Consider the following 144,179-nt stretch of genomic DNA (forward strand, 5'->3'; position numbering starts at 1 on the left):
TGTCACTTTTGCAACTAGGTTACAAAAAGACTGTGGCTTCCACCTTGGGCTGCCCCTCTTTCCCCATCTCTGAAAAGCAAGCTGCCATGGAAGATTTTCAGGTATTATCTTTTTATGTATTTTCTCTGTCCACCCTTTTTTTTTTTTTTTCACACACACACCCCTTTCTGGAACTCAGATGAGATATATGTTAGAACTTCTTACTTTAGCTTCCATGTATCTTAACTTCTTTTAAAATATTTTCAGTCTCTTTATTTCTCTCTGCTGCATTCTAGATCATTTCTTCTAATCTGTCTTCCAGTTCATAATTGCCTCTTCAGTTGTGTTTACTCTGCTATGAAACTTTATGTTTTTAATTTTGAGGACTTTAATTTCTAAAGTTCTATTGGTTCTTTTTCATTTTAAAGTTCTTACTCTTTGTGCATGTTTTCAGTCTATTCTGTTATTTCTTTAAACATTCAGCATATTTATTTTCTGTATCTGACCATTCTAACATCTGAAATACTTTTATATCTGCTTGTACTATCTGTTTTGTTTTGTTTCTTTAAAAAATATATTTTATTGATAAAGAGAGAAGAAGGGAGAGGGAGAGAGATAGAAACATCAATGTTGAGAATCATTGATCAGCTTCCTCCTGCACGCCCCCTACTGAGAATCGAGATTGAAAAATTTGGGGCCTGGGCCGCAGTGGCACAGTGGTTGAGCATTGACCTAAGGCTATGAACAAGAAGATCACAGTTCAATTCCTGGTCAGGGCACATGCCCGGGTTGTGGGCTCAATCCCCAGTTGGGGTGTGCAGGAGACAGCCGATCAATTCAATCAATGATTCTCTCTCGTCATTGATGTTTCTCTCTCTCTTTCTCTCTCTCTCTCTCTGTCTCTCCTCTTCTCCCTCTCCCTCTCCCTTCCTCTCTAAAATCAATAAAAATATATTTTAAAAAAAGAAAAATTTTGATTAATTATGTAACTTACTAAGCAACTTTAGCATATTCCCTGACCAGGAATCAAACCCTGACCTCCTGGTTCAGAGGTCAACACTCAACCACTGAGCCACACTAGCAGGGCTGCATTTACTACCTGTTATTCCTGCTAGCTTGCATTTATTGTGCTCTATTTACTTGTTATTTTGTAATTTTTGACTGATTTGTAAATCTTGACTGATTTTCATAGTATATAAAACTTTATCTTTGAGAATTCTTTGAGGCCTGTGTTGAAGATGGTTTCTTCCAGAGAGGATTTCTATTTCTTTTGCCATATTCCTGCAGCACCAATTCATCCTGAAGCCCCTTTCATATCCTCCTGCCTTAAGGTTTGAGGAATCACCACGTATTGTAAATTTTGACAATGAATATTTACAAAGATAAGCTTATAATTTTGAATTCTCAAGAAAGATTTGTTTTGATTGATTCACTTTTCCTTATAGTTTCTTTATAGTCTCCCAACCCCGCCCTTTAACCCGGGTGTGGGTTTATCTCCAATTCATCATTACCCTTGGGACATAGCACGTTCAGTCTCAGCCTTATGCATGGGACCTCTAATTAGACACTCTATGGCTGGGTCCTGGCTTTTATCAAATGTTACTGTCTCCATAAGGCTTTGAAAAAAGCTAATAGCACTATTCACACAACCCGGGACTCACTCTCTGAAATGATCTTAGGGGTTTTGTAGTACAATCATCCCCCCAGAGAAACTTCTTTCCACCATCTAATAAAACACACCAAAATATTGTTCATTTATGATTTAAAATGAATTTCTGCTTCTAATTTTGGTCACATCTTTGATTTGGCCACTTATAATTTTTATGTGCTATTTTTGTACTTTATGGCCCATTGGAAGCTTGTTATATAATATGCACAGTGCATTTATGATCAATTTATAGACACTACTATTTTAATTAATTGAAAAGGTTAATAGTTTGTATATTTGACTTTATGGCACATATTTCGCATACCCATTATTTATTTTATACTGCATTTTTTATCAGAAGTTAACCCCCCAATTATAATATGGCTCTCCTGGGAAAATATAGCTTGCTTTATGACAGTCACTTTATGACAACAATTTCTAGAAATGAATTATGATCTACCTATAAATGTAGCGATTACTTTATGGGTAAGAGAATTAGAACATGTGGCCTGTGTGCTATAATTTGAGAGACAGTGTAAACAACAGCAGAATTTTTATAATTTTCCATGGAAAACTAAGATTTTATGATAATTTGGTAGAGGAGAGGGAATTGGAAGTGAAGCCTTTAAAGAAAAATTATACATTATTAACAGTGATATAAAATTATCTCATCCCACTAACAAAAAAATGCTGAATTTGTTATTTTATAGCAGGCTGTCTGTCTCCTAGGGAATAGCAACATTGGTAATTTTTTTTCATGGGGCAAACATTTTTGGTTAATTATATAACTTACAAAGCAACTTTAGAAAAGGAATAATAATGACTCAGGTATGTATCTATGTTAAAGTAGAGAAGATACAGTCGAGATTCAGCATGTTAGAAAATGTAAAACATGAGTTATCATGGAAAAGGAGGCTACTAATATATGAAAATAAGGAGAATCATCATTTGCTCAAAAGAATTAAGTCAAACATTGACTTAGCATTCAATACCTCCAAAAGTCTTTTGCATCTTTGATTTAGCCATAATCCTAGCAAAGATTTCTGTCACCATTAATGCTAACAAATCACTGAACACCCATAGTTACTTGTTAGGGTTACCCATGTTTTCTTAGTCAGCGTTCAAGCTCTTAACAAGCAGCATCTCCAAGAGTAGGTGGTTATGGAAGATCTATATGCTCCTTGAGAAGCAACCTGGCCTCTGAGAGTGATAACCTTAATCTAATAATATTGGCCACTGGTCATCATCACAACATGAATAAAATCCATTCTGACCATCTAATTACCACTTAATCTCATTATTGTTGCTCACCACATTACTAAAATAAGTCTTATCAGACTTTCTCATTTAAGCCTAATTGAGAGCTAAGTTAACATTATCAATAAGGTGGCCAAGAAGTTTTATCTGCTTTGTTGAGATCATGAGCTGCGCAGTGATGGAGGTATTCAAGAAGGACCTGGAGGACTTCTAGGATCACTTTCAAAACCCTGCTTCTCAATCTTTGAAAGAAGGTGTACATGACAATAAGCCAAAATTGAAGTTGCTCTCCTGACTGAAGAGTACAGGACACAAAGAGCAATCAGAGCTGTGAATTTCCACTTCAAGGGGAAACAAGTTCAGCCTGAAATTGCTGATATCGCCAGTAAAACATTCACCCATATGGTATTAGGGAAAAGCACTGGTCCAAAAGTTGGGAGTTTTAAGTTCAAGTCCCAGCTCTGCCATTAAATAATTGTATGCTCTTAAGCAAGTTTCTTCGCTGTTCTGGGCTGAGTTGGGACCTGATAATCCTTTCCATCCTCAACTTTTTGCCTATTACTTTCCTGTTTAGAGTGAGCCAACCTATTTCACATTTCTCAAGGAGACATTTGTCCACATCAACCTCACCCTCTCAGCTCTCCTAGGTATAGCAGAGAGTGCAAGGATGGTATTAAGAGATATACGACCTGCTTTCACAGACTTTATAATCAACCCATAGATCAGAGGGTTCTTCCCCACAGAGAAGTAAGAATTAACCTGTACAATGTGAAGTATAAATAGTCTAAGGCTCCCTTCCCTAAAATTCAAGGCATACTTTTTAGTCCTTACCTGGATGGACCACGGAGCAGCAGTTTATCCCGTTGACGTCCTCCTCCTCCTTTAAATTGTTTCTATCTCTCTTTTGTCACATTGGACTCTGGGACTCCTGGCTTGTCTGCTACAGCTGGTCTCAGTCCCCTCACTCTCCCCTTCAGGTTTCTTCATGGCCACTCCTCCCATATGCATTAGTGCCAGGGAAGGGGCAGGGGGGAGGTAGTTCCATCCTGGCTTCTCTGTTATTCTCACTCTGCACACTTTCTGAGTGATTGTATCCATAAGGCTTTGATTCTGGCCACAGTCACCAGCACACATACACGATGCCGAAGTCAATGGCCACGGTAGAGCTCTCACCAGGGAACCCTCCACCCGCAGTCTCTGGCCTTGTGGACATCTCCACTTGGGTATCCCACAAACACTTCAAACCCAACTCGCTCAAACTAACGTCTGCAGGTTTAACGTAAACACCTTTGCTGCAAACACTTGGGCTGTATCACTAATTGGCCATCAGGTAATTTTGCTGTAAAAGATGGATGCCAATTTGGTTTACGTTTGACAGATTTAATGTAGTTTGTCAGTGTGGTTTCATTTCTCTGTGGACAAAGTTCTTGCATTACTTCCCTTTTTTTGTTATGCAAATCTTAGTCCTCATGGTGGCCTATACAGTAAGGAGTAGACTGGTGTGAAGCCAGATTGCACACTATCCTAGAAAATGATCACATAGAAATTTGCAAATCTCTTCGGTGAGCACAGTCATTCCTCACACACTTCAAAACCAAAAGTTTACAATATCCCTCTTTTATTTTCTGTTCTTTTATCTTTTACAGCCAGTCAGTTATGCAGTGAAAAGGCCTGAGGCAAATTTGCTTGTGGAAAAAACGTTTACTGTGAAACTACCTACAACTGTTCACATGTGAACTCATTTTGGCCCTTCCCCTACACCAGTGGTTCTCAACCTTGGCTGCACATTAGAATCACCTGGGAATCTTTTTAAAATCCTGATTTCTGGGTCTCATCCTCCGGAAATTCTGCTTCTTTGTTATGGGGTGGGACCACAACATTAGTAACAAAGAAACAGAATTTCCGGAGGATGAGGCCCAGAAATCAGGATTTTAAAAAGATTCTCAGGTGATTCTAATGTGCAGCCAAGGTTGAGAACCACTGCCCTACACACTTATACCAGCTCCTCCTCCAATATGCCCTTTGTTAAAGTGGCAGGATTACCATTAAATACCCCAACTGGAAAGTTCACATTGTCTTTTCCTTCTCCTTCTCTCTCATGCCCATTTCCCATCAGTTATAATCAGTTCGATTTAGCTATCCAGGGAAATTAGAAAATCCTCAGGTAGGCCAGTGTCTCTGAGGAGAAACTTTATGATGCTCTGCTCACCCGAGAGGCCACTGATAAGCTTAACAGTGTGTCAAAGGAAATGTTTTTATTTATTTTTTATTTTTAAAATGTTTTTATTGATTTGAGATAGATAGATAGATAGATAGATTTGTTGTTCCACTTATTTAAGCATTCTTTGATTGATTCTTGTATGTGCCCTGACAGGGATTGAACTCACAACCTTGGCGTTTCAGGATGATGCTGTAACCAGCTGAGCTAGAGCTAAAGGAAATGGTTTAATGGTGGTGTGATCTGTGTATTAGGAAAAAGGATTTGAGTATTCAGATGACTGACATTCGTTGGTAATAAATATTTTAGGATGATGTAGTAACCTGCCATTGAGTATACTCTTCAAAGTCTGCTTTTGAAACATTTGAATTGTATTTTTTGTAAAAATGTGTATTTAATATTAATATTGGCCAATGTGATAAGTTGCTTTCAGAAGTCTTGGGGACAACATCTGTTGCCAGATGATAAGGTATCAGTTTTAATGCCCTAGAGCCCTGATAAGTAGCAAGCAGACAGTCAGCTAGAGTTGCTGGGAAGGTGTGATTGAGGGAGCCCCCTGTCTCCTCCTCCAAAGCCTATTGGAAGCTCACCCAGATTTTCAGAGCCCCTTTGAAGCTCAAACACTTGGCTCACTCACTGCAAGTAGGAAGTTGCATCATCTGATCCTCCAAGACCCTCCTTCCCAGACTACTCGGAGCAAAGATGTCATATAGCAGGGTGATGGCAATAAAATTCATGAAAATGAAACAATACAGTTGGCTACTGAATTGTCTTTACTGTGACTGAAGCCTCATAAAGGGCATTGTAGGTTGAATTGTGTCCCCAAAGAGATATGTTGGAGTCCTAGCCCCTGGTACCTATTAAAGGGACCTTATTTCAAAATAGGTCTTTGCAGATGTAATCAAGTTAAGATGATGTCATACTGGAGGAGAGTGGGTCCTAATCTGATGGTGGGTGTCCTAATTAAAAGACATTTGGACACACAGACACAGGGAAGAATGTCGAGGGAAGGCAGAGAATGGAACAATGTGTCTGCAAGTCAGGCCACCAAGGATGGCCACAGCTGTCAGAAGCTGGGAGGGAAACATGGAACATTCCTCCTGAAAACCTCAGAGGAAGCCTTCATTTCAGACTTCTGGCCTCCAGCACTGTGAGCAAATACATTTCTGCTGTTTGAAGCCACCCACTTCGTGGCCCTTTGTTACAGCAGCCTTAGGAAATGAAAACAATGGGGTACCCCTGCGTGGGACCAAAACAGGAGCCAAAAGGGCGGCCTCCAAAACCTCCACCACGGAGTTAAGTGGCAGCCTAACCAACACACTGTATCTTAAATGGCTCTGAGTCACCCTCGTCTCCCAACGAGGAACCATGGCATCTTGGCTGGATTGCATAATGGTCTCCTAACTCCAGTCTTACACCAAGGGACAGGGGCAACCCTAACAGTAAAAATAGTCACATATCGTGGGAGCTGTGTCCCTGACACTGTCTGAGGCCGTACACAAAGTATGTAAAAGTACAAGCAGAATCCTAATGAGGATCCTAATACCCCTTTAATTTTCACAGCAGTCCTAACTACTTGGGTGCATTTGGGGCATGGGGAGACTGCAGCCCAGGGACATTGAGTAATTGGTGTAAGGTCACACAGCTAGAACTTGAACTCAGGCCTGGCTAATTCATTTACTCTTTACTGGGATACTGGATTGCAGAGGCCAGGTGGGGGACCACAGTCCAGGGCTTGAAGAAGCAGGCAGAGCCCCTAAAAGAGAGGGAGCATGCATCTTGAACATTTTTTAAGCTGGGAAGAGGCATCACCCTTATTTCTCAATGGAGGTGCTGAAATCTGAGATTTGCCTCAGGTCCCAGTGTGAGTCAGAACTTGGACCAGAAATACCACTTTCTACATTTTCTCTTCTCTTCGTCTACCAACCACTGCTTGTTCCTTCTCCGGGCCTCCTGCAGTCTGGGCTGTGAGGAGAGCCTGAGGGATCCCAGGGCCCCAGCCAGCTGCTGATGAGGCAGATCTCCCGGGGTGAACCAAGGCAAAGGCTCGCTTGCTTACACTCGACAGTCAGCATGTTATCAGTAACTTTCCCAAGCGTGCAGTGAGAGTTAGTGTTTATAAAGGGCTTGGTAAGCCTCTGGTCAAAGGCATCAAATGGCATTAATAGAACCCGTCTCACTCGGGCTTGATGGATACGCGTCCCTCTTGCGCAATAGGCGGACTCCTTGCTCCAGATGAATTGAGCTCATTAATTAGGATTCTGCCTGCAGCTTGTTGTGAAAGATGCTCGGTTATTCCTGTAATTAGGACCCTGAGCCAACCCCCAGACTATCTCACTATAAACATATGGGGGGTGGAGGCTGTCTCCTTGAACCGATTGTGCTCATTGTTGCTAAATTCAAACCATTATCTTGCACAGACAGGCAGCCGAGGCTCGAATAAAATAAGAAGATTGCTGATTTCAACAGTGCTTTCTTAGACAATTGGTGTATGAGCACAATAGTGATAAATACATTGCTTAATAGTGCTTCCCTGTTTCCAGACATGAGCTCAATTCTGGACCCGTAACACCTCTATACATCATTTCCACTCAGCAACTAATAGACATTATAAGCAAAACCAAGCTTCTTTACCCATTTGCCATCGCGAAGCTACTTCCACTGGCCAGAAAAATGGCAGCACCTAAGGCAATCCTTCACTAACTGGTTGCACATTAGAAGCCTCTGGGGAGCTTTAAAAAATCCAGATGCCCAGGCCTCAGCTTCAGGAATTTCTGATGCATCAGAGCAACAATATTTGTGCATCTGCGTGTGTGTGTGTGTGTGTGTGTGTGTGCATGCGGGCATACCTTCTGTATGTCCATCTTCCTTGCTTGCTTTTAATTAATAGACTTCATGTTTTAGAGCAGTTTTAGGTTTACAGAAAAACTGAGCAGAGTCCAGAGAGTCCCCCTATATCCAGGCCCATATGCCATATAGAATATATATATATATATATATATACATATATATATATATATATATATATATATATATATATATTTAATGGCTTGAGTGATTCAAATGTGTAGGCAGCAATCATTATAGCTGGAATTCAACAGCCTTTAAAAAATTAATTTCTGATCAAACCACAGCCCAAACTCTTCCAGGTTTTCTCAGTATTTTTCCCTAACGTAACAGCCCAAGGTTGAGAATGTGACTGGCATTCATTCAAACAAAGATGACTAATCACTGTCGTGGTTGGTGCCTTCAGATTGTGTAACAAATGGCCTTATCAGTTATTACAGGTCTTGGAGGGTTCTCTTCCTTGTTGGATTAAAAGGAGTATAAATAGAGATAATAGAAACCCGGGCAATCTAGAACTCTTTGAAATGGTAGGTGACTTGCAGATCTTAAGGAAATTTAACATATTAGTTCTAAAAAGGAGTTATTTTAATATTTTTAACATTAGTAGTCATGCTGGAAAGATAATTAAGAAGAGTGAAGGCAGCAATCCACTTATAGAGAATAGAGAATACAAAGAAATGTTTTACAATACCCAAAGGGGAGCTACACACTTAACCAAGTCTTTTGAGTCCATAATCGTTCATTCATTCATTTACAAAAAATATTTATTGAGCACTTACTACATAGATTTCAGGTTCTAGAAGATGCTGTGCCTAAACAATTTATCCAACAGCCAGTAGAGCTGCTCTTACAGAGTTCATGTTCCGGTGGCACATGTAAACAATAACATGAGCAGAGCCGCTTCGAAACGGAGTGGGAGTTGCATGTCAGAGGAACTGCCTTACATGTCTTATACCTCACATCTTGGAATGTCAAGCACAGGGCAAAATAACCTTTTGACTGGGCCTACGGGACCTTGTTTCCCAAAGAACTGTTTGTAAAGATAATAAGAAGGCGGTTATTATGACTACTGGACTGATTAGTAAAAACATCGTTTAGAGTTGACATTATTATGTTATGTTATCTGCACCAACAGAAATGCCTTCCTTCTATGGGTGTAATTGTTCCCCTTCCCCTTCTCATAAATGCCCATGGCCTGTGTCTCCTATTTGGAACATTCTTTGGGCTTCTACCTGAATTAATAATCCCCTAATAGCTCTTCTTATTAGTCTCAATAAGTGCTTGTTTGCCTATCACTTTGAAATTCCTTTCTTTTGAGGTCAGTACATATTTGTATGTATACTTTCCATTTATCCAAACACTATTGAAATTGTCCAATTAAAAACAGTTGGATATCTTTTGAAATGTGAAATATTATGTAAAGTCTATACATTATTAATATTGACATCAGTTTGGCCTTCCATTTCACTGACATCAAGATACAACAAAAAAATACTGAAATTCACTATGGAACATTCTTAGTTTGACTTTAGAGGAAGTTAATATGCTTTGATATTGGTGTATTGTAACAATTGGATTGTTGAAGTATAAGTCATTAATCATATAAAGTATAGAAAAGCAATGAATTTAAGTTCATTCATAAGGTTAATAGCTTATGGGCCTATTTAAGTTGATAGGCATTTTTAGAATCTTGTTAGAATTATTTATTGAAGGGCACTGATATGTATAAGTTAGTTTACGCTGCATAATAAACTTCCCTAAAATGAAGTAGCTTAAAACAGCCACCATTTTATTTAGCTCACAATTCTGTGGTCAGCTGGGAGTTCCTTGTGGAATGGCTCAGCTGATCTCTGTCGGGCATTCTCATGTGCCATGGTCAACTGATGAGAAGTCCTCACTCCCAAGTCCGGTGGCTGGCAGACTGGTTGGTCTGGAGTCCTCCAGCTGGGATGGCTCATCTCTTCTCCATGTGGCCTCTCATCCTAGGCTAGTCTGGGATGGCCTGGATAGTAGGCTAGCCTGAACTTCTTCGTGTGGATGTCAGGGTTTCAGATATCAGAAAGAGAGAGCAAGTCCCAAATCTCAACTAGTCTGAGATTGTGCACCACTCAAAGCATCTCACGTGGCTATGCCAAGTCAGTGTGAGAGGGTACTGGTGAAAGGCAGAGAAGGAAATTATTGGGGCCATTTGTGTAAACAATTTATCCCTACTTGCCATTTCTGGGTATAGGTTTTTAGGTGATGAATCTCTTATAAAGTGCTATTTTATACAAGAAATTCCCCCTTTGGTCCTAGGCCCCACATACTACACCTCAGCTCTAATTGTTCCCAGTGAATGCAGCCCAGGGATGATGGCTCCTTGTTGCATCACCACCCTTCGTGCAGTTCTGGGGACTCAGGGTGCACACTTCACCCATCCCTGGACTACACTAACCTCCACTGCTGGGGGGCCATGCTTTCTTATCTTAAAGTGGCCTCATACATTTCATATATACCCTTATCTCCAGGGAACCAAACCCCCACATCTTTAAGAGCAGAGAAAGAAGCTTGTCTTTCTACTACTCATGCTGGCAGGTATCACAAAAGTGATGAGACAGAAATTGATCTGCCTAATTTTGGAGGGTGAGAGGTCTGAAAGAAAGATGGGTACCTAACCAAAAAGTTTATATCTAGGGAAGGTCTATGTAGAAGACCTCTATTGCATACTGCTGTGAATACTATTTCCCAGCACTCAAATCCAAACTATGTTCCTCTTCGTTAGCCCAAAACCATGATTGAATTATTGTCAGAACCATTGGTAGGAGATTGAAGACTCGAAATTCATGGGCTGGGTCAAAAAACGGTTCAGGAAAGAGAGACTATACTACCTCCTGAGCGGACTCAGAATGGAGCTATCCCCTTGGAGATGAGAGGAAGTGTAATTAGTAGGAAAAAGCCAGAGGATCCCTTCTATCATCCACATCTCCTTATTTAGAATTTGGTAAAATTTATTTTTAAAATTTTGTTTTGTCTTGTCTTTGTATATTGAGTTTGAATATAATTGCCATGAGTAATTAATTCACTATCCTTATGCAGGAGGTAGTATAGTCTAGTGGTTAGGAGAACAGCTTTCTCTCAGGTCCTCTTCCACCACTTATTACCTATTACCTGTATAACCTTCAATGAGAAACCGAACCAATAGGTATAAATATAGATATAGATATGGATATGGGCACGCACACGCGCACACACACACACACACACACACACACAGGGTGGGCAAAGTTAGGTTTATAGTTATAATACAAATAAATAATACAATAATTAGTAAATAGTGATATACGAATAAACTCTGTGTTTTGCATACTCACAACTGTAAACCTACTTGATAGATATATGAGAGAGTGAAAGAGATTGATTTGAAGAAAGTAATCCATGCAGCTGTGGCAGCTGGCGAGTATGACATCTGTAGGACAGGCCAGCAGGTGGAAATTCTGACAAAAATTAATGTTTCCCTGTTGAGTCTGAGCCCCACAGGACTGCGAGCCCAGGCAGGATTTTTACATTGTGCTCTTGAGGATAATTTCTTCTTCTTTGGGAGGGGACCTCAGTCTTTGCTCTTAAGGCTTCAACTGATTGGATGAGGCCCACCCAAATTATGGAGAGCAAGCTGCTTTACTCAGTTATTGATTTAGATGTTAATTATATCTAAAAAATACCTTCACAGTAACATCTAGACTAATGTTTGACCGAACACCTGGGCACCATAGCCAAGTCAAGTTGACCCACAAAATTAACTATCATGCCATCCATTAAAGGGAAGAAAAATAGTACATATGTCATAAAATAGTGATTCAACGAAGCATACAGAGTAGAGAGAATGGCTCCTAGCATTAATCTTGGGGGTCATTATTCTTACATGCCCTACAATACAGTAAAGGCTGGTCGTCCATGTATATCGGGGTTCTCTGGTTTGGAGAGCAGAAGGTTCGGTGGATTTATGGCAGGTAGGTTGCTTTACTCTTTATAAAACCAGAGTGGGGCGGTGGGGTTAGTTTTAAATTGTTGTTTGCTTTCAAAAGAAAAAGAATTTTAAAAGAGCTCTGATCCTTTAAGACTGAACTATTGCTTTAGAGATCCATCACCTAGCAACAGGAAGATAATACCTTCTCTCCTCCAACAGGTAAACCTCTGGCTTATCTAATTGAAATTTCAGGCTTCCTGCCACACTCCTGAAAAACTATCACTTTGAAGGGATCAAACTATAGAGGCCAAACAAAGCTAGATTTGAATGTGCTACTTTTCAAATGGCAGGCTAATGAGATTTTCATTGGGAGAAGAGATTTGAAGCTTTACAGCTCATAATTTAAGTAGCTTTGTTCCATTTGCATTCACTGAATATCACAAAAGAAAAAAAAGTGTTTGCAGTAAAATTCCCTTTTTGACTCTTGTCTGGGATCAAAGATAAGTCTTAGAAGCAGAAACAAAGTGTAAATTCATAGAAAATAAAGAATTATCTAGACTGTTCACCAGGTTGGGTTATCTTTTATCCTTCCTTCTGTATGCCCTGACCCTATTCATTACAAGTGCTACTCATTCTACTCCTAACATGACTGCTCACTTCATGCTTTTTCATTCCACTTACACGGTCCTTTTCAAGGTTCTAATTGATCTCCCTAACCAGACTATCCCCAATCTTTTCACACAGTTGGTCTGTTTATTCATTTTTAAGACAGAGCTTTTCCTCATTCTACTTTTCTGCTCTAAAGTTTCAATAGCTACAATTGCTTTTTTCCACAAAGTTCGAACTTCTTTGCCTGGCATTTAAGATCTTCTGTGATCTGACCTCAAATTTTCTTAGTAAACTCATTCCCATTCTTTCTATCCACCAATTCTTGCCAAACCCATTTTTTTTTTGTCCTCTCTTTACATGCCCTGTGTCCTTTTAACTCCACACATTTTTATATTAGAACCTCCTCAAATTCCATCCCCTTGAATTCCAGTAATTTGTCTAGGCCCAGGTCAAATGCCACTTCCTTCAAGAAGCCTTTTTGATCCACCCTCCCATCCCCCCACCAAGTAGATTCTCGCCTTTCAGTTACACCTCTGTGGGAATAACTATCACATTTAGAGAGGTCAACAGGACACAAGGGTCAAGAGCACAACTTTGGAGACAGAGAACTGGCTTTGAGTCCCAGCCCTGCTGCTTCCTAGCTGTGTTACCTTTGGACAAATTACTTATCTTCTCTGAGTCATGGCTCATGTTTGTCTTTTTGAAAAATGAGGTAACCAGTGGCTGGATACGTTAAATCATGGAAAGTGCTTACTGAGCACAGAGCCTGGCATGTAGCTGACAGGAAATATTAACTCCTGTTTTTTAAAAAATCACATTTCAACTTTATTGTCGTCCAAATTGCTTCCATCTCCTTTCTCCACTGTAAAATCCTCAGAGGGTAGCATCTGTAGGAATCCCACCCAGCACCACTACTCACAGTCCTGCATGTATTACTACTTGAAAAAAGAATTGTATAATTCAAAGTCACGTTCAGCATGGACTTTCCTGGGCACCTTATCTAAACCCCAGTCACGCTGTATCGCTTCACTGGGCCTTATATGACTCAACACTAACCATCATCTAAAGTTACAGTCCATGCTTACTGTTTTTGTAATCTGGAACATGTTGTCATGTCTATGTTACCTTATGAAAGGTAATACATAAGGGCCATGAGTGGAGTACACACACTGTGTGCTACAGGAATGAAGAGCCGCTGTGGGAGGGGACTGGGACAGGGCTAAGTGCTACTGAGGAGGTGAGATAAAGGGAGGGGAGGACTTATGCCAGAGATGAGAACACAAATGTGCACAGGGCCAAGCAGAGAGCATGAGTGCGTGAGCCTTGTGCAGGATAGAAGCATTCATTCCACGTACCCAGTCTTCATGGCAGCCATGACTCCTCTGCTGCGTAGGAGGGTGGGACCTGTGCTACTGGACCTTCTGATTTTCAAGAAAAGTTACAACTCCAGATATTCGTAAGAAAGAGCTAGATTTTTTAAATATTGGCAATTCACATAAACACCGTTGTGGGTCAGTTTCTGGCTGAACTGAACCGGTGCTTTGCTACGCTGATGCAGGTCAATGAGGTGGGCAACTTGAGAAAAGTTCTCTCTTCTCTCTCATGGAGCCTCTGCATTTCCAGTGACTCTGGGAGTTGGACTGTATGCAGAATATATTTAACCTTGGCTAAATTGATATTAGATATAGTGCATTGACTGCATAATTCCTTGATTTTGAAGAAGAAATCTCAGCTATCCTCCCTCCTCCCCGCCCCCTTGCACATAATTTCGCTGTGTCAACAGTAATTGTCCTGAGCTGCTCCGTGCTGGTGAGAGCTGCTGATGGGGGATTGGCTGTGATTAATTAAACTATTTGCTGAGAGCAAATGGCAGAGCCCTCAATCATGCTTCAAGCCTCTCCGGCAGCCTCAGGAGGAAGTTGTTGTCCATGATTATAAAACCGCTATTGCATTCCTCCCCATTCACTTTTTATCTATTTTTTTAACTGTGGTAAAATATACATAACATTTAGCATTTTAACCCTTTTATGGCATTTGGTACATTCACAATGCTGTGCACCGCGTCACCACTATCCATTCCCAAATCTTTTTCATCATCCCCAATAGGAACCATGTACCCATTAAACAGCAACTCCCCATTCTTCCCTCCTCCCAGTCCCCAGGGACCCCATCTCTTTGAACTTGCCTCTTCTAGATCCCTCATGTGCATGGAATCATATAGTATCTGTCTTCCTGTGTCTGCCTATGTCATTAAGCATAATGCTTTCAAGGTCCGTGTAGTAGCGAATATTCCATTTTAATTTTGTTCCTTTCCCCGTGTTCCTTCACCCCTTTCCCTACTGTGGTGGTTAATACATACAAAGAGAGTAATGCTTTTAGCATAAAAACCACGTATTATACATCATTCAGAGCTTTGATTCTCTTAAAGAGAAAAGAACCTGATTTGTCCCGATCAACGGTTTTCCAACAGTCTGCACTTGAACCCTGGCACCACCATTAACTTCTTGTATGGCTCTAGGAATGTTATTGAACCTTTCTGGTCTGTAGTTTCTGAAAAAACACACTCACATAAATAAAGAGGATGAAAAGCAGGGAGAAGAGAGAGAGCAAAGGGCAGGGACATGAACCAATAGTCCATTGGATTCTCCTGCTGAGCATCTAAACCAGGTCAGTGGCCAAAATCATGTAGAAAAAAAAGAAACAAGTGCAGTTTTTCTTTAATTATCTCTTACAGTCGTTATAGTCCTTCATTCAGCAGGTGTTTAATGAGCATCCACTGTTAATGGGTGCATTTCATTAATGCATATTTTAAGTTTTCCGAAGCATTTTCACAGGCTTCATTATCTTGCTTGATCCCCAGAGTAACTATGCAAGATCAGAGGAATAAGTTCTATCATCCCCATTTTACAGATGAAGAAAGTGAGGTTCAGAGAGCTGAACTCGTCTTCCCCAAGGTTACACAGATAACAAGCTGAAAAGCCTGAGCTTAGATCCAAATCTTACTCTGGTCCAGATGTACCCTCCACCCTCACCCCATGACATCATAGCTCAAAACAATTTCTCTACTTATGCATCCCCAGGAAATGAAATCTGCTTGGTAATGGGCTATCCATCAGGGAAATGGAAAATTTCAAAGAAAGCCAAAACGTTTAGAAAACTATAGAATTCTTAGTCATTGATCTAGACACAAATGGCCCAGCAAACGGGAAGGAATGCAGCACTATTTCTGGTTTGTTTTCTAAGTAAGCAGCGAATCCACTTATCCCCGCACCCAGCTCGGGCACAGTGAATAACGAGGATTCATGGAATGGCTGACAGGACACCTTCTTCCAGTTGCCGGGGTAGGATCTGTAAAAACTTTGCATTACATGGAAGGCCAAGAGGCATGAGGATCTGTCCTGACCACAGAGGAAAACCAAAAAGCAGTTGGTGACCCAGTTAGGCTTAATTGCTTTTAGGCTCCTCTGCCATCTGTGGGTACCAGGAGGTGAGCTCTGTTCTGCGCATTCATTCACACTAATTTTGTGTGGCGTCTCCATTCGCCTGTGTCCCAAACACGAGGGCCTTCAAAAGGCAAAGTCCTATCTCCCACCTCTTGCTCAGTTGTCATTTACTTGTGCCTCCCAGACCTACAACATTTGCTATGCTCCCTTCAGTGCTCAATCGGGCGGATTCGGCCACTGTAGTTAGTGACCAGGTTTGCGTGCTATTGCTGCACAAAGAGATGAATCCTGCTGTAATAACAATTCCCACTTAAAGAGCACTTTGGGCTGAGTGGCCCATGCAAAGCCACATTGTTTAGATGCTGCTTTTCTAAAATCCCCTACTTTATCCCATCGAACTTTGTGGAAGTGATCAGTGGCTCCAGGTACACCCCCTCAACGACCTGGTAGGAGAATGGCCTTGAGGAAGGTTGTGTTGGCAATTTCCTGAACCCCCGTGAGAGAGGTTGCCAAAACCTCCAGTTTAGACCCAAATGGGAGTCAGCATATTAGCCGGAAAAGGCTGGCTGGAGAAAAGTAGAGAACTGGAGAGACCCTTAGAAATCACCATGAAGAGTGACTTTCAAGTCGACTTCTCCCGGTAGAAGTCCTTTGACCAGACAAATATATGCCAACTAATTGAGATGGCCACAGCCTCCCTCAGCATCCCCCCTTCCTCCACTGGTGGCCCCTGGGCTCCCAGGGAACATTCATCGAAAGTTCTCCTGCAGGCCAACTTCCTCACTTTGTCAGGTAAGAAAATGGACATCCGAAGAGGCGAGGTGACCAGGTCAAAGCAAATGACAGGGAACGTGTGCTGTCCTAACAGGTTTCCTCAGTGGAGGTGGGACTTCAAAGGAGGAACAGGGATGACATTCTGGTTCCTCTTCCATCGTTTCGATGTTAGGGCTTTTCTCCTGAGTGGAGACCTTCAGAACATAGTCAGTTTGATTCCTGAGGTTTGTTCCTCTCTGGTTAGCTCCCTCCTGTTAGTGGAGATTAGCATGTTTCCTTTCCCTTGAATGGAGGTTGAAACTATTAGAGACCTTTCAAGGACATGCAGAATCACCTACCACAAAGCCTTCTCTTTCGTGAATCATAAACTAGACCTCCAGGGGACAAAATCCAGTCCTTTGCAGATGGTTGGGGGGTACCTCTCACTTCTGGGTCCCCCCTGTCCTGCATGGGGCTCCTCTCTATCTGCTCCACCCTCACCAGGGACTTCTCTTGTTGTATATATCAAATAAAAAGGCAAGCAGTGTGAACCTAAATGTCAGGATCCAAGAAAACGGGAAGACCAGCTGCTTAAAGAAGCATTTCTGGAAGGCAAGAGTTCTTTTTGACGAATGTTTTTAGACTGATTGCTCACTATCCATCCATCACCAGTCCTTGTTTGCCTAGCAGGTCATTTATATGTGCCCAGAATCCCTGGGTAATGGGCATGCTGTAAAAATAAATGGAATAAATAAATTAGTGCTTGAAGTTCTCAAATAAATCCAGTTGAATTAGACATACCTAAAGTCACTCAGTCTTGAAGAGCAAAGTGGAGACTAATGAAATAAGAAATGGGCTCTTTGTTTAAAAAAAAAAAAAAAGCAAAAAGAGAGAAGAAAAATCACTCAAAAAGCATAAAAAATTTCAAGAAATAAAGGGAATCGTATTTTCATAGTCATTGCTATTTTTGAGGCATTGTCTTTCAACTGCTTTTTTCTGTAGCCTCAATTCACCTTATATTTCCAGAACCATCCACTGACATTTGAATTCACGTCTTTTCAAAAGTAGAGTCAGTGATGGTTACTAGACAATTACTGTGTATACGCCAAGAAAAGATAAGGTTGCACCTCACACAATTACCCTCAGAAAGACAGAAAGAGGGAAGGAGCCCAGATTTTCACATCTTTACTGTCTTTCCTAATATGAAGTTCATATATTTTGAATAACAAGGTTCTACTTCGGTTAGACACCTGAGCTAGAAGCACAAATACACACAGACACACACACACACACACACACGTATACATGTAGTTACCCTTGGTTGAGACCCCACAATATACCGGGCACTGTTCTAAGCCCTTTCTTTGCATTAACTGCTTTAATCCTCACAACAACCCTATAAACCATGTACTATTATTATCATCCCCATTATAATATGAAGAAACTGCTAATTTTAGATTCTTCTAAAGGCCACCTGATAAAATTGTTTTTTAAAGGGAGAAGAGAAAAAATATTACCTAACATTTAAAATGCATTGAACAATTAAGGTAGAGTATATTTAAAGCAGACATTTGCCATCTACCCCTGTATAAGTTTATGTATTCAAGCTGGCCTAATTCACACTACTCTTTTCTAGATCTTACAACTGGGAAGATGAAGCGTGACCTCATAATTTGGATAATTTTCTACTTGGGGATAGCCAGTGATTCCTGAGCACCCACTGTGTATGGAAGACTGCCTTAGCAACTGTTGGGAAAACCAACAATGTATGTCTGGATCTTTCCTTCAATCCAGTCATGATCAAGACTAACACACACACACACACACACACACACACACACACACTCACACACGCTCCCACTCCCACTTACCAGCCCTTCCTCCTCCCAGAGCTGGGACTAAGGTCAGGTGAGTGAGCCTCTCAGAGAGTGAGCACCTCCTAGGTGCCTCATTTGCCTCACCCTAATCCAGGCCCTGTCACCTCCCTCCTAAACACACACCACCTACCACAATTAAATACAACAAAATAGAGCATGGTCATGTTTTTAAATGAACAGACTATGGAGAGTGTACAACATCTGTGGGTGGTCAAAGTGAGAGGGTCGGTGTAGACTCATCAGTGAATTCTGATTAACAAGTAAAGTTGCCAAGCCAGTGAGCCTGGAGCATGAACATTTTGAGGAAGAGGAAATGACTTCTTGCAGGAAGTCAGCTGAACAGGAAGAGCTCATTAAACTTGGCTTGATGGACAGGCAGGAGAAAGCAAACGATTCCCCACAGCAATAGCAAGAATCTAAGGGCAGACAGTGATGAGATCTGCAAAGAAGAGAGCCCCAACCTCCCAGGTATTCCAAAACTGTCAGTGCCTCCAAAGCCTGATGCTACTGAGTTATCTCAGCAGACAAGGCACTCATTCATTCAGCAAATCTTTAAGGAGCATCAAGCATTCCACTGGGTGCTGGGGGTGCATTGGTGAGTGCAAAGCACAGATAGGTCCCAGCCTCACAGGAACAGATCCCAGGCAGGATCAACAAGATTTCCCCCATCAGGGGTCCCTAGTTTGAAATCTCTTATAGGAAGTGTTTCCTCACTTAACCCCACATTCACTAATTCTGTATCTCTTCAAAATTTACATATGCAGTCTATCTTTTTTTTTTTTTTTTAAGCAAAACCCCATTTGCCAGAATTATATAAACTGAAGTCATCCTGAAATTAATAGAGGTCTCTATAAAACAAAAACCTCAAAATATCTTCCTGGGAAAAAGCTAGGAGAGCTGGGCTGAAGCTTCAGGAGGTACAAACATTTTACTTTGGAATGAATGTTACCCTTCCTGGTGATTGGAGGATGAGGCAGTTCGCATGGGATGAAATTGAGACCATTTCTTGGTTGCCCCACATGAAGCTAGGAAAGAGATGTGCTTTGTCCTAAATGGTGGGGATAGTGAAATGTAATTTAATGGGGAACTTACCTGTGTAGTGGGAACTCATGTTTAAAAATACACAAAACTGATGGAGATTCATAGAAGTACAGATAGTTGAGTATATTTGAAAAATTTTAGAGCTTAAAATCATGGCCTGGCAGGCATGGCTTGGTGGTTGAGCATGTATCTATGAACCAGGAGGTCATGGTTCGAGTCCTGGTCAGGGCACATGCCAGGGTTGCAGGCTCGATCCCCAGTAAGGGGTGTGCAGGGGGCAGCCAATCAATGATTCTCTCTCATCATTGATGTTTCTATCTCTCCCTCTCCCTTCCTCTCTAAAATCAATAAAAATATATTTTTTAAATTTCATAAAAGCATGAATGCTTTTTTGCAGTTTACAGAGTTCAGGCATATCTCCAATTCCATATTTTACTAATTCAGTATTTTACTAAATTTTGTAAATTTAGTAAAATACTGAATTTGTACATAACTCTTATTGCACATATGTGTATGCAAATAGTTGAACTCCTACAATTTAGGGGAGGGACACAGATTCATTGTTAGTACTGCTTTGAAGCCTTGAATAATATTTTTTTTTACACTAAGTCTATATAATGGAAAGTCTCATAGATGAGAGAACACTGAAAAAGTTAGACTTTGTTGCTATAACAAGCTCAAATTGTGTCAGACAGTTTTGATCTGCCACAGAGCATTGCTTGCAATGATCATGGTTTTTAATTGCTCTTGCTTCTTAATAGCAAATTATTTTTAGTTTTCCTCATTATTATCAATTTAGCTTCTTGTGGGTTGTTTTTAACCCCACAGTACGTACTAATGAATAGTTAAGAATTTTTAGGCTATAATTTTCCAAAACTACTCTAGTATGTATGTACTGTGCTCAAGTATGAATCATCCACACCGTTATTACTAAAGCAGATGTATACATATATCCCCCTATAATTTGCTAATGTGAGAACATTTTACTAGCAATGCGTGCAGTGCATGGAATTTTAGCATGCAAATTACTTATAATCTACCATCAAGGTAAATCTAACACAAGTATTAAGTTATTTTACATTTGCATGATATTGTTTTAAAATAAAAAAGCAAACATATGAACTAATGATTTAATCTTATTATACACACTAGAGGCCCAGTGCACGGATTCATGCACTGGTGGAGTCCCTCAGCCTGCCCTGTGGGGATCAGGCTGAAACCAGCTCTCTGACATCCCCTGAGGGGTCCCCGATTGTGAGAGGGTGATTCTCAGGTGACACACCCCAGAATTGGGCTCCCTCCTCTCTGGTTCTGGGTGCATCACCCGAGAACCGTAGCTAACAAGTCACCGCAGTTTAGCAGCTCCTGCATTGAGCGTCTGCCCCCTAGTGGTCATTGTGCATCATAGCTATAGGTTGGAAGGTCAAATGGTCACTTCGGCTTTTATATATATAGACTATAAGCACTTAATGCATTTCCCCCTAGATTTTGATTATCTGTGATAAGTTAAAAATGTGAATCATTACTCAAGGTCAATATTCCCCAAACTGTGTTCTACCAGATGTTAATAGGTGTTCTACAAATACTGGAATTTTCACTCAGATAAGTCGGAAGAAAGCAATATATATTGTGTTTCCCTTTTAGAGGTTTGCAAGGACCTTTAGCATATTGTAATAGTTAATTGTATGTGTCAACTAGGATAAACCATAATACCTAGATATTTGATCAAACACTAGTCTGGATGTTGCTGTGAAGGTATGTTTTACATGAGATTAACATTTAAATCAGTAGACTCTGAATTAAGTAGAGTGTTCTCCATAATGTGCATGGGCCTATTCAAGCAGCTGAAGATCCTGAAGACTGACCTCCTGAGGAAGAAGGAATTCTGCCTGCAGGCTGTCTTGGAATCAAACTGCAACATCGACTCTTCTCTGGGTCTGCAGCCTAGTGGCCTACTTTGAAGATTTTGTTTACCAGCCTCTACAATTATGTGAGCCAATTCTTTAAAATAAATCTCCATGTAAATGATAGACAGACAGCTATATATATATATATACACACACACACACACACATACATACATAGCTATAGATATATACTATGTTATATTTGTATATATGATTAAAAATATATAGAAATACACTCTATATTAGATCTCATGTATACATATATGGGGGAAGAGATTACACACACATATACATCCTATTGGTTCTGTTTCTCTAGAACGAATACTCGTGTTAAAACTCTGAAAAGTTCTGCAATTTAAAACACTATGTGAACTAAGTATTTTCCCAGTTTATTTAACCACAAAACATTTTTCATACAACCCCTACTAATATCTCAAAAATATAGCTTGGGAAATGCTTTTCTCAAGACTTTACCTTAGACAGAGGCTGATGTGTATCCTTTGTCTGCAACATCAGATTCTAAGTCCACCTGATTCAGAAACTAATAAATATTGGAACAAAAGATTCCACGTGCCTTTTTCCCTGCACAGGGCATAGGCAGAGGAAAATAACCCCGTGTTATGCAAGCACAATGAGCTGCAATGTCCATTGTGGAGCCGGTTTCACACGTTGTGATGCCTGATGAAAATATGTTCCGGTGTAACAGACCCCACACTGTGCTTTTGTAAAACGCTCCTTTGTGGATATTCCTGGGGACTGGAGAGTCATACTGAAATGTCATCCACTGCCACGTAACAGGGCACAAGGCAATGCACGAATGGTTGAAGCCCAACAAGAAAGGCCGACTCTGTCTCCTAAAAGGCCTATGCCTCCTTTGTCTCTTATTGTCCCTTCTGAAATGTGTTTCTTCAAAGGGTCCTCACTGGCCCCAATTTACGCTTCGGGTCTTATCCTAGAAGCCAATTCCTCCAGAAAGCCTTTTCTGACTGCACCCCCACCCTGACCCCACCGGGCAGCCCTTTTCCCTGTTAAATGCATTCACACACCATGTGCCTCTCTCTGCACTGGATGCACACATCATTGATTTTGTAATGCCTGTCTCCCCTACAAGATTGTGAGGCCCACAGGAACAGGGGACATTTCCAACTTCCTGTTTGTCTCAGCAGCCCGAGTGCCTGGAGATCAGTGGGAACTCCACATGAAGGACCAAATGATTGAAGGGAACTTCCCCTTCCCTAATTTTCCTCATTAGTCTATATAAATTATCCTTTCTTTGTTGGGAAATCCGAGTACTTTTCTCTGCACTGATCTCTCTCTAACGATCTTCACTCTTTCAACCTATAAAAAAAAAATCTGTGCCAAGAGTCCATGAAATGTTCATATGTGTGTGTGTGTGTGTGTGTGTGTGTATGTGTGTATATATAGTTGCATTCACACACACATACATCTATACATTCATTCACTCTTGCAAATAATAATAAAAATGATTTACCTAGCATAATAGTGTGAAGAGATGGGGAACTCAGGGGCAGTAAGCACGTGGAATAGGAGAGACCGATTCCAATTACAGCTGTTACCATTTTGCGGGTTCAAGTAAAATCGTGCAAAAGTTTTCAAAACTATAAAAAGAAAAGCAGAGGCTCAGTCTAATTCTAGCATCAGTTTCTCCTCTGGTTGCCCAGGTGCCATTTACCCAGCCCTAGTGCTACACTTCAGAGTGTACACTGAAAATGGGTTTCTCTTACATGAATGATCACCGGAAACAAAAGCAGTAAGAAAAATAATCATTGGCAGATAGACAGGCTTTCATTTCAGAACATTTGGCCAAGTATTTGGAGGGGGGTGTGTATGTAAGGATGACATCCAGTGGGCGCCTGGCTCCACTTTCTCTCTGTGCACCTTCCAACATCCCTTCAGGACCTTCAGGTACTCACTTACTTTGCAGGGAGGGGCCAGAATGGCAAAGATCTTGGAGCTGACACAGGCTCACCCTCTCCTTCCAGCCTTACCCCCAGAGGCAGAAAGCTTGTGCCATCCAAATAGTGTCATCTGAAGTTGCCAAGGTGGATTACCCCCAGACAAGATGTACATGCAGGGTTCTTCCATAACTCCCTCTCCTCTTAGCCTACAGAGAAGTCTCCTCCAATCCAGTCCTGGCGTGGAAGACCCAAGACATGGAGAAGCCAATGCATCACTAGCTGATAGGAAACCTCAAGCATGAGCAAGCAGCTCTCTAATAAGAGTATCCCTCCCCACCCTACTGGTTTGGCTCAGTGGATAGAGCATCAGCCTGCAGACTGAAGGGTCCCAGGTTCGATTCTGGTTAAGGGCATGTACCTTGGTTGCAGGCACATCCCCAGTAGGGAGTGTGTAGGAGGCAGCTGATCGATGTTTCTAACTCTATCCCTCGCCCCTCCTCTGTTAAAATATCAATAAAATATATATTTTTTAAAAGTATCCCTCCCCGGTTCCTGTTCCACTCCCCACCTGGTCCCTGTACTTGGGACCAGGGAAATCTATGCCAGAACTTTCATGCCTTCAAAAAAATCTGGGCTCTCTATCCAAAGCTTCATTTTTGGTATAAGAAATGGGTATTGAATCACAGTAACCTCTCACTTTTTTTAAAAAAAATATTTTATTGATTTTTACAGAGAGGAAGAGAGAGGGATAGAGAGTTAGAAACATCGATGAGAGAGAAACATCGATCAGCTGCTTCCTGCACACATCCTACTGGGGATGTGCCCGCAACCAAGGTACATGGCCTTGACTGGAATCGAACCTGGGACCTTTCATTCCGCCGACACTCTATCCACTGAGCCAAACTAGTTAGGGCCTCTCACTTTTTAAATTGTGGGCACTATTTTTTAACCTGCCAGAGCCAAAGCATGCTTACCCTAGCATCTGTGCATATTTGCTCATTGATAACTCCTTAACTAGGAGTAGGCCACCTGCTAAATTGAAATTCTTTGACATGATCCAGAGTCATTGAAAGACAGGATGCTTTCAGCAAAAACGGCTTTATAAAACACACTGTCCCATTGATGAAAACATTTATTGAAGAATACCTTTCCAGATTCAGAGCCCAGGCAGGGAACACTGTCTCTCATCTCACATGCATAAAATTGTTCTCCACTCAGTATGAGATGGTCCACTTGGAGCCATACACACATAGTATCATTCCTAAAAATGGAAGATAAAGGTAAGGGCCACCAGAAGTCACACACACACACACACACACACACACACACACACACACACACAGTTGCAAAAACATGCCTGGGCATACTCATTACAAATGCATTCTTTGGCTTCTCAGAGAAGCTACTTGAAGGTCACCTCCACTTAAAATCCTTGGCTGGAGAGCTCCTTGTTGCTTTATCACCATAATCTATTAAAATCTAAGAATAGCTGATGATGAAAATTCCAGCCATATTTTTAAATCTCTGTGAGGGGCAGGGGAGAAAAACCAACACATGAGTCTATTTGAAATCATTTTATGAATTTTAATCATAGCAAATGTGTTTTAACAGTAGTCATAAAATCAACATTACCACATATACAAAGGACAAGACACCAGTTTGGCATACAAAAATACCATATATTAAAATCGGGTTCATTGGAAAAACGCAGGACTTGCTAAGACACCATCTACAACAGAGAGAGCAAGCAAGAATGCTTTCGAGACATTCAGATTTATAAACAGCAGCTTGATATCCCCCTTATGAAGTCGATATTTGGCAACATTTGGACAATATTTTCTACACAGCCCAGCAGCTCATTTATCTGTAGGGCGATTCAGCCCTTTAAAAGAAAAGCTCCTAAAATAAATAATCCACATAATTTTAAATGAAACATGTCAAGGACTTGAGTGAACAGCCTCTACGAAGCATTAATCTAGCCATTTGACTGGAGTATTAGTTATCCAGAAGCCTGGGAACCCACCAGTGGAGCCGTAATGGCAGGAACCCCGTGGAGCAGCTGCATGGCTTATGTTGGGAGCTCATAACCACCCATTGCTGAAACCAGCCTCCCACCTGCAACTGTCAAGTGGGGCAAACAGGAACAAGTGGTGGAAGATAAAATATAATAAATGACAACAACCAGATAGAAACCAAATATTCTCAAAAGAGTCTTTCCAACAGTATTAACCTATTCAAGTCAGGATACATCCATAGGTACAGTCATTGCATTCCATGGCTAAGATGTGATTAGAGTTTGTGACTCAGCAACCAACTCTAGAGCAGGCTCTGAAGTTGTCCAGTATGCTGACAATCCCTGTATTCAATTTAAACATCCTGAATTGAATTTGGGAGATCACACTGGAATGACCAATTGTGCTTGACCATTATTCCCAATTGGTGAGTTTCTTTCAGCTGAAATCCACGACGACTAACCTCCAGCTCCTATACAATTTGTTTTGGAGCTATAATCCCACTACAGATTTCCTTCCCTTTTATGCTAGACCAGTGGTCGGCAAACTGCGGCTCGCGAGCCACATGCGGCTCTTTGGCCCCTTGAGTGTGGCCACGAAGTTTCAATCGCACTGTACGTGTGTGCCCGCACGTGGTATTTTGTGGAAGAGCCACACTCAAGGGGCTGCAGTTTGCCGACCACTGTGCTAGACCGATCTGTCCACCTTTTGCTCTAGACCCAAAGCCACATCTCCATCTCTCCCACACAGGAACTACTTCATAGTTGGGTTATCCCTCAGCTAGGAAAACCTGAATAGGAATTATCTGAAGCAAGTGTAAAATACCAGCTAATGCACCCTCCCACAATTTAAACAGAGATGACATGTTAACTCCTTCCCCTTTAAGGGGCATTTGTCTCATCTATTTCCTTCCCCTTACAGTCCAGGCTCCTTCACCACCATCATATCAAACCTTCTACTTCTGGATTCTCAAAAAGCAAATTAAAAATTGAGCACACCTTTGGGAAACTCTTGTTAGAATAGCTCAATATCTCACACCCCAGGGAGGTCACAGAGACTTTCACGTGGGCTGCTAGCCCTACATCCCACAGTGATGAGTTTAGAGTGGTGCTGTAGAACAGGAACAGCTATAGAAAACACTCCCAGAAAACAAATATAATACATGCTGTTGCAAACGTCAAGAGACCCCTCAGTACTTTACCACAAATATTACTGATTGTCCCTAAAAAGATCATAATATGAATAGTATCAAAAACCTTAGACTAGAATAATAAAGTCTAGCTAATGAGATGAGTGTTTTCAAGCACCACTACACCATAAGTGAAATATACATAGTGGGATATCCCAGGCAGTGAATCCTGAAAAAATGAAAAAATAAATAAAGGTCATTGGCTCAACTGGGCAAGGAAACCTGTGCAGAAAAATCAGAGCCACATTCTAAGAGTTCAGGAAAAATGGTGCTCTACCCAAGACCACTTGTGCAAAACCAAACAAGAAGTATTTTTGGAAGACAGAAATTAAATTCCCCACCTGCTTATGGTCTTCAATCATCAACAGATTTCCAATAAAATGTATGCAGAATCCACCCCTTCCTAGATTTGAAAAGTCTCAAGATTTTGGTTATATAGACATTCACAATAGTGGATAGTTTGACATAACGTATGCAGTCAATACAATTTATTAAGATATTGACATCTAAATTCAACATTGTATAACCCACAAATTGGAAACATGACAAACAACATTTTTACTTGATTTTTAACTCGTATTACTGTTAAATTGTGTATCTACATATATATCTATAATTATATATGAATCAATTGTCAGAAAAATCAATGGCTTAAATATTCACTTATTTTTAAGAAGTGTTTCATGTTGAACAAAGTTCAGCAACTAATCATCATCACTTTTGAAGTAGACTACTATTTTCAAAACAGTTACTAAATTATCTTGACTATCTCACTCTTCTTTGGAGTTTGTTTTGGTAAGGATTATTCTGTGGGTGATATTTTACTGAGAATGATGGAAATAGTAAGGAACAGCTCCTTTCTTCTAGGTCAAGGATGACAGAGCAATTGACTGATGACTCGTCTTGTGTGGAAACAAAATGCTGACGGATTAGCAGCAGGATTTTTCTCAGAGAAGAAATTCAAATCTTTTGCATATCACTCCTCCAACAACTTTTGCACCTCTAACTTCCTTGTAAGTCTAACAAAAAGCTATCATTTTGGCAAAAAATAATTTTTAGTAATTTTCAAAAACAAGCTAAAAAAGAACGGTCAATGATCACTGATGAGTTCTTTCGGGGGGAGGGGGGCAGTCAAGGGGGTCCCGATTCAATTCTGCTAATTAGAAGCAAATGCATTTGGTTTACATTATATTCTAAAAACAATTAAAAACAGACTAACCAATTTTGACACAGCATGGGTTTTCAAATAAAGCAATGGGAACTTTTAAAATAAAAATCTAGAGTGGAATACTGTACTATCAGGAAGCGTCTGATCTTTCTATGAATATATATATATATATATATATATATATATATATATATAATCAAACTGAATTTTCTGCTTCCTCTTACTCACTTAAAAAGCAATTTTAGTAACTTCCATGGGTAATGTTTTTAATGTTAAAAAAAAAAGTGTCTTTGTGCCAGGCTGCAAATCTATTCTTTCCATGATAATGAAAATAAAATGCAAGACTAAAACAATGTCAAATCTGACTCTAAAAATAGTACCTATGTTTTAGTCTGGCAAATGAAAAATGATGCCCACATATGCCCACACTACATACAATAACAAACTGGAAGACTTCAAGGGCAAACAAAAACACTCTTTATGAACACTGTGAAACATGCTTGCTCTTACACCTCACACCTTACTCATGTAGCAGTGAAGTCTGTGTAAGATGCTGGAAGTGAAGAGAGATTTCATTAGGCTTTTTTTTCCCCCACAGTAACATTTACTTTTTGGCCATAAGACCCTAAACACATTTTCACAGTTACAGGTCATGCATAACTTGCAAGTCGAATGTTTTACAGCTACTGTGCAACTACTATTTTTGGACAATAAATTCACATGCAGCAAATGATCCCAGAAAAGGGGCTTCATAAAGCACTCTAAGCTTCACTGATCGTGCTTTGACCCAAAGTATCTAAGTAATAACTCCAAAGGGCAATCAATGAATTTTTACTATCATACTTGAGATCATATACTTTTTAAATCCAGAAAGGTTTGTTTTTAGTCAACTGCATGTTACTACTAAACCACAAACTGTCTTAGCCTTACTCTGTTACTCCTAACACTCTGATGCTAGATATCATTGTACAACCATCCAGAATTGTGCTATCCAATGTGCTAGCCACTAACCACATGAGCTACTAAATTTAAATAACTTAAAATTAAATACTAAAACACAAAATCCAGTAACTCAGGAAACTAACCCCATTTCAACTGCCTATAGCCAATGTGGCTAGTGGCTACTGTATTGGACTGCATAGGCTACATAATATTTCCATCATCACAGAAAGTTCTACCGAGCAGTGCCAACCTAGAAGATCCCAAGGGCTGCATCCTCATTGGTTTAACCTTCAAGGGATCCACTATTCGGTCGTGAGCAAGATTAAACTTAATTATATATTTAAAGAAAATACCTTAAAGCTTTCTGATCATAAAGTATGACTGGAACTAAGAAATGATTTGCCTTTTCATCACAACTTATGCCCCAGGTTATTGTACAAAAAAATGTTCCAAAGACAATGCTTTTTGATAGCCTACTTGGCTCTACTTAACATATTAAGCATTCTCTTGCTTAGGTCAAGATCATTAATAAAGGTGAAAATTCATGCTTCTTATAGTTTACTATTTACACAACACTCGTCCTTTACACAGAAGGGAAGGATGGAGGGAAACCAATGGCTTGCAATTTTAAAAATTCAAATGACATAGTTTCTTTTAAACTTCTGTAACCCATCCCCTAAATCAACCTTTCTTTCATTTCCCAGAGAGGTAGATGCTAACTAAAATGAATACCAGTATAGAAAGCTACACACACACACACACACACACACACACACACACACACACACACTTTAAAGCAAGAGTTGAGTTAGTAAAGGGTATTCATCCACCCTGAAGAAGATCATGCACAGCCCATGACAGGCCTAGGAAGAAGTACAAAGTTCTTGTCTCCCTTTTGCTGCAGAATTTCAAGCAGCTCTATCAGTCTGTGGGCCTCAATGGACTCACCTAGAAATGAAGCCACTGGAGGTTGCTTTCAACTCTAACTTTCTGTGCTTTCAGCTGTGACTTTTTCATTGATATGCAACTGTCAATGCTGGCCGATTGTGCCACTGGACTTTGGTCACATGGGGTCGATGAGTTGTTAGTGTTATGGGTTAATGACAGGAGAGGCCAGAGCAATGGGATGCCAAATACCATTAAAACATCAAGTCCATAAAAATTCTATCTGGCAGGCTAAGACATCACACACACACACACACACACACACACACACACACACACACACACCCTAACAAACAGGTGCACAAGTAACTGTAGACAGAATTCATTCAAACAGTGTTTTATATGTCAGTAAGACTCACATAGAAAATTCTGCTTTTGGTTGTTATTGTTATCCTAGGTTGTAAAGTCAAGGTTCTATCACGGAGCTGATTAACTTTGCACTGCTTAACTGCAGCTCTAGCATCGGATTGTTTTTAAGTAAAAGTTACGTGAATGGTAACTTGACTCAATATTTTTACACTAAGAAACACAGGGCGCTGTACTGTCACATACATTAGTGTCTGTATATAACCTACTTAACACATAGAAGTCTATCAAATACTATACTACATGGCCGGTCATTTCTTACTGTACATAAACATACGTAGATATCATTTACAAAATTAATTGGAATATGGCATGGCTTAAAATTGCAAGGGTAAAGTCCATTTGAAATGTAGTGTTCTTAATGCAACATTTCTGTGTTTTTGGTGTTATTTTTTCCCCCCAAAAGGAATAGAAATTGGGTCAGATGTGCATTACAGCAGCCTGGTTTAGTTGGAGAAATTGACACTAACCCAACAGTATATTATGTTACATAATAGAGGATAGCATTCAGCTAATATGATACCTAAATTATTAATACCAAATAAATCCTAGATTTTTGTATAATGCCCAATAGCTTACACAATAAAATGGCATTTTAACCTAATATCTAATTTGAGCTTTCAAATACATTTCCTAAAGGTCTTATGAAAAATTTGAAAGATTTGAAAAGCCCGAGTTCATATTTTTTTATTGAATCCTCACACCAATGAACAGTGTTGGTTCTGGATTCTAGTCATTATATTGTCATTTTATCTCTCCTAATTTCCATCACTTTAATGTGCATATTTTGTGCTGCTTGAAGGTCATAGCTAGCATATAAGTAAATTAAATTGTCTCCATCTTAGAGGGTTATTTCCAGCTTTGCTTTTTGGAGCCAGTCACTGCTTATCTTCCTCTCCCCTATTTTCATGGATTCAATGGAACATAAACATAGATATTTATGAGAGGAGTCCTTGTCACATACCACTTGCTTCAGGAATGTCATAAAGGAAATTAGAAGAGGACTGTAAAGCTCACAGCTATTTCCACACACATACACACACACACACACACACAGCATAGAAATTCGTCATTTCATCTAGCAAATCTTTCTTTGTGAGCATCTACAGACCATTACCCACTTAAGAATTTAGGATGAACTGGTCCATTTAAATTGAGAATGTGAGTTCTAGGTTTACCTCACCACTTTTCTCAATAAAAACACATTTCCAGATATAAGAGATATTCTTACTTATACAACAAAAGGAAACTGGAATTCAGAATGGTTCAACTCTGATGGAACAATAATCTCTTTCAAAAAATAACCATGGACTGTCTATTAAAATGCCAGTCCAGGTTTATCATCGGTTAACAACACTCGTGACTATTACAATATTCCCAAACTGGGAGAAAAGACAGAAGGTTCTGTTACTCTCCATTTGTGCCTCACAACTTGACTGCACAAAAGAGGAGCAGGTGTTGGGAGTGACGAGTGTGTGACTCCTCACTGAGTGGGTCCCAGTGCCCAGGAGGTAGGTGGCACCGTTTCAGACCCTGCACTCATTCATGCCTACTGAGTCTTACTACCAAGATTCTTCTGTAAAGATTCAAAACCCGAGGTAAACCGAATTACACACACATATAAACATACAATATTTACATTTAAAATTCTTATTTTGTGAGATGGCTTGAGAAAAATTGGCATATAATTTTCCTGTGGGATTAGGCATTTCTCATCATTACTCAGTTTATTGCTCCCCTGTTGAGCTTTCCATTTAATAAACACATATCGAGCTCTAATTACAAGGGAAGAAAAATGAAGGAACACGACAAACAAAACACAATACATCGGAAACACTTGTTCAAATAGTTTCTTCAAAAAACGACGGTCTACTTAACTTAGTTTAATTCGGGCGCCATTCAAAAAGTATAAAAAGCCTTAGCAACTAAGTGAAGACTGGGTTTCGCTTGTAAAAGGAAAGAAAACAGCACTGCGCGTCGTCACTGAATTGGTCATGGATTCATTCTCAGGTTGGATTCTACTTGTACACATAGCATCTTGGTTTTAATCTACCACATGTAGAGAAGATCACATCGTATGCACTTGCACAGGTCAACATCTAAGTAGAATATGTCTATCTCATCACGTGACTTTGAAAAATCATAAGTTACAGTCCATTTTATAAATGACTACGAGGATGCATGCAATCGTCTTCGAAGCTGCGCCATCAATGCTCAGAGCGACCCGTCTGGCATCTTGTTGAGACCTCACATTCTGCCCCTCCGTGTCTGTCTTGGGTTAATCAACTGGCAGCCCGGAGGCCAGCGCTCGGCACCAAATGATCAGCGTCGCCCCCATCTTCTCACCCGAGTCCCATCATCAACGCCTGCTCCACCCCGAGTTGGCACCCACCAGTCACGCCCCCGCAGCCCGCTTCAGCCACAGGATATCACAGTGAAGCGCTTGGAAATGCAAGACATGTTGTGGAGCACGATGCCCAGCAGGAAGACCAGGACGCAGGCCACCAAGATCACAGTGCACACCCCCGACCAAGTGGAGCTTTTCACCACGCCCCGCCGGTCTGGCTCCTCCTCCGCTGCCTCCGGGGGAGCCCCGCCTTGCAGAGGCTGCTGCTCCGCAGGGATGGTCACCACAGTGACTGGCTTCTGCTGGCTCCCGGGCAGCAGGCGGCAGCCCATGTTTCCGGGCAGCAGCGCGCGCTCCTTGGAGATGGGAAGGGGCAGCATGTAGCACCCGTTGCTGGGAAGTTTGATGAAGACCGGGGTGTGCTCGGAGGCGTGCGGGATGGCGATAACGGCGAGGACCTCGGGGTCGTCGGGGAGCTGTGACACGGAGAAGCCCGGAGGCAGCTTGGTGATGCCTCGGCACCACGGGCACCTCACGTCCTTCTGGCTCGTCCTCATCTGCTGAAGGCACACCGAGCAGCAGGTGTGTTTGCAATCCAGCAACTTGGGCCTTCGCCGGGGACTGTAATAATTGAAACAGATCTGACATTCCAGCAAGGAATCTTGGGAGAGTGTCTCCATCGTGCACTGGGAACAGGAAGGTCAAGGCCACAGGGAAGAAGCTTGCCCTCAGAGGCCACTGCTCCAGCACCTGCCTTCTCTGAGGCTTCCCAACGTCGTGAGGTGATCGGGGAGCTCACAGGCATCGAGCATGCTCAGGTGTGTTCATTTCTGAAGGAGACAAAAAAAATGCAGACAAGTTAGTTACTTCAAACAAGCTGAGACGGCAGCATATCTGATGGATTTACACCACTGCTCAAAAGTCTTGACACTAGGTCAAACGCTTAAAACTGCCCCACCTGTGAGACCGTAGGATTCCTGTAATGTCCAGTGGCCGGTGAATGGCTTATCACAGACGGCTTGTCATGGCACATACTTTGCTCATTTCTAAAGGCACAGATGCCTCTGGGGTAGATGGGTACACAGTGCCCCCGTATTTCATAAAAGGGGGCGACTGTTTGTTTTGTATATTTCAGTGGACCTGGATTATTCTTCTAATACATCAGAGAAACTCTCTTGCTTCCAATAAGTTTGCAGAATTTTCTGAAAGTAAATTTCTTTCCTTCAATCTTCTGACCTTCTTTCGCTGACTCTCCCCCTCTTGTAGGTACTCATTGCCAAGTGCAGGCAACTTTACAACCCAAGTACTTTGTGTAACTAACTTGCCCCTTTATATGGGTTAGGCCTGTTCCTCTCTCATAGGTCACTGGAATGATGCCAAGAACACACACACAGGCATCTGTTATCTTTTCCACCAAGTCCTTTGAACCAAGGTAATTCTTGTCAATTGGTTCCAAAAGAGACAAAAACAAAACAAGACACAAAGTACAAGACACCACAACCAAAACCACCAGCAGCAATGAACCTTCAGGCAGCCGGGGTCACAAAGGCATACAGGACCATGAATATTTTTCAGGCAGTTCTATTCATTTCGCTCCTACGTAGGCTTGTACCAAGTAAGATGACCACAAGCAAAGACTATTAATGAACTGATCCTAACCAAATATCATATGGTGAAAGGTTGTCAGAAGACTGGCAGGCAGCCTTCACCATAAAAACAGGAGCACAGTGTTAGCCTCCTGGTGTGCACCAGAAGCAGAGTAACTGGGTACCACTTAACTGGGGCTGGAGGAACCCCTTAGTGCTCCAGCGGTGGCGATAAAGGCTGCCCAACTCCATTTCCTACTGAAAGCATTCAAATGTGTCTCTGGATGGAGCCATGATTCTGAAACGAACTACTCAACCACTATTGTAGAAATAATTGCTAGTCCTGGAAGCCCACCCACACACAGAGGCAGGAGCTAATGACATAGAAAAGCTCTTTCATGTTTTTCTTAAAAAGTGAACCTTCTTTTTCTTTTCTTTTTTTAAAATATACTTTTATTGATTTTAGAGAAGAAGGGAGAGGGAGATGGAGATAGAAATATCAATGATGAAAGAGAATCATTGATCAGCTGCCTCCTGCACATCCCCTACTGGGGATCAAGCCTGCAACCCAGGCATGTGTCCTTGACCGGAATCTAACCTGGGACCCTTCAGTCCGCAGGCCGATGCTCTATCCACTGAGCCAAACCAGCTAAGGCGAACCTTCTTTTTCTAACTTCCTCTGTGAAATTAAGAATGCACAGGATGCCACGTGTTAAAGTCAAAATTAAGAAGAAGTTTAAAGTAAAAAATAATCACTGATAAAAATTAACAGTGATGCCCTGGCTGGGTGGCTCAGTTGGTTGGAGCATCATCCTGTACACCAAAATGTGGTGGGTTCGATCCCTGGTCGGGGCATGTATGGAAGGCAATCTCTCCCTCTCTCTCTCTTTCTCTCTCTCTCTCTCTCTCTTTCTCAAAATCAGTAGAAATGTGTCCTCAAGTGAGGATTAAAAAAAAAATTACCAGTGACAATCAAGAGAGCAACATATTTTAAAAATATTTTAGCTGTAGTAAGAGCCCCTACATTACATTATTAAAAGTAAAATATAGCAATATAGCATTCAGAAAGTTCATGTCATAATAAACTATTTATCCATCCACTGATTTAAGAAATGTTTATTGAATAATTAAAATTCACTAAGAGTAGAACTTTAATGTTCTCTCCAAAAGGAAAAACAAAGAATATAAACATGTTAGGTGACATATATGTTAATCAGCTAGATGGGGGGGAATCCTTTCACAATGTATACATTTACCAAATCACCACACTGTTCACTTTAAATATCTTATAGTTGTATTTGTCAATCAATTTGTCACAATAAAGCTGAAAAAATAAAGAAAAGAGTATCTATCATGAACAAATCCAGCTACTATAGGATATGAAGAAGAATCAGCCCCAAATCCAACACTTAAGCAATTTAAAGTTAGGTAAGAATGACTATATATTTTTCTCTTCCTTTCATTTATTCATTAAATTTTCATTGAATATCTACCATGTTTCAAGCATGACGGTATCTGTTTTTGTTCCTTGTAGCTAAGACCTTGTCACTGCCCATAAGAAGCTCCCAGCCTGAAAGGACTCAGCAGTTATAAACACAAAGTAATGTGTGACATACAGGAACTGGGGGAATCAGGACGGCTCAGGGACTAGTCTGGATTATGGAGAGGATTTAGACATGTAAAATCAGAGGACAGGTCCTTTTCAGGTCAGAATCAGCCCGAGCAAAGGAAAGGAGGTAAGCAACCACAGGATTATTTCTATATAGCAGGCGTGACACTGACTAGGGGATTTTTTTCTAACAAGAGTAACTTAAAGATCCCATCTCTAAGAGTTTTCTAGTTTCAGCTCTTACATTGAGGTTTATGATACAGATACCTGTTAAAGAAACAAAGTTCTCAGAACCTGCAAGCACCTTCCCACAGACACAGGCAGGGACAGCAGGTCCTACAGGGAGGGAAGAGATGAGCATAGCCAGGCATATGTCAAGGGCATGTACTTCGATGAGGCCGCTTCCTCACTGGCCAAGCAGGGAGGATGGAGTTGTGGCCTAAGGTCAAGTGAGTTCAGAGTGCACATACTGCCAGGCAGTGAAGGACTCAGCGCCAGTCCCGACTGTCCCTGACTGTCCCTGCTATGCTGTGTGTGACCAGCCCAGAGGCACTTTGGGCTCTCAAAGAACTGCCCTTTCAAACAGATTGGGAGGAATGAGCGTTCCCCTTGGCCCTGCCCCAAGACCTGCCACACCTTTTTTTCCCTCCCCCAACAAAACCAACATGCAATTTTACTCATGAATTTATGTTCCAAGTAATGTTCACTTAATTGCTGTTAAGCTTCCTTCAAATTAGATTATACTACTCAAATTTCCAACTCCATCCAAGTAAGCTCTAACCCTTACCATACCGGCTGAACACAAAAGCAGAACGGTGACACAGCTCCGTGCTCAACCACTCAAGCCACTTTGACAGCAGCCTCTCTGACTATTCACCGATTTGATCTCTATTAAGCCAGTTGGTACTGCATTCCAGTTTACTTTCTGGAGCATAACCAGTAATGATGATGATTAGTTAGGTAAAGAGAAGAACATTTATGAGACTATGGACCGAAGCTAATGATGAATCATTCTTCCTCCCTTTCATCATAAACTCAAAAGATGTGAGTCAATATAGAAGAAAGAGAATGGAAACAAGGGCCACATTAGCTAGAAAAGAAAACTCCAAGTTCATAGTCAAAGACACAAGCACACACCAGTGACTGCTTTAGAAGCCTGTGTTTGGCAAGATGGGATGCCCAAATACTCATTAAATTTAAAAGGAAAGAATACTTTGCTGGAATGTATAAGAACAAATATGCACTGAAATATATTGGAACAATTTTTAAATGTCACCACAATTTATTTTGAAAGATCCTAAAGTAAAGAGCAAAGAGAAAAACAGACCACCAAAAGGGAGGGCATTCTCAAAATAATTATGGCTTACAGGATAGAACTTATAGCTTCATAAAACGGTACTTAGTTTCATATATAATATCAATTGTACCATATGCAGATAACAGGCTTTGACTAATCATTGAACTCAATATTAATACATGCCTTGGTTTTAAAATACTTTAAAAAACGAATGGAGATGTATTTACATGGGGGAGGAGTGATTTGGGGGGAAAACTATCAAAACCCAAAGGGGTCTGTATTGCTGCTACTGTTTGGGGCAATAGATATCTGGCACTTTATAACATTACATATTTTCACAAAATAAAAATTCTTTTAAATACTTTTAATTGATTTTTAGATAGAAACATCAATGTGAGAATAAAACACATATCAGCTGCCTCCTGGATGCCCCCTACCAGGAACTGAGTCCATAACCTGGGTATGTGCCCTGACCAGGAATAAGCCAGCAACCTTTTGGTGCACGGGATGACACCCAACCAACTGAGCCACACCAGCCAGTGCTAAAATTTCTTCTTTAAACAACAACAACAACAACAACAAACTTTGTTATTTTAAGCATCTTTATGAAAGGTGTGAATATGACTTTAGTGACTGGTAAAATCACAAAGGTCTCCAACACTGAATTTTTATAAACTCTATTGCTTTTTGAAGTCCAGGCATGAGGGGGGAACAAAAGCCGATGAAATAAATAATCCAGAGAGTTCTACTCTTATAATCTTTCACTATTATACTCTTTCAAAGACTCTTCATACATCCTGATTTAGGTTTGCAACATGGCATTAATTATGGAGCCTCAGAACTGTTGCAAGAACTGATATTGATTACGCTTGTCTGACCTTGAATTTTTCCATTTGATGATCTAAATGAGGACCTTAAATTCAATGGTTGTGTTGAGAAAAATCTCAGTCAGATATGAAACTAGACACTCTACTATTTTTTCTTATACTGTTGAAACAGCATGTCTTTCTGATGCAGGCCATTTCCTTCATTCTTTGAGAAAATGTAAATATTTGAAATGGGATTAGACAAAATAATTACAATTCCATTTAACTTGGTATTTCAGCTGGCGAGACCACTTAGTTATATTAGACATTAGTAAACACTTGGGTTAGTGGCAAGAAAGGGAATGGCTTGGTAGGATAGATGTCACTGACTTTTGGTCCTCTGGTAGCACAGAGCAATCCGTTCAGGGCACAACTGCCTAATCCATTTAGAGCACAACTGGTGTAACTACTGTCTTTGTGTTAATGGGGAAGGCAGCAAATTCTGACACATCTCAAATGAGAATTCCATTGGCCAGTCTCTAATATTTGCACTGTTTTCTCCTATGAGCATCCTGGCTGGCTGTATTTGATGGTGCAAAGAATCCAGAAAGTGAAAACTGTCCTAAAAGTCTTGAATGACCATGGGGGATGGGGCAGGGGATGGTGACAGTGCTAGAGGCAGACTGGCCCAAGTGGGACAGAGAGATCAATGGTGAAACAGACAGAGAGCAGCAGATGGGTCAGAATGCCAAAGTCAAGGGGACTTGCTACTAAAGGATTGGCCAAGTGGGACATCCACTGGCCTGACAGGCCTGACCACAACGTAGGTGCCATACCTGCCTATCTGCATGTGCTGATTCTGCTCCTGCAAAAATACAGCTAACCAGGCAGCTTAAACAAAACCACAGTCTCCAGAAATGTATTTACTCAGGAGTATTTCATTGAGTCGAGTCAGGAAAAAGGATGAATGAATGACTCATCCACAGTATAGTGATGTGTATTTAAAAATCAAAGAATATTGGAATGAAGACATTTTAAGGAATTAAAGCTAAATTTCAGTATTGTTATGAGTGAAGATAACCACTGGTTTTTTTGTTGGTTTGTTTGTTTTAATATCTATCAGGTAATTATTACTATTAGAGAACAGGAGGTGAGGATTTTAGCTCTATTTCCACCTTCAGGTGTATAGGTGACCTTAAACAAATCAACTCTCTGTGCACCACTGTGTCCTTATCTGTGAGGGCACTGAACTAGGTGATTCCCTAGAGTATCATCTAGTAAAAATAATCTATGACCTAAGTAACTGCTAAACACACTCCTGGGTTTCTGACAGCAAGACAAGAGCTGTCAGGCTGATTGTTCTATACTAATTATACCTGACAGATAATTTATAAGTAATCTCTGTTAATGATCTCAAAATGCATATTGACATGAGCTATTGAGCATCTAAATAAATGGGAGGCAACTTACACTAGAAGCTTCTTCCTTGTGCTTTTGGTTTAATGAATGAGTCCAATTAGCACTAACACCCTAACAAAACCAGCCACAACTTTGATGGTAGCAATAATCAAAAGAATAACTATTTAATGTCTAATCAACAACCTTCTCAGATCAAGTAAGATATGTCCATTACCTAATCTTGCTACTAGGTGAAGGTGGTCCCAACTCTCCTTTGAAAAGAAGCCTGTGTGGCTGCCCAGCTTCTACGGAGGCCAAGGTTAACACGGGCATTAATCAGACACACTGCTTCACCTTCACTTGCTCCGGTCACCCAGTGACAGCGAATAAAAAGTTGTGGACAGTCATGAAAGCAGGGAAGAGATATAAAAGACTGTCAGGGGATCCCCTGGCTCCCTGGAGAGAAGGGATGATAAAAGATACCATCAGACAGACCAACAGGCAGAACAAAGGGAAAATGATCAATTGCCCCAACTCTTCAAATTCTGAGCAGAGCTGAAGGAACTGACAAGTCAGGCAAAGAAGTAAAGTAAAAAAAATAAATAAATAAAAATGCTAAGTTTTCCCAATGGTTGGGCATCTACTAGGGCAAAATACGATGTGGGAGGAAAACCAGTATTTACTGGGACCCCACCATGTGCCGAGCATTGCTCAAGGCACCAGAGACATGATGGCAAACAAATATCTGACCACAAGGAGCCTGGATGTGCAACCTGAAGGAAGATCATGCAAAGGGAACCATCGGGAAGGAGGACAGGCAGACAGAGCACTGAGGGAGACTCTTCTCAGGTGATCAAATATTTTCAATTGACCCTGCAGAGGGCTTAGAACCACTAAGCAAAGCATATTCATTACCTGTTAGAGCCAGAGGGCTTAGAACCACTAAGCAAAGCATAGTCATGACCTGTTAGAGCCAGAAAGGGTATTGGAACCCAAGGAGCTCATTGTTACTTCCACTGCAGAGACACTGGAGAGCAAGAAAGGACACCCACATTTTCTTTATTTGATTAAGCATCACATCTGACCTATGTCAGCACCAACCTGGGCAGCAATGGGGCCCTGAGCCTCAAGATGGTAGCTCAAGGCAGTCTTAAGACAGCCCAACGCGGAGCTGCCCATGAAGTCATTGTTGGCTGGAAGGGTTTGGGAGCCTGAAGTTGTGAGACTCTCCCAGTAGGCAAGCTCCTTGGGGAGCAGGACTCTCTCTGCTGCTATTCTCCCCGGCCCTGCCCTGCTCTCCAAAGGCCCAAACTTCCAATGTAAATATTGAATTTTCATAATACAAACCACACATGTGCAGTCCCCACCACAGATTCTAGCGCAAACTGAAACCTTAAGGCAATTTGCTTTTAAATGTCTTCCTGTTACATTTTACCTATGCCAGGGATCCACAACTTTTCTGTAAAGGGGCAAGCAATAAGAATTTTAGGCTCTTAGGCTTCGCAGATACTCTTTGCCATCAAACTGTGCAAGCAGTCCTAGATAACAGACAACATGTCAGATCAGGCATGGCTACATTCCAATAAAACTGTTTACAAAAACAGGCCGCAGCTTGATTTGGCCAACAGGCCATCATTTGCTGATCCCAGAACTATGTAATTTCTCATCAGCCCTGCCTTTAATCCCCTAAATTCAGTATATTACTCTGGAGACACCAATCCTCCAATTAACGTGTTGCTCTAACATAAATCATCTCACCTGAATTTCCTGTCAAGCTACAGAATGAAAAACATTTTCATAGTTATTTAGAGGAAACTATAGGAAATATCAGCTTTACAGATGCAACGTCTTTTCCGGTGACCTCTTCCAGATAACTGGAGCAAAAAGAGCTGAGCGAAGCACATTAACACGCCATCATTTGCCGGTCCCACCAACAGCAAGTACTAAGACCATTAGTAAGAAATATAGACAGAGTTGCAAACTTTCCTTCACACTTAGAAATACAAATCTAGCCCTAGCTGGTTTGGCTCAGTGGATAGAGTGTTGGCCTGCAGACTGAAGGGTCCCAGGTTCATTTCTGGTTAAAGGAACATACCTTGGTTGCAGGCTCCATCCCTGGCCCTGGTTGGGGCACATGCAGGAGGCAATCAATTGATGTGTAGTTCTCACACTGATGTTTTCCTCTCTCTGTCTCTCCCTCTCCCTTCCACTCTCTAAAAATCAATGGAAAAATATCTTTGAATGAGGATTAACAAAAAGAAAATAAAGGAAAAGAAATACAGATCTATTTCTTCAATGAGCACTGACTCTAGAATTCATTATGACAGCCCCAGATTAAAGGCAACCCTCTGTTGGATGGAACTTCAGAAACCTGATGATCCTCTGAACTTTGGATACCACTCCTGCGTCCATGTGCATAGTTATGGCAGGCCACAAAGCAGCTGAACAAATTTAGATTTGGCAGGTTAATCTCCACTCTACAAGGCAGCCAGCACCTTCTGGTGGCTCCCCTTCATCCAGAAGGGACATTGGGTAAATTCCCCCCACACAGGAAGCATCCCTTCAAAGTGCCTCTGAACATTTTTTTCTTACGACTTCTTCAAATTACCCAGAGAACATTCTATATTAAACACTTGAAAAGAATGGTACATTAAAAACCTGGTAGGTTTTACAGATATTTCCTTAAATAAGTCTATTCAAAAGCCATTCATAAGATCGTTCTCTTTGAGCAGAGTGTTTATTGCTGAAATCTCCCTCCCTCCCCTCAATATCCATGATTCATCGCAGGAGTTGAGCCTCCAACTGAAGTTGCAAAGATTTCCTACAGGCATTGGTACTGAAATTACACGCTGTGGGGAGTCAGCTGTCAGTCTGCTCATTACTTCAGTTTTTTCTCCCTCCCAGCTGCAGTAACTCAATGAGGGTTGATTTTCCATTTAGGCAAGGTAAGAGGTAAAGAAAAAGAGGACAAAAATATTGAACAGTGCTGCAACCAAATGCCACCAGTCATTAATCCATCTTTCTAAACAAATAATAAATCCCAAAGATTTCCCCTCTTGCTTCTATTTAAGTCAACTTTGAGATAAAATTCATCAACAATATAATGCATGTATTTTAAGCACACAGTTCAATGAGTTTTGACAAATGTACATAGCTGTGCAACCACTATGCTAATCAAGCCATTTCCATCACCACAAAAGGTCCCCTAGTGCCTCATTGGTCCATTCTGCCTACCCCAATTGATCCCTCCGCCCATCTACTTTCCATCTTTAAATTTGTTTGTGTATTTAAAACACTACCTATGGGTTCTGGTTTAGGGGGAAATGGTAATATTCAGAGCATACTGTCGCACGGCCTAGGACTGTGATTTTAGAAATAAGGTGTTCAACTTCACCTTCATATTTCCCAGAGAAAACACTAGTATAACAAATCCCACTACGAATGCATTCATTCAAATATGTATTGAGTACAAGGCACTATTCTAGGTTTGGGGGAATCTAAGAAAACGACGGGGCCCTTCCCCTGCAGACAGTCATGCCAATAACTGAAGACACGCGTATGCAAAAGAACAGAGGCCTAGACGAGGCAGAATGAGTGTGAGTAGGAGTGGGGACCAGAGCCTGGAATCTCCAGCAAGTGACTCAAATATCATTCGAGTGATAGCAAAAGCACCTGCCTCATAGGCTGTTCCGAGTAAAGTGCATTAACATATGTGCAGCACCTAGAACAGCACCTGGCTGTTCCTGGAACAATGGGTGAGGTAGGAAAGAGAAGGCCAGTCTGCATGCCACGCAAGGCGGTGGGGTTGGAGCCGTTCTGACTCATCAACCAATGAAGCAGACAGTCCTCCTTCCCTCCACAATCCGAGTCCAGGGAAGAAGCAGGTGAAGAAACAGGTGGAGGGTAAAACATGGCCTCGGGCCTTGTTCCAAAGCAACACTGGAGGGAACAGCAGGGCCCCAAATCTAAAATGGCACTTCCTCCACCTTCTGGTCCCAATGAACAGAGCAGCTGTCCCTGACAGGCCAGGTCACTAGGCGGCCACAGGGGCAGAGAGCAAAACCTGACCCGCAGGAGGACAGATAGGCCTGGGAGGGAGAGGGAAAGGACAGGAGGGGGTTGGGGGAGGAGGAAGGATGCAAAACAGGGTCCTTTCCCTCCTCCTTCCATCCTCAGCAAGGGTACTGAGCAATGAGGCCCTGGGAGAGGGAAGAAGCACTACTTCTTATCTGGTGAGAAACCAAGGAATAGAAGAGGGGCCCCTCTCCTTCCCACTGGGCATGTTTTATTTTTATTTTTTAATATATTTTATTGGTCTTTCACAGAGAGGAAGGGAGAGGGACAGAGTGTCAGAAACATCGATGGGAGAGAAACATCGATCAGCTGCCTCCTGCACACCCCCCACTGGGGATGTGCCCGCAACCAAGGCACATGCCCTTGACCGGAATCGAACCTTCAGTCTGCAGGCCCACGCTCTATCCACTGAGCCAAACCGGCCAGGGCCCCACTGGGCATGTTTTAGACTGAACCCTGTAAGGAGTAGGACCTGTCAATCATACCTGCATTATCAATATCATTTTAAAAATAATTTTAACCATATGAAAGTGTACAATTCAGTGGCAGTAAGTACATTCATCCTGTTGTAAACATCATCACTATTTCCAGAACTTTTTCATCTTCCCAACAGAAACTCTGGGCCCATTAAACACTTAAGTCCCCACTTCCCTCCTCCCCCCAGCCTCCATCCTGCTTTCTGTCTCTATAACTTGCCTACTCTGGGTACCTCCTATCAGTGGGATCAGGTAATAATTGTTCTTTTGTGTCTGGTCCAGTCGCTAAATATGTTTTCAGGATTCATCCATGTTGAAGAATGGATCAGAATGTCATCCTTTTTTATATCTGAGTAATATTCCCATTGTGCATAATTTTTTTAAGCCTCACCCAAGAATGTTTTTATTGGTTTTAGAGAGGAAAGGAGAAAGAGAAACACTGACCGAAACCAAGATGGCAGCACAGGAAAACACCGGAGATTGCTGCCTCGCACAACCACTTCAAAAATACAACTAAAAGACAAAACGGGCATCATCCAGAACCACAGGAAGGCTGGCTGAGTGGAAATCCTACAAATAGAAGGAAAGAGAAAAGCACACTGAAACTCAGAGGAGGTGAGGAAGTAAAGTGCAGAGGTATGGAGGCGCACGCGGAAAGGGGTGGCAACTGAGGACGCGGTTGTCTTTTTCAATCGGGAGGGAGTCACAAGCTCCCGACTGCTCTGAACTCCAGTTCCAGGCGAGTCTCTGGGGACTCAGACTCATACGGGGAGAAACTGGACTGTCTGGCAGCGAGCGGAACTCGAGGGCGGCTTTCTCTCAGAGATGCTTGCAGCAATTACCATGGAACACTGAGACCTGGGGCCTCTCAGGGCAGGGCTGAGGATCAGCCATAGCTGTTTGCTCCGCCCTGTTGATTCCCTGAGACCCCACCCCACCCAAGCTGTGTGCAGAGGCTTTTGCATATGAAAGGCCTGGCCCTTTGCAATCTGAAAATTACCTAACAAACTTCAGCTGGGTCAGAGAGACCCAGAACATCCAAAAGAAGGCCCAAGGCCCCACAGCAGCTTGCATTGCTTCACAGCTGGGCCTCATCTGGGCACCTCCAAACCCCAAACAAAGAAGAGGAATTTGCAGATCTTTCCATAGCTCTCTGCTGGGTAGCCTCAGGAAGAGGCTAAATTAGCACCTCCTTAGAGATCCAAGAGCCAGTGTACCTAGTGGTCAGAGTGGGACCATCCAGATTACAACTCCTCAGATCCATAAGGGACACACTCAGGGGGCAGACGCAGTGAGCACCAAAGCCCCACTGAAGCAAGTCTTGCCCCAGAAGGGTGACTCCAGCACAGAAGTTCTCCCACCGTAGACACAGATGATTCTCACAGCCAATTGGCCTGGAGGTCAATTCCTCCCAGTGATACCTGCAACAATCAAGGCTTAACTACAACAAGACTGTGCACACAGCCCACAAAGGGGTGCACCAAGAGCGTCTACCTCAGGTAATTGGGGAGGCTGAGCCACTGGGCCCTACAGGACACCTAGCAAACAAAGCCACTCTATCAACACAGGGAAGCAGCCAAAATACGAAGACAAAGAAACAGGTCACAAATGACAGAAATGGAGGAAAGCAAACTACTGGATATAGGGTTCAAAACCACACTTCTAAGGTTTTTCAAGAATTTTCTAGAAACCGCCAATAAATTTAGTGAGACCCTCAATAAATCTAGTGAGACCCTCGACGATATGGAAAAGGACCAACTAGAAATTAAGCATACACGGACTGAAATAAAGAATATTATACAGAGATCCAACAGCAGACTAGAGGATCGCAAGAATCAAGTCAAAGATTTGAAATACGAAGAAGCAAAAAACACCCAACCGGAAAAACAAAACAAAAAAAAAGAATCCAAAAATATGAAGATAGTGTAAGGAGCCTCTGGGACAACTTCAAGCAAACCAACATCCGAATTATGAGGGTGCCAGAAGAAGAGAGAGAGCAAGATATTGAAAACCTATTTGAAGAAATAATGACAGGAAACTTCCCCTATCTGGTGAAAGAAATAGACTTACAAGTTCAGGAAGCACAGAGAACCCCAAACAAAAGGAATCCAAAGAGGACCACACCAAGACACATCATAATTAAAATGCCAAGAGCAAAAGACAAAGAGAGAATCTTAAAAGCAGCAAGAGAAAAAAAGTCAATTACCTACAAGGGAGTACCCATACGACTGTCAGCTGATTTCTCAACAGAAACTATGCAGGCCAGAAGGAGTGGCAAGAAATATTCAAAGTGATGAATACCAAGAACCTACAACCAAGATTACTTTACCCAGCAAAGCTATCATTCAGAATTGGAGGTCAGATAAAGAGCTTCACAGATAAGAAAAAGCTAAAGGAGTTCATCACCACCAAACCAATATTATATGAAATGCTGAAAGGTATCCTTTAAGAGGAAGAAGAAGAAAAAGGGAAAGATAAAAATTATGAACAACAAATACATATCTATCAACAAGTGAATCTAAAAATCAAGTGAATAAATAATCTGATGAACAGAATAAACTGGTGAATATAATAGAATCAGGGCATAGAAAGGGAGTGGACTGACAATTCTCGGGGAAAAGGGTGTGGGGGGTGTGGGAAGAGACTGGAAAAAATTGTACACCTATGGATGAGGACAGTGGCGGGTTGGGGGGTAAGGGCAGAGGGTGGGGTGGGAACCGGGTGGAGGAGAGCTATGGGGGGAAAAAGAGGAACAACTGTAATAATCTGAACAATAAAGATTTAATTTTAAAAAAGAGAGAAAGAGAAACATTGATGTGAGAGAAACATCAATCGGTTACCGCCCCCCCCCCTTATAGGCCCCAACTGGGGATCAAACCCACAACCTAGATATGTGCCCTGACCAGGGATCGAACCGGAATCCTTCTGGTGTACAGAACAATGCTCCAACTAACTGAGCCACCAGCCAGGACCCATTGTGCATTATTTTTAAAAGCTCCTCTGGCAGCAGAACAGAGAACAATTAGCAAGGGGTTTGACTGAAAGGGAGGATGGGCAAGGCTGGAATGAAGCATTGGGGATGGAAGGGAGGTGAAGGCAAAGGAGGAATGAGGACTAGATCTCTGGGTTCCTAGTTCAGGCAGCTGGATAGAGGTAGCATGTGTGAGGAGCACTGCTCTGATGCAACTCCGCGAGGGGTCTGAAGGTCACAGCTGGCCAAACACTCCCAACCTTGACACTGTCTATCTCCGGAAGTCCTGACTTACATGTGAAATTTAAATAACTATTGGGAAACTAGCTTTACCACATAATTTTATTTACATGAAGTTATATTTCACCAATCAATTATTACACAACAAAGAAGTAGATATTTTAATCAATAGGCCTTCTAGAAAAAACAGGGGAGAGGAAGAGACTGAGGCACAAATGTTTACAGAATTTTAACAGTGTTCAAATTCTTCACATCTATGAAGTTACAGTGAGACTTGTAAGAGGTTCTGTGGAGCCGTGCTAGAGCCATTTATTAGATCATCCTATTGTCAAATGACACTATCTCCAGACCCACAGCCATTTCTTACCTTGTAAATTCCTTTCTCTCTAGACACTCACTGGCTAGCATCACAGAATCAATGTGGGGAAATGCTAGATTCACCCTCTTTCCCTTTGTTCCTAATTCACTGTGAGTTCCTTCCTCCTCTAAAAACTGACATGTCTTTACAGATTACTGAAGCTGTGTGCAGGGTAGATAGCAGCACATAGTGGGCACTTTTATTCAATGACACCTGGATAAAAGTGCATGCCTGCCACTCACTCTCTTATCACCTCAAGAACAAGAATGTTCAGTCCAAGGAGCCCAAAACTGAAAGGTGAGGCTATGAATGATCCAAATATTTTATTAATCCTCACCCTAGGATATGTTTTGTTTTTTTAAATATATTTTTATTGATTTCAGAGAGGAAGGGAGAAGGAGAGAGAGATAGAAACATCAATGATGAGAAAGAATCATGGATTGGCTGCCTCCTGCACGCCCCACACTGGGGATTGAGCCCACAACCTGGGCATGTGCCCTGACCGGGAATCAAACTGTGACTTCCTGGCTCATAGTTCGACTCTCAACCACTGAGCCAGGATGGCTGGACTTTCTTGATTTTTTTTGAGAGAGAGAGAAAGAGAGAGAGAGAGAGAGAGAGAGAGAGAGAGAGAGAGAGAGAGAAATATCAAACATTGATCAATTGCCTCCCAGAACATGCCCCGACCAGGATCAAATCCAAAACCTGGGTATGTGCCCTGACCAGGAATTGAACCCGCCACCTTTTGGTGTATAGGATGATGCTCCAACCAACTGAGCAACACTGGCCAGGGCTGATCAAAATTTTTATATCCAAGACTATACACAAATATTAAACTGCAAGAGAAAAAAAGTGAGCAATTTAGGAACACAATGCTTACCACTATTCCCACCAAGTTCCCTTGGAGCAAAAAACACTATAAAAATACAATCTTTCTGTCTGATAGAGAGCAATGATTCATTTTATTAAAGAACTTTACATGTAAATGTCTTCTATAAAAAAATAAGTTTTCTTGTTGCATGTTGAAGCTTAAAGGTCTCATCATCAAATAAAAAACAATTTACTCCCAAAACATTTTATTTAGTTATGTAACCTTTTAGAATATAAATACATATTCTAAATATAGCACTTTGGGGATATATGTGTCATGACCTATAAGCATATTTATATATGTAGGCCACATAACATCCAATTCATTTTTTTAACTAAAGGAAACAGATAATTCCTAAGACTTAACCTGGCTTTGTTATGGAGTTATTGTAATTATTCTTCATAATATTAAATACATTTAATTATAGGGGAAGTAAAATATTTGTCATATTTTTAAACAATTGAGAGTCACTTAAACATCAGAATTAATCAGTAATAATCAACACTTAAGGGTAATTTCCACCCATGACAAAAATTATTCTTTTGGTTGTGGTAAAGTCATTCTAAGGTATTTTTTATCTGAATAAGAAGAAAATTCTGTATTGCTATTTACAATATATGAATATTTAATTTTTGTATGGCTATTTAATTTTGTGCTAAGTACACATGTATACACACATTACTTAAAACATACAAATATCTACCTTTATAGTACAGAATGTTTATTTGTCCTAAGCTAGTAGTTTTAGCTAAATAAAGTAATTGATAATTCTTATTTGGTAGAAACTAGTATCCCAATTCAGTAAGGCAAAAATATTTCCCAAATAGCCATGCACTAACCATATTAAAGGAAGCCTGTTTTATCTACCAGTAACTTATTACATTCCAGCTTTCATTTCACCCTTGGGGAAAAATCTCATTAATTTATCTTTCTTAGAATAGTCACAAAATTTCTAAAAAAGAATAAATTACCCAAATGCTGCCTTTGACTTTTTTCTTTGTTTTTTAATACATTTTTATTGATTATAGAGAGGAAGGGAGAGGGAGAGAGAAAGATAGAAACATCAATGATGAGAGAAAATCATTGATCGGCTGCCTCCTGCATGCTCCCTGACCGGAAATCAAACCGTGACCTTCTGGTTCATAGGTCGATGCTCAACCACAAAGCCACACTATCCGGGCTGCCTTTGAATTTAAAACAGTCTGACTTAGCAAGCATGCATTTTGTAAGTAGAAAATAAATTAAAACAGAGTCTTTCAAGCTAGCAAATAAAATTGCTAGGATTTTAGAAACCATGCCCAAGATAGAACCCGCCTGTGCTAGGTCTTGCCTGATAGGAAGAATGTGTTTTCAGCTACCAAATAGAAATTTGCTATTACTGACATTGCTGAGCTTTTGTGGGTCTGTTCTCATTTTGTGAGTACCTATAACAACAAAGCAAATCTATACTAATTCAAAAATTTTATCAAACCAGAAGAAATGGTGAAGCATCTCAGGTCACTGTGCCATCCACTCCTGACTCTATATTTCTACTAAAATTCACTGATATTGTCTCTGGCTGGGTAGCTCAGTTGGTTAGAGTGTTGCCTTGATATGCCAAGGGTTCAATCTTGGGTCAAGACAAAGACAAGAATCAACCAATAAATTCAAAATAGGTGAAACAATAAATTGGTGTCTCCCTCTCTCTCAAATAAATAAAATTTAAAAAAAATAAAATTCACTGATGTTTACCAGCAGAGAAAATAGCCATTCCCTTGCTCTGTGCATATTCTAGCACTTTTCATAGAGACATAGCAAGAATAGGAGTAAAAGAACAAATATAGATTTAAATGAAAATAGATTTTTCACAAAGCACTAACTGATGTAGGTCAAAGAAGATTAAATTGGTTTATTGAGATAGCCAGTCCATTTCAGAATAAAATTCTCTAATGCTCTTAGTTATTGAGTAACTTAAAGCAAGGTCAAATTTAACCTACTTTAAAAGGAGAGAAGAGGTAGCAAAGCCTCAAAGAAATTTAAGTGTACAGTGATTCCCAGTGCTCCACTATGCTATGCCTGTTCTTCAAGCTTTAATTGCTGTGTTTCCCTCTAATGGAATATCAATGAGACCACAGAACCACAGATACACACAAACACAATTTCCTGAGGAAGTGATTGTAGAGCTGACATCACTGAACATGGGGTGTCTGTCTTCTCATCTGTTTGTTTTTCTTTAGCTGAAGGGAAACACTCCTGGGCTCTATCCCAGAGCTGGATTATAATAAGCAGACAAAAAGACAGGAGCATCATGACAACAATTTGAAGAACTTTTCCTTCCTGTCCATCAATCCAGAATGGAGCAATACATCATCAGGTGACCCTTCTCAATTATGGCTACTTTCATAGTCTAATTGCCATTTGCATTAAAAAAAATCAGTTTTATTATGAGATAAAATATCAAATACACTTGGAACATGAACTCCTTTTATTGTGAGTGTGGTTAACAAACCACTACTGCAAAACTGCTCTATTCCACAATCAACCATCCACTATCATTCAATGATTTATTGAGCCTACTATGCACCAGGCACTGGAGCAAATCATGTAGCCTCTGGTTACTTGTCCAACCTTTTTATTGTCATCTCCTGGCTTAAATCCCACACTCCGGCCACTCTGAGTTCTTTGAAAATCTCTAAAAGCAACACAACATGCCTCTCTCACCTCTATGCCTTTGCACACACATCATTCTCTTAGCTTAAAATCCTGTCCTTCCCTTTTTTGACCTGGAAAATTTCAGCCCAAATGTCCAACCCCACTCCAAGAGGTCTTCTCTTACTGCTCTATCCACATGATGGAATAGTTAGGAAGAGGTGGCACAAAAGAATGAAGATGTCTATGAACTGCTTTGGAATGACAACAGGTTGATATGGTTAAGTGAAAAAAAAAGCCAAGTGAAGGAAAGGAGGAAAGTAACAATATATACTTACTTATTTTTACAAAAATAAATACAGAGGACAAACCAATTAAAGTAAATGGTCACCAATAAGAGGGTGGGTGGGAAGAGTGAGGAAGGGCATGGGAGTCAGACCTCTCTCAGCATACCTTGTAGACTTTATGGCTTTTGAGTCATGCAAACAATTTATATATCCAAAGAAAGCAACTAAATCAAAAAAGATGAACAAAATCAAACCCTTAAATCAAATATATACAGAAACAAATGAACCGAATTCAAGTTGACAACATAACCATTCATGTAACGTTTGAACATAAACACTACATTTATTACATTCTTTAACAGCAATAATATCAAAAGCTTCCAAGCAATCTTGAACTTTACTTACTTGGTTTGTTGTTGATACTGTTGCTAATGTAGTAGTAATTCTAAAACTATTTTGTATATACTACTAGAGGCACGATGCACGAAATTCGTGCAAGGAGCTCGACCCTCACAGCTGCAGTGGCTTGCCTCAGCCCCCTGGCTTTGTCTGGAAGGTTGTTTGGATGTCTGGTCTAATTAGCATATTATGCTTTTATTATTATAGATATGCTACAACAAATAAATTGATGTTATTAGGAAACAAGATTTCCTGCTGTGGGAGAAGGAAAATAAAAATACTAGAATGAAGTTGAGAAGGGACTTATTGTGTTGAATTTAAATTGTAACTATCAGATTATAAAAGTGATTATAATAAGAGACATATATTTCTAAGCTTTGCCCACTAAAAAGGCCTAGAAACAATGATAGTCCAGCAATAATGAGCACACTTAGTTCCTAGATCTTGGACACCATTTCTCACTAATATGAACCTGAACTCTTTGGAAATGGCTGATTCCAGGTCTGGGGCAGGGAAAACACAAATGAGCCCCCAATTCGTTCTATAGTACCATCAAGTGAGAATTATGGGGACATGTCAAATGGCCCAGGAGTCAGCTTGAAGTTGCTTGAACTGCAATGGCCAAATTTGGTAACATTTGATCAAAGAAAAGAATGATGGTGCTACGGACTGATGGTGTTATGTATGCCCCCAAATCCGTATGTTGAAGCCCTAACCCACAAAGTGATGGTATCTGAAGATGGGGTTGTTAAGAGACCATTAAGATGAGGTTATGATGGTGAAGCCCTCCCCATGACGGGATCAGTCAATAAATATAAACTTCCAATTCATTCTCTCCCTTCCTCCTCCATCTGCAATCAGAGCTGACCTTTGCTGTGGTCTTCTACAGCTTCAATAAAAATAAGAATTACTCATAGGATATCACCATGTTGCAAAAAATAAATAGCTTCCCCCGTCCCTGAACCATTTGGTAGTTAAGTTGCAGACCTGAGATCTCATTACTCCTGTCTGTTCTAAGTATTTCCTAGATAACTGCAGTAGAATCATTCAAATCAGGACATTAACACTGGTACACTACCATAGACCCCACAGTTCAAATTTCACCAAATGTCCTAACAATGCAAAGGGATAAAATCCAGGGTCACATGTTGCATTCATTTGTCACGTTTCTTTATTCTTCTTCAATCTGAAATAATTCCTTGGTCTTCCCTTGACCTTGGAATAATTCCTTGGTCTTCCCTTATAACCTTGTCAGTTTTGAAGCTTACTGGAAGTTATTTTGTAGACTGTCTCTCAATTTGAGTTTGTCTGATATTTTCTCATAAATAGATTCAGGTTAGACATTTTTCCCCCGTGGGGATAGGGTAGACATTATAGGATGTAATATAATTTTCTCATTACATCCCAGCAAGTGGTTATATTAACTTGATCACTTGTGTCTCCTGAGTTTCTCCACTATAATGGCACCCCCTTTTATATTTAACAAGTATTTTGTGGAGGAATACTCTGAAGATATGTAAATATCTTGTTCCTTATCAAACTTTTTGATCCACTTTTTAGCATGCTTTAAAATGTCTTGCCTGAATTAATTATAAGAAGATGATTGCCAAATGATGATTTTTAATTCTATCCTTTTTTCTACATTTATTATTTGACAGTCTATGAGAGGTAAAATATCCTCATTTCCTTATTTTATTCATATTAGTATGGACTCATTGATTTCATATTATTCAATGAGTTATGATCCTATCTTTATTTTGATGCTGAAAATGCTCCACATTTGCTTACTGGGAGCTCCTTTGAGCTGGCTCTTGTGTCTTTTTTGAAACGTGCACATCATTCTTTAGCACTTCCTTTGTAGAAAAAAAAAGTTTGGTGCAGAATGGCATTTGGAAACGAAGATTTGGGTCATAAGTGAGTATGCTCATGGCCATGGGGGATCACTACTCTCGGACCCTGTCAGAGGACACAGCTAGGAAATACATAAAACCTCTGAGCTCACTGGAGACATGCAAAGTCTTGTTCCCGTGACACAGATAAGCCTTAGCTTCAGCAAAAGATCCTAGGATCCTGCAACCTGGACTGGTCTGTCTTTTCTTCATAACCCACATCCCCAAGGAGCTGTGCCCTCAAAGCAGGGGTCCTGTCCAGCTTCTTACGGCTCTTCCTCCTCGTCTTACAAAGTCTCATGTTCTGGTCTGGCGGCTCCTGGTTCCATCCGATGTGTCATCCTTGGTCTCTTTCCTGGACATATCTCTGTGTGTTTGCTTCTGATGTCTTGGCTTCATAGGCAGACTTTCCAAGTCCCTGAGTCAGCCCTGCCCTGCATATAGCTCCTCCCCAGTTCCCAGAACCCACCACCCTGGGAACCTCTTTGTCCCAAAGGAGAACACCTCCCTCACACACACACTGAAAAAGAGCACCAAAAAGGATTTACACCTTTAATAATGGAGTCATCTTACCCTACATTAATTTCCAATGGACAAAATGTTTTAGGTCCTGTAGCAGTGACCTGGATCTTTTTAAGTTTGTGGGGTGACATTTTGGTCCCAAGGTCAGTGCCCCTCAGCTAGTCCTGCTTTTCTGAGCTCCTTTCCTTTCTCTACCTCTGACACAACAGTTTGGTTACCCCTCTCTTCTTTACTGATCTGCCCAGTTTCCATCCTCAGGAGCATGTGTCCATCTGGGTAACCTAGAGATGACATATCAATCTTCTGATTCCTACTACCTACTATAGGAGCCTCGTACAGGATATGGAAGTCCCACAGTGTGTGTGGAACAGCCATTCATGGGAAAGGTGGTCAGAAGTCAGCCTCAGACCATATTAGATTCCACCTTCTACTTGTTAGAAAGTCCTACAGGGTTCCATACAGGATGGAGGTTTAATAACATTGTCAGGCTCATGAGCAGTGATTTCTAGTGGGTCCCCATCAAAAGTCATTAAAAAGACCTATAATTTTGGACCACAGAGCTTTCATTTTCCAAGGTGGGAGAAGCATACCACACTGTGATATGACACTAGCTATTCGAGCTCAAAGAACCAATATCCATGAACTAGTTCCTTGTCCATTAATAATAGTTATGAAATGGCATATCCCACAGCTGTCCTGTGCTACAAATCTGATATTCTTTAAGAAAAGCCTAATATGCAAATTGTCCCCTCAACCTGCAGTTTGACCAGGAGTTTGACCAGGGGGCGGGGCCAGCGGGCAGCAGGCGGCCAGGGGAAGGGAGGCACCCCCAGCCGGCAGCTGCTAAGGACCCTACGCGTGCATGAATTTCGTGCACTGGGCCTCTGGTAAATACATAAATGAGTATAAGCTGGGTCTGACATTTTTTGGTGTAGAATAGTGAGGTCTTTCTAACCATCCCTTTTCTAGCCTAATGATTCTTAACTTTGGGGGGTTTCAAACCACTCTGAGAAGGTGGTAGGGTACAGACCCCTCTATCTCTGAGAGGGAAGAGGTACAGAAAAATATAGAGAATTGTGCCTGTAACTTCATTGAGTCCCATCACTGACGCCCCAGGAGAAGAACCTTCACCCCAGCCCACTGCTTCTCCGCTGCAATGTGCCAACAACTGACCAATGCTGCCTTGAGTGGCCAAGTTCTAGAAGAGAGGTCAACATATTTTTTTCTGTACAACATAATATTTTAGGCTTTGTGGGCCATATAGTATCTGTGACAACAATTCAACTCAGCCATATCCAATGCATAAATGAGTGGATGTGCCTGTGTCCCTATAAAACTTTATTTACAAAAACAAAACATGGCCTGGACTTGAGCCCATGACTATACTAGTACACATTACTTCAAAGCCAGAACAAGATACAGAATAGCAAATCACAAAACTAAACTCCATGCTGATTTTCTCTAAGGGTTCATGTTTATTTTTACTGCACATTTATCATATTCACTTTGTTATACACTTAACCAGAAATTCCCATTACTACATTTTTTCCTACTGAACAATTTGTTATGAAAAAGCCATTGTTCCATTTTCCAGTGGACACAATGAGGATCAGAATAATTCCGCATTGTGAACATTTCCTGAAAGACCCTGTGGCCTGTTTTCTAACTCACAGCACAGTTCTATGGATTGACGGCTGACCACCCACCAGACATGAACACAGAACACACTCTCGTGTTCCAAGCGGCTGTTGTGCTTCTGGAGGCCACTGTCATTTCTTTAACAAGCCTGGCAGCTGTCAGACTTAGGCCAACAGTCAGAAGGGCTTTGTTTCCCTGGAGACTTGTTTTCTCAAGAATTAGGATGGCACCAGGCTCATCTTTGCCCTGTCCTTTCCTTCATGTAAGAGGTCAAGTGCTTGACTATCAGGCACCTTTCTGGGTGAGCTTCACGCAGTCACTTCCTGTTTCCCTGACCCATTCTGGCAACTCGCTTCAAACACAATCATCTGACCCCACAGAATGGACGTGGTTTACACAGATTTCCTCCCAACTGTCCTGAACTTTAAAGGTCAGACCTGGCCAGGTGCCTGTTCACCTGCTCTGTGGGAAGAATTTCAGAAAGGCCCTTACCAGCAAGGCACCTTGACAACTGTTTCCGAGTGATTGCGGAAACTATTTTCTTTCCAACTCATGCACATTCTAACAGAAAAGCCAGCTCCAGATAGAAATGACTTAGGCTGATGGTGTGTTTCCAGCCATTTTCAATGGTGTAAGACAAGCCCCCCTCTCCCCCCAAATTAGATATTAACTTTCTTCAGGATTGTTGGCTGTTGTTTTAAAACCTGCAGTAGTACCTAGGTGTCTAAAAAGCACAAGTGTAAAACTCTACAAAACATAAATGACGCTTATTTTGTAGGGAAGCCAAAGTCAAATTCAGGAGCACACGCCTTCTATAAAATCTCATACAACTAGTGGGAAAAGGGCCATGAGTAACAGGATGCTGGAAATCATAAAAACAATTCCCTACTGCCATCCTTCACCATGACAAAGGACAGTCATCGCTCCATCTGGTGTCTGATGGAACAAGATACACTGGCTCTTGTGTTTTTTATGTATTTGTCATTGTTGTTTGTGTCTGAGACGTGTTCGGGATAGTAGGATATTCACACCAGCATTTTTTACCTAGAAGGTAAGCCTCTTTCTCTAAATCATGAGCACAAATAGTCTGACAAATGATTCTTCTTTCATCTACCCAGTAACTCTGCAGGTTATGAGAGAATAGAAGTAATGAGAACACGGGGCTGTAGATCATATGTGCTTAAAACCTGGAACTCCAATGAGGGCAATAAGATGCAATGAAACTTGATTTCCCAAGGGAATGTGCAAAATGCACTTCCACCCTAGTTTTTAAAGGCTCTGATGACCTTTAGATATCTACAATGACCTTGAAAAAAGGCATTTATTCACCTCTTCACCCTAGTGATGTACAATTTATGTAGGGCAAGTAACGAAGAGTTCATTTCACTCATTTTATTCCCTCTGTCCCTCCTGGGGGCTATAAGTGGACACGAGGACAGGAAAATGTTGGTGACACTGTAGGATTTGTATCCTAGCAGAAGACTGGGTTAAGATGATTTTCTTATTCACTGTAGAGGTGACAGTGTTGGCTGTGCTGCGTAAGCAGGGAAATGCCAGGGATCGCAGATTAAACCCGGTTAAACAATGAAGACGCTCAGAGTGCCAGACCTCTCGCCAAGCCCACACGTCGGCTCATGCCAGCTGGGCACACAGTGCATACCATTCAGGCCGCTGCTTAAGCCAACTGGGCCACCTGGGAGCTTTTGTGCTAGAAAGCATCAACCTTTCCTCTATTTAGGTGCTGATGTTTGAACTTTATAGTCAAAAAGATTTCTTCCATTACAACAGGTTTGGAAGATTAGTAAGTACAAATTGGTAGTTACAAAATAGTCACGGGGATGTAAAATTCAGTGTAGGAAATATAGTCAATAATATTACAATAAATATGTATGGGGCCAGGTGGGTACTGGATGTATAGAGGGGAACACTTTCTAAAGTATATGATTGTCATTTAGTACCAAAGAGTAGACGACTTTATCCACCCTAGGCCCACTTCGCCTTCCGCTGCCTACGGCACCGGAGTACTCACTTCTAAACCAACCTCAGCCCGACCTCGGGCCCTTGTTTGTGCTGTTCCTGCTGCTAGGGGCTTCTTCCCCACCTCCTTGGCTTGTCTGGACAAGTCTTGATCTCTAAGTCTTTGGCTTAGAGACCAAGATGGGGTGAATGGTGATCCCAAACAGACCGATGTACGCTTGCAAAACACCTGCTCCTCCCTTATCCTCACATCATTTCCCATGTAATTCCTATTTGATGTTTGCTGGAGTTTAAGCTCCAGAACTTCCTGCCACCTACCAGCACTGAGCACACAGCAGGTGTGCACCACACATTCTGGTAAACTCATCGAAACATTTATGAAAGAATCTTTAAGCAGACAAATATTAGCACTGCTCCCCTCTTCTTCAACAGGAGAAAAGGCAGACAAAGCAATGCATCAACACCTTAGAAGCACTAAAATGCCTGAAAAGATAACTTCACGTAGGCAGGGCGGAGACCATAGTCCTTGAAAATTCACTAATCCAGGCTGGAACTTAACCTCTTCTGACCTTATGCAAGTCACTTAACCTCACTGAGTTTCAGTTTTCTCATATGTTAAGCAAGAACAATCCCGCCTATGTCACAATACCATTTTGAGGATTAAATGGGTAGCTAGTAAGGTATCCAGCTCAATAACCAACATGTAATCGCTGCCGAATAAAACACTGGTATTCTCTTTTCCCTACGAACAGTCTAACTTCACTTTGGGAGCAACTGTGGCATTGTCAACAAGAAAACAGAACTTTCAGAAAGAAAAAAAAAGTGGTGAGAAAGCACAAGAAAAACATACCAGAATAACATTGAAAAGCAAAAAGCTACCTAATAGGACAGCAAAGCTTTAACACACAGCGAATCGGGGCTTTGCTAGATGTTCTATTTCCATGTGCATGAGGTCCACTGTTGTGGGTGACGTGAAACCCTCATTGCACAATACCCCAAAAGGCAGCTTGCCCTCCAAAAGATTTGGTGTCATTATAGTCAGAGCTGGTAAAATGGTGCCAAAGTCTCTTGGCCCTGAATAAATTCCCACAAGTGTCCCTGAATCTGTTAACTATGCAAAGATGGTTTTGCGTCAATGGAAAATGTAGGCGTTGAATATTCTGCCTTGAGGCTTGCTCTCAAAATCACACAGCCATGGTGTAAACATTTTCTTAAAACACACCTCAGAGAAAGCCAGCCACCAAGGCGGTAAAATTGGAAACTTAAAACTATTGTACAAACATAGACAATAGTCGCACATTTGAGATCACGGCTGGTAGACATGTCAAACTTAACATGGAATTCCTGGTCCTCCTCCAAACCACCCCACAGCCTGTTCTTCCCACAGTCCTCCCAGCTTGGTTACTGGCAACTCCCAGGAGCTGAGGCCAAAACCCTCAGCATCACCCATGAATCCTCAGTCTGTCACACCATAGTCCACCTACCCCATTAGCTTCATCTTTTTAAAAATGTCTGGAATCTGACCACTTTTTTGTCTGCCACTGCCCCACACCCTGGTCCAGGCCACTACACCTATCATGGGTAATGACAATATCCTGGTGGCTCCAAATCCCTCCTTGTCCCCCTACAGTCTGCTCTCAGTACTGCAGCCAGAGTGATGTGTAACAACAGAAGTCTATGGGTTCCTTAAACCTACAGTAGACACAGGTATCTCAGGAAGTAAAACCAAAGTTCTCACAGTGGCCCACAGGGCCTTGTACCCCAGGGTTCCCTCTTCCTGCTCACTCCCTTGCTCCCTCCGCTCCAGGCTTGCTCATCTCTTCTCTCAGACATTGATGTGTCTTTCCTCTTCTCCTTCTACAAGTCTGGGCTCAAACATCTGCCTTTCTACAAATTGCAATGCCTCCCAGCATCCCCACTCCCCTTTCTTTGATTATTTTTATCAAGACACATACCATCTTCTAATACCTTATGTAAGTCAACCATTTCATTTTGCTTAGAGTCACCCCTAAGTCCCCAGAACAAGAGTTCCCATGTGTCTGAATCGATGATGCATCCCCAGCATCTAGAACTGTGCCTGGCACATGGTAGCCACTCAATTGCAACACTGCTTCTGGGCTTCCATCACACCAGCCAACAAAAGCCTATGAAGCAGCAGGAAAAACAAGCTCTTACTGCCCTATCCTCCGCCCCCTCCCCATCATATCCCACCACACCAGTTAAAATTCTCTATTTCCCAATATTTATGCAGCACATAGTGCTTCCACAATTTTTCTGACCACTATTAATTACACCATGGATGAACCATTCAATATACTAAAAGAGAAGATTATATGTCATATTTACTAGTAGTCTCCCCTACCATCATTTTCCCCCAGATAAATCTGGAAGTTATTAACAGAAGAGCAAGCAACACCTATATGCTTCACTTTTTCATAAAGTCTGTGCATGGCCTAAGTGGGACACAGCTACATTTTCCTAAGGAGAGTTTGAGATAGGCTAAGAAAGGGGGGATATACAGGTCTGTGCAGGGTTCAGTGTCCTGTCAAGACTCCTCCCAACCTCAGGGCTGAAGAACAAGGGAAAGGAACTGTCACCAGAATTATTAAAAACTCATCACCATGGACCACAGAAGATGGCCACCTAGCAGGAGCTAATAGACAGGAAAGGAAATGGGGCTCCAGCAGGGAGGGAGCGGAGTTGTAGGGGAGGGAAGGAGTGCTCCAACCTCCCCCCTCTTATCTTGTTTCTCCATCTTCTGCCAATGGCCAGACCCAACCTGAAGCCAGAGAGCAAGGGAGCCAGCATAATGCAGCCCAAAAAAAGTCTAGGAAGTTGGGAGAATGATCTAGAAAGATGAGTGGAGAGTGTTCAGCACACTCTTGTTAGCCAACGGAGATCCTGAACTCTTGACCAATCCAGGGAAAAGCATGGAAAGGGATTTTGGATAGGGGTCAGTGAACTTCCCCATTTGCTCACTGTTATCTGTTGACCCTCTAGGATTCAGAAGCCAAGTCTGTATCCGGAAGTCATTAGTGTTGTTAACAGCCCATAATCCAAGTATTAACTCCTTTGTCCTAAGCAACTGGTCTCCAGTATTCAACACACAAAAACTAAGCTGCAATTGCTATGTGGTATGGCCAGCGTTTCCTTTTTAGATAATCTCCATTTCTGATATCTTGGAGTTGACCCTGAGGAATTTCCCTAGACCCATGATCAGTTTTGAGAACTCTGCTCTCTCCTCTAAAGTTATTTTAAAATGTTTAATAAGAGACTAGTCACTGAGCAATTGATAGCAAATTCCTACAAAGCTCCAGGTGTCATGAGCACATACTCCCCTCAAAAGCCAAACAAAGGAAGTATTCGTGGCTGAGTTGAAGTAACCTGCCAAAGTGACCACTGCCAAAGCCTGTGCAGTTTTCTAAAATATATTTTAAAAAGAAGTTCAGAATTTGATCCATAACCTCTGGTTATGTATTACCCAAAACAAAACGGACCTCTCCTTCACCACTTCATTTGAATTGGTGTAGATTGTGCAAGTATGTAGGTTGGGTCTTTGAGGAATGAGTTTGAGGAGCACCCAGCTTCTGGATTAAGTTTACTTTGTGGCCTGAAACACTTTTCAATTTCTCAGCATCTCAGTGTCCATATCTCCTAGATAAATACTCATCCACACCTGTCAGGGACATACTGGAGTGAATGAGCTAATAGATCTCCCCACCTCTTTTAGAGGCTCTTCTCTCCTAAGGCAGAAATACAGTAGTGTGGAAAGCACATCTGAGTCAGACACATTTGGAGTCGAATGGTAGACTTTCCACTAATGAGCCCTTTGAACGTGGACAAGTTATCCAACCTTGTTGTGCCTTCATGCCCCTCATCTGTAAAATGTGAAAACTAAGATAGCATGCCCCTCATCCTTTTGCTGGGTGATAAAATGAGAACATGTGTGTAAAGCCCCCAGGATATTGTCACACATAGAATTAACACTGGAAAACAGAATGCAATCATTGTCACCATGATGATTCTCATTATCATTTTTCCTATGTGGTTCTAAGTAGAACGGTGAAAGCACAAAATTTCTTTGAGCATTCTCTAGAATCATCCTAGCTCCTTAAAGTAATTATCTTTTTTCAGTCTTGAAAAGTAGAGTTGAAAACAACATAAATGGCAATTATAATCACCACCAAACTTAATAGCTCTAATCACTAATAAAACCCAAGTTAGTGAAAAACATGACCAAGCTACATAGACTTGATTAGAACACAAGAAATTCATACCAAAGGAAATCTTGGAAAACAGGCCTTTCATTTTGGTCCATTTTCTATGAAAAAGGTATAAATTCATGAAAGCGAAGTAAACCTGCTTGTGAATGGTACCCAAAAATATAGTTTAAAAAACACATAACTTCATGAACCATAAAATACCAAAAGTGCTTCTTTGAGCTCAGGAATCTATTAAAAGCTTCCTGCAGCTCCTACCCAGCATTCGTACTGTAAGTACCCCACCCTTCCACTGGGAGGTCTGGGAGACCATGCACCCCCGACAGCTGGCAAAGTGCCAGGCATATGCCCAATCCCCATGTTTGCTTTGACAGATGACTGGCATGGCCACACAGATCAGAGACCCATGTCCACTCGCAGGGGACCTCTCAGTGCATCAGCAACACGCCAACCACCTTCCTCTGCCTGGTCCCTAAGACCAGCTACTGATATCCATAGTTATAGAAACAGCATGAGCTTACTCTGGTTGGTGCACATAAACCAATTGAGGTTTTACATTTCAGGTCTATCAGAAACAGACAGGCTTTACTCACCCAAACCCCACCCCCCACCCCTTCACCACATGGTATCAATATTTTAAATCAAATGTTTAAACCATTCAAGTTATTGACAAGAGTGTCTACTTGCATAAAACTTATGGCCATAGTGCAGTTCCTATGAGTAATAAGTGTTCTATTAATATTTATTGAAGAGAGGGAAGGAAGAAGGAAGGAAAAAGAGGAAAAAACATTTACCCAGTCAGGGGTTAGGAAGCAGAAGATCAGGATGCCTTAGCTAATATGTACAACAGTCTTATGAGGAAGTATGTTATTCTCCACTTTACAGATGTGGAAACTGCTAAGTTTACAGGAGGGTAAACAGTTTCCCAAGTGTCCCCCAAAGAGTAAGTTTCAGAGATAATATTTACACTCATGTACTGCCCTACTGTCAGGACACCCAAATTCACCTAGGGCACCTTAAGAAAGCCAAGCACTTAATGTTTCCATTAAGAAGAAAATTAAACCCAACTGATTTAATGACCAGTAAGAAAGCACATACCATCTAGAGGTACTAGAGTCAGTGCCTCTACTTGGTCACTAAGAACTCTAGAAAATAAGGAACCCCCGCCCCGCTATCTGTTTTTATACATAAATATAATAAGCTTATGCTACAGTCTTTCCATCAGTTTTCTAACTTCAACCCAGAATTCCCACTGAAAATACAACAGCAACATCTTCAATTTGTGACTTATAAAAACAATTTTATCTACAATATTTTCCTTGTGATGTCAAAGGCCAGGGTGCTAAGGGCCTAGAGATACCCTCAGTAGCACATTGTAGCTCAAAGCGCCCAAAAACAACAGTGAAGATTTTCAACAGTGGTCCCAAAGTCAAAATGATTATTTTCTCCTCCAGACATATGCCATATGAAAAACAATGTTTATCAAATCTCAAGTCACTCAGCCATTTGAAGAGAAAGCCTCAACGTCTTTCTTTTCTCCTCCCCTTACAATTGCTTTTAAAAACCTTTGGGCAATATAAAAGGAAAAGTGTTTACTTATTGAAACCGTGTTTGCCACCAGGGCACACCAATCTGTGTGCTGAACATCTCAGGAATACTGGCTAATACTTTTGTGTTTCTTGGCGGAAACACACCACAGCTCATAAACTGATATGTTCATAACATTGGAAAATATGACAGTCTTTGGCAGAGCACTTCCCTAAAGACTCAAAGGAACATCTAGACCATCAGACTTCAAAGAGGCTGGATTTAAGTCTTATTAGCAGACACAACACACTGCAGTCACCTGGAGAGCTTAAAAATTACTGATGCTCAGATTCCACCTGCAGAGATTCTGATATACCTGTCCTGGGGTGCAGCCTGGACACTGGACTTTTAAAAGCTCTCCTGGTGACTCTAATGAGCATCCAATGTTGAGATCCACAGGTACAGAGAGTAAGGCACAGACCTGCCTGCTCACTAACAAGTAAATCACAGGTAGTAATGATCATCCACAATTGCACAATTAATAATTATTTCATAAATTCCCAGATACAATCTGTTTCCTGCATAATTAAAAAGTCCTGCTCACTGTTCTCCTGGTCTTCCTAGCATATCTTGGCCACTTTAACTTGGAAATCCAGATGAACATAAAAATTCATTTTAGAAGTACTAACATCTAGGTAGCACTTTGATATTCATAAAAATAAAAACATACATAAATACATAAATACAGTCACATTTAAGCATTCTGAGAACTACGAGGTAGGTAAGTGGATTAGTTTCCTATTAGCTGCTGTAACAAATTATCACAAGCTCAGTGGCTTAACACATGAATTTATTCTTATAGTTCTAGAGCCCAGATGTTGAAAATTAGTCTCCCTGGGCTAAAGTCAAAGTGTGGGCATGGCTGGTTCCTTCTAGGGAATCTGAGGAGAGGAATCTGTTTCTCCCTCTCTTCTTTCTATAAGTCAATTTAAAATCTTAAAAAGAAAAAGTATACATCTGTGGAATGAAAACAAAAGCCCACAGTTGGTTGATTGGTGGCACTGCAACTATAAACAAAGTCTCTCATCTCTCCATCTTGGGCTTGGACAACTGCACCAAAATACATAATTGAATTTCCAATTGACAGCTCTTACAGAGACTATCTTCTTTTATGTCATTGGAAGTGGGTTTCTAAACTAGCAAATTGCACCTGCTGCTCATTTCTTTCATGAAAGTCAAATCACGCTCCGGTTAGCTCTGGATTTCCATCTGCCCACAGGGTGATGAGGGATCGAAGGAACTCAGATCAGTTTAGCATGGACACTGCTGGGGCATAAGTTGCAAGCAAAGAAGAAAGCACAAAGACAATTCAAGTTTGGGAAAGCTGGGAAGGGAAAGGAAGCTGTGGAATGCACAACATTCTCTTTCTCCAGGTTTCTTGGTTTCTGTCATAGTTCTGTTATTTAATAATTGTGTGACGTAGAGCAGGTCACTTAATCACAATGGAAAAATAAAATTCACCAGTTAAAAAACGAAGTGTTTTCAGCCCCAATTGTTATCTCTGTTCCTCAGCAAACACATGCCAATGTCAACATCCAGTTCCATGCACCACAGGTAAATCTGTTTCAGAACAGATCCCTCCCTACGGCTCTGAAGAACCAGCAAGCCACAGACCATGATGCCACAAGTGTCTGAGAGATTCATCACACAAGAAAGTACACGGGGAGGGAAAGCAAGCTCTCAGTTTTAAGAGAGCAACACCAACTGAACTTGCTAAGACACACACACACACACAGTAACTGTCTCCAGGAAAATTTATAACAGCTGATGCCCATACCCTCCAGATTGGAAACAGCCTATTCAGGATTCCATAGGAAACCATCCTCTTGGTGATTTTCCATGGTTCCTTTCTCTCTTCTTCTCCACTGAGGGAACTCTAGAGGGCCGAGGGGTGGTAATTGGAGTCTCTAGTGATCTTCTACAAAGTGGTATATTTTAGCTGGAATAATCGGGAAGTAGTGGGGAAGGCTTTCTACATGAAGGATATTCTAATGTGAGGGTCACACTTCATTGATGACTTGGAGTTTCACATCTCCCTGCTCTACTAGCGCCCGTGGTCGGCAAACTGCGGCTCGCGAGCCACATGCGGCTCTTTGGCCCCTTGAGTGTGGCTCTTCCTAAGCCTTAGGAGTACCCTAATTAAGTTAATAACAATGTACCTACCTATATAGTTTAAGTTTAAAAAATTTGGCTCTCAAAAGAAATTTCAATCGTTGTACTGTTGATATTTGGCTCTGTTGACTAATGAGTTTGCCAACCACTGGCCTAGCCCATCAGCGAGAGGAGAACCTGGTGCTGAATCACAGCCACTTTACCAACAGGGAAAATAAACAGCCACACAAATCTCACCGCCAAGCTGCCTTGCCTGAGTCTGTGTTCAATCTGATGTGAAAATGATGGGGAAGGAACAACAACAACAAAAATCAATGCCACATCAGAAGGCAACTGGTATACCAACAACTCATCGACTGTCCCCAAAACTGTAAACTAACAGCAAATATGGCTTTTAAAGAATGGAAGAATTTGAACAAGAACATTATACTTGAAATAAGATAAGAAGAGGCAGTGCTGTAATATAGTCTGTGGCTCATGTCCATGTCGAATTCATGCTCTGAAGCTATAATTGTATATGATTATAACCAATATTTGTAATGATTCTAAGGGGCAGCAAGAGTCCCTGATATCTAAAAGTAGGCTTTGATCACTAATTCAGAAAAGCAAACCAATGAATTTGGCAAAGGTTTTCAACAAGAATAGCATCATAAGGGAATTCTGGTTCACCAACAGTCGACCACAAGCATGGAATGAAATTAGGATGTTCTACTCCATGTGACTCATTATGGTGGTAATACCATAGCCTCGGAAATAACCTGGCTGAATTACAAGAGAGTACACCTGCTAAGTATTCCTTACTCCATACTTCAATGTGACCCCTTGGTATTTCCCTACATCCAGGGCCCCGAGTTCTTGTCCTGGCTCTGTTGTTAACTCACTGCAGAACCTGGACCAGTCCCTCAAGTTCTCTGGGTCTCAGGAGTTCTCATCAGACTGGACAAATGACCTCCAAGGGCTCCTCCAGTTCTAAATCTAGATATTTCCCAAAGATCCACTAACAAAATGAAACTGGCTGACTTCTACCTGAAATTATAGTCCAATAGTGAGTCAAGTGAAGACAATGAAGCTGATGTTCCAGACTCTTAACAACTAAAAGCTGGAGAACACACACAAGCTGGAGAAGGACATGGTGAAATATACAATGGGTCCCTCTCCTGGGAAAGCCACAAAGCCTGGGGGTCCCAAAAGTTTGTTCCAATGACACCTGAAGGCACTTATACTTCTCTGCCACCTCCTTTTTATGCCACCTCCAGCACTCGGAGCCTCAAGTACAGGCACAGAAGGGATGGGTGATGTGGGGTCATCCTTGGGGTGCAGATTCCCCAGAGCATCATCGGTAGGGCCCTTCTGGCCACCGAGGGTTCAGCACTCAAGTCACTGTGACCCAGGGACGGAGCCGGAAACAGAGTGTCTAGGGGACGTGCTACACCTTCCTCCTGTCCTTATTAGGCCTGGGGAAGGGAGGCAACAGAGCAACCTCTGTCCTCCTGGGGTCTGCAAAATTAGCCACCTAAAATGAAAACTGGATTCACAGAGCTGCTGAGCTCTCTTGGGATTCAGATCCCTGAACAGCTAGTTCCATGAAACAAATGTGCTTGCTTAAGTGGGAGCCCAGAAAAAAAGTGACAGGAAAATTGAGGACTTGCTATAAAACTCATCTTCAAAAAGCCATAATTATCACAATAGTGTCACCTAAACATTATTTACAAACATCCTTCTGCACAATTCCTGCTCTTCGAACAGCCCTCGTCTAGATTATAGTGCTATTACTCCGGGTAACATTTTAAATTAATTAAGTAGTAAAATAAGTAAAACCCAGAATTTTTCAATCAAAACTCAGGAAAGTATATAATTAAAATAGAAGCAGAGGAACAGGCATAAAAGAGAGAGAATCTGGCTTTTTAGCTCTGTGCTGATAATTCCTACTTATCAGTTGTATGATACATCAGTTTTCAAACACTGTCCGAGGAAGAAAGTGTAAACATTTCTCTGGTTCACCAGCAGTTGACCACAAGCATGGAATGAAATTAGGATGTTACCTAACACTGTCTGAGGGAGAAAGTGTAAACATTTTTCTCGTTTGCAGATGAGAAAACTGAGACTTAAACCCAAATCACCAAATTCCTCATTTCAGTGCCTCAAACACTGTGTCCACGTGGTGTTAATTTCTTGGTGAAACAAACGGTTTTTATATCAAAAGCTGTCATATCTTTTGGCTGAGCCTTGCCTTTGAATGCTGAGGTACTCAGAAGACTAGATCTGAATCCTGGCAAAATTGAGCAAATTTTCAACAGCCACATAAACGGAGGTTTCTCTACGAGCAGCAGCAACAGGCAGGAGAATGCCCCTCCCGGTCTGTTATTACTGCAGTTCCCTCCTCAACTACTGCCACTTCTTTCCTATGACCATGCCTTGTGGTTCATGGTCCCGTCTAATCCTACAGGGGCACAAAAGTAGCAAATAATCCCACATTCTGCCTCCATATCTTCCAGGCCCTGACCAGCAATCAAGGCTCTAACTGTGGGCCTTTGTTCATTCTATTTTGGACGGTACCCTATCACAGAACACATATCAGCCTCAGCCCTGTAAATCAATAGTCATTTAAAGTAAGTTTGTCACGGGCATATATAAACACCTACATTCAACAGTGTTTTCCAAAATAATGCATTTGCCCAGGGATTATAAATAATCAGGTAACTCAAACAGCAGCAGCAGCAAAAACAATTCCAGTCGGTGCTGAAGTGGTGGGTATATTTTATTTTGGGACCTTCTCTGCTACTACATGTATGAAGTAAATGAAGCAGGACAATTGCTCTGTCCCAGACATGGTGTGTCCCAACCTGGAGTCAGGCGCCCAGCCTCGTTTTCTTCAACTGGAATTCCTCCCCGCCCCACCCTCACTCCCCTTTCTAGGTCCGGCCCTACCCTCAATGGGGGCATCTAGGCAGTTTGGGTGCAACCCTCTGGGACCCCATCCAAGTCCTCCTTAACCTTCCAGGTCTGAAGCTCAACGGACTCCTGGCTGCCCCTTTCATTCTCCCCCAAGCCACCTGGACCTGCCATCCCTACAACCCTGCACCCTAGAACCAGGAGCCTGTCCCCGAGACACTGCCACCTCTGGAAATATTCACCAATTCTGTCTCCTTCAACATCCTATGGCAACTTGTCAGTCGGAAGGGAGGTTCAGGCTTCCACCATCCTGCAGCTCCTCCACTTTATCTGCAGGTGAAGTCCACCCAGGGCTCCCACCTGGTGCTCCTCCCAGGTGGTCCAGGCCCTGAGACCAGCAGCTCCTCAACAGAGCGTATGCATGTCAGACCTTGCTCTGACCTCAATGTCTCTGTCCAAGCCTGTGTGTTAAACGTTACTATTCCTTCATGGAGAAAGCTGGTGAGTGCCTGTCCTCACCCTCACAACCCGTTTACTTGAGGTCTGCCAGCAGCTTGCACACAGCAACCTATTCATTGCCCTGTGGACATCATGATGCAGCAAATTTCACCACTTTCACAGAGATGAGGAACCTGGAGTCCCTTCTAAGAAGAAATGTGCTGCCGTAGACGGTTTGGCTCAGTGGACTGAGTGTCTGCCTGTGACTGAGGGGTCCTGGGTTCAATTCCAGTCAAGGGCAGGTTCCTGGGTTATAGGCTTGGTCCCAACCATGTGCTGGAGGCAACCAATCAATGTGCCTCTCTCACATTGGTGTTTTTCTCTCTTTCTGTCTCTCCCCCTCCCTTCCACTCTCTCTACACTAAAAATCAGATGAGGATTAACCAAAGAACCCCAAACAAAACAAAAAAAAAGAAGAAATGTGCTTCTGTGCAGTCGGTAAGACTGGGGCAAAGCCAGGACTAAACTCAGGGTCTCCTGGCTTCCTTCTTCCTGAGTGAACTCCATTTGGAAAATGTCTGGGTTTCTTATGCGCCTCAGGTGATGCCAATCACTGAGTGCTGAGGGCAGAGGAGGCACTTTCTCCCCAACGTGGGCCCATCTGATGCCCCTTGGCCTCACCCTGTATTACAGATGAGTGCTGGGGTTCCTGGCAGCCCAGTCACCTGCCTGCACCATTCAGAAGCCACCGCGGACTCGCACGGCCTCACAAAATGGGACAGTAGCATTTGCTCAAATTCCCACCTCAGTACTTCTGATAAAACCAATTGTTTCCAATAAAACTGGAAGGACTTCTGTGCTTCCCAGAGGCACCATCTAAGCTGCTGGGTTTCGAGCTTAGTTGACTGAAGTGAAATCGGCAGCAGAGCAGGAGGGCTGTTTCGGTGCTAATTCAAACTCTGAGTCGCTTCCGAAATGCTAGGTAACTCTCACAGTCCGTGTTCCCAGGGGCTCCACAGTCATTAGAGGCATGATGTCACGGCTGCCGGTTCTGGAAACAGCCAGGGGTCTGCATCCCATCCAGGGTGAGATATGCTGCCTCTGAAGATGGACTAGAAGCTGAGGTGTGGATGGATTCCAAACACCTGGCGTGGGGTGAGGAGTTGTTCTAGGTTGAATGGTGTCTCCCAAACAGGCACTTTAAGTCCTAATTCCAATACCCCAGGACGTGGCCTTGTGGGGAAATAGTGTTGTTGCACATGTAATTAGTTAAGATGAGGTCATACTGGACGGGGGGGGGCGGGGGGTGTGCTTAATCCAACATGACTCATGTGCTTAAGAGAAGAGATGCAGAAGGAGAGAAGGCCATGCGATGAGAGGTGGAGATTGGAGGGCTGCATCTATGAGCTAAGGAACTCGGCAACACCAGAAGCTAGAAGAGACGGGAAAGACTGTTCCCTACAGGTTTCAGTGGGAGTGAGGCCCTGCTGACACCAGGATCTATCCCCCAGAACTATCACACATTTCTGTGCTTTGCAGCCACGTGCTTTGTGGTGCTTTGTTACGCAGCCCTAGGAAATTTATACAAGGGGGAAACGAACAACCAGGTAACCATAATGACCTCTTGATTTAGAAAAAGCACCAAATAGGAAAGAGAAAATACAGGTCTGTGCTCAGGAATGACTTCCACACATGACCACCTGCCTGGTTGGACTGCAGGGAGAAAGACAAGACCCTGAGTCCCTCAGAGGAAACTTTCTTTCCCTAAGAAACTATTTAATTCAGGTTTTAAGTTAGGGAAGAAATGGGGACATGCGGGGGGATTGATTTTTCTTCCTGTCTACATAGAAAGTCCTGCCTCCTCCATCCAGCCTGACCCCCTCCCTTCCTCTCTGACTCCCATGCTTGTAGAAAGGGACTAGCCAGGTGTTTTCATACCCATGATCTCACCCAATCATCACAACCATTTGTATGGCGGGGAGGAGGGCAGGTATTATCATCCCCATTCTACACACAGGGGAAACGGAGGCTCAGAGGAGATGATCATCCTGAAAAGAACTTCAGTTAACAAAGCAAAAGGCTTCTTAAAAAGTTGCAGTGGAGGCGGGGTGGGGTAAAGCCATTATGTTTTAGGATAATTATTATCCTATATAATAAAGGGGTAATAAGCAAATTGACCATCACATCCTCACACAAGATGGCCACCCCCATGTGGTCACAAGATGGCCACCACAAGATGGCCGGCAGGGAGGGCAGTTGTGGGCGAACAGGCCAGCAGGGGAGGGCAGTTGGGGGTGACCAGACCAGCAGGGGATGGCAGTTGGGGATGACCAGGCCTGTAGGGGAGGGCAGTTAGGGGCGAGTGGGCCAGCAGGGGAGGGCATTTGTGCCGACCAGGCCAGCAGGGGAGGGCAGTTGGGGGCGACCAGGCCGGCAGGGGAGGGTAGTTGGGGGCAATCGGGCTGGCAGGGGAGTGGTTAGGGGATGATCAGGCTGGCAGGCAGAAGCAGTTAGGGGCAATCAGGCAGGCAGGTAGGCAGGCAAGCAGTTGGGAACCAGCAGTCCTAGATTATGAGAGGGATGTCCCAGATTGGACAGGGTGCAGGCTAGGCTGAGGGACACCCACCCCCCCCTCCAGTGCACAAATTTCATGCACTGGGCCTCTACTGCAGTAATAATTAAGAAAAATAAAGTATGGTTAAAAAGTAGTTTGTACCCCTGAGAGTGGTTAGAGCATCAGCCCCCATATGGAAGGGTCACGAGTTCAATTCTTGGTCAAGGGCACATATCTGGGTTGCAGGTTCAATCCCCAGCCCTGGTTGGGGTGCGTGCAGGAAACAGCCAATTGATGTGTGTATCTCACATCAATGTTTCTCTCTCTCTCTCTCTCAAAATCAATGGAAAAATATCTTTGGGTGGGGACTAACAAAAAAGAAAAAAAGAAACTTGGGTGGGAAGCTCCGATTCTAATCAGCTGCCTGTTCCACAAATTTCCACTTTCCCTTCTGGAAAATACCCAGTCCTTGGTCACTGAGAAATTTTGACTTTACTTTTCTTGCCCCCAAACCTGCAACCAAGACACTAGGCACATAGACCCCCTGATACCTACCACTAACTACCTTGGGCAATGACACCCTCAAAAAAGATGTTCCACATTTGTCAGTTTGAAAATATTGAACACCACTGAAAAAAACGAAAGGTTTCTTTTTCAGTTTTAAATGCCTACTTTCTTCAAAATGAATTAGTAGTTCTCTAGATTTCATAATGTTAAATTCATTAATGATAACTACAGCTTGAAAATGTGAAAGGAAATTGCTTCTGGGATAAAATTAAATGGGAAACTCTAAGCAGTGATTCATGGCTGTCCCTATCTAAATGACTAATCCATGTGACAAACCTGCTTGGCAGCACAGAAAGGCAACATGATTTCCCCCCATTGCCTTTTTATACTTTGCTGAATTGTTTTGCAGACTGACTAAACCCAAGGCCCCGCTAATCCCCTGCTAGGAATTTAGAACTTAAGAGTACTTGTGGAATTTAGAGTCTCTCTTGCCTCAAAATGGAACATAATGGGCGAAGGCTTTTGTGCCTCAGAAAAGACTTTTTTCAACATTAGTGTTTAAACTCACAGACCAATAGATTTAGAAGGAAACTCATTTTAAATTGAAGGCAAATATCCCCATGATATCTGTCCACATCTCCCCAAAGAAAACTGTGCGAAAGTCTAAAAATGGCCATTTTATTTTAGAGTAGAGGCCCAGTTCACGAATTCGTGCATGGGTGGGGTCCGCCAGCCCGCCCTGATCAGGGCTAATCGGGCTGAGCCAGCCAGGAGGGACCCGTGGGTGGTTGGTGGGCTGGCTCCGCCCCCTGGTTGAACTCCCGGTAGAGGGGACAATTTGCATATTAGCCTTTTATTATATAGGATATTATATAGGATTACAAGGCAGGCTAGCCAACCAACTCCCTGTCTCTCTGTTAGAACAAGTGGGCACTGGAGTAACCCTGTCATCCAAGACAAGCTAATATAATGCACCTAGCCCTGGCTATTCTGCCCCCTAACATTTTTCTTAGATCTATTCCTACAACAATGCTAGGCTAGGGGGAAAGCAGGCAGGGATGCTCCCAGAGCTCAGCAGACTAGTGTCCCAAAGGTTATACCTTGCTGGGAACTGCTGGCCAGACCACAAAAGCCCTGCAAACCAGTTCCCTCGTCTCCAATCTCTCCCTCACTCCTACCACCCTGGAAACTCCTAAATGACAAGTTGGATCCCCGCCAGCCTTCAGGAGGACTGCTCCATGCCAGGGCTTTACATATGGTGACTCCTTTATCCTTGGGACAACTCAAGGAAGGTGGCCCCATTGTCCCCATAATGCAGATCAAGAACTAGCAACAAAAATGTTCAAAATACTTGCTCATATTACAAAGTAACTGGCAGAGCTAAGGCTATCATTCACACTTCCTGCCCAGTTGCCCACATCTTGACCCATCTGGGGATGCCAGGCCAATTGGAAGCTAAGGGGGTGGGGCCCACATGCCCACCAGGGTCTATGGGTCTTTTGGTTATCTTTCCAGCCTCATGTAACCCACACCCTCTTCTCCATCCACAACCCATCTGGCTGTTCCCTCTTTTCCTCCTGGAGGGCTTTGAGATGCTTTGTGATGTTCCCCAACACCCTGCCCTCTCCCCCCACTGCCCAACCCCTGGCGTCCCTTCTCCCACCTAGATGCTCCTGAAGTACCGTTCCCCATGTTCTACTGATACTGGGATGCAGACGTGTGTCCCCTCAAGCCTGCAAGTCAACAGCTCTGGCTGCCTCTGTGTCCCCATGATTTAAAGGTCCATGGTCAGATGACCATCACCTTCGGAACTAATGAGTGTGCTCTGGCAAGTCAGCAGTTAAACAAGCAAAAACCAAACCAACAACGGACTGCAGGGCTCATCCCAAACTGACTCAGTCAGGGATAGGAAGGGTTTGTGTGAACTTTTTAAAAGCTCTGCCTGTCAGGCTAATTTTTTTCCCCACCAAGCATCCAAATGTCACACCCACTGATGGGGAGAACACCCAGATATCTGTTGGCTAGCTAATGGGCTTAGGAAGCAAGCGTGTGAACTCAAGATTACCCATGCATTACAAAGGCAAAGAGATGACAAACCGAATCCACAACTCACACTGCTTTTTATCTGCGTTTCCTGGCAGCAGGAGGGGAGCAAAGAGATATCTGAAAGAAGACTTTTTTTTAACCATCCAGGAATCCAATCCTGACTGTGAACCTGGCATCAAATAAATCCTGATACCAACAGCAATGCAGCACGAAAAGCAAAGAGAACAACTGTAACTCGCAGTAATCATTAAAAATGTAAAATAATGCTTCTACATCCCATAAAACAGTTACAAATGCCCAGGGCATCTGAATTCTCTGGGGAAACCTACAGTGCTCTAAAAAGACACAAAATGCACCAAAAAAACACCACTCCACGGTTATGTAAATTTCACCTGAAACTAATATGCTAGCTAAAATAACATATCAACTGCATTTTGCTCACCTTCTTAGATCTTAATGAGCCCCAGGGGGCCGTCTGGATGCCCTGGAGCCTGCTTCTCACACAAGGTCCAAGGAGGCTCATGGTAAGGAATGGAGCGAGTTTTCCTATCCGTCCCCAATGCTTTCCCCTGTAGCCAGCACAGGCATTCAGAACAAGCTGCTGACAAGAGAGGTTGGCCTTCAAGAGTTGCTGAAGGCTTACTATACATGTCTGTGTTATGTTTAAGGGTGTTCCTCCCAGAAAAAAACACTGAAAAATATTTTCCAATATTTCTTTTTTTCCTCTGTTTATTCAATGTCTCAAAAGCAGCCACACCTGCTCAGTGTCAGCTGAGAGATCCCCGGATGGAGGGAAGTCCAGCCGGTCACCCTCAGCTGACCCGCAGGACCCTGAAAGGCCACGTCAGGTCAGGAGAATCAGTCCCAGCTTTAGAAGCAACTGCAAAGGAATAAAAAGCATAAATCAGTACTCTGCTTTGTAATTACGTGGAGGAAAAATGCAGAGCAGAAAAGTATGCAGGAAAGTCAGGAGTAGACATTACCAAGGCAACCTCATAAAAAGGTCAATAACATCCAGGATTCTTCACGCATGACTTAAAAGTGCACTGATAAGAAATTGCTTATCCTTAAGGTTCTTAGGGTTCCCTCTTTAAGATAAGTATTTATCATTTTTAAGGACAAAGGTCTTTGTCATAAACACCTGAGGTTTTTGGAAAGATTTTTTGAACATTCTAAGGTCTTACAGGTAATATTGTTTGTCCAATGCCTACCCTAGGTTCTCCATTTCTTTGGCAGTGGGACCAGCTAAAGTAAACCCAGTCTTAACCATTTCAATTATCACAAAGTTCTAATTAGTAAAATCCGTGGAAATGGAAAATTTCTATCCACTGCTAACTATACAAGCAACAATACAAAAGCAAAAAATTAGAAAGTTTGTGTAAGCAGATGTGGGCAGGAAACCATGAGAGTAACAGTTAAATTAGTATTCACTGTGCACATTTGTAATTTCTGATATAGACTTATATGCTGAGCTTGTTCATTCTGAATTCAACCCAGGAAGGGTTGACTCAGACTAGGCAACACTATATACCTTGTCAATCATATCCTTCCATTTCTCCCAAACCTCACTCACCCTCTCTTAGAAAGAAATAATTTGAAAATATAAGAATATTATTTTACTGGACACATATTTAACACTAATCCCCTGCTGTCAGAATTCTAGAGACAGGGATGGGGTGGGGAGTGAAAAGCACAGAGGAAGCCTTCGGGGCCAAATTTCATTGCAGACATGACATGCACTCCAAAGAGAAACAGGCTTTACTGCTCAGAGGGTGAGATTTATTATTGCAAATATACATAAGCACAGCATTAAAAAAAAATTCTTCATGTTGCCCTGGCCAGATAGCTCAGTTGGTTAGAGCATCGTCCCTAAACACCCAAGTTGTGTGCAGGTTCAATCCCTGGTCATGAATGCATGTAGAAGTGGAACAACAAATCGATGTTTCTCTCCCTCTCTCACTCTTACTCTTTCTCTCTAAAAATCAATAAATAGCTCTGACCAGGTGGCTCAGTTGTTTTAAGCATCATACCCTGCACCAAAGGGTTGTGGGCACATACCTAGATTGTGGGTTCAATCCCTGATTGGGGAACCTATAGGAGGCAACCAATCAATGTTTCTCTCTCACATCAATGTTTCTCTCTCTCTCTCTCAAATCAATATAAATATGTCCTTGGGTGAGGATTAAAAAATAAAGTAAAATAAATTTTTAAAATTAAAAAAAAAGAAAACTTCATATCATACATATCATCTCCTTGCCTCCCACATAGCTTTTTTTGAACAAATGCTCTCATCTGCTCTGGTTTCCTTTTACCCAAGCAAGAAAAGGTGGAGACCACACCTTCCTTTCAGGTGCCCAGGTCTGTCCCCGCACCCCTTGGTCCTTCACAGCTGGCTTGCTCCCCTTGAGAAAAGACTTCAAATCCCTGCTGACTCCATGGGTCCAAGGTCCAGCCTGGTGTTTGTGTCTTGGCCGAATACGACCCAAGCCCCACTCCATTTAGGTTTTGCTTTAGGACATCACTTTTCTCTCTCTACCTTTTCTTAAGGATGTGGGAAGAAAGAGATCTTTAAGGTTAACCAAGAAAGAAAAAGGATCAATGTCCTATTTTCCTACCAGTGTGTTTATAGACCTCACTTCTTCAATCCAAAATAAGAAAAATGAAGCCAGGTGAGGGACTGGCCCATCCCAGGCAAACAGTCCAGATTACAGTGAGTGCCTGTGTCTTCCTGTGTCCACACCTCCTGCTCTGTTTTTGATGCTGACCTTACTCCTCCTACCGCCTCTGGAGTCCCTGCCACCATCCTTCCCCGAGTCTCAGCAGTGCAGTAATGTTACAACCTGTGCTCTGCTTTTTTATACTCCCGCTCTTTCTGCACTTGCTCCCCGAAGGGGCTGGTACATACCGGACTCAAATGATTAGCTAGCCTTCTAGAATTTAATGAACTAAGATATACATAATATTTTAAAAAGCACTTGACACCTTGCAAGGGCTCCACACACAACCGTGACCATTATTAACCTTCACTGTGACCTTCCAAGATAGGTATTGCTGGTCTCATCTTAAATGAGGTCATTTACTCACAATCAGAAGGCTGATAAATAAGTCACAGAGTAGGGACATAGCCCTCAGCCTACCAAGTGACCACAATTCCTGCTGTTTTCACCCCACAAGGAATGAATCTCTAATGGTGAAACCATGGACACTGCAGGCCCCCAGGGTGAGGTCACATTGGTGTCCTGTGGTGTGCTGCTAACATACTACCAGAAGGAAGGGCTCAGGTGAGCATAGACTGATTCCCGAGCATGACCGGGGTGAGCAGCCTGGCATGTTCTACCCACCTGTGAACTGTAGAATCCTACCTCACATTCAGTCTCAAGGTTTTCCCAACTTTAAAATGGAAACAATTTACTTGGGACATGTAAGCTCCCAATACCTAGATTTGTTCATGGCAAAAGCTAAAACCTCTTGAGAAGAAGACTCCAGAGAGGGACCCTGAAGTAGAGAAGGCAGCAAACCTGGTGATGTGAGTCACTCCCAACACTGGAAATGGAGACTTCACAGAACAGGCTAGCGATTAACAATGTTTTTTAAAAGCTTACTACCAGTTGCCCCAGCCAGTGTGGCTCAGCGGTTGAGTGTCCACCCAGAAACCAAGAGGTCACCAGTTTGATTCCTAGTCAGAGCACATGCCCAAGTTGTGGGCTCCATCCCTGGTGGGAGGCGTACAGCAGGCAGCCAATCAATGATGTTCCTTTCTAATCAATGTTTCTATCTCTCTACCCCTCTCCCTCCCTCTCTAAAAATCAATAAAAACATAATTTAAAAAAAAAAAGAACACTTACTACCAGTGCTGAAAATATCACTAATGGTTTGGTTAAAAACTCTGAATGAACTCTGAGCTGTCTAATTTTTAATCTTTAAAACAGTCCTGAAAACTCATCCATTTCCATTATATATTACAAACCCATAATTAGGCCTTCTTCCTTTCTGGCTTGTCCTACATTTGAAAGCATTCACCATTCTACTAAAGCAACTTCCCTCAGAATAACCTCATCATTCTGTACTTGCACAATTATGCCATGGACATAATCACTGCCATCATGATTTCAGCAGCTATTTGTTGCACTACAATTTCCAGATGAAATTTTGGTGTGGAAACAACACAGCCACAAGAAGATAATTACTCACAACTCTACCATGAATATAGCACAGAGAAAGTGAAATTAAAATGCTAATATTTTTATTATTTCATTTTTAATATCATGTTCATCTTTATATCCAGAAATTAATGACTGGAGACATTTATTGCTAGTATATTTTGTTTCTGATAGCTCATCATCCTCCTCCTCCCCCTCATTTATTGTTAGTATATTTTGTTTCTGATTCCTCCTCCTCCCCCTCCTCCCCCTCCTCCTCCTCCTCCTCTTCTTCTTCTTCTCCCTTTTCTACCTCTTCTCCTGCTACAGTAACTACTTCTGCAAAGTCGGAAAACCCACTGAAGCTCAGCGGGCTCAGTTAAGTGGCTTAGCTGATTGCAGTGCAAGGATTTGATTCCTGTTCAGGGTACATACCTAGGTTGTAGGTTCGATCTTCTGTTAGAGCGTGTATTGGAGGCAACAGATTGATATTTCTCTATCACATCAATGTTTCTCCTACCACCACCACCACCACCCCCGGTTCCTCTCTCTAAAAATTAATAAACACATCCTCGGGTGAGGATAAAAAAAAAGAAAAGAAAAAGAAAACCCGCTGTATTGTAATGGACTGACATAACAAAGCTACCACTGATCAGATTTGGGATTTCTATCGGGTTTGCCCTTGGCAGCATAATCTTGAGCAAGTTCCTAAACTTCTCTGTGCCTCAGTTTGCTCATCTAAAAACTGGGGACAAAAACAGAACTTACTCTTAAATTATTCTGAGAATTAAATTGGGTAACTTAGAGCTTCACAAATGCTCTGGATTTAGTTACTTGCCAAGTCCATATCAGCAATTATCTTTTCAACTTATAAACTCAATTCAAAGATATTCAATATTTAAAATTTTACTCAGGCGTGGATCAGTGGTTGAGCATTGACCTATGAATCAGGAGGTCACAGTTCAATTCCTGGTCATGGCACATGCCCGGGTTTCGGGCTTGATCCCTAGGGTGGGGCATGCAGAAGGCAGCCGATCAATGATTCTCTCTCATCATTTATATTTCTCTCTTTCCCTCTCCCTTCCTCTCTGAAATCAATGTGTGTGTGTGTGTGTGTGTGTGTGTGTGTGTGTATATATATATATATTTAAAAGTCATTTATGAACATCAGTCCACACATTCTCTGAAGGCATAAGAGTTCTTTCTCCAAAACCCAAAGAAAGTAGATTTGTTCTCTGAGAAAATGGAACAGGCCAGCATGCTTGGTATCAGATTCTAACTAATTGGTACTAATTACTAGAGGCTTTTTGAGGTTGACAGAAATGAGATCATATTAGTAAACAAATCTCATGAAAGGAAAATTAGAGCCATTGCACTCCCAAGTATTTTCCAAATCTACCTTAATAAGCAGTTTCATTCTGTTGGTTCACAACCATCCCACGTACCATATTACGTGAATTTTGTCTGATTAATTTTAGAATATTAAAACTAATTTTTAGCTTCTACCACCGTGTTACCCATTTGGTCTCTGAGTACATTTTGGTTCCTGCAAACCTACCCCCAACATCTTACATAAAACCAAAGGCAAAACTCAGGGTAATTTGCCCTAATCCAATCTCCTTGCTGCCACCGTCTCAGAGCATTAACTGACTGAAGAGAAGACTCAATCAAGATAGCCAATATGTCTTTTGAATAGTAGACAAATATAAGCTAAGCCAATGGTGGTAACCAATATATTATACTTCTAACTCATTGAAGGTACAAGAATCCACTCCCAAGATGTTGGGCTTCCCCAAGAGAAAAGAAAAGTTCCTAGTCCTTAACCAACCAGTAGCATGAAGATACCATAGCCCAAATAGTGTGGGGGAATATTAAAAAAGTGGAAGATCACTGTAGTCTCTATGACTGTAGTCTTCTATGACTCTAGTTACAGTCATAGAAGCATGAACAGACTGAACCTCAGAGGGAAGAAAGGAGAGGGTGGATGGGAAGAGATCAACCAATGCACTTGTATGCATAACCCATGGACATGGACAATGGGGTGATGAGGGCCTGGGTGCAAGGGAAGATGGGAGCGGGCTGGAAGAGATTAATGAAGGGAAACGAAGGACCTATGTAATACTTTCAACAATAAAGATTTTTTTAAAAGAATTTAAAAGATATATCTCAACATTCTGAATAAAATGCAATAATATTTTTTAAAAAGTACTAGTTAGAGATATAACAATTCATGACAACATTTACTGGTAAAAAAAAAAAAAAAAAAAAAAAAAAATATATATATATATATATATATATATATATATATATATATATATATATATATCAGGTATCTGGAATGCAAAGATGCATAGAGGCCCCAGCTAGTTTGGCTCAGTGGATAGAGTGTCAGCCTGCAGACTGAAAGGTCCCAGGTTCGATTCCAGCCAGGGGCACGTGCCCAAATTGCGGGCTCGATCCTCAGTAGGGGTGTGCAGGAGGTAGCCAAACAATGATTCTCTCTCATCATTGATGTTTCTCTCTCTCTCCCTTTCCCTCCCTCTCTGAAATCAATAAAAATATATATTTTTTAAAAAAGATGTATAGGGCAGGCACAGCCCTCAAAGGACACACATCTACCACAGGTCAGCAGCTGGCCATCCCCAGGACATACACTAAGATCTGTGAGATGTAGGAGGCAGCCTAGGTCATTGTCAGCTGCAATCATCTAGGATTCAGATAGGATGTGAGTAGGGTATTAACGGAAGAGTTAGGATTTGAACAGAAGGACAGAGGAAGAACGAGAAGGCAAGTATCCTAAAGGAGGCAAGAAGGGGAAGGCAGGCTTGCCTGCAGCACAGCTGGGGCTGATGAGTTAGCAGACAGACCAGATGAGCAGAGGGTCTTCCAACCAGATTCCCAATATCCCACGCAAGGTTCGGAATGGAACATTCTTCACGCATGGTCTGTAAAACATTTTTAAATATTTTAAATCTAGGAAAAATCATAACTAAGTTGGGGATAAGAAATATACACTAAGCCACACCAAAACATGAAGTCACATATCACTCCTAATTTTCAATAAACGCGTGTCCTCTGCTCCAGAAATTAGACTTTTTTCTTTAGGCCTATGTCCTTCCACAGTCAGCTCCCTAGAGGCTCTCTCCCCCACTTGGCAACGTGGTTCAACCTCAGACTCATAATGACCATCTGGATGGGATTACTCTTAAAGGCACAGCTCTGATCCATTTACTAAATGCCATTTCCAAACTGAACTTTTGATTTCTCTGAAATCTGGCCTTTTCGATGCAATTTTATATGTGTTACCATTATCCATCCAGTACTTCAGACTTGAAAACCTGTTTACCTCCCACCTCTCATTTAATCAATCTCTAAAATTCTGCTAATTTTGTCTCTAAAATGTGTCTTTTATTCACACATCCTTTCCATGCCTGTCACCCTCCCCTGGAGTCCAGGTCTTCTCCGTATCTTCTCCGGACCTGGGCTGGTCTCCCCACCTTTGTCCTTTCCTGCTCCAATCCATATCGCCTGCTGCCAAATTAAGTTTCAGAATATACAGCTTCATACCCACATCCTTCCCATCCCCCAAACCACCAATGGCTTCCTGCCAAACAAATCCAAAACCCCTGTTCCCACCAACATTTCTCATCTTTTTCCTATTAGTCCGGCTCACAGCTCTATGGCCCAGTCAGAGTGCATTATTTGTTGTCCAGAAGACAAGATCCACCCGCCCCTACCACCTTGGTACTGCAGGAACGCCACTCCACCTGCCCACATGTCCAGATTACTGCCTTCCCTTCAAGGACATCATCAAATGCTACCTCTTCTATCCAGCCATTCTGAAACCTCGAGCAAGGAGTAACCTTTCCCTCTCTAAACTCCAATAGCACTTCATCCAGAACCACCTGGCATTTGAGTTCCTTATGTACCTGTATTCCTACTCCTACAGGGGTAACCTTCTAAAGGAGCATCTCTGTATGAAAATAACCAAACCAATGTTCTAAGTAAGTTAGCACTTACTTTTTTAAAAAAGAATGTGTGTGTTTTTTTAATTGATTTTTTACAGAAGGGAGAGGGATAGAGAGTTAGAAACATCGATGAGAGAGAAACATCGATCAGCTGCCTCCTGCACACCCACTACTGGGGATGTGCCTTCAACCAAGGTACATGCCCTTGACCGGACTCGAACCTGGGGCCCTTCAGTCCGAAGGCCGACGCTCTATCCACTGAGCCAAACCGGTTAGGGCAGTTAGCACTTTCTTATGAGGAGGCATTATGCCAAGAGTTATGGAAGACATAAGAATATCAGCTGATAGCTACTTTGGAAAATTACGTTCGACCCATGCAAAAGAAATAAGCCCATGTAATAATATTAATAACTTTGTTTAATCATCATATACAGATATTAGCTACTTAAAGTCATCAAAATACAGGACATCTCAGAGAAAGGGAGTCTCTAACAGAAGGAAAAATCTGAGGCAGCATACCACAGTGGCTTCTAGCACAAACTCTGAAGCCATTCAGGCTGGGTTCTAATCTCAGCTCTGACACTCTCTTTGTGACCTTGGGTAAGTCAGTTAGTCTCCCTGTGCTTCAATTTCTTATAAATAAATTAAAGTAGAGATATTAATAGGACTGTGAGAATTATGCACATACTATATGCAAAACACTTAGAGCCTGGCACACAATTAGTGCCATGTGAGTTCGTTAGTCTTATTATCATTGTGAAAATGTTTTCTATGCGGAGAAAAAAAAAACAAACAAACAGGAATCAGATATTTGACAGTTCAGATGCCTAGCCAGATTTTTACTAGAGAGACTTCACCATCTTACAATCGTCAAGTCAGATTTGCTCTATTCCCTGACAAGGATCCTTTGACTGACAGGTAGGATGGGATTCACTGGGGGTGGCTCTTTGTACAAGTGATTGAATGCTGTGAAACCAGAGCAGGCTGCAAGACCACTGAATCAAACACAAAGCTTTTAGCCACTGAGGGCTGGCCCACAAACAGCCATTGTTTGCCATAAACAACCCCACTGTTGTCATCCAGATGGGTGCCAAATGAAGCCCATTGACTTACCCATTTTGGTCAGTGGCTCTGCATAGACACACCACAAATGCAATTAATTGCTGCAAAAGAAATCTAGAACTATGCACTGAATTGAGCCTGATAAGCAAGGTTTTAAGTTGAGCTTTTTAAAGGACACTAATCCACAGCATTCAGTAACACTAAGCATGTATGAGTCCGTTTCAAAGGCCATCACATCATACAGTGATTTATTAGCGGTGTGGGAAACAGCTGTAACTGGAGGGTACCAACATCTGTCATTTTCCCTCAAAATTTTTAGAACACAGACATAAATTGCCACAAATATCTCAACTTGAACTTGCATTGCAGGTACATATTCATACATAGTAAAATGAAAACTTCTAGGACACTTGATGCTTTATTAGTTTTTACTAAAATTACTTATAGTTCATTACTGATATGTCATAATGATTAGAGTGGCAGAATAACAAATTCACATGTATCATCATCTCATTTTCTGATAAAAATAGAAATTATAAGAATTATGGTAATAAGACTGATGCTACCCAAGAACAAAAACTCTGTCTCTTTTTCCAAGGTTGGAATCTCTGTTTTCATTCACTAGTTGGAATACAAACATGGCTGCTTCAGCAAGGTATCTTCATTCCAAGTGTGAGAGGTTAGGCAAGATAGACTGACTGCCAAAATAAACACCCCAAAATCTCATTGGAGTAAGGCAATAATGGTTTGCCTTAATCTCTTCTTAACATTGCATTCCAGAGCAGCTTTGTAAGGGAGGCTCTGCTCCACACCGTCATTCAGGACCCAGGTTCCTTCCACCTTGTGGCTCCATCATACCCTAGGACTTCAGCATTCACCCCTGCAGCTGGCCAGCAGACCAGAAAGAGAGCAAGTGTGGAAAAGGCACCCCATTCCTAACTGCCTCTCATCTTTACATACATCCTATCCTGTCGGTCAGAGCCAGTCCTGTGGCCCATCTAGATGCAGAAAATAGTCTGTACAGTGGTTGTCAACTAGGGGTCATTTTGACTCCTGGGGACATTTGGCAATGTCTGGAGACATCTTTGCTTGCATCTGGTGGGTAGAGTAAGTCCAGGGATGCTATATCCCACAGTGGGCAGGACAGTTTCCCTACAACAACAAAATTATCTGGCCCCAGATGTCAATAATGTTGAAGTTTGGTAAGCATCTAGCTAGTTGCCACAATCGCACAACAATGCTCAGGTCTACCACTATTTTCCACTAACATACACTCAAATTAATCCCAACAAATCCACATTATCAATAGTTTGTTTATTCATTTGTTTCTGTTCATTCATCCAAACTCCTAAACAAAACAAGGTCCCTAAGGACAAAGAATTCACAATGGAGCAGGGGCGCAACCATATTTAGAATTATCATACACAGGCTTAAGTGGGATTACAAAGAACAAATGGAAGGAAAGTTAATTCTGTCTGAGAGGGTTGGGGGAGGACCCATAGGGCAAGTGAAATGAGAGGGAAATCTTGATGAATATAGTTACAACTTCCATGAAGATGTTGTGGGGGTTGTGATTTGGGGTTTTGTGTGTGTGTGTGTGTGTGTGTGTGTGTGTGTGTGTGTTTTGGGGGGGGGGTATTGTGAGGGTGTGACACAGGGAAAGGGAACTGCATGAACAAAGCAAAGACAATATGAAAGGATATGATTTATTCCACTTTCTGATATGGGAGAAAATAGTAACTGGGATAGGAGGGGATTTTTGTTGAAACATGTTTTAATGCTGTTTAATGCTGTATTCACGAATGTTTTCAGCTCCTAGCAGCTGATCGAATATCTCACACCTACATTCTGTAGAATGGTCGGTCCCTCCAGAAACATTTCACACCACCACACTTTGCAGACACTTGTTAGCATAGGGCAAAGCTCAGGTAATAACCAGAAATCTCACTGCAAATTCCCCCAAAAATATTCCATCACCAACTCTTTCAAACAACATGGCCTCAAAATCACATCAAATCGATTAGGTGGTTCACCAAAACCATCCATCTTCCCAAAGACAGGACAGTTTAGAAGTCAAACCTCTTAAATTATGTTACATTGAACCTGTTTAAGTTTTCACCTCTTCCAATTATTAATCCCAGTGGTGAATGTGGGTCCCAGGATGAGGTTAAGAATATGGACTGCCTGGACTCTGGCATATCCCGGCTCTGGCATAAACTCACCTAAGTTTCTAAGCTCAGCTACCTCCCAGATAACAGGCTTAAAGTACTTAGCACTATACTTAAAGCATATAATATCTAAATACTATTATCCTTGTACTACAGTTAGGTCCCCCAACCCCAAAATTATTATAAATTGTGGAATCTAACATAGTTTGGGAAAGAAAATATCTGATCTACTTCCATGTCATTTTGTAGAACATTAAGAACAATTGCAATTTGCTTTGGGCAAGATGTTTTTAATTCCAGAGCCAACATCACAGTGTAAATTAACAGTTGTTCTTGATTTTGAAGCTAAAATTGAATTTTAAAATTGCCATATTCCTACACAAATATTTACCCTTCTTAGTCTCTTTACTTACTCTTCCTCCCTCAAACTGTTGTCTCTCTCTCTCACTCTCTTTCTACTTGTCTTATTTTAACTGTGATCAGCTTTGGGAAAACAACGTGTATTGAGCTGTTAAGTACTATAGATTATATTGAACACACCAGTCACCTAGTACTAAAAAGCCTCATAAAAGGAAGAAATTTGTTTCTTTACAAGTCAGAATCTCAAAGGAGAAGTTAAAATGAGGGAAGTGGACTGCAGAACTCAGAGAGGAGCCAGCATGTTCAGAATCGCTTCCTCCTATGGTGGGGCAAGAATTCCAGCTTGCAGTCCACCAGTCATTTATTTCTAAGATTTTAGTCTAAGTGAAACCCCATTCACCTGTACTGAAAGCAGTAACAGAATCTAATGGTCCTGCCCTTTGCAATAAGTCAGAGGTGAGGAATTAGATGAAAGCTGAGGCAACTAGAACCAGGCTGAATCCTGCTTAGACTTCACAACTGATTGTTACAGCCCTTCTAATTTACAAGGAATTCTAAAAGTTATTCTAAGGAGCATGTTAAAGAGAGGGTTTGCTGCATCTACAGACAGGTTCCACAAATAAGGTGAAATAAGTCTGGAGTAAAACCCGACATGTTCTTTTTAACTTCTTAGTGAAGACATTTTTCTGTAAATGAGCTTCTTTTTTTTTTTTTTTTTTTTTTTAAATATATTTTATTGATTTTTTTTTTTACAGAGAGGAAGGGAGAGGGATAGAGAGTTAGAAACATCGATGAGAGAGAAACATCGACCAGCTGCCTCCTGCACATCTCCTACCGGGGATGTGCCCGCAACCAACGTACATGCCCTTGACCGGAATCGAACCCGGGACCTTTCAGTCCGCAGGCCGACGCTCTATCCACTGAGCCAAACCGGTTTCGGCTGTAAATGAGCTTCTTATTGGGAAGTATGACCACCAAGGGATGCAATTCTCAAATACTTTATTTATTATTTTGTCATAAATCCAAGGTGTGTGAAGGATTAATTTCTGATAGACCTGATTCCAATGTTGGAAAAAATAAGTGAACTACTGACTGCAAAGAAACACTAATTCTTTGAATTGATGTTTTTCATTTTGTGTACAGAAATAAAGGTAATTTATTAAATGAATTCTGTTTGCCTAAAAGATTCCCCTTTTTCTTAGACGAAGTAATAGACCATGAAGAACTCTGGCTTATTGGGAACATCAATGAATATATCTTGGCAGACATAAAGATTTCAGGGAAATCTGACGGAAGGGGTGATGTAGATGTCTAGCAATTGCCTTCAGGTGCTCTGTGGATGGGATTCACAGAACTGGCGACCAGCCAGCTCATGACTGTTGCTGGCAATAGGCTGCAGGTCCAGCCCACACCAACCTAACACCTCCAGATAACCAGTTACACTTCCAAAGAAGAAACAACACAAAGGGTTATTGTTTGAGACATCAGCTAAACACTAGAAAAATGGTGGCTTATCTAAGGGTTTTATCAGTTGCCATTGAGGGGGTGGAATAAACTTTTCTCTGCCCTCCAGGTTCTTCTGGATGGTCTAATAATCAAATAGACATGAAACAAGATTAACAAGAGGAAATAACCAAAACCAGAAAGTCAGAGACACTCCCCCACCCCCCACCCACGAGAGGTTCAGAGGCAGAAAGAGGCAGAAAGGTCTGTAAGACATCCTCAGCTAGGGATGAGGTCATGCACTTTGGGGAGGCTTCAAAAGCTCATTGCAGGATGATCAGAGCAGATGTTTAGTAAATAAAAGTTGCCTGCCACATAGGTGGGTCAAAAAGTCATCTCTTACTATGGCCAAGGTCCTAATTCAAGTTCTTCTAGGTAGTAAAAGGGGAGGGCAGAAGTTTTTTTGAGCCTGAAGCTAAAATTGTCATTAGTTCAAAACAACCCACGCACCATCAATCTCACGAGTTAGAGATTCAGAGAGAAGGAATACCAGCAAATTGGAGTCAGGGCTTCAGCCATCTCCACTCAGTAATATGGCACAGGCCTGGTTCGCTTCCCAGCCCCTCATGGCATGAACAGACTCACTAAGAAATCTCTCCCGTCTCTCTGGGAGGAAAGCACTGGGCACTGTGCTCACAAGCACCCCCATCACAGTCCACACTACGCTCATGTTCATAACATGGGCACATTCCAGAAGCATCCTAGCTGCAAAAGGAAAAGGCAACTTGTCTGCTAGCATCCTGTGGTTCCACCAAGAAGAAAAAAAATAGTCAAGAAGAGCATAGGCTCACACATACATACACTCCAGACATCAGTGCACCGAGGAACCCAGAGCAGATCTAGGTTCATGCATTTTCCTATGAGCTCCCAAAGGGCCTACACTGAAATCCCACAAGCAGCAACCCAGGCGGAACTAAAACCCTGCTCTCCAAGTTATTTCTGAAGAATTGATTACACCATTCCTTCAACAAGTGCCTGCAGTGTACCAAGTCCTGTGCCACACAACCCTACCAAGCACAACAAATACCACTGTTGAAGGGTAATTTCTTAAAGATCCCATTAACTTTACATTTAACTTGTACTGTCTAGCTTTCTTGCCTTTATTAAACAGCTTTCTTCCTTAAAATAATAATAATCCCATTCCAAAAAGCAGATTCATAAATTAGGGGACTGACAAAACCACACTGCCTCCACCTGTCTATCCTGCCCGTTCTCTCCTGCCCCTTCTCGGAGGGTGGCTGTTATGTCTAACGATGTATAACATCCACAAAGCCTGACTCAGGATTCCGAGCAACCACAGGACAAGGACAGGACCCCTAAGTAGAGTGAGCAAACTACCCTGGGTCTTCTGGGATTGTTCTGGTTTTAAAATGTAAAGTCTCACTCTTGCAACTCGGCCACCGACATGCCATCCAGACTGAGGGAGACCGGAAAACTTTGGGGCCACGTGAGCCACGGCCACGGCTGCATCCGCAAGCACTGGAAGCACCTGGGAGGGGGTGTCGAGGTAATGCTGGTAGCCTGCATCATCACAGGATCAACTTCGACAAATATCACCCAGGTTACTTTGGGAAAGTTGGTATGAGGCATTACCACTTGAAGAGGAGCCAGAGCTTCTGCCCAACTGTCAACCTTGATAAACTGTGGACCCTGGTCAGTGAGCAGACACGGGTGAATGTTGCCAAAAGCAAGAGTGGAGTTGCTCCCATCACTGATGTGGTGCGATCAGGCTACTACAAAGTTCTGGGGAAGGGAAAGCTCCCAAAGCAGCCTGTCATTGTGAAGGCCAAGTTCTTCAGCAGAAGAGCTGAGGAGAAGATTAAGGGTGTTGGTGGGGCCTGTGTCCTGGCAGCTTGAAGCTACATGGAGGGGAGTTCATTAAAATGTCCAAGTAATTTAAAATAAATAAAATAAAATAAAATAAAATAAAATAAAATAAAATGTAAAGTCTCTCCACCCAGATATCCTCTTAGTCCTGCACAAACTGAGTCCAGACCCTAGGAAAGGGAGGTCCCTTTCAGGAGGTCCTTGTTTTGCTGGGGAGGAGTGAAGCCACAGGAGAAAAAAGGTGGTATCCTTTGGCTGTGGGCTGTCTCAAAACCAACTCTCTCTGGCTTCCTCCTGAGATGGCCTATCATTTTCAACTCTGGGCCATTTAAACAAAGCTTTACAAAGGCTCTCATGACAATGACACAAAAGAAATTCCTTATAAATGCCAAAGGCTGTAGTTATTTGGATGTGGTCATTTATCTCCATGGCTACTTTAAGAGCTTCTTCCAGACCAAGACTGTTCATCCTGAGATTTCCAGCACAATGACTGGATGGTAGACGCTGAATAAAATGGACTTCAATCACATTTCCATTTATGTAGCACTTGTGATGTATAAGGCAACGCTTTATATGAATGATCTCACTCTTAAATAACTCAACGAGGTTGATTGTCTCCCATTTTATAGATGAAGAAACAAAGGTTCAGTCAGACCATATTCACTCAAGGTCATTATGGCAGAGCTCACATTTGAACCCAAACTCCTCTCACTTGAAAACGTTTTTAGAAGCCCTGGCCTGGCAGTTCGGTTGCAGTGGTTCTCAACCTTCTGGCCCTTTAAATACAGTTCCTCATTTTGTGACCCAACCATAAAATTATTTTCGTTGCTAATTCATAATTGTAATGTTGCTACTGTTATGAATCGTAATGTAAATATCTGATACGCATGATGGTCTTAGGCGACCCCTGTGAAAGGGTTGTTTGACCGCCAAAGGGGTCGCGACCCACAGGTTGAGAACCACTGGGTTAGAGCATCATCCCAATACACCAAGGTTTCAGGTTTAATCCCCTGCAGGTTCAATCCTCAGTCAGGGCACATACAAGAATCAACTAATGAATGCATAAATAAATAGGACAAAAAATCGTTTCTCTCTCTCTCCCTCTCTCTCTCTCTCTCTCTCCCTTCCTTTCTGTAAAAATCAGCATATTTTTAAGTACTCAACTGAATTCAAATCAAGTAATGTGGGCATATATGGCAAGGGAATCAAGAATTGAGAGAGAAAAGTATCAGATTCATTTCTTTTATTCTCTGCCCTTTTACCTTTGCCATTGCCTAAAAAGCAGAAAATCAAATTAATTATGAGTTAAGTTCACATGTTAAGTTACAGCAAGGCAGGTATTTTAGTTAGAATTGTGCAGAATTATGCCTGGAGCCCTAACCGGTTTGGCTCAGTGGATAGAGCGTCGGCCTGTGGACTCAAGGGTCCCAGGTTCGATGCCAGTCAAGGGCATGTACCTTGGCTGCGGGCACATCCCCAGTAGGGGGCGTGCAGGAGGCAGCTGATCAATGTTTCTCGCTCATCGATGTTTCTATCTCTCTATCCCTCTCCCTTCCTCTCTGTAAAAAATCAATAAAATATATATTTTAATAAAAAAAAAAAAGAATTGTGCCTGGCAAACAGTAAGCACTAAATATTTAAGTAAATTTAATAAAAACAATTGTATACCTAAGTCACTGATGTTCAGTGTTCCCAATGCTATTTTATCCACCCCCACATGTGAATAGATGTATTCTGAAGCATCCGTGTGGAGCAGTAATGGATCGACAGATACTTACCACAGTTAAAAATGGCTTTCTACCTGCATGATTGAATTAGCTGGTGCCACATGAAATGACAGGAATCCTTATGTCTCAGGCAACAAAGGGGTAAATTCTCTCAACAAAGTACAGAGCTCTATCCAGTGCTCTCCAACCACTTTTAATCTCATATTAACCTGTAAAGAAGCAATTTGCAAACCTACCCCAGAGCAATACAACTGCAAAAGAATGTCACACTAAATACTTTGTTTGGGGACATTTATCTTAGCTCCATTCACTATTTGTCAAGCTGAGAACATTTTAATGTTAATGTATTCCTGGCCATTTTCTCCAAGCAATAGAGCACATTCCCTCTTTCATAATAATACTATCCATAATGATCAAGCATTCCAAGTGTTAAAGAAGATCTTCTAGTCCTGGCAGGTTTGGCTCAGTGGATACAGCATCCTGGCCTACAGACTGAAGGGTCCCAGGTTTGATTCCCAGTCAAAGGCACAAGCCTGGGTCGCCATCTCGAGCCCCAGTAGGGGGCGTGCTGGAGGCAATGGATCAATGATTCTCTCTCATCATTGCTGTTTCTCTCTCTCTCTCTCTCTCTCTCTCTCCCTCTCCCTTCCTCTCTGAAATCAATAAAAATATATTAAGAAAAAAAAAAGATCTTCTATCAGGTGGGTGATATTCCAAAGAAGTGAGGTAAACCAGGTGTCTGTCACAGAGGCACTTATGGTCACAAGTTAATTAGGAAGATATGTTAGCCAGTTGTAGGCAACTGTTACCCACTGGTGTCAAACCCTAACAGCACAGTCTGCTCCTTGAGATTGTGGGGTGCAAAGTTCTAATACTGCTTGCTTTATGTCACCAAGAGAGTGTTTTCGTTTTGTTGTTGCTTTAGAAGAAGCCAGCTAATTGAAGTTGAAAAACTGACTGTCAATAACAATTCATTTTGTTAGAACGATGAGCCTCATAGAGACCATTCTCCTCCCAACCGTTGGTATGCAGGCTGTAGCCTGGCAGCTCTAATGTGATTCAATTTTTAATCATTATTAATGCAAGTAGGCAAAGCTCTTAAAAATAAGCCTCTCTTAAAAGTTCCTTTAAATCTACAGACCAAAAGTATCTATAATTCCTTTATCACAGTAGGTCAAAATCATTTCTGTATTGTGAATGATTATTTACTGAGCCCTTACTTTGTACAAACATGGGGGGAGGGCGGGTACAAATAGGGTCAAACCTCATCAAGTCTTTATCTTTAAGGATTTTGCAAAGGAACTGAGATCCTGATGGTCCTGGTCTCTACATCTACCAGCTCAAAGAGGGATGTGTAACCCTCACCTCTCCCCCCACTCAGCAATGACTGGAAGAGTCCTTGCTCTGGTGATGTGAGGCTTGATGAGAAAAGACATCCTGAGACATTCAATACCCCTCCCTTTAGCTTGAGTGGGTTTCTGTTCTTTGCAATTAAACAGAAACAAAAAGACACATCGATCTTAGGTGATGATACAAGACAATATATAAGTGCCCTCTGTAAAATGAATGAGTGAATGTTGAATGAAATGAAAGATGGAGGCAACTTTGCCAAAGAACTTTGGAGTGAAGGACTGGTAAGTTCTGAAGTGATAGAGTCAACTTTTTCACACAAGTTAAGAGCGGAATCCACCTTTAAAGATGGGGTATAGGGAGAGGACACTGTAGGCCACAGAATGTTCCAAAATTAAGAAAGAGGCTATGCGATATGTTTTTGAGAAACAGTGGGTTAACCATCCTAGCTAATGGGGTGGTTTAAAATCAGGCAGAGCAAGTCAAGGTTGAAATAGCTTTTAAGAAAAGAATATGAGATTCTCCCCCCTCCCACAACCAACAAACAACAACAAAAACCATAAGCCACTGAAGGTTATTACACAAGGGAACAAACAATTAAAACAGCATACCATTGTAACGGTATTTTGTAACATGAATTGGTAGTGGGAAGCCAGGAGGTGAGGGTACCCACTGTAATAGCCCAGAGAGAAACAAGATTCTGAGTCAGGATGGGGCAGTGGGGGTGGAAATTAAGGGAAAGATGGGAACTGTCACTAGGGAGGGACAGTTAACCCATTCATAAACAGAATATCAATATAATAACAATGCTCCCTATTTCCACAGTGTCTGTCTGTCAAAGCTTTTACCAAAATCTCAATTTGTACAGAAGTACAGTGAAGGGTGTATCCAGTGTGATTATTTGAATTTATAAATGGGAACTAAGCCAGAAAAGTCACATTTCCTGGTAGGTAGGAGTAAGATGGGAGGAGCAGAAAGTAGTGAAGAGCAGAAAGAGAAAAGAGCACAGAATAGGGCATGATTCCACTTTATTCTGACGACTTCGCCTGACTTTGTCCCAAGGTGGCACATCTGCATTTGCCCCACATCTGGCCTAGTCATTTTGGTCCCTTTTTTGCATGAAGGTCTGACATCCCAGGAAGTCCCTGTGATGTTAGAATAACTTTTATCATGCAGGAATGAGTTTAATCTATGCAGGAATAACTTTTATCACTTGCAATGAGTTTAATCTTTGCAGGAATTAACAAATCAATTGGTGAATAAGGAGTCTTTTCCCACTCATCCCCTCCACTCCCAGCACAGCACAAGCAGCCTCCTCCCATGCCCCCTCCACCACCCCCAACCCTGCCCCCCAGATCCACAAGGAATGTCCTCTCAGCCTCAAGCAGCCATACAGGGTCAGGCCAGGAAATCCCAGGCTGAGAAGCACTCAAAGGAAATGCAAGTTGCATATACACAACTTGAGGCCTTCCCCTTTAAATCTGACAATGACCAAGTCAAGCAGAAGTAGAAAATCCTTTAAAACAAGTGCTTATTTTATCCAAATTGTGACTTCTATCATTGAGGCCGACCCCTGGAATAAATACCCAGTGCAGCTCCAGAAGCCATGAGGGAAGGAGCAGGAAAACCGACGCCTTCCTCCCTTCAGGCTCTGTGACCTTGCCCCGGGGAAGCGCCAGGAACCATATTCACTCCACAAGTGTCTACCTGGCCGGTTTCGTTAGGAAATTAAAGTGGTGGGAAGTCAGAGGCCAAACAAAATACAGAAATGTGTTTTGGAGCTTCCCAAATATATTCCAAGATTAGTCCCTCAGGGCTTAATTTTCCCTCTCAGTCTGTCCTCGCTCTCAGCCCAACCCTACACTTGTTCTTGGAGGTCAAGGCTATATCTGGTTCCCCTACTGGTTTCTTGGTTGCTCATCCCCCACTTCAGAAGCTTTTTGGGTGCAACCTTTAGTTACTCAGACTCATGTCCTCTAGTCACTGTAACTTGAGGGCTAACGGTCAGCTCACTCTGTCACCCATCTGTGGAGAACTGTCTTTACGAGATGACTTCAACGAGTTGATTGAGTCAGAAGCAATACTATTCTGTTCAATTCCATGCTTTTGCTAAAAGTACTCATCAAATCCTAAAAATTCTAATCCATGCATGTATTTATCACAACATGAACCAAGATATTTGAGTGACCCGCACTTCCTAAAGCCAAATCTCTCTAAAGCCACCAACTGCTTGATCCAGAGCTCTTTGCAATGCCTGTTTCACCCAACTGTTTGTAGGGAGTGCAGCAAGGAAGGTCTTAAAACTTACCATCATAGTCACCCTGGTTGCTGATGGAAATACGCATGCACCAGAACTCTTGAGTGTCCTATTGGTCCTGTGACCAAAAAAGCTCTCATCCAAATTGCTCTTTCTAAACATCAAAGTGACAAGAGTATGACAAGGCTACCCTACATTCACCCTTGCCTGTTCTAGGTCCCATCTGTTGCCCTAGTCTTTGCTGGATGAGGCCACCCCGTGGTTGATGCTCGGCCCTTTGCCACTTTTTCTACCCTGAGCTATTCCAAACAAACTCAGGAAGTCTTAGACAAGTGGCAGATGGTAAGGGAGGGAAAGTCGGTAGGTAACACCTCTTGGTTACATAATGCTAAGCACCGAACCTCCTAGAATCAACCAGCCTTGGAAATATCTCCTGGCCTCGCAATTCAGAATAAATAACTATGCAGAAAGAAAGAAAATTACAATTTTTTCACTTGATGACCAGTGTACAGTCATATTAGATTGGGGCAGAACTAGATTAAGATACATATCACTCATTCATTCATTCATTTGATTCTTGTGTAATGCCCAGTATCTACAAAGCACTAAGCTGGGCCCAGTAGGCATACACTTCATAAACTTGTCTAGGCCACATCACTTGTGGAAGCTATTAGTGCTGCTCCCTACATCCCGTTCTCCCTTTTCAGTACAAGAAATATTGAATTGTGGCTAAATGGGGTCACAGCACTAGTCCTGGCAGAGGCAATGTAAGTCACTTCTGGGTCAGATCATGTCATGAAAACAAGATCCTCTAGCTTCCTTTCCAGTGCTGCGGGGATCTTGCAAGCACACCCGAGATCACACCTCCATCGATTTGGGTCCCTGAGTGACTACAATGAGCAGGACCTACCTGCTGACCACACTGGACACACACCATAGGAAAGAAACCAGACTCAGTACTCAGCCACTGAGATTTGGAGGTTATTTGTTACTGCAGAATAACCTAACCTATCTTGCTGATACATTACCATTTTAAAGAGAGAGGAACCTGCAAAGCCCCACCCCCTTTCTGTTTTCTAAATCAGATTATTCAGAAAAGCAGACCTTGTTTCAAAATTCAAGTGCAGCAGGGACTGAATAAAACCTTGAAATGCGGAGGGTGCCGACAGGATGGACACATTCAAACCCTGAAAGAGTAAGGAATGAAAACAGAATGACTTTTCAACAGCAGTGAAATCTAACCATTTGTGAGATTCAGCTGAAGAGTTTAAAGGCTATGAAGAAAAGGTCACCTTCTAATAACAGGCCCAGTCACTTACAAAGTAGTGAGCGCCCCAATGAAAGAGGCATTCAAGTAAAGGCTGAATGGTCATATGCCCCCTCCTCAGCAGTCCCCCTCCTCTTACTCTTTCTCACTAGCTACCATTGAACTTAACAAGAATCAGGTCATCCCGGTGAGGTTGAAACAGCCCCCGTGAGGTAGGGACGACCCCAGTCAGGTCGAAACGGCCCCGGCGTGGTAGGGACAGCCCCGGTCAGGTTGAAACGGCCCCCGTGAGGTAGGGACGACCCCAGTCAGGTCGAAACGGCCCCGGCGTGGTAGGGACAACCCCGGTCAGGTTGAAACGGCCCCCGTGAGGTAGGGACGACCCCAGTCAGGTCGAAACGGCCCCGGTGTGGTAGGGACGACCCCGGTGAGGTTGAAACAGCCCCCGTGAGGTAGGGACGACCCCAGTCAGGTCGAAACGGCCCTGGTGTGGTAGGGACGACCCCGGTGAGGTTGAAACGGCCCCCGTGAGGTAGGGACGACCCCGGTGAAGTTGAAACGGCCCTGGTGAGGTTGAGACTACTCCAGTGAGGTTGGGACAAATAAAGGGGACCAGTATGGACTGATGAACAGGTGTAGATACAGAAGCAGAGCAACATTGAACAGAATGTTAAACTACAATGGGGAGCCTGGGGAGGGTTGGGGGGGGGATTAAGAGACCAACTGAAGGACTTATATGCATGCATATAAGATTAACCAATGGACACAAAACACGGGGCGGGGGGGGGCGGGGGGTAGGGGCTGGGGGAATGTCATGGGGGGGAAAAAGGAGACATATGTAATACTCTTTGTAATACTTTAAGAAATAAAAATTATTAAAAAAAAAAAAAAAAAAAAAAAAAGAATCAGGTCATCACTTCTCTATTACCCTGTTAGCTCCCTGAAGGTGGCTCATTTTTATGTCACCACACCACACCCCCACTCCTTGGCCCTTATCACAAGGCCCTTTATCTATTAGGTGCTTGATAAACATCTGCTGAGTGAATTAAATGAATGCTGAAGAAAGAGCTCTGGAGGCAAAGGTTGGTCTAATAACCTCTAGGGCTGCCCCTACCTAAAGCTAAACACACTACTGCAGACATCTGGGGGCGGGGCAGCCTCCACCTAAAAAAGTAAAAATAAAATAAAAATTGAACAGCAATATGACACTTTATTATGATTTATTACTGCACACAATTTAAAGCCACAGTGAAACCTAACACTGTACAATGTTCATCTTTGTTCCTGGATGTGCATTTACATGTGCAGGTAGCTGTTTTCTCATACGGAATTGTGTGTGTGAGGTGTTTATTCTTTCTATTTAAAAAAAAAAAACGCACCACACCCTTTGTTTCTATTGCATTGTTACATTCCCTATTACCACCATCACGTGGTTTTTCTTCTTGCAGGAACACAGCACACACCCTGCATTATTGCTGACATAAAGACTGTCAAAATACCTCTATCCTAACAGCATTACAAATCTGATCTCTCTGACGCCTTGGCCTTTGTTTCCGCTGGGACTGGGTAACTCACCTACTTCTCCCAGTGATTCCTGCATGCTTACAGTAGAAGGATAAATGCCAGTATCACTATATTTTTTAAAGTCACCTTTCAAGACAAAACTACCCTGGAGGTGAAGGACAAATCTTTCAAGTTATTTTATTTTTTTAAGGGTTTGGGGGCGGGGCGGGGGGGAATGGTGAAGAGAGAATCTGCCACAGATACTGTGCTGCTGCCACTGCTGCAGAGCAAGAACACCAGTAACCAGTAGCCTTTGGTCCTCAGCAACCCCTCCTTCCTACAAGACAAACCACGAGTCCATGTCCATAACCATTCTTATCCCCTGCTACTTGTGCAGGTTGCCGGGACTCTGCCCTCTAGGAGAAAATGCCAATGCCAAGGTGTCCTGTGTCTGAAGGTTACGTTTTCATTGAGCTTTTTCAAGATAACCCCAGATCTGGTTAGGTTGCCGTCAAAACAGGACTATCCTTGGAAAGAAAAGAGCAGGCCAGAGTTTTTGGAAAAGAACAAACAACCTAAAGATAAAATGCAGACTGAGAGCCTAATGGTTCACAGCTTTATAAATGGAAACTTAACTGAAGCTCTGTTTTCTGTTCTTTCTGCTCCCCCAACAGCCTTCCCTTCCACCTCCCAGTAACTTGCAGCTGGCAGGGTGATGTTGCAAACACTGTTACAAGGAAGGGATGGAGGAGAAACATCATTTCATAAGAAAGTCACTACATGTGACTGGTGCTCTAACTGAGCACCAGTCCAATCTGTAATCAGCCTTAGGATGATACCTTCTCAACAAACACTATGCCCCACTGAAGCCAAAATATATTACTACAGATAAGAAAGCCAGCATATATCCAAACCCCACATTTAGATACAACTGTGTATTGATTATATCAAAATTCTCATCCAAAGAAACCAGGTGTAATTTACACAACCCCAAACGCACCCTGCCTGCCCTCAATGACTTCTTCAAAAGGAAGGTTTGAAGTCATTGGCGATTTCTTTCCAGCAGCCCCCACTCATCCTCCTCACGGGTAGGAATGGAATGGTGTGATGCAGAAACCACCCCAACGGCCCCGTGCAAAGCACTGTTGGCCCAAATGACCCGGGGACACCCAGGCGGCTACCCAGATTATTGGGGGGAGAGGGGTGGTTACCTGAATCTGTCACCGAGTCTCTTTCACCCCCTTCTGTCTGATGACATCAAGTGGAAATGGTACGCGTTTGGGAGGCAAGAGGCTGACAAGCAGGAAGCACAATTGAGTCTGAGCTTTGTTCAGCCTGCGGTGAAATACATGCAGTAGGGGTTAGATACGCGCAGCAGAGAAAGAAATCCAAGCTTCCCCCAGGCCAGCGGCGGAGGGGTGCACTGAGGCGGTGGGGGACGGCGGTGGAGGTGTGGAGGGCTGACGGGCGGCGAGGGGGCGGAACGCTCCTAATTGTCTCTACAGGATAAATAACCACCTCCCTCCTTCTCCCACCCCCCACCCCCCATTCATCTGCAGTCTCCCCCGCCCCCAAGTTCTCCTCTGGTGGTAGAGCTTCTGCTAGCAACTGTAATCCCTCAAGAACGAAATACGAGAAAGCGGAGGATAACATCTTGGGGCAAATACACACTAGCAAAATCTACTAGGTAAAGCCGGTTACATGGGAATGCGGGGCGCCCAATCACCCGCCCAGACAGACACGCCAGCGCTGCATTAGCGAGCATCCTCCTTTCCTTCACGCCGTCTGCCACCTCATCAAGTCCCTCACTGTGGCCGATTTCTCTACTCTTCCCAAAACCCTGCCACGCTCCCCCCAGCCACCCCACCCCCCCTAGGCGGGATCGGGGGGCGCCGCTTCTCAGGCGGAGTCCCACGAGTCCAGCCTGCTTTGTCCTGTCGCTGCCCTTCCAGGAGCAAGAGCCCCAGGCGCGTGGGTCGGCACAAAAGACCCCCCCACATCTGGCCCGCCACTGCGCCCCCTCCTCCCGGGAGGGGCCATGGGGCCGCAGGCAACTTCTGCGGGTGGGGAAGCCGCTCACCAAGGGGCTCGCGAGGGGACCTACTCGAATGTGTGCGGGGTGGGGGCGCAGCTGGGACGCGCGCGGCGCGGGCGGGAGACGGCTCCTTCGGACCGGAGCTCCAGGGGGCATCCGAGGACTCGGCGGAGCCGCCGACAGCGCCATTCCCCTCCCCAACCCCTCCCCAACCCCAGTCCACAGCCCAACTCCGCCAGCGCTCCCAACAAACGCAACTCCGGGGACCACCTCCCGCGTCCCGGGGCCTCCCCACCGTGCCCCTCGCTCCCCGCCCCGAAACCCCTGCGGCCCCGCCACCTCCATCCACAGGCCAAAAGGTACCCCTCCATGCACCAGGCGGCGGCTCCCCTTTCCCGCTTCCCGCTCCGGGCGAAGCAGCCTTGGGGACGCTGACATCCCCGCGCGCCCCGCTCGCCGCCCCCGACCCAGGAGAGGCAGAGCAGAGGAACAAACCGAAACTCACCGACCTCCCCCGGCGGCGGGCTCGGGCGCTCCCTACAGAGGCGGCGGCGGAGGCAGCATTGCCGGGTGGTCCCGGCGCGCCCGCCACCCGCTCGGCCAGACGCGCGGCGCGGGAGCCCGGCGAGCGCAGGGAGCGCGGCGTCGGCGTCTGCAGCCCCAGCTCCCGCCCCGCCCGCGGGGAAGCGCCCCACCTGCCCGGCCGCCCTCCGCGCTCGCGGCCGGACTCCGCCGCCTGGCGCTGGGCTGCGAGCGGGAGCTTTCGTGTCACCGCCCAGCAAACGCACCGAGCGGGTGGGGGCGGGAGGCCGGGCTCGGCTCCCCGCGGTACCGCCCTCCCCGGCGGCTCCACCTCCTCCAACCCCTCCCCCCTCCTCGTCCGGGACGTCCGTCCGTCTGTCTGTCTGGAATCGCAAACCACCTCCGGGGTGAGGAGCTGCCCACTCCCCCTCGTGCCCTCCCTCGGCCTTGCCCCCATGGGCCCAACCTCAGCGGGGACCTCGACGTGGTCTTTTCCACGCGTGAATGTGGGACCTAAGTTGGAAGCAGGTGTGAAAGGAGGCCGAGCTCAGCCGGCAGGAGGCGGGGCGGGAGGGAGCTGGTGGCCCGCCAGGCCGGCGGGAAGCCGTCTGCAGCTCCGGACCAAGGGACGAGCGAGGGAGGAGTTGCGATCCTCACGTTAACCGAAACTGCCTGGTTCCGTGTCACCTGGCTGACCCTTAAAGTTCACATAGTCCAGCCCTGGCGGGTCCTGCTTTCGTGGACAGAAGGCCTGGATGCATCCCCACCACCTGGCTCCCTTGGATGGGCTAAGAGGAGCGGGGAGGCGCAAGTTTGAGGAATCTGTGGCCGCGCTAACCACTGGGCATCGGGCCCACCCTAATCTCCACCTTAAAACCGAACTCCTACCTTAGGGACGTGCTTAGAATGTCTAGTTCACCCTCCCACCCCCCACCCCAACAACAACAACAAAAAACATCTAAAGCAATGGTCACTTGCTTCTGGCGCTAACTGCAAAATAGGAGAATGGAGGAGGGAGTTCATACTGTCTGGTGCCTTTTTAAAGGGTTTCTTTGCGGAATGAAGACCCAGAACTCTATTCTATGATGGGGAGAGTTAAGCCTTCCAGCAGCACCAGGTTCAGCTGAGAGGTTCCGTAGTCATCCAACAGAGCCGGCTTTATGTCCTCCCCTGTCCACGCGAAAGAACTGCCATCCTGACCTCTCCCCATGGCTCCTGGAAGTGCTTCTGCCAAGATGATGAAAAGGAAACCCAGTAAACCAAAGGGAGCTCTATGTGAGCTCCTAAAAGTCCTAATGCACTCAACTCACCCATCCTTGTCTTGTCTGACAAATAAAACCTTCTAGTAGTACTTCCAAATATGGTATCACCAAGCACATGGAGAAATCAGTCACCCAGAGCCAGATAAAGCCCAAATCTGTCGTCCTCTCCAGGATCTCAGTTACAGCTTCACCGGCTCATCCCTGTGCTTTTGCTCCCTAAAGTTAGCTTCGACTGTATACTTGGCAGGAGTGAAAGTTATATGTGTGTTTTAAAAGCCTTAGTGTATCTTGGAGTAGAAGCCTTCAAGAGTATTTTTGGCCTCAACTTTAGGGCCGAAAAAAAAAAATTTTTTTTTTTTCAATGAGAAACTAATGAGAGTATTGAAAACTGATGTTGGCTGGGAGCTTGGAATCGGACTGTGAGTTATAACCACTCAAGATTTTACTAGGAAAATGTAGCCCAGACATATTATGATTATACAAGAGTGACTTTAAAGACTACTTTTAAGCAACTAATTTCAGGGATCAGTAATGATTTCAAAATGTTTAAACTTTTTTTTCAGCTGCTTTCAAAGCAATTCTCTGGGAGAATTCAAGCATTCAGCATGGTGTGGGGTAAATGCTTCCATCCTTCCTTGGTCATTCATTCCCACTGGCTGGTGTTTTAATTCACATAGCATCATGGGTGTTCTGCCTTCTGTCCAGTCTTGTAAGCTGTCACACAGAGAAGGTTAATTAACTGGGGCAGACTGGGATAAGCCAGTTCTTAAGACTAGTTGGGGGGGGCAGCGCTGGGCCAGGCAGCAACAGTTTGAGGCAGGGGAGGAACAGGCAACAACATGTCGTGGAAACAGATTCATAAGTGAGACAGTTCCAAGAGCAAGGCGGCTGGGCCAGGCAGTGTTCAGAGCTGCAAGCTCAAAGCTTCCAGAATCCCATTCCAGACTGAGGCACTGTCTATGCCTGGGTGAGATAGGATCAAGGCATCGTCCCAGGTCTTGATAAAGTACATTGTCAGGGTGGGGTCCCCACACTGAGGAACAAGATAAGGAGAAGACATTCAGTAATTCACTTAACAAATATTCCTGGAGTTTGGACTATGTATCAGGAACCAGGGTTAGGACACAGAACAAAACAGATTCAAATCCCTACCCTCACAGAACTTACAGTCTAATGGAGGAAGCAAAGAATACACAACATATACACAACATAATAAATAAGTAAAATAAATTGTATTGGAGAGTGAAAAGGGGGAGGGGAGAACAATCAAGCAGAGAAGGGGGTTATGATGTTTCCATTGGAAGAGGGTTGAAATTTTATTATATATATAGGAAGGGAGAGGGAGAGAGAGATAGAAACATCAATGAGAGAGAATCATTGATCGGCTACCTCCTGCACGCCCACACTGGAGATCACGTTAACATTAACAGAAACTGCCTGGTTCCGTGTCACCACAAATACTTTCTGGCTGACCCTTAAAGTTCACATAGTCCAGTCCAGACATATGCCCTGACTGGGAATCAGACTGTGACCTCCTGGTTCACAGGTTGATGCTCAACCACTGAGTCACACCAGCTGGACGCAGATTGAAATTTTAGCTCCATGGTCAAGGAGGTGCCTTCGGAACAGAGAGCTGAAGGTAGTGGGGAATAAGCCCTGTCAGTCAATAGGGAAGACTTCCTGGCAGACCTCGGAGGTATTGTGGGTTCGGTTCCAGACCACCACAATGAAGTGAGTGGTCATCTCTGTTTGGTGGAGGGTCTTGCCTTCAATTTGTAAAAAAAAAAAAAAAAAAAAAAAAAACAACATCTGTGAAGCACAATAAAACCAAATGCAATAAAATGGGAGTATGCCTGTATTTCCCCAATGGCAAAGGTTGAGATGCTGGAAATGGGTCACAAGGTCAGTCAGACCAATAGCATTGATTGATGCTTAGCCTCCTGAGGTTGAATTAAAGCTGCTTAAATCAGGACAGGGCTGAGTTCTTACCTCTGTATTGCAGCGTGGAGCACAAGTACGCGATAAATGTTTATTGAGCTGAGTACTTAAATCTTCCAGGATCTGGGTGAGGCTGAGATAAAGGTGACCCATAATACTCAGGACAACCCTTCAATCCATGATGACCCTTCCACAAAAAAAAAAAAATGTGTTCATCTCTGTCATCACTTTTCCTGACTGTCCTCCTGATTGGGGCAGGAATTATCCTCTCAATTGTACCTAACACACTAAGTGGGAGGGAGAGAACCAAGAAAAGGAGAGAAGGAAGAAGGGAGGGTGAAGAATCAGGACAGAGAAACAAATCCTGCTCTGTGTTTTCTAAAGATCTTAATCCAGCCCAATAATGACAGTGAGTTTTCCGTTTAACATAGTTGAGGTTTACAGATTAAAATTGAATCTTGAAACTGAATTATAGTGATAGCTGCACATTTAAAACAAGTGGGTTTTATGATACATAAATTATACCTCAACAAAGTTGTTTAAAAACATTGAAGCACGCCGAAACCGGTTTGGCCCAGTGGATAGAGCGTCGGCCTGCGGACTGAGAGGTCCCGGGTTCGATTCCGGTCAGGGGCATGTACCTGGGTTGCGGGCACATCCCCGGTGGGGGATGTGCAAGAGGCAGCTGATCGATGTTTCTCTCTCATCGATGTTTCTAACTCTCTCTATCTCTCTCCCTTCCTCTCTGTGAAAAATCAATAAAATATATTTAAAAAAAAAAAAAAAAAACATTGAAGCAGACACCCATGTTGAGGACACTTTTTTTGTTGCTGTTTAATTTTTGGACCACTTTCATGTTGCCATCAATGATCAGACAAAGGGGCATATTTAACCAAATACATTATCAACCTTCCTAATAGATGTTTAACCCAATTGATTTGCATGAAATAGAAAAGTTTGTTTTAGAAAAGTATATTTTGGTTTCTGCCACTTAGCTCCTAAGTCCCTTGGAATTTCCTGGGTGATAGGAGTGTCTTTTTGTGGTTCTAATGGGATGACTCTTGGTGGGCACCTGGATGGGCGCTGGTCATCAGAGAGACCAAGCCATGGTTAGCAGCTTGGGATTTTCAGCCCCACCCCCATTCTCCAGAGAGGGGAGAGGGCTAGAGTGGAGTAAATAATGATTGATCATGCCTACAGGACGAAGCCTCCATAAAAATCCCAAAAACTATGGGGTTCAGAGAGCTGTGTTAGTGAACACATGGAGGTGGGAAGAGAGTGTTGCATTCAGAGAGCACATGGCAGCTCCATGCAGAAAGCAGTAAGCAAACGCTGTTCTTGAGTTCTGTGAGAAAATTAATCAAACCTGAGGAGGATGCCCTGGGAACCTCCGATTTACAAACCTCCAGGTGACAACCTGAATTTGTGCTTGGCAACTCCTGGTGGGGAATAGTCTTGTAGGACTGAGCCCTGAACCTGTGGGATCTGCCACTATGTCCAAGTAAACAGGTTAAATTATCAGACACCCAACTGGTGTTGCAGAGAATCACTTGTGGGAGAAAAAAATCCACACATTTGGTGACCAGAAGTCTCAGAAGGGAAGTGTTTTGTGTGAAAGTAAAGAAGAGAAACATGGGAAGAAGAGTGAATTTTTCTTACTCAATTTGAAAATGTATTTTTCCCTTATGGGATATTTGTCACCTGAAAGTATATATAGTCTTTTTAAAAATCTAAAAGAAAGTCTTCAAGCACAAATAGTCTACGATATTTTACTAATAATGACTGCTAAGTATAGCGTAGTACACATTTCAAAACTGGTTTTTATTTTGGGGCCCTACTTAAGCCAATTCCAATGGACTAATTACTCTGATGCATGAGAGAGGTGCCAAACATGACATATTGTCTAGAACCAGGTACTATCTAAGGACAACAAAGCCTCGTCAGAACAAAATACTGAAGTGTTCTGGGAATCCCAAAGGATTTCGCAGGAGCTATATTCAGATTGCTTTTCTATAGTAGTGATGGTCTGAACAAAGACATCTCTCTTTTACTTTAACCTCACCTTTGGTTTCTATAACAGGCATCCAAAACAGCTGGTGGGAATTATGTGACCATACTCAGGAGTGACAGTCAACATGTTTAACAGGCTGTAGGCTGGGCATCCACAAATCAGTTTGGATGATGACCATGAACAAAATGTGTCCTGGTTGAAGGTCAACTTAGACCAGTGATGGCGAACCTTTTGAGCTCGGCATGTCAGCATTTTGAAAAACCCTAGCTTAACTCTGATGCCGTGTCACATATAGAAATTTTTGATATTTGCAACCATAGTAAAACAAAGATTTATATTTTTGATATTTATTTTATATATTTAAATGCCATTTAACAAAGAAAAATCAACCAAAAAAATGAGTTCACGTGTCACCCCTGACACGCATGTCATAGGTTCGCCATCACTGACTTAGACTATGATGCCACCAGCCTCTGAACACCCTCCTTAACAACAGGTATCTAGTGTTTTCTCATCACATTTTTACCATTTGGGTATACCCACCAGTTAGTTGCTAGTGTCTTTGCTTTAAGGATAGCAGAGGGAAGTCTAATACACTGAACTCTGCTGGAAGCCGATCCACCCTTGCTGCTTGACGCTGTCACTGCAGGGAAGAAACATCTGCACAGCTTATGTTTCAAGGGACCTGGCGTATATGAAATATGTTCGCTCCCCCTCTTAAGCGCTATGTGTTTTAACCAGGACCACCTCCCCGAGAAAGGTTGTTTCCCCAGGTTAGGGGTTAACAGGACTAAGGAAGAGAATAAATCAGTAAATCCCCTAGTGTTACAGAAATACCATGTACTACTTATGAAGAACTTGGACTAAGACTGTTGGCAATAAATTTGGGACTTGTTGGGCCCGCATCTCCAGGGGTCTGCCCACCAGGGAAAGCACCAAAGCCTATACCCCTGGAGACTCACTGACACAGGGCAGTCCCAGGGAAGGCAAGCAGCGAGGCTGGGAGGACATAACCTTTACTGGGTTGGATAAACTCCTTCAGTCACTTCCTTGTAGCCTATCAGTAGAGCAGTGACCTTGGAATAGCGCTTATAATGGAACACAGAGATTAACCTAGACAAGATTAAAATCAACAGAACTAGATAGAGACAAGATTTTTGGCTAAGGTCAGATAAGAAACAAGGAATTGTAGAACGTGACCCAAAACATACCATGATGTAATTATAGAGGCATGCTTATGGGATCAAATAGTATAAATATAGATGTAATAGGACAATAAAGAGAGAACCTCGTTATGATAATCAACTGAACGTTGTCTCCATGTCCTTCCTTCTTCGCAGACTCTGTCCACACCTTTGGGAACCCCTGGACCTGCTGGGGCTGGACCCCAACAGAACTCCATTCCTGCACAATCAATGTGAGATGCTGTTCTCACTGCCTAAAGGACTGGAGTGACTCCATTTGATCAGCCAGGGAAGGATTGGAAGGTATAGCTCCTCTTACCCTTCTGTCCCTCACTTCTATCATCTGTCCTATTCTCCTTCCCACCAGGTACACCTCGCCTTCTGTTCATCCATGTCATTTCTCCTGTTCTCCCTATTTTTCCTTTCCATCAGCTGTCAGGAGCCTGGCATCCACTTAGCTCCTTCCCTTACTTGGCCACTAAACCAAATGCCAATTAATGAAATGGTGCAGATTTGAGGAATAAAAGCAGGAGGAAGTTCCACCACTGTTTTTCAAGATCCAAGTCTAAATTCAATGTTTTGCCCCACTGGGTCCCAGAACCTGGCTCCAGTTCCTCCAGGATCTCAGTACTCCATCCCAAGCTGCAACTTACCCAAGTTGACCTGACACCCCTGTACCTGGCTTCACCCATCCCCCTCACCCCAATGTCTCTGCTCTCAGCCAGGACCAGCCACAATCATTGGAACCAACACCTCTGTTGCTGTCCCTTCTGGATCCAGAGGATCAAGTTAGGGCATCCTCTAGCGGTCAGGAGGAGAAATGGCATCCTCTGGCATCACCCGGTGGTCAGACCCTTGAAGAGGTCAGCACAGGGCAAACAGAGCCTAATAAACTGTTCTCCAGTTCCTGTCTTCCTCTTCTTGCTTCAATGTCTTTCCTCTGCTAGTACTTCCCTCCCTTCCTAGTGGGTAGAGTGTGCTGGGAGGGGAAGTGGAGTAAAGCACATATCTCCCCCTTCAGAGTGTCCACAGCTGTTTGGCATGTTCACATATTATATTATTTTAAAGAATACAAATTGTTCTGCCACAAGGCAAGGGACTTCAGGAGAGAAATTAATAAGTAACAATAATTTTTGTTAGTGAATGGTTATTGAGCCCATGTACCAGATAGGGTAGCTGACCATTACCTACTGTATTTCCATTCATCCTGGCAAGAATTGGAAGTAGTATGATCATCCCCTCTTCATAGACAAGGAAACTGATGCCTAGAAAATTTAAGCACCTTGCCCAACGTGACATAACCAGTAAACAGAGAACAGGAACTTGACCCAGGTCTGCTGAACCCAAAGCATTTCCCCTAAATCCTAGACCAAGATTCTTCCCATGCACCACAAAATCAAGGCAGTTCTGCTTGATTTGACTTAAAACCATCTCAATTGCTCCGAAGTCTCTTCTATGAGAGCTCAAGTTCAGCAAGTGGCTTCCAAGCCTGACACTATGGCTCACAAGTCATTAAAAATGTTAAGACGGTGGCAAGAGCATTAAAGGAAGCATTGGGCCCTTTAGAGGGTGGGGCCCTGTGTGACTCCACAGGTCACATGTCCATGCATCTCCCCATAGCACTAGGCCTATGCTAGGATATGACAGGAACTCAAACATTCACTGGTTGGCTGGCTCTACTTGGGAAATAGAAAGTAAGTTAGAAAAGTAGTTTGAGTTTCTGTCTGAGGTTGTCTAGAGTGGTGAACTTTGTTTGAAAATGAAAAGCAGGGTGGTTTTTGAGCAAAAGTGTGAATTTAAAAAGCTGTTCTGGGTCCTGGCTTGGAGGGTGAGTTGAAGGGCAGAGATCGTGGAAGTGAGGAGAGCAGCTGGAAAGCCATTACCCATGTGCCCAGAAGGTGACTAGAAGTGGAGTAGACTGGTGAGAGTGTGCTCATCATAACAATAGTGCCTGGTTCCATACTGATATCAAGCCTTTTCACACTGCTGTTTCCTTTGCTCCTTCAATAATCCTGCTGGCAAGTGTTATCACATTCTATAGAACTGGAAATTGATTCTCACAAAATGTGAATGATTTCCCAGGTCAGAACAATTAAAAACCAGGTCAGCAGCAGATCCCAATGGACACCATGGTTACACATTAGAATTGCAGGATGAACTTTTAAACAATAAGATGTCTAGGCTCTACCCCAGAGATTCTGATTTAATTGGTCTTGAGTGAGGCCCGAGCAAGGGAGTTTTTTTGTTTGTTTATTGATTTCAGAAAGGAAGGGAGAGGGAGACAGAGATAGAAACATCAATGATGAGAGAGAATCATTGATTGGCTGCCTCCTGCGTGGCCCCTACTAGGGATCAAGTCCACAACCCGGACATGTGCCCTTAACTAGAATCGAACCTGGGATTCTTTAGTCCACAGGCCAATGCTCTATCCACTGAGCAAAACCAGTGAAGGCTTTGTCTTTTTTTCTTTTCTTTTCTTTTCTTTTTTTTTTTTTGGCAAGGGAGTTTTTGAAAGCTCTGCAGAGACTCTAATTGGCAGCCAGTTTGAAGAACCTCTGGAAAACAGCACCAACCAGGCCAATTGGGGGTTGGAGGGAATTTGGCTAAAAACTGGAGATAACGGGAAACATAACTGATGAGACTTGACAAGTGATTGCAGAAAAATACCAATGTGATGACAAAGCTTTTAGCCTGAGGAACTAACTTCAACAACCTCATCTCACCAGTCTCCAATGGATGCTTCACACCTGCAACAGCTACACTCAGAGTTACAACCAAAAGAAAATTGCACTTTGTGATCTATAACAGTCATCATTGATTGGTAGCAAGTGAGTATATGACAAATGTGGGGGGAGGGGCTAACTATAAAGTGGAGACATGGCCACTGCTTCCTCTGGGTTGTCCCCTGGACTTCCTTTCAGTGCCATGAAATTTGTCCTTGGAAACATTCCACGAGAGTTTTCCTTTGGATTCCCACAACTATCCCCAGAGAAGTGAGTGGTCCATAGGAAAGCAACCTGGATGGTGAGGATTCTAATATCATCATTTTGTGACCGAATATCTACATCCTTCTGCAATTCCATCTCTGACCCTGCGTGGGTGATAAGGAAGACCATTTTGCTGCTTAAACTCTGATTCTGTCTACTTGACAAACTGCATTCTCTGCAATGTCTGCTTCAGCTTCACCACAAAACTGTTTTACTAATGTATTTTGCAGGTTCCAAGGGAAACTGAAGCATTAGACCCTACCTGTGACCATTCCACTCCCCTGCTGATCACATCGATTTGTTGTAGGCAGTAAGACAGATGAGCAAGGACCATGAGCCAGGTACAGAAGGTCATCAAGGTGGAAAGCCCCAGGTGCCTAGCAATGGACAATCAATTGTAGGGTGGGACCTCACCCCCAGGGTGACTTTTCCTCCCGCAGCAGTTCACTGGTCATGGAGTTTGGCCCCTGAACTTTCCTCCCTGAGATAACATCTAGGCCTCAGTTGTGTTTCAGCTCCAGGCCCAGAGCAACAAAACCAGCCACAGCTGACATCAGGACCAGCTGCCCTAGTGCCGGTAAATCAATCGTGGAGACCACAACCATGAAAGGACACACCTGGAAAACTGCTGAATAGTCTATTGAGATCTTCCCCTGGGACCTCCCCTAAATCTCCACCCTTAAAACCCTTAGGACAGATGACCCAGTATGCTCTCCCTCCAGGGAGCATGCCAGTGCCTTCTCCCCCACTCCTTCTCCCCTCCCCCCGCACATTATCATTAGCTTCCTCACTCCCAAACTCCAAGGGCTCTTCCTTTACCTCTATAACTTGTTTCCCATGCCCATTTCTTCTAGGAATTACTTTTTCTACCTCTGTAGTTGACCCAATAAATGTTCTCTTACAGTTTGGATCTGGATTTTGAATCCTTTCCTAGCCAGAACCCAAGCACCGAGGTTGCTGAAACTTGGTTTGGTCTGAACCCACTGGTCAGACACCTGGTGCTGTTCCTGCTGCCTACAATAGATTGACTCCAACTGTTGACCATATCCCTGCTGACCACGAGTCCACCAAACTACACATCATTCTTATCTCACAACCCCCCTTGCTGACCTCGACCTGAGTCAGCTGACCCTTGAAAGTTCAGACAGAAAATGAAGATGTAAGTTCATGGTCTGTTTCCCTAGCAACCCTTTCCTTTAACTCTCACTTTTAGGACTCTTGCCTTATTCTTCCTATCTCTGAGCATATCTTCAGTTCATGCTGAAGGCTACATTCTCTGATTTGCAAATCATATCAGAATAAAACTCTCTTTAATTCCTCTGGAGAGTCCTGTGGAATTTGTTTGCAATGATGGCAATGGTAGCAGTGTCATCCTTGAGATTTGAGGCAGTCAGTTAGGAGAATGGCTGGAGGGGAAGGTGAATATAGGAGCCAGAAGTATTTGAGATGCTGGTAACATATCCAAGTGGAAAAGACCAGCAAGCAATTGCAGATGTGAGCCTGGATCACTGACATTATGTCTGGGTTAGATTTTAAAGCAATCCAGGTAGACATTGGTTAAAATGCTAGATGTGAATGAGATCACCAAGAAACTCCATAAAGAAAGGAAAGAGGCTCTGGCTCAGCTGGTTGAGCATGGTCCCATGCACCCAGAGTCGCTGGTTTGATTCCCTGTCAAGGCACTTGTCTGTATTGCAGTAGGGAGAGTGCAAGAGGCATTGATGTTTTTCTCTCTCTCTCCTTTTCTCTCTAAAAAAAAAAATCGATAAAACATTTTTTTTAAAAGAAAGAAAGAGGTCCAAGGACCAAACTATGGTCAACAAATTTGAGAGAGAATAAGCAAAATAGGACATGGCTGAAAAATTCAATATGGAGGGGAATTTAAATAGATTAGCATAGGCTTGAATATGCAATTATCATACCATGTTCAACTCTATGCTAATAAATTTCAAACTCTGGTGATTTTTCTGAAAAATGTAAATTTCCAAAATTGGAACCAGAAATGTAAAATTTACTGTATCAAAAGTAATAAAAATAAGCTGAAAAAACAATTTAAAAAATACTTCCCCAGAAATGTCTCCAGAATGTAATAATTTTACTAATAGTCTTTCAAATTCCCAAGGAATAAAATGTCACATCCTCTCTAATTTGTTCCAGAGCATGTAAAAATGGAAATTACTCCATTAATTTTGTATTCCTTCTCTTCCACCTTCTTTTGCCCCTATCTTCATCATTTATTTATTTTATTGGTCCTTTACACTCAGTTAACTTCATATTCTATCAAACTTGTTGCCTCACAAAAATGGTTTAAAAAGCATTTTTGCTTCTGAGTTTGAATAGGCTGTGAAACATGTTTATAGATAATAAGTAAACAGGAAGGTGTTTCTCTCCTTCTTTTCAGAAACCAAAGTAACCACACAGGGTGGTTTGAACATCAAAATTTCTAACTTTAAGCAGGTCCTGGTGGGTAGTCACGTCCTGAGTCTGCAGGCAAAGGTAAATTTCATGTCACCCTCCTTACATCCCCTGCTTTGATTCTAATGTATAAAATAAGCTACAAAACTGCCATTCCCTGGAGTGTTTTATTCAATCCATTGAGTTTTTGTTTTCTGACCATTGTCATCATTTTGGCTCTAATAAACTTTTATAAGACTTTTTTCTAGGCTGATGTTCTTTCCTCAGCACATTAAAGTTCACACACACACACACACACACACACACACACACACACATTTGCACGCACTCTAGATGTTGGAAGGAAGGTATAACTCAACTTTTTGTTCCTTGGATCCTACCACAGTAACTAGTACATAGTTTACCCTTAATAAATGTTATTTCAAACTAAATCAAATCAAATGGAATTGAATCTACTTAAAACAGGGGTGTAAAGAAAAAGCTATGGGAGCAACAGAGGAAAGCAGTTTCTAACTCTGCCTGGGGGAATTAGGAAAAGTGGAAATAAAATTAACACAAAATGTGTTTTGAAGAGTTATACAAACCATGTTGACAATGCAATTTAATTACATAAAGGAAACATTTATTTAATTTTAATAATAAAGGCTTACACGTTTTTACGCAGCATTTTAATCTTTGAAAAATGCTCCAGGCACTAAATAATTGAATTTTCTAGATTATATTCTTCAAAAATCATCCACATTGATTTAATGCTAACAATGTAGTTAAATGAAAACATAAACAAATTAAAGTAGAGAAGTATTGAGTTCTGAGCACCAAGCTCAAAACGCCTCTCCATCTTCAGACCACCCACTACCCAAGAGGGGGTACCAATGTGGTACCAAGAGGAGACAGATGGCCCTGATTCTGTCTCTGACCAATGAGAAAACCCTTGTCAATGTGAACACCAATGTCACCTTATCATGTGCACAGGGAGATAACCTAAGAAGACACTCAGATCTTCTAAGCCCTAAAGTGTAAAATACTAGTGATACCATTATAATTAGCTAGTTATTAATAACTAGAGGCCCGTTGCACAAAGAGATTCATGCAATAGGCCTTCCCTTCCCCTGGCTGCCGGCACCGGTTTTCCTCCAGCACCCGGGACCCAGGCCTTCGCTCCGGCCTGGAGCCTTCTGTCTTCGCTCCGCCACTTCACGCCTATGTATGCAAATGAACTGCCATCTTTGTTGGGTTAATTTGCATACTCTCCTGATTGGCTGGTGAGTGTAGTGGAGGGATGGTCAATTTACATGTTTGTCTATTATTAGTTAAGATAGGAAAGGAGCAAAAGGGAGGTCAGACATAAGCATGGCCATTTGGGCAGCTTCACCACGAAGCTACAATTTCACACTCTCCAGAGAACCACTGGCCCATTCCCTGCATGTCACTGGAGGAAGGGGAGGTACATGCATGTGCAGTGAAGTTGAGGTGACTAAGGAGGTGCCTGTCAGTCAAACCTGGGAATAGAGATCATTGGCAAGAATGGGCAGGGCCACTACAACGTGTGAAAATTTGGGGATACATAATCCCCCAAACAAAAGATTTCACTCTTTTGGCTGGTGGCTCTCTTAGCTTTCTGGTTCCTTTGGCTTTGCTCCTGCCTATGTTCCTTCCATGGCCATGTAGCCATGTGGACCCCACACACAACGGATTGATGAACTGCAGCAGGGGACACAAGCTAAGCTAGCCTGATGCTGGACTGGACACTGCTCCAATATGGAACAAAAACTCTGGACACTGGCTCTGATCTTAGTCCTTGATGGAACAAAGGGAAATGGGACCTTGGAAATTCAGGGGTATAATTCCACAAAAATAAAACTTTATAATACCTTGTCCTCCCATGCAAGTTTTAGAAGATTCCTTTTCTCTGGATATCACAAGAAGCCTACTCCCACCAGCCACTGACGGGGATGAGGGCTTCTCCCCCGACCATAACAATAGCATCCAAAGGTCAACGTTGGCTATTCTTTCACCATTCACTCTCTATAGTCACTTCTTTCCTAATAAATGAAAGAATCTCTAAGAATTGTGTTGATCTCTGATGAACACTGATCATGTGAAGTGAAACTGCTACCCAGGAATCTACCTGTGCTGTAATATATGTAAAAAAGTGTTTAGTGCTTTTATTGATTTCAGAGAGAGGAAGGGAGAAGGAGAGAGAGATAGAAACATCAATCATGAGAGAGAATCATTGATTTGGCTGCCTACTGCATGACCCCTACTGAGGATCAAGCCACAACCCAGGCATGTGCCCTGACCAGGAATTGGACTATGACCTTCTGGGTCATGGGTTGACACTCAACCACTGAATCACACTGGCTGGGCAAAGGGACATTTCTTGTTGTCACATACTGTGAGTACAGTCGGGCGGGGGGAATCCCTGTAGTCTACCTCTAGCTTATTTAAGAAAGATTAGAAATAGGAAAGAGTAATTAGATAAATTTATCAGGTGTCAGAATGACAGCTTCCTTCCACTCCTGGGCAAAATTGGGAAACCACCAAGACTGAATCATGGCTGGGGAATGGGAGGGGAAGGGCAAGGAAAGCAGGAAGAAGAGTGAAGGAACTAGCCCTTTTGGGCTGTCTCCTGCCTAGGGTGAGGCAGGGGTAGGGAAGAAAGAAGCTCTGGCTTGAATGAGAAAACTTTTGATTTAGATTAGAGGAGACATTTTAACTCTTGAAAGGGAGTCACAGCTTCCTAAGTGAGATGGTTCTCATAACTGAAAGCCACTCACAAACAATGAAACATACTCGTGGTGCCATCACGAGTCAGGGGACTGAGATCTGACAGAGCTGCAAAGGGAAAAATAAGTCACGCCATGTCCTGTTTGTATCCATTGAGATCATCCCATTCACTAAACTGGTTACACAGTCCTAAAACATCACCTCATTTGTCCTAACATGTCCAAAGTAAATGCTACATAGTCGATTCTGTTCACTGTTGTAATGACCCACTTGGCTTAACTACAGGGTATTCCAAATAATTGTGCAAAAATCAAATAAAATAAACAGCCACACTGAAGTTTAACTGAATAGCCAAATATAGCTATCTACAGCTTTAGACTCTGTCTCCCTTTGTGATATAATATAACCCCCAATAAAACAGAATAATGAAATTTAGATCAAGATATCATTAACAGGACATTATGACTTGTCTGGATCATCAAAACCTGGCAGGCATTTGGCATCATTGTTATTTTAAACACTTTTGGTTTTCCACTCAGGAATAGGACAAGGGACTAACCTCAATGATTAAGGATGGAATTTAGCTGGAGAAATTAATTTCAGCTAAGCCACCAAAATGTCACAAGCTGACACTACTTTTTGTAAGGACAAGATGCTTTGTGGCATAATCTAACCCCCACCCCCAGGTTGTTGTAGAAATGGCCTCGATTTTGAATCACTGAGATGCCCAGGTCTCACTGACCACCTGGAAGAAACTGAGACAGCTTCTTTCACTGTGAACTGCTTTCATTTTCACCTGTTGGACAGGTCAGTAATCCTGACAAAATAAAAAACACAATAAAACTGATCAGGAGAATGGCTAGAGAGATTAACTAATAAAATTTGCAATGCTTTATAACTGTATGGTAATGACAGAATCTACAATAATAAAATGGCCCACAATTTAAATTTACAATCCCTACTTACTCCATAAAGCCCTTGCATTTTAGAGGCGAGATTATCTATTCACAAGGCTTCTGCCCAACTCATGTAAGAGGATTCTATTGTAGTTAAACTGGAGATAAAATGAGAGTTTTAATATGATTATAGGTCAATGGTTTTTGAATTGTTAATGTATAAAAGACCCTGGAGGCAAATGCTGAATATATAATTCGTGAAAGACAAAATTAAATAAACAAAAAGCAATTTACAACCTGGAAAACATTTTTAGTTCTCATGGAGTGTTATAACACATGTCCTCTAGCTTCCAACTCAACAGAGCTGAGCTGACACCACAGAAAGGAGGCAAGGAAATTAATTTTGCTTCATGGACTCAGAAGTGAAAGAAAATGGTTTGTGAGAAAGCTTTTCAAAATTGAAAATATGAACCACAGTCATAGACATGATTTCTGAGGGCATGGAAGCTCCTTAATGAGATTCATCCTAGTAATATAATAAGATAAAGAAGATGAGACATAGTGATTTATGTTTATTATACTCTCCCCACTTCCGGAAAGGGTTTGCCATGAATGAGAAAATCCTGGGGAGCAGGAGGGATATTTTCAGTCTGGACCAGGCAGTGTTTTGAACATATCTATAAGGCTGTCCTAGTAAGAATGGTACCTGTGGCAGGTCATACACACAGCTTCCCCTTTTGCAGTTCAAGGATGACCTTGACCCTGGTGACTAACTTCCCTATTTTCTTGACTATTGGCCTTATAGCTGCTCATTTAGGCCATCAGTTTCTCACTCTAAAATGCCCATCTGATAACAGCATGGAGAAGAGAGAGGCGACCCTCCCTCTCAGTGTCACTGCACACACACTGTGGAGATGCTGGGAAGAAATGCACACACCTCTGAGAAACTTTGTTCCCGCCACCCTTCTAGTTACTGGTTTAGAAACAAGAGACATGGATGGGGTGGTTACAAAGCTCAGCAGAAATGGTCATTATAAGCTCTCAGATTCTCTGGCACCAACTGGGTGTCCAACAATTCAGTTTGATTCTGACAATAATTACCGGGAGTTAGCATCAGATTGAGTGGTTGTAAGGGTTCAGTCCTGCAAGACTTCTCACTTCAGATGCCAGTCGCAAATGGGATGCCCAGGTTGCTGTCACTTCTCTGCCACTTGACTAGAGATTTCAGGGTTCCCACACCCCACCCCCTTTCAGGTCCCATAATTTGCTAGAACAACTCACAGCACTCGGGAAACTGTTTACTTACTATTAGAGTTTATTTTAAAGGGTACGAGTGAACACCAGATGAAGAGCTACACAGGGCAAGTCCAGAAGGGCCCCCAATGCAAGAGCCTTTGTCCTTGTGGAGTTGGATGCACCATCCTCCTGGCACATGGATATGTTCACCAACTTGGAAGATCCCTGAACTCCCTGATTTGGGTTTTTTATGAAGTTTTTATTAAGTAGGCATGGTTGATTAAATCATTGGCATTAGTAATGAAACTCAAACTCCAGCCACTCTCTCCTCCTCAGAGGCAAGGGAGTTCCAAACTTCTGATTGGGCTTGGTCTTTCTGGCCACCAGCCCTCATCCTGAAGCTATCCACCGCCCCTACCAAGAGTCATCTCATTAACAAAATCTCAGTGGTTGAAAGGAGCTCATTATAAATAACAAAAAATAAAAAAAATAAAAAATGGCCCAATCACCCCATAACTCAGGAAATTCCAAGGGATTTAGGAGCTCTGTGCTAGGAACCCGGGTCAAAGACCAAATAGCTATTTCTGATTATACTACGTAGGCTCATTTAGCATCCAACCTAAAAGGGCTCTGTGAGATCCTCTAATCCAAACCAACTGTCCCACAGTAAAATCAAATGAGGCCCAATTCTTTTTCACAAGATACAGGTAGCGGTGATTTCAATTTTGTCCCATAAACATTTCCTCTAAGCCACTTGTGGATGTTGGACATTACCGGGCTTAGGAGAGGAAGACCTGGAGTGAGTTCACACCACTGGCTGACATTTACATGGCACATTGAAGAGCACGGTCCCTGCTTTACCCAGTACAATCCCGCTAACTATCCTATGAAGTAGGACCCATTTTGCAGATGTGGAACCTGAGGCTTAGATAAGTTAAGGTCACGTGTTAGTAAGCAGTGGAAATGTTATTTGAATTCAGGTCTGACTCTGGAGTTCTTTCCCCTGTACCACGCTGCCTCCCAGCCGTCATGAGAGAGTGGATGGCTGTGGAACAAACCACAGCTCAGGATTAAGATCACCTGTCTTGATCACAAATAATGAATCAGGCGTGTCTTCAAAACTGATGCCTCTAAGCCCTGGCTGGTGTGGCCCCATTGGTTGGAGTCTCATCCCGTACACCAAAAGGTTGAGGGCTCAATTCCCGGTCAGGGCACATACCCAAGTTTTTGGTTTGATCCCCGTTCGGGGCATGCAGGAGGTAATGGATCAGTTTCTCTTTCACATTGATGTTTCTCTCTCTCGATACCTCTCTCTCTCTCTCTCTCCTTTTTGCTTCCTCTCTCTCTAAAATTAATAAAAGCATATCCTTAGGTGAGGATTTTTTTAAGAGCTGCCTCTGAGACAATAGCTCTCAGGGTGACATCTTTAGCTCTCATGAATGGGCACTTTCAGGTATTCAAGACATCATGGATGCAACCACCCACAAAAAATGCTATTTAATTGAAAAAATATTTTTAAAAAGTAAAGTTTCATTAAAAAAAACCTGTTAATTGTGGGAGCCAGCACGGCCATGGCATACTCATGCCAGCTCAGCCTGGTTCAGTGACCCTAGTGGGGGCTATGAAAGGCTTAGAAAAGACAGACAAGAGAATGAAAGCTGGGTCTCGGTAGGACGCTGTCCCTCATCACCCCCACTCAGGGTCACTGAACCAGGCTGAGCTGGCATGAGTATGCCATGGCCGTGCTGGCTCTCCACAGTTAATTCAGATGCCACTAATTCATAACCAGTGTTACATGAATAGGACCCAGGGTGAATTTTACCTTTGTCAACCCTTTCCTAATAAATTAAGAAATTAATTGTACAGTTGTGTGAGATTCATATTCACTATCAAGTTCCAGAGCATTTTATTATTCTCAATTAAAATTATACAGTGCTGCCCTGACTAGTTTGGCTTAGTGGATAGAGCGTCGGCCTGCAGACTGAAGGGTCCTGGGTTTGATTCCAGTCAAGGGCACATGCCCGGTTATGGGCTCGATTCCCAGTAGGGGGTGTGCAAGAGGCAGCCAGTCAATGATTCTCTCTCATCATTGATGTTTCTATCTCTCTCTCCCTCTCCCTTCCTATCTGAAATCAATAAAAATATCTACACTAACAAAAGAGAAACATGGTAATTAGTGTACGACCGCTACCCTTCCCGTTGGCTAATCAGCATATCCTTATGCAAATTAACTGTCAGCCAAGATGGCGGCCGGCAGCCATGCACTGAAGCGAGCAGGGAGGCTTGTTTGCTCCAGTGACGGTGGACTCCAACGTTCCCCGCCTAACTTGCCGGCCTCTCAGCTGCAACTCTAAGCAACTATGTACTATGTTGCAAATAAGAAGCTAAACAAAACCCCAGAAACCAGCCGGCTGAAAGCCAGCCGGACTAAAACATTGTATCAATGTTTTCAGCAGCGAGGCCTCAGAGCTAAAGCTGGCCCAGAATAAAAAAAAAAGAAGAAGAAGAAAACAAGGAGCAGTTGGAAGCTTCAGTCACTCGCTTCCGGAAAACAGCCCTCAGCCCCTCACCCAGACTGGCCAGGCACCCCAGTGGGGACCCCCACCCTGACCCAGGACACCCTTCAGGGCAAACCAGCCAGCCCCCACCGGTGCACCAGGCCTCTATTCTATATAGAAAAAGGGTAATATGCCTCCTGGCACCGGGATCAGCGTGACAGGGGGCAGTGCCCCAACCCCCTGATCGGCCCTGCTCTGTGAGTGACAGGGGGCAGCGCCCCAACTCCCTGATCAGCCCTGCTCTGTGCGTGACAGGGGGTGGCGCCGCAACCTCCCCATTGACCCTGCCTTGAGTGTGACAGGGGGCGGTGCTCCAACCCCCCAATCGGCCCTACCCTGAGCATGACTGAGGGTGGCATCGCAACCTCCCGATCTGCCCTGCTCTGTGCATGACGGGGCGGCACCCCAACTCCCCAATTGGCCCTGCTCTGAGCCTGACCAGGGGCTGCACTTAGGGATTGGGCGTGCCCTTTGTCATCCGGGAGCAGGCCTAAGCCAGCAGGTCGTTATCTCCCGAGGGGTCCCAGCTGCAAGAGGGCACAGGCTGGGCCTCTAGTTTTTAAAATAATAAAATAAAATTATACAGTGCTATTTTGACTATAATCATCATTATTATTCTGAAGCCATACTTTCAAAACCTAATAGAAAGGTAAAATACAGTTCCTAGTATATGTAATATAGAGTATAGATATTAGAAATATTTATGCAGCAAATATTTGCTTATTTTCCAAAATTTACATAATCACTTTAGCAAGTATACATTAAGGCATACATTTTCTGCATACACAGAAAAATATATGCCTTTGTAGTGTATTCAATATAATCCTGAAAAAGGATGTGGTTTGGATATTTATTTCCTAAGTAATGACATCATTCATAACAAAAAATACAACTTCTAAGACTCCAGTAGCATTGGGATTTAAAAGTTATTTAACAAGAAAGCCTTAGGGAGACCCCAAGGGTTCTTCTAGGTTATGAAATATGTTCAATTGCTTCATAAGTATGAAACAAATAGTCTCCTTTATGGAGTACCTGCTAGACTAAAGAATTGTGTCCTTTATTTTAGGTTTTCATGAGTCTCCAGGCCCATTTTTAGCCTGGTCATGGGCATGTACCTGGGTTGCCACTTTTCAGTGGCACACCTGACATCACTGAATCCTCTTAACAACACAATGATGCATTATCCTCCCCATTTGAAAGATAAGGAAAGAGGTTTGGAGAACTTTAAGAAACTTCCTTACAGTCAATAAACTAGTCAATGCCATAGCTGGGAATCAAATCTGGGAGTGCATACCTCGAGACCCATGCTTTTGCACCACCGTGGTGTGTGGCGGATTGGCCTGTGTACTAAAAGTACACAGGCTGAGCAACACAGCAGCCCCATACTGGATCATGGCGATGCAACCACTGCAAAGAAGCTAAGAGAAATTTAATATGCCACTAAAATGTCAGATAGCAATCTATATATATAAAACCCTAATATGCAAATAGACCAAACAGCAGAACAACCGGACAACCGGTCGCTATGATGTGCGCTGAACACTCTAGGGGGTGTGCACGGAACATGGCGGGCATTGGCAGCAGGCAGCAGAGCGCAGAACATGGCGGTCATCAGCCACGGCGGGATGGTGGAGCAGGTGAGTGGGGGTGCCAGACCAATGTGGGGCACCAGCGGCTGTTATCGGGGTGAGCCTCTGGTGGTTACTGAAAATTTTTTACTCCCACACACCGCCATGGTCCCACCAGATGCTCACACCTGCTGCCAGAGCCGGCCCTGCTCACATCTGCTGCTGGCGACAGCCCCACGTGCACCCACTGCCAGTGCCAGCCCTGCTTGCACCCGCTGCCAGCGCCTGGCGCCTGTCCTGATCGCTCAGTGCCGTCAGTGCATGTGAGTGGTGGCTGCTGGCCCCGATCTCCCCTGAAGGCTTCTCCACTTCCCCCTGCTCCTGAGGAGCAATCAGGGCATCAGCCGCCGCTAGCACCAGCTGAAGGCGCCGGCACCAATCACTCCGGCAGCAGCGGGAGCAGGGCTGCTGGCAGATAGGGGACTGGGGGCCACAGCGGGAGGGGCTGGGCAGGGGTGCAGAGGATGGGCTGAGATCCACCTCTGTGCCCACTGCAGCCTTGTGGCCCACAGTTCCTTTCAAGGTGCATGAATTCATGCACTGGGCCCCTGCTCCAACTATAATAGTTCACCCTCCTACCAAGCATCCCTCTATGTCCATGTGTCCAGGTGCACTAATTATTTCTTAGAATAAACATGTTACATGACTTCGTACACAGCCACTGCCTTGAGGCCTTCTGTGGCCACTCAGAGGATAAAACACTAGCTTTGCCCAGACAGGGCTTACTGGGAAGTTGTGGTAGAAGTTGAAAAGCTTCAGTCCTTGCCTGAAAAAGTCAGATACCTTCCCTGTGGTTTGCAGACTCCAGCCATTTAGTGAATTTAGGACTTTCCTCTTTGTATTTAAAATGTAGCTCAGGCCCTAGCTGGTTTGGCTCACTGGATAGAGCGTTGGACTGCGGACTAAAGGGTCCCAGGTTCGATTCTGGTCAAGGGCATGTATGTTGGTTGCAGGCACATCCCCAGTAGGGGGTGTGCAGGAGGCAGCTGATCGATGATTCTCTCTCATCGATGTTTCTAACTCTCTATCCCTCTCCCTTCCTCTCTGTAAAAAATCAATAAAATATATTAAAAATAATAATAATAAAAATAAATAAATAAAATGTAGCTCAGGAGACTCCGGGCAGCAGACCACTCATTGGACCCTGTGATTTTCTCCTCACTCACCCAAAGGCAAGGGAGCGAAAGCTCGAAAACATAAACCTGAAACAGACCAGCACATTTCCCAAACGTGCGCCAACCAAGAGAAACAGAATTTGGTTTCATGTTCTTCACAGGTAGATTTTAGGGGCAAATGAGTGGTTTCAACAGTCACACAAAGTGAGGAATCGGCAAAAGCAGAGACAGGAGGAATGAAAGTTTGAGTATGCAGAGGGCTGTGAGGTTCATACGGCCAAAGCACTGTGTGTGTGTGTGTGTGTGTGTGTGTCCATCGCGCCCAGGTACACATGCACAGACGTGCACACACACAGTCCCAGGGGCAGGGCTGGCTGATGGTGCTGGGGGGTAAATGGGTGCAGCTGAGGTCTAATGTTTACCACAAAGGCACACAGAACATGTAGTTCAGAAAGGAGCAGCTTGGGGGTGTGGTCTGGGAGGAAGGAGCCCTCCTCCATAAACTAGTCCTGCATTTGACAGACCCAGCCCTGGGGATAAGAGGGAGCCTTTTCTCTCTTAACTGCAGTTTAAATAGAGAGGCTAGAGGCTTTTCCATTGAAGCTAATACTTGCTGCCAATTAACATTACAGCCTTAATTTTAAACCTGATCACTCCCCTCTTCTGCAGCCATCACTAAATATAGAGAAGCCTGACCTAAATATAGAGAAGCTTCACAGCTCTCAGAGCAAGAAAAAAGTGAGGTTTTTTTTTAAATTTTAAATATTCTTCTATTATAAAATTAACTTTGTTTTATGTAGAAAAAGGTTTGCCCCCCTATACATATCCACGTTTCAGAGACTAATTTTGTCCGGCCCAAAGATTACCTCTGGACTAGACGGTGGCAGATGTTTTCAATAAAGGACCAATAGTAAAAATTTTAAAATATGTTTTTAATTGATTTTAGAGAAATAGGAAGGGGAGGGGGAGAGAGAGAGAGAGAGAGAGAGAGAGAGACAATGCCCAGCCAACTGAGCCACACCAGCCAGGAAACTGGTTAACTTCTCGATGGCAACCTCATGAGAGACCCTGAGCCAGACCACCAGCAAAGCCACTGCTGAATTCCTGACCCTCAGAAAACAGGTGAGATCATACACATCTGTGTTTTCTATGTTTGGGGGTAATTTGTCTCCCAGCACAGTAATAGATAACTAATACATAGAGAATGCATGCATGGCCAATTAGTCTTGTTAGATAATCAAAAATTATCAGCTTTTTGCCTGAAACTGGCAGAATTCGTTTTTGTGGTTCATTGTCATGAAATCGCCATTTTCCTCTAATTCTTAATGAAATTGTAAATCATTTATCAATAACTTTCCAATACCATTTCTTGAATTGCAAGTTTTTACCTATCTCACCCCTGCCCGCTCCCCAACCTCAGCCATGTAAAAGCTAAAACTGCCAATAGTTGCACTACCAGGATTTAAATCCCATCAATAGATGCCCGGCCACCTCACCCTAAGAGCTACAGAGCACATTTCTTAACTAGAATGGGGCAGAGCCAGGGGCCGCAGGGTGACGCCTTGTTTTGGTTTGTTTCATTGGTTATCTTTTTTTTTAAATATATTTTATTGATTTTTTACAGAGAGGAAGGGAGAGAGATAGAGAGTTAGAAACATCGATGAGAGAGAAACATCGATCAGCTGCCTCCTGCACATCTCCTACTGGGGATGTGCCTGCAACCCAGGTACATGCCCTTGACCGGAACCGAACCTGGGACCTTTCAGTCCGCAGGCCGACGCTCTATCCACTGAGCCAGACTGGTTTCGGCTGGTTATCTTTTTTATATTTCTCTTCCTAGACCCCTTCCCAAATCTTATATAATAAAAGGCTAATATGCAAAATGTCCCCACAGGAGGGAGTTCGACCGACCGGGAGTTAGATGTGCACTGACCACCAGGGGGCGGCGCAGAACATGGCAGGCATTGGTGATGCAGCGCTGGCAGCGGGCGGCAGTGGAGGTGCTGCTGGCCCTGATGAGAGTGGGACCGTGGCAGGATGGTGGAACAGGTGAGCAGGCGGCGCCAGGCCAAGGCGGGTGCAAGTGGGGGCCCCAATCGCCCTGCCAGTCACCCCACAGATCCACCCTGATCACCAGCCAGGCCTAGGGACCCTTCCTTGTGCATGAATTTCATGCACCAGGCCTCTAGTGATCTTATAACAGCAATATTTGGTTTTGGCCCATTTAAAAAAAAAAATACCTCTCTGTCTTTGGTGCCTTGTGAACAAAACAGCAAGAAACAGCCCAGCCAACTCCCTTGACTCTGGCCACTTAGAGTTTCAGCTGAGAAGTATTTCCACATAAGGCAAGGGTGGCCTGTGCCTTCCAGACTGCTGTGGGAAGTAACAAAACAGTGAATTAGTGGGGGAAAGAGCTGGCCTTTTGTCCTTGATAGCACTTCTCTGACAGCAGCCACTAGGCTTCTCCTTGCGGTGGATTGAATTTACCTTGTTTTCTTTATTCACCAAACAGCTGCTGTTGCAAGTTATTGCTTGCCAGAACTTATTATTCTTATATCCGTTCAAACATCTATGAGTGAGGAAAGGCTGATGGTAGGGAAAGGGTACCTTGCTGCCGTCAAATTATGAGTGAATAAAGAACGCAATTCATACTGACACCAGGATAGAATCAAGGATATTTTTTCCTACAGTTCTGTCAGAACTAGAGAGTGAAACAGAATGCTGGTTGTGGGTATAAATATATATGTTCATGTTCTTAAAAAATATTGTTGGCATGATTTAGAACTTCCAAGTCAATTAGAGTGTAGCTCATCACAGTTATTATGTTGAAATCATCCTTCAAAAAAAAAGAAAACATGTTTTACCTGGTAATAAAAATTCTCAGGGTGAGTCAGGGAGTTCATGAGCATCTCAGGTGCTGATTTTTTACTTCAGATCCTGGACACTCAGCTGCTCAAGAGTCCAGGTGCCACTATATCAGTGCCCAGTTTGAGCCTCTTCCATTTGGGTGCTCATCTGAGGGTCTTTCTTGCCATCTCAATTTACACCTTAAATGGAGATTCTGTAGGCCAAGTCAAATTGGTGCATTTCAATATAAGCATAATCCATGGACACAGACAGTAGAGGGATGAGGGCAAGTGCGGGGGGCGGGAGGGTGGGAATAGCTGGGGAGAGGTCAATGGGGGAAAAAGGAGACATATGTAATACTTTAAACAGTAAAGAATTTAAATTTTAAAAAATAATAATGGCAAAAAAATTGGTGCATTTCAAGGGTTTATTCCAATCTCTTCCATTGTTCTGTGATTATGAGTTAGGTCCAAGATGATTCAGAATCTTGTGCCAATCCTGAAGTTATTCCAAATTGCTTTTTTGAGAAATGAGTACTAGAAAGTCTTGTACACTGTAGGTACTCAATATATGTGTATGGAATCCTGGTATTTATACATGGTATTTTTTTTAACTGAGATAATTCCTATTTTCAATAAACAGTTAGAAGCAAGATGTTCCTGGCATGTGACACAATGACTCAAGGTCTCTTGATAATAGGGAACACTAAGCAGGATTCCTGGAAGGGATGAGTTCTCCCAGCTTTTTTATGATTATGTCATATCCCACTCTTAACAGATTTCTTCAAAGACCCACAGATAGAGTAAACTGGAGCCTTATAGTTCCATGAGGATATACAACTCAGTAGTCTACTCAAGACATGTTGCGGCCCAAGCTATGAGGCCCTGTCATATACACTCATGTATGAGCTCAGGTACTAGTATGATAGTTTGGCCCTAGGAGTATTTCTTTTAATAAAAAGAAGGAAAAAGAGGGGGAGGGAGGAAGAGAAAAATAAGAGAGGAAGAGAGGGACTTTCAACCCCAAATTCAGCATATTCATCTTATCTAATAAACGGGAAACATGCAAATTGACCATACCTCTGCTACACTCACAAGCTATGCCCATAAGCCATGCCCACCAACCAATCAGAGCGACTATATGCAAATTAACCCAACCAAGATGGCGGCTGGCAGCCACGGAGCTGGAGCAAGCAGGAGGCTTGGTTGTCCCAGCGATGGAGGAAGTCAAGCTTCCCGCCTGCCCTGGCTGGCTGTGGCCTCTGGGGTAGCTCAGCAGTTGAGCATCAACCTATGAACCAGGAGGTCACAGACTGATTCCTGGTCAGGGCATATGCCGGGGTTGTGGGCTCAATCCCCATTGTGGGGCATGCAGGAGGCAGCTGATCAATGATTCTCTCTCATTGCTGATATTTCTATCTCCCTCTCTCCCTCTCCCTTCCTCTCTGAAATCAATAAAAAAAATATATATTTAAAAAACATGTCTGCTTTATAGTTATACTCAAAATTTCAAAATACTAACCTAAGTCTTGTAAGCCTCTCACCAGAAATCTTTGCTCCTGATTTACCTATGAAGTCATAGAACCCCACCCAGTCTTGACCTGTGGAAAGAAAACCCATGGGTTTCTGGGTCCCATTCAGTTCACACTGAGAGAACTGCATGGTTTACCTGGTTGTACTAAAATGGGAGGCTCAGCATTACAGTCAGAATCATTTTTTAAAAATCCAAAAACAGGTGTTGGGAGAAGGAAAAGGACTAAAAGTTACTAACAAGTGATTTATTATATTATAGGTTCAGAATGCCTTATTTGAAATCCTTGGAGCCAGATATATTTCAGAGTTCATATTTTCAGGTTTCAGAAAGGTAATTCAGTGTACAGGAGATCTATTATTTAACCCCTCTATCAGGCTGGACCCAGACTCAAATATATTAAATATTCCAGCATCAAAAATGTATCAAATATAAATGCACATAAATATAAAAATAAAGATAATAAATAAGTTTATATGTGTTCAGATCTAATTTTTTCCCCCAAATGGGTGTTCTGTAAACTTATAATAAAATTATGGGTTTTCAGAACTCTGAGAATTTGGGAATTGTGGATAAGAGTCTATGGACTTGTATTTTATTTAATATTTAAAATATTCCTATTTAGTGATCTGCAGCATACATATTAAGTGACAAAAGCAAGGTGAATAAAAGTATGTATATTATAGTATGTACCTTTAATATTTGGGAGGGGGGACAGTATTTCCTTACCATATATATATATAGTTTTAAAATTTGCTTATACTTAAAGGGAAAAAGAGAAGAAGAAAAGGTAAGCCAAAAACTGAAACAATGAAAGCAAGGGGAACAGGATGAAGAAGACCGATAAAAGCTAGCTTTCTCGGGGTATACCTTGACTATAAAGCAAATTTAAATTTTATAAATCCTTAAGGAGCTAAACCAAAATGACGCATGTGAATGGGCTAGAGGAGAACTGAACTATATAGCATAACCACACCGACAGGGATTATTTCAATGACTCTAGGCAGTGGTCGGCAAACTCATTAGTCAGCAGAGCCAAATATCAACAGTACAACGATTGAAATTTCTTTTGAGAGCCAAATTTTTTAAACTTAAACTATATAGGTAGGTACATTGTTATTAACTTAATTAGGGTACTCCTAAGCTGGCCTTAGCTAAAAAACGTTTCATTTTATAATAATAAAGCCACCAACACAAAATAATTACAATTCTTAAATTGATGACAAAAATACCTGTAGGATTTGCAGCTGGTTGGAAAAATACCGGTAACTTTATGCTTCAAGTAGGTACTTTTGTCACACCCGCGCGCGATTTGCGGATGCGACTAGCACTAACCACTGCACAATGAGACTGCTGACTGGCTCACTCAACTTGTGCATGAATCGCGTGCGCCTCCCCCGCGCTGCATATCCTGCGGCCCCGCCTGCCTGTGCCGTGTCTCCCGCCCGACCGACACCCCCACTTCTTCTAACGCCACTTCTTCAAAATAGACTCGCCCAGGCCGAAAACCGACTTCTGTGCATGGCCCACGAAGTTTCAATCGCACTGTACGTGCGCGCCCACACGTGGTATTTTGTGGAAGAGCCACCCTCAAGGGGCCAAAGAGCCGCATGTGGCTCGCGAGCCGCGGTTTGCCGACCACTGCTCTAAAGCATAGAATTTAAATGAACATCCTTTAGTGAAATATAATTAAGGACAAAAAGAACTATTAAAAAATGAAACTGTTTGCCCACCTGGTGTGGCTCATTGGTTGAGTGTCAACCCATGAACCAAGAGGTCACAGTTCAATTCCAGGCAGGGCGCATGCCCAGGTTTCAGGCTCAATCCCCAACAGGGGGGCGTGCAGGAAGCAGCCAATTGCTAATGTTTCTCTCTCATTGATGTTTCTATCTTTCTATCCTTCTCCCTAAAACGCAATAAAAACATATTTTCTTAAAAAAGAAACTGTTTTCAGTTACATTGTTGATGGTAGTGTGGCAATTGTTATTCTGAGACTGTCATCTGTGTATTTTGAGGTAAAGCAAATGAGTAAATATGATGGTTTGAGTTGGGAACCATATTTTCAGCATAGAAAAACGTGATGCAGATGTATTATTGGAAAAGTTAGAGAAAAAACCTTAGTACCTGAATTTGAGTTGGAAGTATCAGTATGAACTCAATAATCCAAGGGAAAGGGAGTATACCTAAGTAAAGAAGAAAAAATGAGAAGGGAAACCAATATTTAAAAAAGAATTAACATGTCAACCAATTATTTATATGTGTATTTCCTTCTTCTCTCCATTGATAAGACTCAGAAGGAATGAGCAGTGAAAAGTGATGACATTATAGTTTCTAAAAGGAACAGGGATTCTTGGAGATACGGTTGATTCCAGGTCTGGAGCAGGAAATGTATAAATAACATAAGCCTGGAACTCTTTCGTCCAAAAAGACACGTCAACCACTGGTTTTCTATCAAAATAAGTCAAGGGCCAACTTGAATAAGTTCCCAGTGGCCAAAATGGGACAATTTCTCACAGCAAGAAAAAGCTGTGAGACATTTACACAATAGAATACTACTCTTACCCTTTGTGACAGCATGCATGGACCTGGAGATTAGTATACTGAGTGAAATAAGCCAGTCAGAGAAAGACAAATACCTTATGATCTCACTTTTATGTAGAATCCAATGAGCAAAATAAACTGACCAACAAAATAGAACCAGAGGCATGGAGCATTAAAACAGACTGGGGGATGTCAGAGAAGAGGGGGTAGGAGGGACTGAATAAAAGAAGTTGAAGAGATTAGCCAAAGAACATATATGTGTAGCCCATGGACACAGACAACAGTGTGGTGAAGGCCAGAGGAGGGATTGGGGCGGGGGGGCGGGGGGGGGGGGGCGGTACACAGGCTGAGAGGAGGGGGGCAAAAAAAGAGGGGAAAAGGGGGACATCTGTAATAATGTCAACAATGAAAATAAATTTTAAAAATAACAACAATGAATTGAAACCAATGAAATGTGTTTAAATCTATGAAACAAACTCACTGGTCACTTTCAGAGGATGCTATTATTAGCATTCAAACCTACAAAGAATTTTTATGAGTTTATTTGAGCCAAACTGTCGACAATTGCAGGGAAGCAGAATCTCAATGGATGGGGATAATGCTCCAGAGAATGGCAGTTTTTCACCTATATTTATACATTACAATCAAAGGAGGAGACATAGGTGGGTTACATGAAATGCACTGGTGATATAGAGAGGTGGGAGAAAGCAAGGCGGGGAAGGGGGAGAACCTCTGGGATTGGATAAAGAGTAAAATGATAGACACATACTTCTTTTACTTAGATGGGTACAGAATAATTAACAGTCAACAATTAACATGATAACAATAACAATGAAGTAATTTGTGGGATCTGTCCTGGCCCTGATGCCATTTGGTTGTGCCCTGAGGGGTCCAGAAAAAAGGGAAGTTACAAGTTACCCTGACATTTCAACAATATGTTATCATAGATGCAAAAAGGCAATAGGCTCGGTTAAGGTAAAGATTGACCTTGTCAGGAAGATACTGGTCTAGGGCATGACTACCCACCGTAACTGCTTTTAGTTAAAGTTTTAATTTCAGAACATCCTTTGTGGTTACTTTAGGTCTTTGAGTTTGCAGGACTGCCATGCAGGCCTTCCCTGAGCTTGTCAAATTAGGGTGTGGCCCCTTTCATCCACACTATCACCAACTTATTATTTTTGAAAACTGGTAAATAAAGGGAAAGAATCAAGATTTACTCTACCTTTTCTATACAATCTAAATCTGGGTTTCCAAATAGTTGATGAGGAGATATTTCTCTGTATAGAAAAAACTACCAAGCTAATAAATAAAGAAGGAATGGTAGAATTAGAATCCCTAATTAAATAATGCAACTAGCCATTGATCATCAGTGGCTGCTAGCATAACAAAAGGAGAGATAATTGGATATTATGTTGTGATAGAAGTCACAAAATAGAATTTGAATGTAATCAAGGCTCCAAATTTCATTATCAATTTATAGCAAATACAGAAGGCAAAGAATGGCATCCTGGGGATGTAATAAGCCTTTGAAAGTCTTGTGTAATGAGTGTGTCTTTTGTGTGTGTGTGTTAATCCTCACCCGGGGATATTTTTCCATTGATTTTTAGAGAGAGTAGAAGGAAGGGGGAGAGACAGAGAGAAAAACATCAATGTGAGAGAGACACATCGATTGGTTGCCTCCAGCACACACTGACCAGGATCAAACCTGCAACCAAGTGGCCAGGATAAAACCTGGGACTCTTCGGTCCTTGGCCTGATGGTCTATTCACTGAGCCAAACTGGCTATGGCTTGAGCATGTCTTTTTATTCTGACTGTCATTTAATTTGCAATAATCTAGAGTGGAGAGTGATGTGTAAAAGTAGGAAAAAAGATAAGAGTGGCTTAAAGTAATAGGTGTTGAAGCAGGGTTGTGAACAACGCAGGGGTTTTATGTATACTGTTTTGTCTAATTGTGAAGTACTCGAAAAATTTTGTAATAAAAATCAGAAACTCCTTTAAAGAGTGTGTTAAATGCTCGCCCCCCTTTTTTAGAAAAGGTAAGTCAATTCAGAAAGGCTAAATAACGTGTCCAATTGCTAATACATGGTGGAGCTAAAATCCACCCCCAGGTGTGTCTGACCACACAAACTCTCTGTCCTTCAAAGTCAAGAGACGCTACCCCTGGAGGCTGTTCCCCCTCTGCTCATCCACAAGAAGATCAGTTCTTCCTCTGACCGCAGGGCACAAGCCAGGAGCAAGTGGGACCCTTGTACCTGTGGCAACAGCAGCCTCGGCTCTGAGGCCTCCTGCTGGCATCCTGTTAGTTGGTTTCTCTGGGTTATACCCTACCCCTGGCCTCCAGCTCTCCCCAGCAGCACAGCCTCCCTGACTTCTAAAAAAATTCCCCTTTATACACCCTGCAGAAAGTACACCAGGAGCTTACTTTCGAGATATTTTTGAAGTTTTCTCTTTTCCAGCAGCTTTCAGTGAAATACGCCCTTGCACTCTCTGAGCATGCACCACATGAAACAATCACTCCACTTTCGCCTGCATTTTGGACTCCAAATGCCAGGTGCTGGTTTGACCCCCTTCCTTATCCATTAGACTTCTCTCTAAATTACGTTAGATTGCTTGCAAAAATCACATCTAATATTAATAATTGTCAAAACAAAAAAATACAATGTCTCCCACTTATATTCAGGGCTTGGAATTGCACAAAGTGCTTTAGAATATGATCCCCATTAATCCTTACAATAGTCATCAAAGGAGGAAGATTTGCCAGCACCAAGGAAGTTCAAAGAGAGATTACGGTGGGCCCAATTAACCTGGGCCTTGACAAAGGATTGACTAGTCTGGACACTAATATGAGTCTTTAAACATCACTTTGTCCTGTCATCTGTGACTCCAGAGATCATCCTCAAAGGGGAAAAAAACAAAACACTACAAATACCAGTAATCTGTTCTCTCCAATGTCCTCCCAACAACCACCATCAAACAGCACAGATAATTCTTTTTCTGAATCCAACATTCTTTACTGAGGATGCATAGAATTTGTTTTCGCATTACAGGATATGTTAAACTGTTTGGGAAAGCCAATATTCAGAGTGCACAAGCCCTCCCTGAATTGTCCCTTCATGGAACAGAATATACAACAAGGAAAATAACTCCCCACCCCTCCCAGTTCTTCTTGCCCTCTCCCCTAAATAGTAGGTGTTTGCTACTAGTTTTCTTTACTCAGACATCAAATTTCCACCTGCACACATGGACTGTAAATGCCCACAAGCCACCATGGGGCAGAGGGAGTGCTGCTCTCTCCTACAAGAATTGCACCGTGTACAGACTAAATTTAGGAAGTCATCAACGGCTTGAAAGGGTTAGGGAGTTCTCAGATTCAATTTCCTCGTTATAGGCTTTCAACTGTTTCCTAGTTCTGGTGCATGAAATCCTGGGCCTGGAGAAAAACATTTGCTATGTGGGTTTCAGAAAGAAAAGCAGGTTTGGGCTTCCAATCACTATTTAAGAGTCAGAGTTCTCCTTCCCCTTTCATCATCGGACAGAGCTGTGATCTTAAATATGTTTAATCCTTCCAGCTAGGCTGTCTTCATTCCTCACCTGACGACAACTATGACAGCACCAGGTGTCACATTCATAAGACCCTCAGCACCTGTCACATTCCCATTTCAAAATTAAAGCATGAGTGAATCTTTGAAAAGTGACATATTTTTCTTTAATTGATGTACAAGTGCTATTCCAAATAATTCACATAATAAATCTATTATTTCTGTATGAGTTCAGTCCCTATACCTTTTAGAGGTTTATCTCTCTTACCTGTACGTGCTCCTGTTCCTGCATTTATCCTTTGAAATGCATCTGTTCCATCTTTCCAGACTAAACCCCACTCCTGACCCATTCTTTGGTTCACACGCCTTAAGCACAAATGTATCTTTAAGCCTCAATCACTTAGTAGCAAGTGGCTTTTGCATATGTTTATTGCTTATATCTCACTAGTTTGGTTAACTAGATTGGAAACTCTCCAAGGCAGGAATTATTGTGTCTATTATTTTATCCTCTATGCAGAGCTTAGCTCTCAATAAATGCACAGTAACTCACAGCAATTAATTATTTGGGTAAATGTCAAATGGTTTGAGATGATGGTTTAATAATAATCACCTGCAGTGATGACAACACTACTAATCTCATCGGAGTCCTTGGCTATCTTCTTCTAGACAGTACTTATGAATTTTGCATAAGATTGCTGTCGTCTTGACATTACTGTTTCATGAGATTTATAATCTTGCAAACCATTTGTCACTGAAACAATGAGGAAGATAAAAGTAATTTCAGTAATACATTGAAAATGTCCTGCTTGTTGATATGTTAGTACAAACATCCTATAAAATGAGGAGAGACATGTTTTGGAAATATTTTAAGTTGGCAACAAGATTGGACATAGAAGGAAGTGCCACCAGGCCCTGTGCAAGCATTTAACTAATTTACAATGAGCCAATTTTCTCAGGATCCAACTGAAGATTGGGACCCAAGAAAGAGCAAGGCCTGCCTACCCTTCCCCCTCAGATTCACTGGGAGACAAGGCTTAAGGCTAGTCACCAGTCAAGAATAACTCCTCCTCAAACAGATTTCATGCTATATGATAATCCATTAGGGCAAGTGAGATATATTAATTTTCAGTACAAAAAAATAGCCAAAACAAGGATGGTGGTGGGGGCTATGCCCCAGCTACAAAAACCTCATCACAGCAGAAACATGATTCATTTATTCATTCGTTCAACAAACATTTATTACCTACCACATGCCAGTCACAACCTTCAATACCTCACAGTCTAGGGGCAGAGATGGGCATAAACACATCACAGGGCCATGGAGCATACACCACAATGCAGGCATTGCACAAAGTTCCAGGGGAGGTACCTTTGCCTCAGCCCAGGCCATACCCCCTAAATCAAGCTTGGAAACTTCAAAAAATGCCTTAACATGAGGTATTTATTTCCCCAGAAGCTTATCCCTACCTCAACCCCACCCCCAAAATGGAGATAAAATTCTATGATTTAGCGTTACCCAAAGCGTACTCATGGACCACTAGTTCTGAAGGAGGATGATGGCAGTTATCTGGAGGAAAAAGAAAAAGGAGAGGGAAATTCCTGGTCACTGAAGTCTGGAAACTGCTGATTTAATTAATGGAGAATTTCATGGATCCCTTGAAATGTTAATGTGAGTTATGAATCACGAGAAGATACGGTATGCAGTAGTTCCCAGAGTTAGCTAAATACAGATTTCTTGTTGTCAATGAACAGTTTTCTCTTTGAACATACTCAGAAATACTGCTCTAAGGTTTTCCCAAGGCCCCTTCATCTCCATGCCCCCTTCCAGAAATAAGACATCGGGCTTCATAGAAGCATGATATAGAGGAGAACATCATGAGAAGGCTGGGTTCTTGGGAAAAGATAATACTGCTCGGAAAGTAGAAGGCAGCAGGAAAAGAGGAAGAAAATCCGAGATGGACTGACTCCATAAAAGAGGCCATAGCATCATCAGCCTAGCTGAGCAGGCTGCGGGGCCATCGCTCATTCACAGGGTCGCCAGGAGTCAGAGCTGACTCAATGTCACAGAACACACACACACAATCAAAACATGTTCGTTGATCTCAGTGACCAAATATTAAGGTCCTACAGAAGGGTATACATTCATTTCAAAGATCGAGAAATGATGATTGGTAGATTTTTTTTTTAAATGACTTCTTCCTAGTTCAGATATGTGTAGCCAAACTACTTTTCCCAGCTCCCAAGAGCAGACTCTACTGCCCTTAGGGTGCCCTACTTTAGGTTTACAAATTGGAACACAAGCTGGGTTTCCTATTTTTCAAGCAGGACTCAGAAATATGTTGATGCGGCTTAAAAAGCACACACCACAACTCAGAGGCTTGGGTGGACTACCTTCAGGGAGGTTAAAGCACCTCTGCAAAACTTGGGGTTGTGGACGTGGGTTCTCACCCTGGCTGCATCTCGGCATCACGTGGGGAGCTTAAATAACCACCCTGCCCCTCCGCCCAAAGTCCAAGCCCGCCCAGGCAAATTAAGTCAGATTCTCTAGAAGTGAAGCCTGATGACTGCACTTTAAAAAAAAAACTTCCTGGGAATCCTTAAGATACAGCCAGGATTGAGAAGCACTGTCCTAAAAGGTCCAGCTGCAAGTCACCACAGCCGGCTGCCACCCTCCCTCATTTTGGGCTCTCAGGGAGTTAGCAATAGTCAGATTGGTCTGTCAGAACATAGTACCACAGACAAACGTATTTTCTCACAGTTGTGGAGGCTGGAAGTCCAAGGTCAAGGTTCTGGAGGGGTTGGTTTCTGCTGAGACCGCTCTCCTAGGCTTGCAGCGGCTGTCTCCTCTCTGTGTCCTCACATCATTCTTCCATGTGAGCATCCCTGGTATCTCTCTGTGCGTCCAAATTTCCACTAGTCACATGGGATTAGGGCCCAACCTAATGGCCTCATCTTAAGTTAATTGCCCTTTTACAAGCCCTGCCTCCACAGATGGTCATATCGGAAGTAATGGAGGTTAGAGTTGCAACATGAGTATTTGGTCAATAACAGGGGTGATAGGAAACCCAAGTCTCCAGGAAACATCATGTCTCATCATATCCACAACACTGACACTTTTTCCTGCACATGACATAACATAATGAGATAAAGCCCCTTGAGATAAACCAAAAATTACAAAGGTACCCTGCCTAGTTATGGCCCCCAAGATAACAAAAACTTGAACATGTCCTATAAACCTTAATTCTCTTTAAAAAAAAAAAAAGGAGGGGGGTTTTATCTTTGTTTTTTATAATAGTGGTGTCTATAGGTATAATATAAACTTTGAGAATATGATGATCATGTGAAAACTATTTTTCTCATCACGAATAGACTAATAAAAACTAAAATAAATCACATAATAATTATAAGTATAATATAAACATAAACCAATATTATAAATGTAAGAATCTTGTTAAGTATTTTTCCACTCAATACTTGTTGTGTTTTTATTTGGCATGTTAATCCTTTTTAAGTCTGATAACCTTGCACTTTAAAAGTGAAAAAAAAAGATGTGTGTAGTTTTTCCCCAGTGTTCTTGCCTCTGAGCCTTCTATTTTTTAAAGATATATTTTTATTGATTTCAAGGAGGAAGAGAGAGATAGGAACATCAGTGATGAGAAAGAATCATGGATTGTCTGCCTACTGCACACCCCCCACTGGGGACTGAGCCCACAACCCAAGCATGTGGCCTTGACTGGAATCGAACCCGGGACCCTTCAGTCAGTAGGCCGACACTCTATCCACTGAGCCAAACTGGCTAGGGCAGTCGCTGACCCTTTTTGCAGCTCTGGAGGCTGCAGTGAGATTGATCTGAGGAAGATGCCTCACCTGCCAGGCTGATGGAACGACTGTACCTGAGAACACACCTACCTCAGGTGCTGTGTGAACCAAACATGCCAGGTTTTGGTTTCCAGATGAATCTCATGCAACAATAGGGCTTTACTACCACTGCCCTTTTTTTCTCTTCCTGACTAGAGTTTTCTGGCTGTTTCTATGTGCATTTCTGGATGAAGTCTGGTTCTAGTCTGTTTTGAGCACGGGCAGTAATTTACTCCCCGTGAATGATGGAAAAGAAGGGGATCTAGGTTTCTGATCTCGGTGAGATGCCAAGTAATAGAGAAGCTGGCTTCCCTGCCTTGTTTGTTTGTTTGTTTGACCTGGGGATTCTGAGCTCTTCTGTTGTTGAAATGTTAGTACAAACGCCCTATAAAATGAAATGTGTTTTAGAAATGTTCGAGCTGGCCACAAGACTTGCTATAGAAAGCAGTGCCATCAGGCCCTGGGCAAGGACGCACCTGACTTACATGAATCAATGTTCTTGGTCCCCAGGTGAAGATTAACAGGGGCCCAAAGAGCCTCTCAGAGGCAGTACGAGGCTCGGGGCAAGTCACCAGCCAAGAATACCTCTCCTTCCATGAGATCCCATCACTCTGGAAAATTTCCTGTGCCTACAGGAAAGGGAAGCAGTCTTTTGAGACTTACAGTGGCTGGGCCTGTGAGCTTCTGTGTTCTGTTTATTTGTTCTCTCTAACTGAGGTTATAAAACTGAAGCTACTAGTTCTTTTTTGTGGGAGAATTTTTTTTTCTTTTTCTATCCTTACAAAAGGAAAATAATTAAGTAGTTTATTTGTCACATTCTCTGTTTGTGGCTACTCCATCTTCTCTCACCTTTCATTTTTTCCTCCCTTCTAAAAAACTTTCATAAATTAATTGCTTATAAAGATCTTTCATTTTGTGTGCACTCTTTGGATAACTAGTTTAGTTAGATCAAAAAAAATTACATTACAAAGTTACATTACAAAGTTAAAGCTTTTTGAATCAAGAAAGTTTTTTAATAAATTTAAAAAGATTTTATTATAAGAATGTAAAACTATTTGTTCAAGTAAAAAATATATAACTAATGTCCTTTAAAAGGTTTTACTCTTGCCCTAGCTAGTTTTGCTCAGTGGATAGAGTGTCAGCCTGTGGATTGAAGGGTCCTGGGTTCGATTCCATCAAGTCAAGGGCACATACCTCCGTTGCAGGCTCGATCCCCAGTCCTGGTTGGGGCGTGTGTGTGTGAGACAATCAATCGATGTGTCTCTCTCACATCAATGTTTCTCTGCTCCCTTCCACTAACCTCCCTTAAAAAAAAAAATCAGTGGAAAAATATCCTCAGGTGAGGATTAACAAAAATAAATAAATAAAAGGGTTTCCTCTTGTTTACTGTTTATAACTCTACATATCATATATACATGTGAAATCCTATATCTATAGGAAGTCCCCATTTTTAAAAATTAAAGTGAAATTCATGTAACATAAAATTAGTCAATTTGAAGTGCATAAGTCAGTGGCAGTTAGGACATTTGCAATGTTGGCAACCACCAATTCTACCTAGTTCCAGAACTAGATGGGGTTTTCATCACCCAAAAGACCTTGTACCTACCCATTAGGCAGTCACTCCCTAGTCGTCCCTTTCCCTAGGCCCAGGCAACCACAGTCTGCTTTCTGTATCTATGGACTTACCTGTTCTGGACATTTCATATAAATGGAATCATATACTATGTGAGGTTACTGATGTTAACACATTGTAGTATATCAGTCTTCCACTCATTTCTACAGCTGAATAGTATTCCATTACACAGATAGATCACATTTTGTTTGTCCATTCATCTGTGATGAACATTTGGGTGTTCCCACCTGGCTACTGTGAATGGTGCTGCTATAAACATTCTTGTACAAGTAGTTGTTGGAATACTTGTTTTCAGTTTTTGGAGTACAGACCCAGGTCATACAGTAATTCTATATTTAACTTTCTCAGGAATAATCAAATTGTTTTCCATAGTGTTTGCACCAATTTACATCCCCATAAATTAACTTTAAGACTTCAAACTAATAGTAAATTGATTAGTATATACCTTGTACACCTGAAAACATTAGTTTTACTATATATTCTTGCCATCATTTAGCAGGTTAGAATAGATGTACAAATGTACTACTTTAAGAATTATTTAAAAGGTGTATTTAATCGTAGAGAGATATGTATGCAAGATGACAGATGTACTTTATTTGTTTTGTTTTAAATAAAAAGTGTCTGGTTGTGCCAGAAAATGAAAGAAGGTGATAGAAGACAATTTGAGGGTATACAAATATAGAAAGAAAAAGTAAAGAGCCTGAGCTTATAGTGAACTTGAAATGAGCAAATAAATATGTTAAACATTTCTACAAGGTTGGCTCAGTGATAATTGATTTTTGATTTATTCATAAGGTGAAAAGAAGTTTGTGCTCCCTTTACTACGAATTGCTACATAGATTATAATAAAAAAGGGTAAAGTAAGAAATTGGGTCTCTTTCTGTTAAAGTAATAAATTGATCCTTGAATATATAGAATGTTCTTAACAAAAAAAGAAAAAAGGGAAGAGTTAAAAGGCATTATTTTTTAAAATATGTTTTTATTGATTTCAGAGAGAGAGAGGGAGAGGGAGAGATAGAAACATTGATGAACGAGAAACATTGATCAGCTTCTTGCACACACCCTATTGGGGATCGAGCCCACAATCCAGGCCTGTGCCCTAATCAGGAATCCAATGGGTGACCTCCTAGTGCATGGGATGATGCTCAACCAATTGAGTCACACTGGCTGGGCAAAAGGTATTGCTTGTCCAGATATCATTGGTTCCCTTTCTTACTAAAATGCTCTATAACTCGTTGTTTTAGTCACACTTTTCATATATATATATATATATATATATATATATATAATTTTTTATTTTTTTATTTTTATTGTTGACATTACTACAGATGTTCCCCATTTTGCTCCCATTTGCCCCCCTCCACCCAGACCCTGTTATCCCCTCTCCATATTGTTGTCTGTGTCCATGGGCTATGCATATATGTTTTTTGGCTATTCTCTTCACCTTTAATCAGTTTAAACAAACGCCTTTAGTTTTAAAATATGGAGGTTGCGCACCAAAAAACTATGAATAAAGAAATGCCCTGGCTATTGGTTGTGGCTCAGTTGGTTGAGCATCGTCCCATGCACCGAGAGGTCACTGGTTCAATTTTCAGGTTGCAGACTTGATCCCCAGTAGGGGGTGTGCAGGAGGTAACTGATCGATGTTTTTCTCTCTCATCAATATTTCTCTCTCTCCCTTTCCATTCCTCTCTCTCTCTAAAATCAATAAAAACATGTATTTTAAAAAAGCAGGTGGCCATATTTGCTTATTTATCCCAATTCAGTGTTTCCTTTCTCTTTTCAACTGAAAAATAAAATTTTCAGATTAAACAACAAAAAAAAAGAGTTTCAAATAATAATTCTTATGTATTGCTGTGTTTCCTTTAAATATTACCTGAAACCACTTCTTATCTTCAGGCATCTATGGCTAATGCTCATACCATGTCCCCTCTGATAACTCTTTTTGATATTCCCTTTCTCAAATTCAGAGCCTAAAATCTAAATTCCAAAACTGTAGAGATATTTACAATACCTACATTATCTGTGGAATTTCCCAGATGTCCACTGGGTATCCCAGATGTCCACTCATGCCCCCTACTGGAGATCTATCCCACAACATGGGCATGTACCCTGATCAGGAATCGAACTGGTAACCTGTTGGTGCACAGGATGATGCTCAATCCACTACGCCACACCAGACAGGCTCCATATAAATACTCTTGCCAATTGATAATGATCAGAAAACATTTTATGGGGTAAATTAAAGACCCTAGAGATCTGACAAAGCCCTCACTGTTGATAAGGTGTTCTTACCTTTAAGATAAGCAATGACAAAATCCTTATAAATTGATTGCTTGTTGTCTCTCAGTAGAGGGTTCTAGTTTTCTGCATTCTGATATCGTTGGTTATTACAATAAATAAACAAGCCCTTGAATCTTGTCCACAAGCATTTTCTGTACACCAACCTAAGGTCCCTGCTACAAGAATAGATGAGAAATTAAGTCCTCTAGAAAAACAACATCCAAAGAATTCAGCAAAGAACTGAAGCAGAGAGCAGTGAAACCATGAGGACTAGACTCAGGGGCACAGGCTTCCCACTGTAAGATGACACCTTCACCACATTCTGTGAGACCCGCAAGTGACCTGGGAATCAGGATTCCCAGGACTTTCCCCTCCAAGAGTAAACAACATCATGGAAATAAACTGAGAAATAAGCTTGAGATCAACAAAACATAACTGAATTCCCTAGAGCTAAATGAATGGAATGAACTGATTTAATTGTGGCTAGTGTTCTATTTTATGGGCACAGGTGAGGAAAACTTTTCTTAATTCAGCTCTGACCTTCAATTTAACAGGTCACACTTGTTACACTGGTATGAAATGCTCTTTCAATAATATATTGTTCCAACTGAACCCTCAGGTTCGGGGGGTGGGGGAAATCCTGTGAAAGAACTTACAGGTAGATTGTAAATTAATAAACCATGAGGGAGAACTTAAGAATAATGATTCTAAAAAATAAAACAATGTCAATAATGGTAAATATTATTCAAAATGCCTTTTCTAAGCTCCTCCACTCCCTGTAACCATGGTATTATTTACATAGGCTCATCAAATGTGTTCTTAAAAAAAAAAAGAATGTGTTCTTTCTCCAACCAGAATACAATTAGATAAGTCTAATCAAACCTATACCAGGATCACACCAGAGATCTCATCTAATTAGGAAAGACAGTCCAAGGACTACGCCTTCACATGGGGAACAAGGCCTTCAGTGTCTTCTCCTGAACAGCTCTCAACCTGCTCTGTGGCTGTGGAACTCCAGCCTCACATGAGGCCTGGGACATTGACAAACAAGGCCCCCCCCCTCCCCAGGGAAAGATGAGACCCTGATACACTGTGATGGTCAATATTATGTCTGAGTCCTAGGGTGCCCAGATCTTTGGTAAACACTATTTCTTGGTGTCTGTGAGGGCGTTTCCAGATGAGACTGGACTGAGTACAGCCGACAGCTCTCTCCCACATGGGTGGGCCTCCTCCAATCCACCGAGGGCCTGGATTTTCCCTTTCCCTGTCTGACTGAGCTGGGACATCAGCCTTCTGCCCTCAGGCATTAGTGCTCCTGGTTCTCAGAACTTCAGACTCCAAAATCATTAGTTTTCTCTGATCTCCATCTTGCAGATCATGGAGCTTACCAGCCTCCATAATCATGTGATCTAATTCCTTATTATCTATCATTCTCTCTCTCTCTCTCTCTCTCTCTCTCTCTCTCGTCTTCTATCTATTTATTACTTATCTATTTAAGCTATCATCTATCCATTATCAATTTCATCTATTACCTACCTATCTATCATCTAACTAACTAGCTAATCTATCACTTACTTATACTCTATCTATCTATCTAATATCTATCTATCTATCTATCTACCTACCTTTGTATCCAGCTCCTATTGGTTGATGCTCCTATTGGTTCTGTTTCTTTGGAGAACCCAGAACAATACTTAGACCCAAAAGTTAAAGGTACTGAGGGAAAAACCTGGTAGAAGTGAATGTGATAATTCTTAGTTCATGACCTCAATGGACAAACTGACAGGGAAAATAAAATACTAAGAAGACATAAAATTTATACCCCTAGGGGCTTTATACAGTCTCCAGATAGAAGTAACTCTTAAGCCTTAATATCATGTTGTTCTGGTTTTTTTTCTTTGAATCTACAAAAGGGTCTTTGCATATTAACCATGACTTACTGCTATGAAAATAAAACTCATCAAATAAAATAAAACATCACTTTAATGATACTGAGTCAGAAAATCACTGAGCACCTTGAGTGTCTGACTCCGCACCTGAGGGGCAGGAACTTGGACAAAGGAGAGACTCTGGAAGCAAAACTGCTACTTTGCTCTCCCTCCATCGTGATTAAGGGTATGAAAGACCACAGTCAGGAAAAGAAAAAAAATTTGCACCCTGAGATAAACCAAAAATAGCAGGGTCACTCTGTCTGTGTCTGGTCCACAAGATAATAAAAGCTTGAGCAATTCCTACAAATCTGAACTCCCTAAACAAATACAGGGGTGGGCAAAAGTAGGTTTAGAGTTATTCATATGGAAAATGTGTAATACAAGAATAAATAATAATATAAGAATAAATTTGGTGTTTTCGGTACTTACAACTGTAAACCTACCTTTGCCACCCCTTTATAATCTTCTGCCTGACCTTCAAAATGCCAATATGGATATGATGATCACAATGTGGCCATGATGATCATGTGAAAAAACGAGTCTCCACCATGAGCAAAAGAATGTGAATTTGACTGACTTGTAATCCTGTGGTTTTCTTCCTTTATTTGGTTCTTTGCTTGGAGGGTCAGTCCTTTTGGAGTCTGAATCCCTTCACCTCTTTGCATAGACCTTCCCTGCAAACCACCTACCTAATAGCTAATTAGCCCTCAACTGAGGTGACTTGTATGTTGTCTTTTTCTCATTATGTTGGGATATATATATTGATTTTAGAGAGAAAGGAAGAGGAGATAGAAACATCAATGATTAGAGAGAATCATTGATCAGCTGCCTCCTGCATGCTCCCTACTGAGGATTGAGTCTACAACCCGGGCATATGCCCTGACTGGCAATCAATGATCTCCTGGTTCACAGGTTGATACTCAACCACTGAGTCACACCAGCCAGGCTCATTTCTTTTTCTAAACGCTTTTGTCTGTTGGTTTATCAAAAACTCGAAGAAAATCGCCACGCTCTACTAACTAGGCACTCCCATGGCTGAGGCCTCCTCTGTGGTTCAGAGCATTTGTTCATGAGGGTGCATGGCCATGTGATCAGGAGGAGGGGCTGCCCGGCTGTTGCCTCCTCCCCTTCCAGAGGCACCAGAGCCACCTGCTGGAGGGAGGCTGCAAAGACAGCACACGGGTCACCTCAGTTGAGGGCTAATTCGCTATTAGGAAGGTGGTTTGCAGCGAAGGTCTATCCAAAAGCAGATCTGTGTGTGTGTTCCCAAATGCAAGGGGACTCTTGGTGCACTTTGCTTAGGGTCGCCACGTATCTCATTGAGCAGCATCCGTAAACTCCGCCCTGTGCAGCCTTCATCCCGTGGCATTCCATAAGATCTTGTCCCAGTTCTGCTCAGGAAGCCTGTGCTAAAACAGAAAAGGGAAAAACCGCGCTGCTATTCTTGGTCAGCTCCATGGCGGGAAGCTTCAGATTCTCTATGAAATGAGAGATTCAATTGCGTGAGGTCACCAGGTCACAGTCTCCCAGAGAACACTGCGCTGTGGAGCCAAACATCCTTCTCAGAGGGGTCCTTAAACTTCAATAGCTGCGGCCAGACCCTGTGAGCACACAATCCCAAAATGAGCCTCTGTGCGCTGTCTGTTACAGAGAAGGCCAGCCTACCTGGGTGCAATTTTAGCCCATCAAAGATGACATTGAACGCTGCCTCCTAAATTTCAATCACAGCCTTAACCACCCTGTGATTTAGCCAATAGCAGCTCTGTGGCTCTTGGGGAACAAAAGGCCACCTCCGCAGGGCTGGAGGAAATGTTTACAGCGCAGCGGGAAGCGGAGCGGCACACGCAGTAAAAAGCAGGCAATGTGAAGCGTTTGCTTCGTTGCTGGTGTGTCACGGGACTGCTGTGTCCCTCGCACCCCACGGTCAGAAATTTGTACACAGAACTTCTTTACAGAATTTACTTATAATGACCACCGTCCTCTTGACACTTAACAGCAACCTCAATAAAAGTGAAGTAAGTACCAAAGGTAGTGGAAAGCTTGTCTTTCAAACGGCTACCAACCAATGCCTCCAACAAGGATGACTCTCAAATACGTAATGTTGAGTGAAAAAGGCAGACGCACAATGTATGTGGTTAAGATTCCATTCATAGGAAGTTCAAGAACAGGCAAAATGAATGTATGGTGACAGAAATCAGGGAGTGGTTGCCTCTGAGAGGCACCATTGACCAGGAGTCCTGGGGTAAAAGAAATAGTTGTTTAGCTCAGCTGGTGTGGCTCAGTAATTGAGTGTCAACCTATGAACCAGGAGGTTACAGTTCAATTCCCAGTCAGGGCACTTGCCCTGGTTGCAGGTTCAATCCTCAGTGGGGGGCATGCAGGAGGCGCTGATCAATGATTCTCATCATTGATGTTTCTCTCTCTCCCTCTCCCTCTCTGAAATCAATAAATATATGTTTTTTTAAAAAGACATGGTTGTTTACACGGGCATATGTATATGCAAAAATTCAAGTTTTACTGTAGGTAACTTTACTGCCTGCTATGGTCTGAATGTTGTGCTCCCTCCAAATTCACAGGTT

The 144,179-nt window shown here is 42.6% G+C and overlaps 1 protein-coding gene, 1 non-coding gene and 1 pseudogene across 9 annotated transcripts; 1 reads left to right on the top strand and 2 right to left on the bottom strand.

The window, feature by feature from the left end:
• Positions 1-20,214: 20,214 nt before the first annotated feature.
• Positions 20,215-20,336, bottom strand: LOC139014760 (small nucleolar RNA SNORA28). Its single transcript, XR_011472314.1, has one exon. It is a non-coding gene; the product is annotated as a small nucleolar RNA SNORA28 (small nucleolar RNA).
• Positions 20,337-25,024: 4,688 nt separating this feature from the next.
• Positions 25,025-99,651, bottom strand: RNF152 (ring finger protein 152). 8 transcript variants are annotated; one of them, XR_011472165.1, is made up of 4 exons: positions 99,464-99,651; positions 98,135-98,258; positions 80,799-80,876; positions 74,513-74,672 (listed from the first exon to the last, which is right to left on the bottom strand). XR_011472165.1 is itself a non-coding variant. In XM_070420394.1 (3 exons), the coding sequence occupies exon 3, from the start codon at positions 33,088-33,090 to the stop codon at positions 32,479-32,481; it is 612 nt and encodes a 203-aa protein (XP_070276495.1). In that variant the 5' UTR covers positions 33,091-33,240; positions 98,135-98,258; positions 99,468-99,651; the 3' UTR covers positions 25,025-32,478. The 8 variants fall into 8 exon arrangements, 4 of the variants coding, with proteins under 4 accessions (XP_070276495.1, XP_070276494.1, XP_070276498.1 ...); XR_011472163.1 differs by having other exon boundaries at positions 80,761-80,876; XM_070420394.1 differs by lacking the exons at positions 74,513-74,672; positions 80,799-80,876 and adding an exon at positions 25,025-33,240 and having other exon boundaries at positions 99,468-99,651.
• LOC139014575 (large ribosomal subunit protein uL15 pseudogene) lies at positions 88,398-88,878 on the top strand (annotated as a pseudogene).
• Positions 99,652-144,179: the final 44,528 nt, after the last annotated feature.

The sequence above is a fragment of the Myotis yumanensis genome, unplaced genomic scaffold (genome assembly GCF_028538775.1).
Source record: "Myotis yumanensis isolate MYYU_CA2020_CCGP unplaced genomic scaffold, mMyoYum1.0.hap1 SCAF_7, whole genome shotgun sequence".
In the NCBI taxonomy this organism is placed as follows: Eukaryota; Metazoa; Chordata; class Mammalia; order Chiroptera; family Vespertilionidae; genus Myotis; species Myotis yumanensis.

Coding starts and splice junctions, on each gene's coding strand:
- RNF152 (XM_070420397.1), bottom strand. CDS start 33,090: ATGGAGACACTCTCCCAAGATTCCTTGCTGGAATGTCAGATCTGTTTC.